Source organism: Myxocyprinus asiaticus, chromosome 26 (assembly GCF_019703515.2).
Source record: "Myxocyprinus asiaticus isolate MX2 ecotype Aquarium Trade chromosome 26, UBuf_Myxa_2, whole genome shotgun sequence".
Classification (NCBI taxonomy): domain Eukaryota; kingdom Metazoa; phylum Chordata; class Actinopteri; order Cypriniformes; family Catostomidae; genus Myxocyprinus; species Myxocyprinus asiaticus.
In genome coordinates, this window is record NC_059369.1 from 13,437,979 (window position 1) to 13,582,157 (window position 144,179).

The window sequence follows — 144,179 nt, forward strand, 5'->3', positions numbered from 1 at the left end:
CTACCCTCGCCATTTCCACACACCACGAAAAAGAGGGTGCTCCACTTGACTTCCAACCCCTTAAAATTACTTGCCTGTCAATCATGGACTGGTCATAACCCAATTTTTTATATGATTATCCCCTAAATGCATGACCGCCCCATCACCCAAAATACAGAGTCTGGGACAAAGCAAAACCTGAATGTTCAAAACGTCACACAAATACCTCTGAACCCTCAGCCAAAACTCTTGGATCTTAACACACCCACAAAAGACATGGGTAGTGTCTCCAACTTCTGACTGGCATCACCAGCAAGCCTATATAATCTAGAGGGGGTCCAATAAAATCTATGTAAAATCTTAAATTGCATAAGGCGAACCCTTGCATCTCTAGATACAGACTTGACATTTTTAAGAATCTTAGTCCACACTCCATCCTCCAATACTAAATTCAAATCTTTTTCCCATACTTTCTTGAGAGAAGTCAAGGCTCCATCCCCCAGACTCTGAATTAGTAATAAGTAATACACTGATGCTTCATGGCCTTTTCCAAAAGCAGCAATCACCTCTCCCAAAGCACCTGCCGCTTTAGGGGGGTGCGTGCCACTCCTAAAAATAGTGCAGAGTAGGTGGCAAAGCTGTAAATACTTATAAAACTGAGATCTGGGAATGCCAAAATGTTGAACCAAATTTTCAAAAGGTCTCAATACTCCACCCTCATATAGGTCACCAAGTGCATTAGCCCCCCTCACAATCCAATCTGACCAACAAAAAGGGGACCTATTAATGCATAGTTTAGGGTTCAGCCATATGCTCGAGGCTGTGTTTAAATAAATATCCGAATTAAACACTCTGGACACTTTTGTCCATATCGAGTGCAAATGCAAAATAACGGGGTGTGACTTAACCTCTCTGGTTAGTTTGATCGAAAGGCTTTGCAGTGGCGAGATAGGGGCAAGAACTTCCTTTTCAATACAAAACCAGGGAGGGGCTCTCTCAGGTGGAAGCGACCAATGAGCCAAATGTCTGAGACCGAACGCATAATAATAAAACAAAATCTTGGGTAGGCCTAGCCCACCTTTGTCAATTGGCCTATGTAACTTATTGAAATTTATCCTGGGGCACTTACATTCTAAATAAAGGACTTTGCTATACTATCAAATTGCTTGAAATAAGAGAGGGGGACATCTACAGGGAGAGACTGAAGCAGGTATTGAATTTTGGAATACAATTCATTTTAATAACATTAACCTTCCCAATCATCAATAAATGTAATGAAGCCCACTTGCCCACATCGCTTGAAAACCTTTTTATTAAAGGGTCAAAATTAACTCTAACTAAATCAGACAAATTTGCTGGGAATAAAATCCCCAAATACTTAATGCCCTGTTTGGGCCACTGGAAGGAGCCCGGCTGGAAAGCCGTTTCTGGGCAGTACGCTGTCAGCGCCAAAGCTTCGGATTTAGACCAGTTGACTTTGTATCCTGAGAACTTGGAAAAGGAATTAATAATTCTGTGGAGGCAAGGCATAGATCTTGTAGGGTCAGATACGAATAATAAAATATCATCTGCGTAAAGCAGAAGTTTATGCGCCACACCTCCCACCACCACCCCTGGAAAATCATCCTCCTTTCTTATCGCGGCTGCTAATGGTTCCAGGGCAAGACAGAACAATAATGGGGAAAGTGGGCAACCCTGTTGAGTGCCCCTATTCAGAGTAAAATAATCTGAAATTAATCCATTTGTTTGTACCGCTCCTACAGGGTGTTTATAAAGTAACTTAATCCAACCAATAAATGTACTCCCGAACCCATACATTTCCAAAATCTTAAAAAGATAATCCCATTCTACCATATCAAACGCCTTTTTGGCATCAAGTGAGATGGCAGCGACCGGAGATTGTTCATTCGCCACTGACCACATGATATTGATGAGACGCCTGATGTTATCAGAAGAGCTGCGGCCTCGAATAAAGCCCACCTGATCTATATGTATAAGAGTTGTCATAACTTTACTTAATCGGTTAGCCAAAATTTTTGACAATATTTTTACATCTAGTTGGATCAGGGAAATTGGTAACTTTTACACACACTTGGATCTTTGTCCTTTTTAAGAATCAGACTGATCCGGGCTTGTGTCATGGTTGGAGGAAGTTTTCTTTAATGATTCAGTATAAACTTCTAGCAAAAGTGGAGCCAGTTCTGAGGCATAGGATCTAAAAAATTCTGCGGCAAAACCATCTGGCCCCGGAGACTTGACAATAGGTAGGGACTTAATTACCTCGTCAAGCTCCTCCAAGGTTATCTCAGAATCAAGAGAGTTTTTTTGCTCAATTGTCAGTTTAGGGAAATCTAATGGTTCCACAAAGTTTCTAATATCTTCATCAGTAGATGAAGGCGTGGAACTATAAAGATCAAGACAGAATTCTTTAAAGGCGTTATTAATATCAGTGGCTGAGGTAAAAATTTCACTACCAGCATATTTTACTGAGGGAATAGTAGACTCTCTCTGCTTTATATATCTAGCCAAAAGCTTCCCTGCTTTGTCACCCAACTCAAAGTATGACTGTCTTGTCTTGAATGACCAAAACTCCACTTTCTGCGAAAAAATAGTATTATATCTATATTTCAGTCGCACTTTTAATATTTCCTTCCAACTCCACAAGTTCTCGTGCTTTGGATTTTTTGATGAATGAGGCATACTGTATGATCCGACCCCTAAGACCCGCCTTAAGTGCCTCCCAAGCCACGCCCACAGAGGATACTGAGGACCAGTTGGTCTCCAAATAAACATTGATTTCAGTCTTTTACATTTGTTGGAAATCAGGATTTTGCAGAAGGGATACATTAAGGCACCAACTATATGATTTCTTTTTCTCTATATGTGGCATCACCACTAAACTCACCAGGGCATGATCTGAGACTAAAATGTTTCCAACTGAGCAATCAACAACAGATGAAATGAGGGATTTGGATATAAAAAAAAAAAATCTATTCTAGAATAAATCTTATGGACTGATGAAAAAAATGTATAGTCCCTACAGGATGGGTTCAAAAGTCTCCAAATATCCGAAAGACCAAGATTTTTACACATCCTGTGAAGCGTCAGTGTTGCTCTAGGGGGCTTGCACACTTTTGCTTCACTATGATCAAGGACTGAATCCATCAAAAGATTAAAGTCTCCTCCCGATATTATATCATGAGGGGTGCCAGCGGCTTGCAACATCCCTTCAAGATCTATAAAAAAGCCCTGATCATCAGCGTTAGGTGCGTAAATATTAGCCAAAATCAGACTTTGCCCTTGAATTTCAGATAAAACAATAATTACTCTTCCTAATTTATCTTTATTCTGTTTGAGACATTTGAATTGTAAGTGTTTATTTACCAATATAATGACTCCCTTGCTCTTACTTGAGCCAGCACTAAAAAAAACATGTCCACCCCATATCTTCCCAAATTTTTCAGCTCCCTGCGGGGAAAGATGCATTTCTTGAAGAAACACTATATCATATTTCTTACGTTTAAGAAAAGAAATAACCTTCCTTCTTTTTATGGGGTGCCCCAACCCATTCACATTCCACGTGGAGAGAGATAATCCACTCATATTAACAACTGACATATTGATATAATAAAAAAAATTAATTGTGTGTGAAAAACAAAATTATACAGACCACATTCCCCATTAGTGAAACAATCAACACTCGAACATCCCCCGGAACAAAACAAACAGAAAAAAGAAAAATGTGAGCATTAACCCCGCGCATGAGAACGCCAACCCTCTAAACTCAAAGAGTCCATGAATGCCTACGAGAGCCCCCGCGTCAACTTTGCCATCGGATTGCTCAATTTTGCCTCACAAATTTGTGAGGCAAAATTACATAACAGAAAATACTTTGTGAAATAAACCCAGTCAATAGGAAGAATGAACACAAAGAATGTGTAGATTCATTCACAGAACTGTTTTAAAGGTGTGATCTTCCACAAAACAAATTCTAGCTGATATAAAACCGTTAAGATATGTTCAGTGAGCTGGCTGTTATGAGTTCAGTGGATGACATAATCATTCCAATGTCCCGTAAAAAAAAATCTCAACAAAACAAACTACAGCCAGCAGGAGGAATAAGCACAAAGAACAAACAGATTAATCCACAGCTGTTCCAAAGGAGTGTAATTCAACAGAACATGCTCCATCCGCTAGGCGGAACCAATACAAAAAGAAACAAAACCGGCATCCCGGTTCCCCGGATGGTCAAGTCAGTTCACTCGGAGGCCGCATAAACGTATATACCATGACTTACACAATCCGTCAGCTTTATAAAAGACATCCTTTGTGTGAGCATGTAGATATTTTGCGGTCATCCGTAGTGTCTATTCTCAATCTGTCCGGGAACTTCAATGCGAAAGTAATCTTTCATCAATGCAAAAGTTTCTTTAAGGAAAAGTGTTATTCACAAAACAAGCTCCAGCCGCTAGGCGGAGCCAACGCAAAAAACCCAAAATGTCGCCCAGCTTCCTCAAGAGTAAGTACAGCGAGCCAGGCCCACTCACATGAGAAACATCCAGTGGTTTACTCAGACATTGATTCTATAAAAGGTATTGCCTGATTTGGACATGTAAATACTTTGCGACCGATCTTCGTTTCTATTCTCGGTTTGGCAGGAAACATTAGAGCAAACGAGATCGTTTTCTGATGTAAGAGTTTCTTTCATTCCTTGAACCGATCGGGTTTCTCTCTTGTCGAACTCGCAAAGTCCGGGAACAAGAAAATATTATGGTTCTTCCAAGAAAGCTTCCTTTTGCTCCTCGCCTGGCTAAACAAGATCTTTATCGGATGATCTCAGAAATCTGGTCAGAATCGATCGGGGCCTTTCTCCCTCAGCAGATCTGTGAGCAGGGACTCTGTGAGCTCGCTCAATTTCCAGCTTGTGGCCTGTTATGTTGGCCAGACTCGGGAAAAACTCATCTAGGAATTTCACCATATCTCTGCCCTCCTCATGCTCAGGAATTCCAACAATTCGAACATTATTCCTGCGGCTTCTATTTTTAAGATCTTCAAGCTTTCCAAGGAGATGTTCCAAATCAACTTTGGTCGCGGGTGGATTAGCGGTTAATTCCCTCTCCGAAGATTCCAGAAAATCGATTTGTTTTTCAACATGTCACTCTTGTACCTAACTCAGAGAGTTTTATTTCCATCACCGTAATCGATCGACGTATTACAGCGAGATCCTCCAAGTCAGCAAAAATCTTCGTCAACATCACCAACATGTTGGACAACTGATGCTGGATCTCCTCTCCCGCCGCGCCATCCAAATCGAGTCCCCGGTCTGTAAGCCTGTCGGGGCTTTCATCCTGAACACGTAAATGTCTTTTAATGTCTCCAGAGCCTGAGGATTTTGACTTCTTTGCCATGTTTTGCAACAAAGGGCAAATGTGTAACTGGGTGTTTCAAATTTCACCAGATTATAACATGAGAATAATCGAAAATTCAGCAAAGTGCGCAGAGCTCGTCGCTCAAACGTCTGCTCCTTGCATGGCGTCACGTGACCCCCTGGAACAATTAATGTTGAATTTTCAATGTATGTACTTAAACAGGCTCTTGTGGGTGTGAGACATACATCCCCAGGGAAGGATGAAATTTGCTATGAAATGGTTAAATATCTTTCAGATTCCTCATTGTATTGTATTTTGGATCTTTTTAACATGATATGGGAAGAAGGGAAGCTGCCGTCCTCCTGGAAACATGGAATTATCTTACCTATTGCAAAATCTGGGAAAGATCATTCAAATCCAATGAATTACAGACCCATAGCTCTAACATCAAATCTGTGTAAAATAATGGAAAGGATGGTGATGTCACGTCTGACATATGTGCTGGAAAGTAAGGGGCTATTAAACCCATATCAGAATGGGTTTAGGAAGGGTCGCAGCACAATAGATTTGAATATATGTCATGAAAATGATATTAGAAAAGCTCAAGTGACCAAAGTAGTACTAGTGGAAGTGTTCTTTGATGTAGAGAAGGCCTACGATATGATGTGGAGGGAAGGGTTATTAATGAATCTGGATAAAATGGAATAAAAGGGAAATTATATAATTGGATTATGAGTTTCTTAATGGACAGGACAATACAAGTTAGGGTGGGAGAATTGTATTCAAAAATATATTCAGCTGATAATGGAACGCCTCAAGGAAGTGTTTCAAGTCCTATACTTTTTAATATAATGATAAGCGATGTTTTTTCCAACGTAAGACCTGAGATAGGAAGATCAATACACACGGATGATGGAGCATTATGGAAGAGAGGAAGAAATGTAAGTTATGTGTAGGGAAAAATACAGGAGGTTATAAACGAAGTAGGAAAGTGGGCAAACTGTTGGGGATTTAGATTTTCAGCCTCTAAAACACAGGTAATATGTTTTTCAAAAAAGAAAAAAAAGGCCTAAAGTTAAATTAAAAATTTACAATCTGATATTAGAGCAGGTATCAATGGTAAGATTTTTGGGAGTGTGGATGGATTCAAAATTGACATTCAGTAGTAATATTCAGAAAATAGCTGACAAATGCAAGAAGGGTATAAATATACTTAGATGTTTGGCTGGAACAGACTGGAGTGCTAGCCGACAATCACTTTGGAGAATATCCAGTGCTCTAATCAGATCTACAGTTGACTATGGTAGTTTTATATATAGCTCAGCATCATTGTCGTGGAAAAAAAAGATTGGCATAATTCAGTCACAGGCATTAAGAATATGTTGCGATACATTTAGATCACCAGTAGTATCATTACAAGTGGAAATGGGGTAATTACCATTAGAGTTTAGAAGAATGCAATTAAGAATGGTATATTGGACTTCAGTAAAAGGACATGGAAAGAATCACCTAGTAAAGAAAGTACTGGAGAAATGCTGGGAATATGAGTATTCAAATTTGGAGAGCTATGGATGGACTGCTGATAAAGAAGCACAGCGAATGGGTATAATTGATGTGGATGTTAGTCCAACAATAGCAATGCCTATTATACCACCTTGGTTATTTCCCATTCCTTTAGTCGATCTCCAGTTGAAGAACGTAATTATGGATAAACAAAGATGTATTTCGAAGCAGCTGGCAGTGATGCAATACTTTGAACAGAATACAGTCATTGTTTGCAAATATATACTGAAGGATCAAAAGATCCAGATTCTGGGTGAACAGCTTCAGTAGTGGTCATTCCCCGGTTTAAATATAAAATAAATAAAAAGGAAAACAAATAATTTATCTGTTTACACAGCAGAAATTATTGCAGTTCTTTTGGCAATTCGGTGGGTGGAGGACACTCATCCATTAAATGTGCTCTGCTCCCATTCTTTTTCTGTTTTAGTAAGTTTAATGGACGGGAAATCATCATCAAGACAAGATATATTATTAGAAATTTTACAAACATATACAGGTTACATTATCAAGGAATATAAATATGTTATGTATGGGTAACAGCTCATGAAGGGGTGGAAGGGAATGAGGAAATATATGATATAGCCAAGAAGACTTCAAAAAATTCAGAAATAGAAATAAGTATACCATTAATTCAGTTCGAAATCAAAGGGTTAATAAAAAGAGCAATAAAAGGAATGTGGCAGGAAATGTGGGATAAGGAGGGAAAAGGAAGGCACTTGTACAGAATTCAAAGGGAAATAGGTCATAAGAGATTGATTTGTGGTAATAGAATGGAGGATTCGGTTATATCATGTCTCCGAATAGGGCATACAGCACTTAATCAGTCTTTACATATCATAGGAAAACATGATACAGGCTTGTGTAGCACATGTGGACTACCAGACACAGTGGAGCATGTGTTATTACAGTGCATAGGATATAATAATGATAGGGGCATGCTCGAAAATCAAATCAAGTCATTAGGTATGAACGGATTGTCACTTCAGAATTTGCTAAGAAAGTCACCAGAAGTTTATAAGGTTTTACTAGACTATTTAAAAGCAACCAATCTAATTAAAATAATTTAGTACAGATATTTATTATTATTATTTTATTTGTTCATTTTTTCTCAACGTTGATGCTCCACACTCCATCTCAGTAGGTGGCGGAAATGCGCAATAAGTTTGTTTGCCAACCGCCACAAAACCGAAAGAAGAAGAAGAAGAAGAAGAAGAAGACTACATCCGTGGAGAAAAAGCTGGCAGGTATGTTGTTTGACTTTAACCTAGCCATGCTAAGACCAGACTTGACAGCCAAGCGACATGAAAAAATCAGGTTATTCATCTATCCAGTACCTGCACGAAGCTCGCTTCATCGTAATGTCATTGGTTATTTATTTGTTTTCTTGTTTTTGCTGGACAGGTCTGTAACAGGTCAGGTGGACATTAGTTTGAGGCTGTCCTCCCACGCAAGCGATGGACATTGGTGTGTTTTTGGGCTGCTCTCTGGGAGCTGCTCTTGGGGCGCTGCTCTTTGCAGCTAGTAAACTTGGTTTACTTTACCAGCTATTTCATAAGGTACGCAAACAATGAATTATAAAAGTAACCTTTTAGACAACACCTTTTGCAATTTGACACCATCACCTAGCACTTCACTACAATTTTTCTTAAACTTATTTGAACTGTCATGCAAGCAAAAAACTGGAAGTCCTGTCTGGCTTGTTTGGCATATTATATCCTTTAATCTGTAGGAAGATCATACTGTCAGGCTGACATGCCCCTGGTTCGGTTATTGTTTTCACACTTTTTATAATGGTTGAACTTGAGCTTAACACTACCAATGCATGCTTTTAACTCTGGTTCTCAACTGGTTTTGCTTCAGGATCCAGATTTGTATTTTATTTAGATTTTTTTGTTGTTCAAAAGTATACACAAGTCAACAAAATGCCCTGAAATCAAGTATTAACATTAATTTATTTATGTCTTTATTAATTATATTTATTAAGCCAGTTTACCTCCCAACACACATCCTTGTTCAGGGTTCCAACGTGTGTAGGACGAAATCTGCCAAATAATCAATAAACAAATCCACATATTCGTGCATAAATACATTTATAAATAATTAAATATGCGAGGATATATATAAATAATTAAATAAGTATAAGGAATAAATGCACCCATCAATGCAAAAATAACAAAACATGAAAACATGGTTGGGGAAATGCAAAAATGTAAAGTTTATTTTTAGTTCTTTATTTCTTCTATAATTTATTTCCATATGTAGTTGCGTATTTATTTTCCTTTTGTGCAGTATGCTAATAATAGGATGTCAATCAAACATCAGCTGATCAACTTTCAATTTAGCATTTCCTTTAATATTTATGCATGTTTTATATTGTATTGTTTTTGTGTTGATGGGTGCATTTATTTATTTTTTAATGTATTTAATTATTTGTATGTCTCCTCGGACATTTAATTAATTATACATGTATTTGTGCACACATGTGGATTTATTTATTTTTATTTTTTTGCAGGTTTCATCCTCCATACCCATGGTCATGGAAAACCTGGAAATATCAGATAATTATTTATTATTAGTGTTTTCTAGGCTTGGCAAAGTCTTGGAAATTAATAAAATCTTAAAAGTCGTGGAAAAATCATGGAGATTTCTAAAGTGAATATGCGTTTTTGTGGTTAGCTCTGCTCTAAAATATTTAATTAGCTAGAAATCACCCTTGTGTAGAGTTAAACTTGAAGCCATAGTGTCCAGCTCAAGTCTATTCAATTCATTTGTGGATTGATCTGAATAAAAATATTTTTTTTTTTAAACCTTTTATAGTAATCAGAAATAACTGGAAAATTTTTGGAAATTCATTGGTTTAAAAAGGATGGGAACCCTTCACATTGCAAGTGAAGTGCAACATAGTCTGGGTGTTTTAATGGTTTTTATAAGTTTCTCTTTAGTTTCCCCTGGTGTTCACCACCCTATCACAACAGATCTATGACCCTTTTTTTGGGCTGCAACGCACAAGTTGTGAACGACTATCTTAAAGGCTTTAAGTCTGCATCTCCTTTCAGAATAAGCCTCCTATGGCAATGTGCAGCTAAATTTAGATGCAATTAAGATGCAATTTTCAACATTAGCATAGTGCGTATAGTTATACCAATGTCCACCATTCTCAGACAGAGAAAAAGAGCCCTCGGCATGGAGGGGAGAGTGTGGCGGAGGTTCTGCGGGCTCATGGGGTGAAGTTTGTCTTCACATTGGTGGGAGGACACATCTCACCCATCCTGGTGGCCTGTGAGAAACTGGGAATCCGCATTGTTGACACCCGCCACGAGGCCACAGCTGTGTTTGCTGCTGATGCTGTGGCAAGACTTTCTGGTAAGATTGAATTGTAAACAGAAAACATATTTTTGTACATGGAGCATCCATGATGTCATTGATGTCAAACCTGATCCAACGTGTCTAAAGGGACCATATTTGATTCACTTTCGCTAAATGGAAAAGAGTGGCCAGGAAATTCCTCAAAAATTCATCATGTGCCTTCCACAGAAGAGATAAGTCATATGGGTTTACTTGTGGTTTTTGTAACGATGTGTATTTTAATGTAAATGGACTGGCCCCATTACAGTACTTTTCTGTAACTGTGATTTTTTCCTTTTTTTATGACATTTTTAAAATAAATTATTGACAATGGTTTTTTTGGTTGTAATCGACATTATGGTGTTAACTGAGCTTAACAAGTATTGAACCCGGGACGTTTTTATTTGTATTTAATTTTTTTACATCAGTAGCAATAGAGGAGGCTGATAATCTTCTGTTTTGCTGACCTAGGCACAGTCGGTGTGGCTGCAGTAACAGCAGGACCAGGGCTGACTAACACAGTGACTGCAGTGAAGAATGCTCAGATGGCTGAATCACCGCTGCTTCTTATTGGTGGTGCTGCCGCTACTCTCCTGCAGGTCAGGAAATGCCCCTTTTCAATTCAAATGAGTCATTTACACATGCACTTTATGTGCATGTCACCTGCAGGTTTGCTCTCTGCTCAGGTTGGCTTGCTTGAAATCCTTCATTATATTGTGCAAACACTAGATTTATGACTCAGCGAGGATTCTTACAGAACTTGGCATGAAAGTGAGGATTTGATCATAAAAATCATTTTGAAATTCCTTTATAAAACACTGATGTAATAAATGCACATGTGCTTCTTTAATTTGGTATTACTGTAAGTCCCTGTCCATATCAAACTTTTTCATTTTTCAAATGCATTGCAGTAACTTAATGATTCAAATTCAGTCAAGAATTTACCAAAAAAGATTTAGCATTAGAGGGGCATGTCCCCTCAATGTCTTTAAACAAAAGAAGTCATTTCATTTTTCATATAATATAATCCAAATTTCCAGTTGAATCTTAATTTTTCAAAAAATTCTTAGTGCTGTTGTCCCTAAAAAGAGGTTTGTCAGTAATATTTTCTCTGACTGTTTTTGCAGGGTAGAGGTGCCCTGCAGGATATTGACCAAATGTCACTCTTCAAGCCCCTCTGTAAGTTCTGTGCTTCAGTGAGGACTGTGAGAGAAATTGTTCCTACTGTAAGAAAAGCTTTGGCCATCGCACAGTCTGGCACACCAGGTAATGGTTTGCTACAGCACAGTTTAACAATATCAAAATATTTTTGTTCAAAGATTGTTCCAGAACAAAGTATCCTAAAGTGAAATGCAGTTTTTTCAGACCCAAATTTAAAAGCTCATCTTACAGTGCATTAATTGCATGATTGCATTGGTCTCATTTTACAGAATGTCTTATAAGACCCGAAAGACATCCTGGTTATGTAACATAAATACAAAAGTGATGGAGTTCTATGAAAAGTTAAAAAGTCCTAAGCCAGGGCTCAACGCTAAGGATTTTTTGTACTGGCCCGATTGGGCCAGTGCTTCAGATTTTTACTGGCCCTGCCAAAATTTTCACTGGCCCCAACACAAAAATGACAAATAGCTGTTTTTACCATCATGGCTTTAATAAATATGTCCAAAAATAAATATTTTTTACATATCTTATGTTTTTAATACAATGCCCCCCAGGGGCCTGGGTAGCTCAGCGAGTAAAGACGCCGACTACCTCACCTAGAGTCTCAAGTTCAAATCCAGGGCGTGCTGAGTGACTCCAGCCAGGTCTCCTAACCAACCAAATTGGCCAGTTGCTAGGGAGGGTAGAGTCACATGGGGTAACCTCCTTGTGGTCACTATAATGTGGTTCACTCTCGGTGGGGCGTGTGGTGAGTTGTGCGTGGATGCCGCGGAGAATAGCGTGAAGCCTCCACACGCGCTATGTCTCCGTGGTAATGCGCTCAACAAGCCACGTAATAAGATGCGCGGATTGACGGTCTCAGACGCGGAGGCAACTGAGATTCATCCTCCGCCATCCAGATTGAGGCGAGTCACTACGCCACCATGAGGACTTAGAGCGCATTGGGAATTGGGCATTCCAAATTGGGGAGAAAAGGTGAGAAAAAAATAAAAAATACAATGTCCCCCAAAATTGAATCACATTTATAATTTGCAAGATATGATTTATGCCTTATGTAATCCCATATATGCTCTTTGCAGCTATAAATGCATCATATTAACCTCAGCCATCCTGCCATTTACACATGTGCTTTTTAGCCAATGAGATGATGGGTTTTCAGTCACCCGTTTAGTCATGCTGTCATGCAACTTTTGCCCATGTGTAGTGTTTTCACAAGAAGGATCAAAGATTATTCACTGAGTTAAAAATCTGATTATCGGCTGAGAGAACAGACTTGCTACTAAATCGGTTGTGATGTGTAATATACAGTAGGTAGATATTAGGCCTAATCTGTGAATTAACAATGTGTATATAACATGAAATCAGACAACCCAAACAAGACCAACACTGACTGATATACAAAGAACAAAAACAAAAATACCTGTATGGTCCAGAAATGAGACGTGTAACAGGTGTTTTATGAGGATGATATGAAGTAGACTGTTTCAAATGTTCATCTTCACCCTGCAGCTGAACAGCTCTGATAATAATAGCCTAATAGCCATAGTGATTTTGCTTCTTTTCATATCAAACGCCATTATCATGTCGAATTAATATTTACGTTTTGAAACATTACCTAATTAAATGTATATTTACATTTTGGATATTGAGCAGCTCATGATTTCCAGACACGTGTATAACTGGGGTTTAACAAAGTTTATTACGTCTCATTCGGCGCTTCATCTTTAAAGGCGAATTAATGAAAGAAAATGTGTTTGTTTTTTTTACAGTGGGAATAAAACTGGCGCTCTGTCCTACGAGAGCACATGCATGTTAAACAGTCTACGCTGCACAGAGAGAGATGATGATGAGACATATGCACAGAGAGACATGGATTTTCAGTCCTATAGAAAGAAACTGTTGATTTCTTGTGTTCCAATGTGTGGAGAACTAATTTTCACCAACATGTAAAAGTGAAAAATGTGAGGATTTCACGCACTGTGAACATGGAATGTGTGGGGATACTTAAAATGTTGCACAAGACGTTAAATCCCGCTACGAAATTCATTAAGTGGGTTTTTTTCCCTGCTATTTTCTACACATTGGTAATAGCTGCAGCTAAGACACTTGGAAAAGAGTGAGGACAGCACTAGTAGAGTGCGTTCGGTGTCTGCCCGATCTTGTGCATGCACACGACTGTGCCTTGGCGCATCCAGTATATTATGCATTTGTGTGTCTTTGCGAGATAAATATACTCACGCTCGCTGCTCGATTAGAAGACTTTGTTCGCTCCGTGTCATTTTTGTGCTCTCTCGCTTGTTGTTTTCTTGCATTAATGTTATAAATGCAGCACTGGCCCAATCGGGCAAGTGACAGTTCCAGCAACTGGCCCGAATCTTTCTCACACTGGCCCCGGGCCATCGGGCAGTCCTTATTGTCGAGCCCTGCCTAAGCTTTCAAATAGTGCCACATATGCCTGATTTGTGGATGCGGGGACTTTTATTTTGTGATCCTAAACTTATAATACACTCCTGGCCCCACCCACAGACCCCATACCAGGTCCACAGAGTTGATGAGGTTAAAGGAATAATTCAACTGAAAATTCTCGTCGTCATTTACTCACCCTCATGATGTTCTGAACCTGTATCACTTGCTGTCTTCTATGAAACACCTCAATCACCATTCATATTCATTGCATCTTATTTCCATACAATGAAAGTGAATGGTGACTGAGGTTAACCTTCTGCTTAACATCATCTTTTGTGTTCCACGGAAGAGAGTCATACGGGTTTGGAACAACGTGAGGGTGAGTAAATGATGACAGTACTTTAATTTTGGGAGGATCTATACCTTAAATCTGTATGACGATGAATACTGTTTGTAAAAAAATAAAATAAAATAAAACATTTTATCCCCTTTTCTTCCAGTTTGAAATGCCCAATTCCCACTACTTAGTAGTTCCTCGTGGTGGCGCAGTTACCTCAATCCGGGTGGCGGAGGACAAGTCTCAGTTGCCTCCGCTTCTGAGACCATCACTTTGCGCATCTTATCACGTGGCTCGTTGTGCATGACACCGCGGAGACACAGCACGTGGAGGCTCATGCTACTCTCTGTGGTGCATGCACAACTTACCACGTGCTCCATTGAGAACAAGAACCACTAATCGCGACCACGAGGAGGTTACCTTCCCTAGCAACCGGGCCAATTTGGTTGCTTAGGAGACCTGGCTGGAATGAATACTGTTTGTTGTCATACCTTATCAGTATCAGTGCAATTATTTTTAATGCTCTGCTTACTTCACAGGCCCAGTGTTTATTGAGTTTCCCATAGACACGCTCTACCCTTACCATGTGGTGGAAAAAGAGTTTGCCCCTAAAAACACACCCAAAGGGCTGATGGGGAAAATCATTGCATGGTAAACATTTTTCCGTATTTACATACACTATTAATTTAACACTTGATCTCCTTAATAAAGGAGAAATAATCACATTTAAAGCTGCACTCAGTCATTTTTGTAGTGCTTTTTCAGTAATTTTATGTAGCAATGGCCAATATGGCAGTCATCTGAGCCTTGAAGTATTACACCTTACGAAAGCATAAGCTTTCAGTTACTGATGCCATTGTAGAAATGTGTCATTCACAGTCAGCCAAAATGTATTACAAGAGCAAAAGTGTCAGATAACGGGAATTAACAAGATAAAGTGAGTCATGTGATCTCAACATGGTGTCCTCCATGAAGGGACCCTCTCCATGTAAAATATAACAGGTTTTATTAGACCACTGGTATGACTAGAGTCTCATGCACATCATTTAAATAATATTTTACAATGGTATTATTAATATCTTAATGTGTAAAACATACACTAGCGTTGCATTCAGCTGATCACAATGTATAGTCAGAACATTAATAACGTGAAAAATTACTATTACAATTTGAAAAAAAGTTCAGAACTTTTTAAACTACTTCAAAGAGTTCTCATCAAAAAATCCTCCATGTGCAGCAATGACAGCTTTGCAGATCTTTGGCATTCTAGATGTCAGTTTGTTCAGATACTCAGGTGACATTTCACCCCACACTTCCTGTAGCACTTGCCATAGATGTGGCTGTCTTGTCGGGCACTTCTCATGCACCTTACAGTCTAGCTGATCCCACAAAAGCTCAATGGGGTTAAGATCCAAAACACTCTTTTCCAATTATCTGTTGTCCAATGTCTGTTTCTTTGCCCACTCTAACCTTTTCTTTTTGGTTTTCTGTTTCAAAAGTGGCTTTTTCTTTGCAATTCTTCCCATAAGCCCTGCACCCCTGAGTCTTCTCTTTACTGTTTTACATGAAACTGGTGTTGAGCGGGTAGAATTCAATGAAGCTGTCAGCTGAGGACATGTGAGGCGTCTATTTCTCAGACTAGACTCTGATGTACTTATCCTCTTGTTTAGTTGTACATCTGGCCTTCCACATCTCTTTCTGTCCTTGTTTGAGCCAGTTATCCTTTGTCTTTGAAGACTGTAGTGTACACCTTTGTATAAAATCTTCAGTTTTTTGGCAATTTCAGGCATTGTATAGCCTTCATTCCTCAAAACAATGATTGACTGACGAGTTTCTAGAGAAAGCTGTTTCTTTTTTTCTATTTTTGACCTAATATTGACCTTAAGACATGCCAGTCTATTGCATACTGTGGCAACTCAAAACAAACTCAAAGACAATGTTAAGCTTCATTTAACGAACCAAATAGCTTTCAGCTGTGTTTGATATAATGGCAAGTGATTTTCTAGTACCAAATTAGCAATTTAGCATGATTACTCAAGGATAAGGTGTTGGAGTGATGGCTGCTGGAAATGGGGCCTGTCTAGATTTGATCAAAATGACTTTTTTCAAATAGTGATTGTGCTGTTTTTTACATCAGTAATGTCCTGACTATACTTTGTGATCAGTTGAATGCCAGTTTGGTGAATTAAAGTACCAATTTCCTTCCGAAACAGCAAAATCTGTACATTATTCCAAACTTTTGGCCGCCAGTGTATGTAATGAGGAAACAAATAGTGAGTACACTTGTTACAACTTTCCTAAGTGTGACTTAAAATCATTTGAAATACTTTTTTTGTCATCTCACAGGTATCTTCATAATCACTTATCTAACTTGTTTGCTGGAGCTTGGGAAACCTGTGATTTGTCCCCACTTCCTGTTCACATCCCTCAGGCCACAGAGGATGAGGTGAAACTTCTCCAAAAAATTGTTATTGGCAAATTTCTGTATTGGAAAATCAGTTGATTAAAGTGGTTAATCACTATTAATCAATTTGCGGCAATTTGTGTGGATGACATTCCAAGTGAAAAATACTGTATGTGCATATCTGTATAATGACACTGGAATGAGGTAGATTTCTGCAACACTGGACTTTACGCATCTTTCTCGTGCAAAAAAACAAACAAAATCTGTATCTCGCAAAATATTTTGAAATGCAAACACAGAAATGCAAGCACGCAATTTTCAATTAAATTCTATCCAATCAGAAAACCACTTTTCCCACTCTTTATTGATGTAATCTCACATGCCGTACTCCGTTGCATGCCTTTGCATTATCATTTCATTGTTGGGGGTGGTATTTCACTTATTGAGCTTTGATGATAATTCAGTTACACCATACAAAGAGTGCCAAATGACTTTTGTTAGGTTTGATTTGAAGAATGTATCTCCTTATTTTCTAAGAAATGCGTGCTGCACTTGATATCGCATCAAATTGAAAAAAAAAAAATAAAATAAATGCATTAAAAAAACGAACAGCATTAAACATACAGTATTTCATTATTTGCATGTATCAATGTGTTCATTTTGACAGCCCTAAAACGTAAAGAAACAACTGTTCAATTATCTGATAATGATACAAGATTCATGTTCACAACTGTGTTTATTAGAAGTTCTATATTATAACAGTATAGCATGTAACAGGACAGAACATATTGGAATATTGCCCCAAATACAGAAGATTAGATAGCATCTTGACTTGAATGCCCTCTAACTGTTATACCCTTCCCAGATCCAAAGGTGTGTGGAATTGGTAAGCAGAGCTAAGAAACCTGTCATACTGTTAGGCAGTCAGGCAACCTTACCCCCAACACCTGTGGACGATATCAGGTAATTTTCAGCTTTTTGTCCTTGTCTCATTGTGTAGCAGACTCTTTAGATAGTTAATGGAGCAATTCATGGTCACCCCTTCTGAGGTTTGAACCTATGGGTTCAACATTTTAGTCACCAGTCCTGATCCCTAAATTAAACAAGTAATATTGGATTTTAACCCTGACATGAATACATGCTATACCAGTTAAAAGTTTTGCACGCCTACTCATTCTTTATTATTACTATTTTATACATTTTATAATAATCATAAAATATGATATGATGCAAATGGAACTGTGGGAACCATCTTATAACCAGCTTATATTTATACTAGGGCTGTCAATTGATTAAAATTTGTAATTGAATTAATTACATGGTATGCCAATTAATTAATCGCACTCAATGGCATATATGAATATTTGCTGAAAAAGCCCCTCAAATAACAACAATTTAATATATAGTGATTAAATATGTATAGTTATATTTTAAATAATTCTAAATTATATATATACAGTTGAAGTCAGAAGTTTACCTACACTTAGGTTGAAGTCATTAAAACAAATTTTTTTAACCACTCCACATATTTCATATTAGCAAACTATAGTTTTGGCAAGTCGTTTAGGACATCTACTTTGCGCATGACACAAGTGATTTTTCCCACAATTTTTTTACAGACAGATTGTTTTACTTTTAATTGACCATCACAATTTCAGTGGGTCAGAAGTTTACATACACTAAGTTAACTGTGCCTTTAAGCAGCTTGGAAAATTCCAGAAAATGATGTCAAGCCTTTAGGCAATTAGCCAATTAGCTTCTGATAGGCTAATTGGAGTCAATTGGAGGTGTACCTGTGGATGTATTTTAAGGCCTACCTTCAAACTCAGTGCCTCTTTGCTTGACATCATGGGAAAATCAAAAGAAATCAGCCAAGACCTCAGAAAAAAAATTGTGGACCTCCACAAGTCTGGTTCATTTTTGGGAGCAATTTCCAAATGCCTGAAGGTATGATGTTCATCTGTACAAACAATAGTACGAAAGTGTAAACACTTGGGACAACGCAGCCATTATACTGCTCAGGAAGGAGACGCATTCTGTCTCCTAGAGATGAACATAGTGTGGTGCGAAAAGTGCAAATCAGTCCCAGAACAGCAGCAAAGAACCTTGTGAAGAAAATAGATGGCATCATGAGGAAGGAAAGTTATGTGGATATATGGAAGCAAAATCTCAAGACATCAGCCAGGAAGTTGAAGCTTGGTCGCAAAAGGGTCTTCCAAATGGACAATTACCCCAAGCATACCTCCAAAGTTGTGGCAAAATGGCTTAAGGACAGTAAAGTCAAGGTATTGGAGTGGCCATTACAAAGCCCTGACCTCAACCCGACAGAACATTTGTGGACAGAACTGAAAAGGCGTGTGCGAGCAGGAAGGCCTACAAACCTGACTCAGTTACATCAGTTCTGTCTGGAGGAATGGGCCAAAATTCCAGCAACTTACTGTCAGAAACTTGTGGAAGGCTACCCAAAATATTTGACCCAAGTTAAACAAATTAAAGGCAATGCTACCAAATACTAACAAAGTGTATGTAAACTTCTGACCCATTGTGAATGTGATGAAAGAAATAAAAGCTGAAATAAATAATTCTCTCTCCTATTATTCTGACATTTCACACTCTTTTAGTGATTAACATTTTTTATTGATTCCCACAGGAGGCACGAAAAACAAAACATATATACATGGAATCAACATTTAACATTTAATCCCTCTCTGTCCCCCAGACTCTGAATTAGCAGGGAGTAATACACTGATGCCTCATGACCTTTTCCAAAAGTAGTAATCACCACTCCCAGAATATCTGCTACTTTAGGAGCGTGTATGCTACTCCCAAAAATAGTACAGAGCAGGTGGAGCAGCTGTAAATACCTACAAAACTGAGATCTGGGAATCCCAAAATGTTGAACCAAATCTTCAAAAGATCTCAACATTCCAATCTCATATACAGTTGTGCTCAAAAGTTTGCATACCCTGGCAGAAATTGTGAAATTTTGGCATTGATTTTGAAAATAAGACTGATCATGCAAAAAAACTGTCTTTTATTTAAGGATAGTGATCATATGAAACCATTTATTATCACATAGTTGTCTGGCTCCTTTTTAAATCATAATGATAACAGAAATCACCCAAATAGCCAAAGAGCACAACTGTAGGTCACCGAGGTAGTAACCCCCCGCACAATCCACTCTGACCAGCAGAAAGGGGACTTATTAATACATAATTTGGGGTTCAGCCGATGCAACATTTATATAAATGTCAGAATTAAACACTATGAACACTTATGTCCATACCGAGTGCAAATGCGAGATAACGGGGTGTGATTTAACTTCTCCGGTTACTTTGATAGAAAGGTTTTGCAATGGCGAAATAGGGGCAAGAACTTCCCGTTCAATTCAAAACCAGGGAGGGGCTCTCTCAGGTGGAAGTGACCAATGAGCCAAATGTATGACAACGAATGCATAATAATAAAACAAAAATCTTGGGTAGGCTGACATTTCCCACAAATAAAGTAGTGATCCTATCTGACCTAAGACAGGGAATGTTTTCTACCAATAAATGTCAGGAATTGTGAAAAACTGAGTTTAAATGTATTTGGCTGTATGTAACCTTCTGAATTCAACTTTATGTGTGTGTGTGTATGTATGTATGTATGTATGTGTGTGTGTGTGTGTGTGTGTGTATGTGTATATATATATATAATGTCTGTCACAGAAATGCCTTGGAATCGTTAGGTGTTCCCTGCTTCCTGGGCGGAATGTCTCGAGGCATGCTGGGAAAGAACAGTCCACTGCACATCAGACAGAACAGGAGAGATGCCTTGAAAGATGCTGACGTTGTGTTGCTGGCAGGTGGGAAATGGTGCCACCTACTGTACAGGTGGACTTATACTTTCTTGAATGCTGAGAATAAGGTCAGTAGTTCTGCTGAGTGCCTGTTCCTTTATCCCAGAAATTCTCAGAATTCTTTGTTTTGGCTGATAGGCACGGTGTGTGACTTCAGACTGAGTTATGGACGGGTGCTGAACAGACGGAGTAAAATTGTTGCAGTCAACAGAGACAAGAGTCAGCTATTGAAGAACTCAGACATGTTCTGGAAACCAACAGTGGCCATTCAGGGTGAAAAACTACATTTAATTTCCTTTTACATAATAAATAATAGTTAATGCATAATAATAGTAAATAACCGTTGTCGGGGCAGCTATTTTGATAATGTATCATAAGCTATTAACTACTCATAATGTAATTAGTTAAACTACAGTCAAAAGTAGGTAGGAACACTACTGGTTACTAGGTTAAAGCTATTTAAGGGGGCAGTATCTTTTTGAAATTATAACTATGAGATGACAATTTATTTTACAATCTGATTGATTTGACACAAAAATCTAAACAGATAAATGAACATTAAATGCAACTTATAAAACTAGAAACACTTCCTTTTAGCATTTTAACTAACTGTTTTACTTTACATAGCTACTTGTTGGAAACAGCTAGGAAAGTAGCTTGTCATTGGAAAAGCTAAACTGTTCTGAAATCATCTGAGCTGCTGTCTTGCTACTTATAAATGTAGTTACAATAGTTGTGTCCCTCCTTACAATATACAGTGGTTAGTTAATCCCTAATACTGTATATTAAAGGGGTCATGAAATGAAGAATCTAATTTTCCTTGATGTTTTAACACATAAGATGTCAATGTACTATACAAGCATACTGTAAGTTTCAGAACTCAAAAATCTTTCATTGTGATGTCACACTGTGGTAGACATTTGCATCTAACCACCTCCGCAACAACACATCAAAGCTTACTTCACCTTATCACTTCTGTAGCCCTGCCCAGTGGTGGTAAGCAGTGAGATGGCAAGAGGAGAGAGCAGGTCAGTCAAGAGCAGACAGCCAATCAGAACAGTGGGCGTTTACTGTCAAGTCTTAAAAGAGAACTAGCACCAAAACTGAGCGTTTCTTACAGAGGGTCAAAATGAGGGTGAAAAATGATCATGTTTTACAAACTTGACTGATTTTTGTGCAAAAAACTTGTATTATCACTGGACTTAATGACTACAAACCTGTTGCTCTGACATCTGTGGTCATGAAGTCATTTGAGAGACTAGTGTTAGCCCACCTGAAGGACATCACTGGACCCTTTCTGCAGTTTGCTTATTGAGCTAACAGGTCTATGGATGATGCAGTCAATATGGGACTGCATTACATACTTCAACGTCTAGACAGACCAGGGACCTATGCAAGGATCCTTTTTGTGGGCTTCAGTTCGGCTTTTAACTCCATCAACCCTGCTCTCCTATGGACTAAGTTAACTCAGCTCTCTGTTCCCACCTCTGTCTGTCAGTGGATCACCAGCTTTCTGACAGATAGGCAGCAGTTAGTAAGACAGGGGAAATTCACTTCCAGCACATGTACAATCAGCACTGGTGCCCCCCAGAGATATGTGCTCTCCCCACTACTCTTCTCCCTCTACACAAACGACTGCAATGCAAAGGACCCCTCTGTCAAGCTCCTGAAGTTTGCAGATGACACCACAGTCATCGGCCTCATCCAAGATGAGGATGTGTCTGCTTACAGAAGGGAGGTTGAACGGCTGGCTCACTGGTGCAGTCATAACAACCTGGAGCTCAACACGCTCAAAACAGTTGAGATGGTTGTGGACTTTAGGAGGAACACCCCAACATTGATCTGCTCACCATTCTAAACAGCACTGTGGCTGAAGTGGAGTCATTCAGGTTCCTGGGCACTACCATCTCACAGGACCTGAAGTGGGAGACCCACATTGACTCCATTGTGGAAAAAGGCCCAGCAGAGGTTGTACTTCCTTCGCCAGCTGAGGAAGTTCAACCTGCCACAGGCGCTGCTGATACAGTTCTACTCAGCAGTCATTGAGTCTGTCCTCTGCACTTCTATAACTGTCTGGTTTGGTTCAGCTACTAAGTCAGACATCAAATACTTCAAAGGACAGTTCGGACTGCTGAGAGGATTATTGCCGCTCCCCTACCCACCCTGCTAGAACTGTACACATCCAGAGTGATGAAAAGGGCTGATAAAATCACTCTTGACCCCATTCACCCAGCACACTTCCTTTTCGAACTGTTGCCCTCTGGCCAGTGCTACAGAGCACTGAGCACCAGAACAGTCAGGCACAGGAACAGGTTTTTCCCTCAGGCTATCTACCTCATGAACCGTTAAAACTGCCCCCAAATACTTTCCTTTTTGTCAACACAACCATGTGCAATAGCCAATCCATCCATTCTGACTATATATTTCATTTATATTTTTTAACACATCCTACCTCTTCTTCAATACATCACATCACCTGTGCATAACTGTATATCTGCATATAAAATATTCTGACAACATTATTGCTCTATTGTATATTTCTCTTTTTATTTTTTTGTTATATCTTATTTTTTACTTTTATGTCACTATATGTATATATGTTTAAATGTACACTGGTGGCCAAAAGTTTGGAATAATGTACAGATTTTGCTGTTTCGGAAGGAAATTGGTACTTTAATTCACCAAAGTGGCATTCAACTGATCACAAAGTATAGTCAGGACATTACTGTCAAAATGGCACCATCACTATTTGAAAAAAGTCATTTTGATCAAATCTAGACAGGCCCCATTTCCAGCAGCCGTCACTCCAACACCTTATCCTTGAGTAATCATGCTAAATTGCTAATTTGGTACTAGAAAATCACTTGCCATTATATCAAACACTGCTGAAAGCTATTTGGTTCGTTAAATGAAGCTTAACATTGTCTTTGTGTTTGTTTTGATTTGCCACAGTATGCAACAGACTGGCATGTCTTAAGGTCAATATTAGGTCAAAAATGGCAAAAAAGAAACAGCTTTCTCTAGAAACTTATCAGTCAATCATTGTTTTGAGGAATGAAGGCTATACAATGCTTGAAATTGCCAAAAAAATGAAGATTTCATACAAAGGTGTACACTAGTTTTCAAAGACAAAGGACAACTGGCTTTAACAAGAACAGAAAGAGATGTGGAAGGCCAGATGTACAACTAAACAAGAGGATAAGTACATCAGAGTCTCTAGTTTGAGAAATAGACTCCTCACATGTCCTCAGCTGACAGCTTCATTGAATTCTACCCGCTCAACAGCAGTTTCATGTACAACAGTAAAGAGAAGAGTCAGTGGTGCAGGCCTTATGGGAAGAATTGCAAAGAAAAAGCCACTTTTGAACAGAAAAAGAAAAAGAAAAGGTTAGAGTGGGCAAAGAAACACAGACATTGGACAACAGATAATTGGAAAAGAGTGTTATGGATCTTAACCCCATTGAGCTTTTGTGGGATCAGCTAGACTGTAAGGTGCGTGAGAAGTGCCCGACAAGACGTGCTACAGGAAGTGTGGGGTGAAATGTCATCTGAGTATCTGGACAAACTGACAGCTAGAATACCAAGGATCTGCAAAGCTGTCATTGCTGCATGTGGAGGATTTTTTTATGAGAACTCTTTGAAGTAGTTTAGTAAGTTCTGAATATTTTTTTCAAATTGTAATAGTCATTTTTCATGTTATTAATGTCCTGACTATACATTGTGATCAGTTGAATGCCACTTTGGTGAATAAAAGTACCAATTTCTTTCCATAAGAGCAAAATCTGTACATTATTCCAAACTTCTGGCCACCAGTTTATATGTTTGTATTTATATATGGTTACTTTCTGTTTGCACTAAGCTTCTGTCACCATGACAAAATCCTTGTGTAAGCATACTTGGCAATAAAGCTCATTCTGATTCTGAAGTGAACATCAAGGAATATATTAAAATAATAAAAAGGCATGTCATGACCCCTTTAACACATCCTGTTATGCGCTATGTTACAAGGCTTTCTTTCCTAATTTTTTCAGGTGACGCTGGCTCTTTCCTCCTGCGTCTCTCAAAAGCCCTAAAGGGCCACAAGTGCCCAGAGGAATGGCCTCAGAGCCTAAAGGAGGGAGATCACATTAAAGAGAAAACTAACAGGTGATCTTATCCAAGCTGTTGTGTTGTTGCTTGTTTACTTGAATGTCTCAGGAGACACCAGGTGGAATTCACTAAGAATGTTTAGTAAATTCATCACCGAATGCTTTTATTCTCCGACCTATGATTTCATCCACAGTTGATATACTTGATCTTGCTACCTGTTTATCTCAGAACGAAAGCAGATGAGAAGACAGAGAGGCATTTGAACCCTTTGAAAGTTTTGCACTGGGTGGATGAGCTGTTGGCTGAGGACAGCATCATAGTGGCAGATGGGGGGGATTTTGTTGGCAGTGCTGCATACATCATGAGGCCACGGGGCCCTCTGCGCTGGCTGGACCCAGGTTAGAGGCAGGGCCTTCACAGAAATAAAAGAATGTTATAATAATGTCTCTAAGCTACCATATTGAATGAAATCTGTGCAGCTTTCTGCTTTGTCAAGCTCTGACAAATCTACTCATAGTGCTTGTGTGTGACTTGTGGCTTGGTTTTGCACCAGGGGCTTTTGGGACTCTGGGTGTGGGAGGAGGGTTTGCACTGGGAGCAAAGCTTTGTCGACCTGACTCCGAGGTAAGATCTTAAAGTCAACATGACATCAAAATATAGGATAGTTCATTCAAAAATGAAAATTCTCTCATCATTTACTCACACTCATGATGTATATGGCTTTCTTAATTCTGCAGAACACAAATGAATATTTTTAGAATAATTTTTCAGCTCTGTAGGTCCATGCAATGCAAGTGAATAGTGTCCAGAAATTTAAAGCTCCAAAAAGCACCTTAAAGCAGCCTAAAAGAAATCCATAAGACTCCAGTGGTTAAATCCATGTCTTGAGAACCGATATGATAAGTGTTAGTGAGAAATAGATCAAAATTTAAATCCTTTTTTTCTTTCTTTCTTTTTTTTTTTTTTTTTTTTTTTTTTACTATAATGGCAAATTCACATTCTTTGTGCATATCACCACCTGCTGGTCGGGGCAGGACTTAAATATTGATCTGTTTATCACCTATCATATCACTTTAGAAATATGGATTAAACTACTGGAGTCGTATGGATTACTTTTATGCTGCCTTTATATGCTTTTTTTGGAGCTTCAAAATTTTGGCACCGATTCACTTACATTGTGAGGACCTACAGAGCTGAGATATTCTTTTAAAAATCTTAATTTGTGTTCTGCAGAAGAAAAAGTCATAAACATCTGGATGGCATCAGGGTGCGTAAATGATGAGAGATTTAAATTTTTGTGTGAACTATACCTTTTCATATGCGTTCCTGGTATTAATGTGCATGATTCATCAGAGCATATTATTGTAAAGAAAAAAGGTTGTCTTTATCTTTTATTAAAATGTAATAATGTTTTAATAATGGAATAATTTTCACAATCCAGTCAGTCCCTGATGTATAACATCAAATCCCTCCCTACTTTTTCCCCCGCATGGAATGTCCTGTTTCGCTCAAAAATGTGACATATTACGGAAATAAAATGACTTTTACCTCAATCAAATAGCATTATAGTTGATTGACTCTGTTATATGGGTATTTAATTGCTCCCTCTCTTTGACCAGTTACCCCGTGTAATATGACCATGGTAGCATTTGTCCCAGTACATTAAAGAGCTCTTTCTGTAGGGCTTGCTATGTCTTTTTAACAGGTATGGATCATTTATGGCGATGGTTCCCTAGGATACAGCGTGGCTGAATTTGATACCTTCACTCGCCACAAGGTAGAAACCACAACTTGCATAACATCCCTTCTTTTCACATGTCAGTATATGGATACATTTTATGGATTGGGGCCATATTCTTTAGAAGTAGATAGTTTACATATTAATTTAGGCTTTTAACAGCATAAAGTTCAGAATTGATTAGAATGCATTTTTTTTTTTATTGATTTTATTTTGATTTATTTTACTTCAAACACTTTTGATTAATTTAACAAATACAGTAGGCCCCTACAGTATCTATGCAAGGGTTTGGTGAAATTCGGCAAAGAGTTCAGGCAGTTCTGGCTTGCGCTGCTACACACATATATATATATATATATATATATAATTTTTATTTATTTATTTATTTATTTTAAATAGATGTGAAGATTTTATTAATTTCCATTACATTTCCAGGCCTGGAAATTCCAATGTAATTTTTTTTATTTACGAACACGTAACAGAAGAAAACAAAAAAGTACTGACAGGTTGAAGTGTTAGAAACTGGGGAAAAGTACACAAGGACAAACAAACAATACAATAATTATTATTATTTTTAAATCTAATGAATAAGATTAAATCAAACAAAAATGTAGTAACAGGTTTAAAAATGATAGTAAATATAATAACAATAGTAATATGATAATAATAATTATTATAGAGGTATAAGAAATTAAATACATATTAAATATAATATTCTGATAATATAACATATTAGTAATATTATATAATAATACAATAATAATATTATTATAATTTTATAAATAAGTAAATCAATCAATAAATAAACGGTTCATATATGATATTTAGAGGTGTCAGTTATTGTGATATGGGGGGTCCTGGCATGGGGTGGGGGGGTTATGCCACCAGCATTAGGGGGAGGTTGTTATCTACATGGGGGTATTCTGTGGGTTTATTACATAGGTGGGTAAGTGGTCTTAATAAATGGAGTCCAGCATCTATTAAAAGAGTCTATGTGATTATTTGTAGTGCTATATGTCTTTCTATTGATATGTATTCGGTTAATAGATGGCGCCACTGGGATATTAAGAGGTTAGTTCTGTCTTTCCAGTTATGGAGGATTATTCTTTTAGCGATTGTTAAGGCTACCAGTATGGGTTGTTCATATTTCAGCAGTGGTTCAACTGATGAAAGATCTCCTGGCAGACAAACAGAAGGAGAGGCTGGAATGCTGCATCCTATGGTTGTGGATAAAGTATGTGTGACGTTTGTCCAGAATATTTGAATAGGTAGGCAAAGCCAGGTGGCATGTAGATAATAATCTTTAGTGTTTGATGAGCAGTGTGTGCATGTGTTGTCTATAAGTTTCATTTTATGTAGTTTATATTGTGTAAGGTAAGCTCTGTGTAGAATTTTATATTGAATGAGTTGCAATTTGGGGTTGCGGGTCATTGAGAAGTTGTTATTGCATATGTGCATCCAGGAGTTTTTATCGATTGAGATAGATAGGTCTTTATCCCAATCTTGAAACGATTGAGGGAGGTTGTTGTCTGTTTTTAATAGATGTTTGTATATTTTTGAATTATTATTATTTTTATTTTTTATTTTATTTTTTGTGTGTGTGTGTGACTATGAGTTGAAGTTGATTGATCAGTGGAGGGGGTTGCAGAATGTTGTTTGGTAAGCTGATTTTTCCTTTTAAACAATGTTTAACTTGTGAATATTGCAAGAAGCAATTGGGATCGATGTCATATGTCTGTTTTAGTGATTCATAAGGTATGTGTGAGCCGTGATGAAATAAGTGTTGCAAATGTGCAATTCCTATTTTTTTCCATGAATTGATGCTAACGGTTTATTATTGATCTGAAAGTCCAGGTTGTGCCAAATTGGGGTGAATGTATTTAATGATATTGTGTGTCAAGTGATTTGATCGGATTTCCACCAAGCTGTCAGAGTCGTTGCTATAAATGGGTTTTTGAAACAGTTATGCTTTTTAATTGATTAAGGAACGGGAGGTCTGATATTGATAGTTCTTGGCAGTCATATTGTTCTAATATCCAGCCAGGGGTGGTGTGATTGGTGAGTCTATTGCAGCCATATAGGTTTATATTGAAGATGATTTGATTTGTGGTAGAATCTGAAATTTGGGGCGGCTAGGCCTCATGATCTTTCGATTTTTGCAGAGTGGATAATTTGATTCATGGTTTCTTATGTTTCCAGTTGAATTTTGTTGTGATGGAGTCTAAAGTGTTAAACCAATGAGCTGTAGGTTGGACCGGGGTCATGGAAAAGAGATGAAAAGTTTATTTTGGGGAGTACTGTCATTTTTATAGCTGCTATTCTTCCAGTTAGTGATATGGTTTATTATAATTAAATATTATAATCATAATTATTAGTGATATATATTTTTTTTATTGATTTTAAGTACATATTTTAAATTGTTAAAGGAATATTGTGGGTTCAATGCAAGTTAATTTCAGTCGACAGCATTTATGACAATGTTGATTACCACAAATATTCTTCAACTCGTCCCTCCTTTTCTTAAAAATAAAGCAGCAAAAATCGAGGTCACAGTGAGGCACTTGCAACGGAAGTGAATAGGGCCAATTTTTGCAAGGTTTAAAGGCAGAAATGTGGAGCTTATATTTTTATAAAGCACTTACGTTAATTTTTGTGTTAAATCTAGTTAATTATTTGAGCTGTTAAGTTGTATAAATCGCCGTTTTATGGTTGTTTTAGTGTTTACAGCGTTGTGTTGTCATGGCAACGAAGTTGTAAAATTGGACAAAATTGAACTTTAAACAGAATAGGTTAGCAAATTATTTTATCCATTGTAAGTGCATAACTGTTAATGCAGTTTTGTTTCAACAATTATTTTCTATGGAAATTGGTGCAATCAGTAGAGCTTAACAGAATTCATCCCAGAATATTCCTTTTAAAAAGACCATCATTGTGATTTATTAGTGCTGTTGTCTTGAAAGTTTATAACAACTAAATAGTAACTTATTGTTTCATGCCAGACCCCAGTGATCGCTCTGGTGGGAAATGATGCATGCTGGAGTCAGATCTCCAGAGAACAAGTGCCTATGCTCGGGAGCAATGTAGCTTGCGGTCTTGCCTTTACAGGTGAGAGCATTTAGTGTAATATTTAACTGTTGTTCACTGCATTTGTTTAGTACTGTGTCATAAGTTTACATGCATATGACAATAGATAGTAATGTTTGGAGTTTACAGTAAATCTCCTGGGTGTTTTGAGCCACAAATAATGCACAATCTGTGCTGCTCAACTAAGCCAAAATGCAGTGACTAGCCCACACTGAAACTAAGAAAAATGGCTTCAAAGATTTTTGATTGTCCAGCCAAATGTTTATTGACTCTGTTTTCTCTTAATCTGAGCATAGTTGACAGATCATAATCTAAAAGACCCAATTGCCATAACTCAATTTTGCCAACTTGTGTAGTTACTTACTGTAGTTTTGAGCAATCACAGTGGGGCATTTCATCACATGCTGATCATTTGTTTTTTATCTCTTGCTTGCAGATTATCATATTGTAGCCGATGGTTACGGGGGCAAAGGTTACCTGATTGGGCGAGAGGATGAGTCGCAGCTTGATGATATCATCAAAAAGGCCCAGAAAGAGTGCAGAGAGGGAAAGGCAACTCTGCTAAACGTTCTGATTGGGAAGACCAACTTCAGGGAGGGTTCAATCTCAGTTTAGAGAGATACACTGTGTACCATTTTGCCTAGGAACCCAAAGTATGTTATAATGCACACCCTTTACTACATTTTACAGATTTAGTTGATTTGAAATAAAATTGTAACGATGAAAGTGGGCTATTAACTTATTCCATAACTTGTGCAATCTGTGTGACTTGTACTACCATTTCAAGGTTTAAGTATGATGGGCCAGTAAAAATGTATTTATTTTTCATAGCATACATTATGAATGTATGACTTTTAATATAGTAATAATACTATTGAATATTGGTTAAATTCTTTAAAGTCTCTAAACTGTTTCATACAATTGTATACAAGTAATTACTGAATGTTTAACTTTAAAAAAAATACTAATAATCTGCAATTTGGTGAGAAAAAAAATTAATAATTTAAATGACTTGTAGATGTTGTGGCACTAATGTTTTACTATGTATTGAATCAAAGGGATCTACGTTGGTTTCTCAAGAAATGTGAATCCAAACCAAAGGAATATCCTTAAAAATATTCTCAAAATCTTTTTCCTGAGTTTTGCTGTAATATGAGACTTGGGTAAACCGTTATCAGGTTTGTGATTGATCACTCCAGCATCACACATTTCGATGTGGCTACATCATTTATCAACATTTTTATTGCAATAAAATCATGAAAAAGGACAGTTGTTCTTTTTGTAAACCTGCTTATGCCTCTTAAAAAGTCTCATTTCCTTCTTGTTCAACAAACCAGCTGGTGGCAGCAAGGGCATAGACTCCAGGGGGATGGGGGGGAGGTAACCCCCCACAATATTTATACCATGATCAGTGGAAACATATAAATGCTTCATGCTGCAAGCCTCCCATGCAAACACTTATAATAACATATGCATTAGGCATCACTCATCAGTTAGTAGTAGTAGTAAAGACTAACTGCACTAAAGTGAAATTGGAAAATTGGATGCAAATGTAGTGTGTTTCCTCCAAACCCCGTCGAATGACAATAGCATTTCTAATGGCATCACTTGTCCTTCGCACCTGCTTATGCTCATGGCATGAGTCTGCACACATATATAGTCCCACTAAATGACCGTAGTTGTCTGTTTGATCTGCATTATGTAGATTTGTTATGTGTTGATTCTGCTTATTGAAAAATAATCTAATACTTGGCCAGTCAATAAGAGAAAACACTAGAGGAAGAGACTACTGAAAAAGAGGATGCTTTCGTGTCTCTTTGTGACTATACATTTGCTTGATGCTGTATTTACTCCAGGCACATCATGACCTGTCCAAAATAGTGCATGCCCTGCCATTAACCTATTAACTGTTTTATGGAAGGCAGTATTCGAATGAGAACATTTCCTACTTTTACTGAGACGGAATTGCCATAAAAGGAGCAACTTAACTGACTAGAGCTCTTACTATGGCCATCTGCTATTGAGTTGTCTTTGCAAATATTTGTAATTATTATATTGTATTGTATTATATTATGTTATGATGATAAAGCATGAACAAACCTAAAGCCTATCAAATCTCCATGTTTAGCCAATGTATACCCAGGGTTGGGAGGGTTACTTTTGAAATGATTTCCACTACAGATTACAGATTACATGCTGTAAAATGTAATTTGTAACATATTCTGTTAGATTACTCAAGGTCAGTAACGTATTCTACATACTTTGGATTACTCCTTCAGCACTGGTAGATTTTTTCACTTGTTTTGACTATAAAAACTGCCAGTACAGTAAGACAAAATACACATGTTAAAAATACATTCTCTGAAAAACTTAAATATCTTATGCAGTGTTGTTTCTAAAACAAGATAAATCAAATTGATCTTGTTTTAAGGATTTTTAGATATTTTTACAGGAAAACAATAAAAAAATGATTATCAAGAATACAGTTTTTGCCCTAATATCAAAGGTCTTACTAGAAAAAAATTAATTAAGATCCAACGTGAATTTCCTTGATAACAAAATATGATCATGCCTGGTAACGTGCATGTAAAATGGATAGAAATAGCATTTTAGCTTAGCATAAAGCTGACAATTTACACAAGGTTTATTTCTATTTCTTCTGCTCCAAACTTACTTCAAACTTACTTCTCTGTCTGCTCGTATGAATGTAACACATCATAAGAAAGTGTTTCACCGCTGTTCAAATGCACTTTGGATCGCATCATTTATATGTATAAATGTTTTCCATCTGAAAGGACTAAATATTAAATGAAACAAATGACAATAAAATGCAAAGTAATCTCTTCAGTAATCAAAATACTTTTTGAATGTAACTGTATTCTAATTACCAATGATTTAAATTGTAACTGTAGTGGAATACAGTTACTTATATTTTGTATTTTAAATACGTAATCCAGTTACATGTATTTAGTTATTCCCCAACTCTGTGTATACCCTCCCTTCTCACTTTAACCTTTGACCTGTTAATATCAAACAGTTGGAGTTTAACTTTTATTTTGTTGATTCTATATGTTCTAGATATTTAAAATGTCAAAAATAAAGTTTAAATTATTTTCTAAAAATACAATTATTTTATATAATACCAATAGGGAAGAACATGCTTTAATATCACACAACACTTTCTGGACCCAATGTTTAATTTAGCTGGAAATTAATATGATGTTCCTGATGTTTTTTTTTGTTTGTTTTTTTTTTTCAAACAATAGGGTTGTTTCAAGATGCACAGTAGAATTATTAATAACGGCATTATTTATTTTAGATTTATAAAAGCAATAAAAAGTTTTGTCAGCTAAGTTACTAACAGAACACCCCCTTAAAAATGAGCAATGGTTTGGCCCAAAATCCTTTGACCTGCATCACATGATTAGAGGTAGACATTCTGAAAACAAACTTGTGAGTAATATGTTTTCTTCAATATTTGATCTAAAATAGCACATAGTCAGAGAGTATATTGTTATTGAAATTATTATTATTATTTTATAAAATCATGTTTACTTTTTTAGATTTTATTATAAGAAATAATCCCTTGTTGTCAACTATAATGCTGAATTTACAGGTCAATATGATGAAAATGTCAACTGTGTTATCTGTCAACTGTGTTAGTCAGTAGTGTTAGCTAGGCATGGATTATATTTTGTCATAATTTAAGACAATATGATGTCAGTATTTCTGTCAACACTTCCCATTATTTAGACATGTCAGCAGCAGAGAAACAGCGGAGATACAGGGCTCGGCGGGATGCTCATCCCTCAAGAAGGGCAGAATACTTACAAAAGCAGAGAGAGGCATGGTACAGGCTTATAAGACAAGGAAAGGTTAAACCGATCTCGGAGCTGAGTGAGAAGGAGAAACAATGCAAAAGAGATGACTGGAGAAAAGCACAACAGAGAAGAAGACAAAGACAGCGAGTGCTTGAAAACATAACTACTTCAACAGACAGCCCTGAATTTGTCCAGCCACCTGCAGAATCAAGGTAGAAAGTTAAATTTCATGTTTATGTCGTAGCCTGCATGTTAGAAGTGTTTAATCAGTGGCTTTAGACACTGCTTTTACAAAAAAATTTGCTTTGAGATGTTATAAAAATAAACAATGTTCAGATTGTCAGTAATGTGTCATCTATGTTACTCTTGTCAACTATGTGATCCTTACTGTCAGCTCTGTAACACTTGAAGTTTAAAATGTTTTGAATGACAGTAATAAATATGTATTTTTTTATTTTTTATAATATACTAATAACAATACATGTATGTTTTATTTAAGTTTAAAAAAAATTACTAAAGGATTTCATTTAGTAAAACTTTACGTACACTGAAGGAACATATTCACTGTATGAGCATATGATTTGAGCGTTTATGCATAATACTACCTATGATGCCCAATCACCGTGCAGTGGTACGGGGCGTGTGGCGTTATTTCTGGTCGCCGAGAGTTGAAAAATGTTCAACTTTGGGTGTAACGCAGCACTTTTTACCCAGCCGTCCAATCACAGTGGAGGAGGGGCGGGACAAATACCACACCGACCAATCGTCACATCCTACTTGAACAATGACTGAACAACAATGGAGAAGTTTGCTAGTCTCTGAGTATTCATGTCTGTACCAGATGATATTCCCGGACTACCACAATATTAATATGAAAAATAATGCTTCAATCTTCCCTTCATCCAGAGCAAGTACTCTTCCTTGTGCCGACATTTTTACATTCAGTACTTGTTGATAACACAAACTATCTGTGAAATTAGGTACTTGCAAAACATTACTTCCGCAGATATTCCGTATCATACCAAAGCGACAACACGCTGCGCCTCCAAAGCGCTGCCAGCTGGGCATTTTCAGAAGAGCACCTGGCATTTTCAGCTGGCAAAAAACGCTTTGGTGGACACATGGCCTAGAGATGCTCTATTTTAACTTTTGAACACACATGCCCAAACTGCTTTTTGAATGCTCAATGTCCAAATAAATTAGCTTTGAACATTTGAACACCTGTGATGCCCAAAATGCTCGATTCGAGTTTTTGAATGCTCATGACGTCTAAAGATGCTTGATATAAAAATGTTTGAATGCACCTGTTTTGCCCAAACTAGTCAATTTGATTGTTCGAATGCCTATATGATGCCTAAAGATGTTTGTTTTGAACGTTTGAACACCTGTTTTGCCCCAACTGGTCAATTTGAATGTTTGAATGGTCATATGATGCCTAAAGATGCTCAGTTTGAACATTTGAACGCACCTATGGTGCTCAAACTGGTCTATTTGAATGTTTGAATGCTGATATTACAGCTAAAGAAGCTCTATTTGAACTTTTGAACACCCAGACTGCTTGATTTTAACGTTTGAATGCTCAAACAATGTCCAAAGAAGCTCGCTTTGAACGTTTGAACACCTATGATGCCCAAACTGCTAGATTAGAATTTTCAAATGCTCATATGACGCCTAAAGATATTCGATTTGAGTGTTTGATCACACCTGTAATGCCCAAACTGGTCAATTTAATTGTTCGAATGCACATATGATGCCTAAAGATGCTCGATTTGAATGTTTGAACACACCTGTAATGCCCAAACTGCTCTATTTGAACTTTTGAACACGCATGCCCAAACTGCTTGATTTTAACATTTGAATGCTCAAACAATGTCCAAAGAAGCTCACTTTTAACGTTTGAACACCTGTGATGCCCAAACTGCTCTATTTGAATGTTGGCGTGGTCATATGACACCTAAAGCTGCTCGATTTGAATGTTTGAACGAACCTATGATGCCCAAGCTGGCCTATTTAAATGTTTGAATGCTCAAACAATGTCCAAAGATGCTCGATTTGAAAGGTTGAACACGCCTATGATGCCCAGATTGCTAAAGTTTAATGTTTGAATGCACATATGATGCTCAGACTGGTCTATTTGAATGTTTGAATGCTCAGTGTCCAAAGATGTTCGGTTTGAAGGTTTTAACACACTTATGATGCCCAAACTGCTAAATTTGAACGTTGAATACACCTACTGTATGATGCCTAAACTGGTCTGTTTGAATATTTGAATGCTTATATGATAAAGATGCTGTATTTGAACGTTTGACACCTATGCACAAACTGATCTATTCAAATGTTTGAATAACTCTCTCTCTCTCTCTCTCTCTCTCTCACACACACACACACACACACACACACACACACACACACACACACACACACACACACACACATACATATGCTGGTGCAGCTATCATTATGAGGACTCTCCATAGACATAATGATATATATACTGTACAAACTATAGATTCTATCCCCAACCCCTAAACCTAACCCTCACAAAAAACTTTCTGCATTTTTACACTTTCAAAAAAACGTTTAGTATGTTTTTTTTGTTTTTTGTTTTTTTTTAAGCGATTTTAATTTTGGAGACACTAGAAATGTCCTCAAATCACATATATAGCATAATACCCTTGTAATTACCAGTTTGTAACCTAAAAAAATTTCCTTCTAAACCACTGAACCCCCCCCCCCCCCCCCCCCCCCACACACACACACACACACACACACACACACATCCACATACACATACAGACACACATCCGCTGCTATGATGCATGGAAGCGTGTAAAGCCTCAGTCTGTGTACAGAAGGATACGCAGAGGCAAGTCTTTGGCCATGTACTACAGTAAAGACTGATCTATTTAAGGCCTTCAGTGGATTTGACTAGAAAGCCTTTATACTGGAACTGATAACTCGCACAGCAGCTGACAGACTTCAAGTTCGTACCATAAAAAAGTCGCTCTGTCCTTTTAAGAGTGTTCTTCATCGTTAGTGAATCTTTTGTTAGCCGAGTACATTTAAAACGATATTGGGATCAAACGTTCCTCCTTTTTATCAGGGTAAGTCACGTTTGAAAACTTTTACGAGGCAATATGCTTTTGTTTCAGTGTTTTCGTTTTACTTTAGTCTTGTTGCTCTTAATGTTTGTCAAGGATAAGGAAGGATCGTCTTCGTTAAAGTGCATTAAGTGTAATTTCATTAAAAAAAAAAAAAGAAAAAAAAACTTTGTAAAGATGTATTGTTGTTAGTCGTAAGTGTAGAGCTTAAACAATACATGTATAAAGACACTAGTTTAATATGGTCTTTCATGCTAAATCTGTACGTTGTGTCACATATGGAACAAAAGCAACAGGTGACTCGAGACTTTTAGCAACATTTACCTTCTGAAATAACCAAAATATTTTATATCATAGGAATTACGTTATTAGCACTCAACATGTTAGTGCAAGGATTAGCAAATATTCTGTTATTAGCTTTTAATAATTAGATTATTAAACCTGGAGAATAAAATCCTACATGTAGCTAGCCGGTTAGCTTGCTAGCTGTAAGGAGGTCTTGATTTCCTGGGCTGAGATTGTTGTTGTTGTTGTCGATTTTAATAGATTTTTCTGGGCTCTTCATGTGGGTTTGAAGCTGCCTGGGATGTGTTTGGTCTAAATGGAGAGATAAAGAACAGTAAAAGAGTAAATATTATTCCCTGTACTGTGTTGACTAACAGCTGTTAGCTTCATAAAGGAGAGAGTGAAGTGTCCACACACAACAAATATTTAGTTTCATTCAGATTATGAGCAGCATGTAAATACTCTCACACTTGAACCTTCAGGCAGGTAGGAATCAATATATTTCAATGTCAAGATGGCAAAGGACAATTCATATAATAAGGCTTTATTAACATCTAAATTAATTCAAGGTAAGATCAGTAATATGTAGGATATTTGTGTAAGACAACATGTTATTACTGTGTGAAAGTGTGGTGTATAAATTAATGTCATGTTTGACTGTATTATGTTCTTTTATGATTTGATTTCCCCTAATGGAATTTAAGTGTCTGGAACTTGCTACCCAGTGATATTAGAGAAGCATACCCTCTTATATCATATATTATTTTTATTTATTTATCTCCTTGTTTTTTAGGAGTCGAATGGCCTCTGTTGTTACAGTGAAGACAGAGAAGCGTCCTTCCCCTGATTCTGAGGATGGAGACACAGTGGCTAAGAAGGCCAGGTATGAAAACAACAGATCTTCGTGTGTCTTGCTTTGCTGCCAGCACATTCCCAGAGCGAGTTTAAGTCTTTGAGTTCAAATATTCTTCAAAGCAGTCGGCTCTCTGCTTGCTAACCAGTTCTGACAAATGCGTGATTTGTCACAGGCCAAACAGTAGCTCACGACTAGACTTCCTCATTGGTATGACCTCACCAAGAAGTTTTCTGTTCATATTCTTGGAAAAACACCTTATATCAATAAGCAACGTTACCTCAAGGAATATTCCGGGTTCAATGCAAGTTAAGCGCAACAGCATTTGTGGCATAATGTTGATTATCACAAAAAAACGTCAACTCGTCCCATTGTTTTCTTTTAAAAAAAAGGGCAAAAATCGAGGTAACAGTGAGGCACTTACAATGGAAGTGAATGGGGGCAATCAGTTTCAAAAGTATAGCCACAAGGTGTAAGCAATATGTGTGTTAACTTGAATTTAGTGTGATAAAATTACTTACTAACCTTTTTTGTGTAAAGTTAGATCAAATTTTACAACTTCATTGCCATGAAGACATAAGGCCATAAACCCTAAAACAATGTAAACAACTTAATATACAGCTTAAATAATGCATATGTTTGTTTTTGGGGTTTTTTTTACAGAAGAATTCATGTAAGTGCTTTTATAACCCCCCAAAAATTGGCCCCATTCACTTCCATCGTACGTGCCTCCCTGTAACCTTGATTTTTGCTTTTTTTTAAAGAAAAGCAGGGACGATTCAGAATGATTTTTGTGGGAATCAACTTTATGCTATAAATGCTGTTGATTGAACTTAACTTGCAGTGAACCTCTATTATTCCATTGAGCATAAACGCTAACATGAAAGACAGTAAATTTAAGCCATACAGCTCTGTTTTGCATTCACTTCCAAAGAATAGTCAACATATCCATGTTTCCTCTGACCAACAGGAAGTTGTTGCCCAGCCTGAAGACCAAGCGTGCCCCTGAGCTGGTGCTGGTGATCGGCACGGGGGTGAGCTCGGCCGTAGCTCCTCAGGTGCCCGCTTTACGCTCCTGGAAAGGTCTGATCCAAGCGCTGCTGGATGCTGCCAATGACTTTGATTTGCTTGAGGAGGAAGAGAGCCGCCGCTTCCAGAAAAGTCTGCAGGAAGACAAGAACCTGGTGCACGTCGCTCATGACCTCATCCAGAAACTTTCACCGGTAAGACCAAAATGTAATGCACATTGTAGCCCCGTTTTTCGTACCATTTCTGGAATTACATAAACATCTTTTTATATGTTGTGAAATAAAGAGCCTTTCTTAACCAAATCCACTGATCAGTTTCATTTTAGTCGTTCAGTGGGTTTGTTGAGAATGTGTCTTAGTGGTTATGTCAAGATGTTTTCTCCGTTTACACCTTCAAGCACTCAGGTTTTCAGGTTTGAAGTTTTGACTATAGGGCTGCGTGCTATGACAGGACATACAGTACATACAGATCTCTATCAGGTAACAATACAATGTGTCATTCTAGAGATTTTGCGATACTGTTTATACAGTGGTAGATATATTTGTGTGGCTATCAGTGGACAGGGCTGATTTATATAATGTACATATGATAATGATGAAGCATGAAGTAATGTGACAACATCGGGCAGGACGCATCCAAAACAAGCCAAGACGGAGAAGAACTTATTGTTAATTGGGTTGATTTGTTAGTAAGCAAGCACAAATTCACCATGTCTTTTAAAGTTTATGAGATACATCAATTTAGTTCATATCTGAATTAAATTTAGCTTTTGCTTGCATGAACATGAGGATCATTGCAACGATGCCAGGCACTGCGCAGGCCAGGGAAGAGCATGACTTCGGGTTTGTCCATCATTAGTCCGTTACTTTCATGCTGAGAGGACTCTGACCCAAAAAGGTGTTAAGTCACATGTCACCTCTGGTGTTGTTGTTGTCATTTTTTCATTCAGCGGCATGCATGCTGACCAAACAAAACATCACATGCTCAGTGATTTATCCCTGTTTTTGATGGTCAAGCCCATGTGACATTTGTATCTAGGCACAGCAGTGTCACTAGAGGATTTAGAAGGCATTAGGCCTGTAAAAGGGTGTTAGGTAATGACTTTCAGTTCCAGTTCTGGTGTTTCATTGCCTGGAATGGTCGTAGCTGTGCATTGTTGCTGAATAATCCACAGCAACAAAGCAAAGCTCCTTGAAAAACATCAGCCTGCAGTCTCTCTGGCTTTGTTCACACAGTACACACACCTGACTTGGTTTTCATATTCGATCTTTAGGACTGACTGTCCGCACTGTCACATTGCAGCTTAAGCATCAGCGTGATGCCAAGAGACTTCTACAACAACAGAGAATATCTGTCAGTGTGGAAAGAGAGGATGGAAAATTGAAAACTTTTGCTTTGCTCATGTCCGTTATAACATCTCACTTTGGTGCCGAATTCACAAGACGTATGTGAGAACATAAACAAAGAATGCATTTTATGCATTCCTTCTGATTCCTCTAAACAATTCCAGATCGTTATCGATTCCATTCATGTTTCTTTTAGTAGAAATAGAAGAAATGCAATACTTATGTTCAAAAGAGCTGGCTCATATGACACATGTCATATTTGTTCGGGAATCGTGCTCCACTGTTCACGCATGTTTTGCATTGTAGATTTAAAATAATCCACTCATTTGTATGTTTCACGCTGTAAATTTAAAAGACCTTGCTCATAAGAGTCATTTGTTTGGGAATTGGGCTCCACTGTCTTGTATGTTTTGCGCTGTAGATTCAAAAGAACCGATTCCTAAGAGTAATTCGTTTGGGAATCAGATTACACTTGTTGAGCAGTATGCTTTGTGTTGTATATTAAAAGAAACCAGTGATAAGAGTAATTTGTTTGGGAATAGGACTAAACTAGTTTTGCAGTATTTGTCGTGCTGTAATTGTAAAACACTGGTCGGACTGTATATTTTGCGCTGTAGATTCAAAAGGTCCGTCTTCTTTTGAAGCAGCTCATAAGAGTCATTAATTCAGGATATGCCAAAAAGTCTTTTTGCTGCCTGCCTGAACAAAGCCTCCGTGCATATTGTAAGTTCTGCTCTCTCTACATCCCAGTACATTGCCAAACTCCTGTCATCAACCTGAGCAGAGTTGTTTGTTATTGCCAGTTGCAATACTCTGGTGTAATATACTCTGGGTCTCAAATCTCCATAGTCCCTTCAGTGGTTTAACCTACTTGTGTGAGCAAGCATAGCAGACCCAGTGGATCACACTGACCCACTGGAGATCACTGCAAAAATTAGGCTAATCTGAACATGCCTCTTGGATTCACACCTCCTAAACAACAAGCTGTGACTAGACGTTACTTTGTGCAGCTTCACCGTTAAATATTTCTTGAGTTATATCAGATCTTAATTTGTGCCAGAACATGTTGGATTCGGATCCAGTACCTAATGTAGTGGATGCTTCATCTTGAAAAGCAATTTATGCTATGACCTGCACCTAAATATATTTCATGAAAATGTAAGTATAATGATAAAAATGTTGTCAATAACTTGTGGTTCGCCTCTTCCCAAGGAAGTGGATTCCTTCTAAACACTGGCACAGATCCGTAATCTCTGCAATCTTTATAGCCTCTCAGGATTACTAATCTCACCATAAAAGAGACCTGCAAGCTATACATAGCACTCTCTCTCTCTCTCTCTCTCTCTCTCTCTCTCTCTCTCTCTCTCTCTCTCTCTCTCTCTCTCTCTCGGCCAGCAATGAATGCAGCTCAGTGTAATAAGAAGACTCTGTTACTGACCATGGCAAGGACATTACTGTCAAAACTCTATTCCCTGCGTTCTATCCACAATCCATGACATATTTTCTGATCTCTGCAATTAATTGGTGTACATGGTGTCTAAATATTGGTGCTGGGTAAGGTGCACTATCATCACTATTACTATTGCGTGTTGGGTTTAGGCATTTCAACACATCTTTAACTGGGCAGTTCACCTAAAAATGTATATTCTGCCATAATTTAATCACCCTTATGTCGTTCCGAACCCGCATGACTTTCTACTGCAGAACACAAGGGGAGAATATTTTGATCCGTCTTTTCAATACAGTAGCAGCAGATAGTGACAATGTTCATGTGAGAACAGAGAACAGTCTGTGCTGAACAGAGAAAGTCCTGGCGTAAACACCACTGTAAACAAGCTTTTCTCACAGTGTTCATGAATGTGCAGCATCCTTTTTGAATCTTAAAGGTGAATCACTATGCACTTAATTTAGCCATTGAAATTTAGAGACGGACCGAATGCAAAAGCACAGTAATGCAACAGATTGGCATGCTCTTGATATTTAAACACTCCTGAAGTTTGCTTTTAAAAAGATCTGAATTTTCTTTCTTTTCACCTCTTGGTTTCTCTGTAGCGGACAGGAAATGTGCGCTCCACCTTTTTCAAAGACTGCCTCTACGAGGTGTTTGATGACCTGGAGTGTAAGATGGAGAATGCAGGGAAGCATCTCCTCCGTTCAGTGTTGCAGTTAATGGAGAGTGGTGCTCTGGTTCTCACCACCAACTTTGACAACCTGTTAGAGATCTATGCCGCCCACCAAGGGACCAAGTTGGAGTCTCTGGATCTCACAGATGAGAAGAAGGTATAAGCTACATTTACTATTACAGCACAAGTGTTTTTCTGCAATGAATGAATCCCAAAGTATACTTCGATTTTGTGGTGAATGCTCCGTGTCTGCGTACACAGGCGGTTGGCGTATGCGCACTACAACTGCTATAAGACACCAAACTATTTTTCTTCAGGAGTTTAGAATTTATACATTTACAAATATGTCTTTATAGTCTTCAGACTCGAGTTAAACAAATACAGGTATCTCCTGACCTCCTCACACACGTGTTCTCGACGTGCATATCTACTGTTGTTGTTTTTACATCTTCTAGCATTTTTTTTTGTGACAGGAATGGCTCAAATATGAGTATTGCCACCTTGTGGATCCACCAATTCATGCAAATAATTCCAGGCACATACGCAATCTGCGTGTTCAAAGACACGCGGCTAGAAAAATCAGGCTGTATGCATTCAGTGCTCGAGCACTCTGCTGATGACGCATCCTGAGCGTCCACATCTGACTGAAGTATACTTTAGGCTTTAGCATAAAGATCTTGACTGTGTGTTTGAGTACTTCTGATGTTTACATTTGAAAGTTTAATGTCAGAAAGAAGTGAGAGGTAACTTTTGAATTTGGTCTTTGCAGTTGGTGTAATTAATCCTCCTAAACAAGCTTACATAAATGAAGCATCAAGGAGAGAAGATTAACAATCTAAACAGTTAGGACATTTCTTTTCCAAAACAATTATATTAAATAAGGTCTTTTAGTTTAAAGAAGAATTACTTTCAAAATCATGAAAAATACATTTGTCTTCAGATTAATCTGATAATATAAAAATAATCATATAAAAACCTTATAAATCATAAATCATCTTCTAAATCGTTTTTTTGTGAAATTTACCTTTAGAAAGTTTTAGAAACGAGCTATACAAATAAGATGTAAAAAATAAGTATATTAATATTAAAAATACAAACAATATTATAAATTTAAAAAAAAAAAAAAAAAAAGAAAAAAAAAATATATATATATATATATATATATATATATATATATATATATATACGTATATATATTATTTTTAATTATACTAAATAATACATATAAATATTTTCTAAGTATTCCATTAAGTCTGTGTGTGTGTGTGTGTATATATATATATATATATATATATATATATATATATATATATATATATATATATATTAAGAGACCACTGCAAAATTATCAGTTTCTCTGGATTTACTATTTATAGGTATGTGTTTGAGTAAAATGAACATTTTTGTTTTATTCTATAAAGTACTGACAACATTTCTAGGGCTGCGCCCGACCAAAGATTTTCCTAGTCGACTAGTAGTCGTTAGTTTAAGCCATTAGTCGACTGGTCGCACGTTTATGATATTAATTTAATTACTTAATATATATATATATATATATATATATATATATATATATATATATATATATATATATATATATATATATATATTGGGGGCATCAGAAAATGGTTTGAGGGCTGAGAAAGAATGTTATAAGTAACATTGCTAACACTGTTCTACATTACAGAGAAATACTAAACCATAATAATGATGAATTGTTTTTTTTTTTTCTCTCCCAATTTGGAATGCCCAATTCCCAATGTGCTTTTAAGTCCTCGTGGTCGCGTAGTGACTCGCCTCAGTCCGGGTGGCGGAGGACGAATCCCAGTTGCCTCCGCGTCGGAGATCGTCAACCCGCGCATCTTATCTCGTGGCTTGTTGAGAGCGTTGCCATGGAGACATAGGCTTCACGCCATCCACCTCGGCAACCACGCTCAACTCACCACGCGCCCCAACGAGAACGAACCACATTATCGCGATCACGAGGAGGTTACCCCATGTGACTCTACCCTCCCTAGCAACCAGGCCAATTTGGTTGCTTAGGAGACCTGGCTGGAATCACTCAGCATGCCCTGGGATTCGAACTAGCGAACTAGTTTACTCCAGGGGTGGTAGCCAGTGTCTTTACAATAATGAGCCTTTAAAATATCAATTTTACAAACACGCACGAAGCGAGCCGCAGCGACACCGGCAAAAACGGTAATGATTCTGAATGTGTCGGAAAAACCAGCAAGGACACTGTCTGAACATTTGGTTAATTTATAGAGAGAAATGCACATTAAGGTTGTGCCGACAGACGATGATCTCGGGGATCGCCAATAGCTGATGCCTTTGACGATGTCAAGACGATATTTGGCTCGTTTTCCCATTAATGTATTAAATTATTATTATTAGGCAATTATTATTATCAAATTAATATTACAAATATTTTGCCCGTAGACACACAGACACGTGCTTGAAGAAACACTTTATTATATTATTAAGAACAGAAAAGCATCTATGCGCATGTATGTTTGTTCGGAGACGAGCAGTCTCGTGGAACACGCACATGTAAAAGGTTCTCACTCTTTCTTTGTTTCTGTCTTCCGATTTTTTTGTTTTTTTGTTGCAAGAACAGTATCATCTATGAGTGCTGCAAATGACCTCAGACATCTCAGCTCAGGAGGTGTTTTGAGTTCAGATCATTGTGACCACAACTCTGCAGCCTATACATCTGTGATCAAAACATAAAATAATACAAAAACACCTTGAACCATGATTTATATTTCAGTGATTATTATCATTTTTATAGTTATTACTTTTACATTTATAATTGTTTTTATTTCTTCATTTCTGTAAGTAATTTTCCGCCATGATGTTAAGACGGACACTTGCCTGACGGTAAATGGAAAGGTGTTTACTTATATACACTATGTGGCGAAAAGTTTGTGGACACCATATGTGCTTGATGAACATTTGATTTCAAAACCTTAGGCATCAATGTCCCCCTTTGCTGTAATAACAGCTTCCACTATTTTGGGAAGGCTTTCCACTATACTGTATGTAGTAACATGGCTGCAGGGATTTGCTATCAGTGAGGTCAGGAACTGATGTTGGTCGATGGGGCCTGACTCACATTTGCTGTTCCAGTTCACCCCAAAAGTGATCAGTGGGGTTCAGGTCTGGGCTTTGTGCAGGCTAGTCAATTTCTTCCACGCCAGACACAGTAAGTCATTTCTTTATGGACCTCACTTTGTTCACAAGGGCATTGTCATGCTGGAACAGAAAAGGGCTATCCCCAAACAGTTGCCACAAATTTGGAAGCACACAAAGCCCAAGCCATTACATAAAGAAACATTAAGATTTTTCTTTACTGGATTTAATGGAGTAACCAAATTCGTTAATTAGAAGGGGGTATAGTGTATATACCATATAGTGTATATTATTCTTTTATCACTTCATTATTTTAATTGCTTTTTCATTTCGTTTGGAGTGCAGTTTGAATTTAGAAATGTATTTGATTTAAGTTTTTCGTTTTTTAAATAAATTAATTTCATTTTCAATGCAAAATCACTGAAGCAAGAATATTCACCGATCCCTCAGCCCCTTGCCGACGTAATTGGATATTGCGATATATATATATATATATATATATATACACAGACACTCACACACAATGTATTTTCCTGGACAACTAAATACCCGACCGGTAGAGAATGCACAGATGAAGTAGGTTTTTTGTCAAAGAGATGTCGCCCTTCACAACTGTTAAACCATCTTTAAAAAAGTTGAACAACACAGATTTTAATTGCACTTAATTTTTTTCCAGTTTCATTTTAGTTTTTATTTAAAATAAATAAAATTTGCTTTATTGTGTAGGCTTAAACCTAACCCTGCTTAACGAAAATTAACCCATAGTACCACCTAGTGTCCAACCGGTGCTAATACTGGTGTTCGTCGTTTTTATGTGGAGTTTTTTTTTCCACCAACCGACCAATCAAACTTGGTAGACCAAGACTCTTCTCATGGACTAACCTTTGGTCGACTATTAGGGGGCAGCCCTAAACATTTCTTCCAAATTCCAAATAAAAATATTGTAATTTAGAGCATTTATTTGCAGAAAATAACAACTGGTAAAAAAAAGCACAAAAAAAAGCAGTGTTTTCAGACCTTGAATAATGCAAAGAAAACAAGTTCAGATTCAAATTTAAACAACACAATACTAATGTTTTAACTTAGGAAGAGTTCAGAAATCAATATTTGGTGGAATAACCCTGATTTTCAATTACAGCTTTCATGCGTCTTGGCATGCAATCTGTCAGTCTTTCACATTGCTGTTGAGTGACTTTCTGCCACTTCTGGTGCAAAAATTCAAGCAGCTTGGCTTTGTTTGATGGCTTGTGGCCATCCATCTTCCTCTTGATCACATTCCAGAGGTTTTCAATGGGATTTAGGTCTGGAGATTGGGCTGGCCATGACAGGGTCTTGATGGTGGTCCTCCATCCACACCTTGATTGACCTGACTGTGTGGCATGGAGCATTGTCCTGGTGGAAAAACCAATCTTCAGAGTTGGGGAACATTTGTCAGAGCAGAAGGGAGCAAGTTTTCTTCCAGGATATCCTTGTACATGGCTTGATTCATGCGTCCTTCACAAAGAACAATCAGCCCGATTCCAGCCTTGCTGATGCACCCCCAGATCATCACCGATCCTCCAATAAATTTCTCAGTGGGTGCGAGACACTGTGGCTTGAAGGCCTCTCCAGGTCTCCGTCTAACAATTAGATGACCAGGTGTTGGGCAAAGCTGAAAATTTTAACTCATTAGAGAAGATGACCATACTCCATTCCTCTACAGTCCAGTCCTTATGGTCTTTTGCAAACCTCAGCCTGGCTTCTCATTGATGAAGGCTTTTTCTAGCTTTTTCTAGTTTTGCACGACTTCAGCCCTGCCCCTAGGAGCCTGTTTCGAACCATCCTCACCGTGCACTTCACCCCAGCTGCTATTTGCCATTCTTTTTGTAGGTCATTTTATGTCATCCTACGGTTGTTGAGTGACATTCGAATGAGTTGCCGGTCATCCTGGTCAGTGGAGATTCGTTTTCACCCTCTGAAGGTCTGTAGTTTTGTTGTCCCCAATGTCTGCTACTTGACCTTGTTCTTGTGAACCGCTGTCTTTGAAGTTTTAAGGATGTAAGCAACCTGATGCTCACTTTATCCCTCTGCCAGTAAAGCCAGAATTGAACCCTTCTTTTCCTCAGTGAAATCTTTTCTTTTCAACTCTTTTGGCATGGTCAATAGTTATTTTTTGATTCCAATTACTTTTGAGGTACTACAAGTGCTGTTTTTGCCATCCAGCTGGTCTTATTGCAAGAGAATAGTGATGACCACAGCAGTGGTTTTTACACTTTTCCTCGTTAAATACAATTTGGTTCAGGTGATCACCTAATCTGTACCTCATTAAGTAGAATGAGGTGTGCTTGTGTTGGAATTCAACAGACACTGGAATGGAATGGCTGCCATACATGTTGAGATGCTGATTTAAGAAAGATTTGGAGTGGTCTCTTAATTTTTTCCAGAGCTGTGTGTGTGTGTGTGTGTGTGTGTGTGTGTGTGTGTGTGTGTGTGTGTGTGTGTGTGTGTGTGTGTGTGTGTGTATATATATATATATATATATATATATATATATATATATATATATATATATATATTGTATATACTGTGTATAAAATTGTGTATAAGGTAATTAAATGGAAGTTGGAAGCATCATCCAAAGGCTTTTTATTTTGAGAACTGCTCTTGGTAATACTATCATTCACATACACTATATTGCCAAAAGTATTCGCTCATCTGCCTTTAGACACATATGAACTTAAGTGACATCCCATTCTTAATCCATAGGGTTTAATATGACGTTGGCCCACCCTTTGCAGCTATAACAGCTTCAACTCTTCTGGGAAGGCTTTCCACAAGGTTTAGGAGTGTGTTTATGGGAATTTTTGACCATTCTTCCAGAAGCGCATTTGTGAGGTCAGACACTGATGTTGGACGAGAAGGCCTGGCTCGCAGTCTTCACTCTAATTCATCCCAAAGGTGCTCTATCGGGTTGAGGTCAGGACTCTGTGCAGGCCAGTCAAGTTCTTCCACACCAAACTCGCTCATCCATGTCTTTATGGACCTTGCTTTGTGCACTGGTGCGCAGTCATGTTGGAACAGGAAGGGGCCATCCCCAAACTGTTCCCACAAAGTTGGGAGCATGGAATTGTCCAAAATCTCTTGGTATGCTGAAGCATTCAGAGTTCCTTTCACTGGAACTAAGGGGCCAAGCCCAGCTCCTGAAAAACAACCCCACACCATAATCCTCCCTCCACCAAACTTCACAGTTGGCACAATGCAGTCAGACAAGTACCGTTCTCCTGGCAACCGCCAAACCCAGACTCGTCCATCAGACTGCCAGATGGAGAAGCGTGATTCGTCACTCCAGAGAATGCGTCTCCACTGCTCTAGAGTCCAGTGGCGGCGTGCTGTACACCACTGCATGCGACGCTTTGCATTGTACTTGGTGATGTATGGCTTGGATGCAGCTGCTCGGCCATGGAAACCCATTCCATGAAGCTCTCTACGCACTGTTCTTGAGCTAATCTGAAGGCCACATGAACTTTGGAGGTCTGTAGCGATTGACTCTGTGTTGGCGACCTCTGTGCACTATGCGCCTCAGCATCCGCTGACCCCTCTCTGTCATTTTACGTGGCCTACCACTTCGTGGCTGAGTTGCTGTCATTCCCAATCGCTTCCACTTTGTTATAATACCACTGACAGTTGACTGTGGAATATTTAGTAGCGAGGAAATTTCACGACTGGACTTGTTGCACAGGTGGCATCCTATCACAGTACCACGCTGGAATTCACTGAGCTCCTGAGAGCGGCCCATTCTTTCACAAATGTTTGTAGAAGCAGTCTGCATGCCTAGGTGCTTCATTTTATACACCTGTGGCCATGGAAGTGATTGGAACACCTGAATTCAATTATTTGGATGGGTGAGCGAATACTTTTGGCAATATAGTGTGTGTGTGTGTATATATATATATATATATATATATATATATATATATATATATATATATATATATATACATTTTAAGCCAAAAAGTTACCCAACACCCATATCACCCATGTGAAAAACGAACTGAATTCAATTATTTGGATGGGTGAGCGAATACTTTTGGCAATATAGTGTATGACAGGGAAGTGCAGTTATGAATGACCTTAATCGTATCTATTACCTAAATATCATATCAGATACAGTAAACCTTATGTTTAAAAGTGGCAGGTCATTGAGACCTGGAGGTGAGGTGATGTCATATAGGAATACATAAAGGGCAAGTTTATTTAGTCTCTAATTGAACTGCATTGTTTATTACAGAGAGTGGAATTCCCCTTAGAGATAAAACAGTCCCAGATAAATGACATAAAAATACCATTATGAAGAGACAATGAAGATGTGAACAAAAACACGTATTAACAGATCATCATTTGTTTATGCTTGATTGAAAAGCTACAGTGTGTTAGCCAGTATCTCTGCTTTGAAAGTTGTGAAAGTTGTGAAATGATGTTCCTCAGATGTTAGTTCAGTCAACGGGTTCATCTCTGTTTACTTTAGGCCATAAATGTTCTTTAGCACAAAGTAGTGAAAGCTTGAGCTATTAGCCATAAAACAAGGCTTATGGCACCCGGCCAAGCGTCATCTAGTGCATTAGTGCACGTAAGCTCTACTGTACCTCACCTGAAGCACAAATGACTGCATGTTCAGTTCCCTGTGTTTTTATTCATCAGGCTGTGTGTGGTTTTCCGTAGCATGGCCTTTAAGCAGGGTGTTTACGCACCTTTTCCATCAAATGCCTCTTAATTAGAACTCAGTCATTAACAGCAGCTGGACGCTCTGAGTGGGAACCAGTGTTCTTATCAACCAAAACCAAAAAAATGACATTTACGGTTAAATGAAAATAAAACGGAATTGGAAAAAAAAGAAAGAAATACAAACTGGAAACTAAGTTAAAAGATAGTTTCATGATTCAAAAATGAACTACTTTAAAATTCAGTGACCACAAAGTAATTTACACAGTATATTTTTGCACAGTTTATTATAAAATATCAAATCTTTAGATGTAGTGATAACACCAGATGGCCCTCAGAAATTTTTACAGTGTTAAATGTATTTAAATTACAGTATATGAGAGAACGCATTAACTTTGGCAGCCCTAAAATACTTAAACTACCGATAAAATAAAAACTAAATGTACTGAAAAGCTAAAACTAAACTAAAACTAGATAACAATGAAGAAACTAAACGAAAAAATAGCACACAGAGTGAAAACTAAAGAAAATGAAGCTAAATTAAAAGGACAATTTGAAAATAAGGTAGAAAAGTAGACTTTTAAGTTAAATTGATATTGAGAGCAATAATAAGTGTGGTGGGAACCAGGTTGGGAGCATTGAAGTATGAAATGCAGTCTGGTTGTGTGTAGGTTCTGGAGTGGGCTCAGGAGAAGAGAAGGTTGAGTGTACTTCATATTCACGGTGTTTACACCAACCCCAGCGGTATTGTACTGCATCCTGCCGGCTACCAGAATGTTTTGAGGAACACAGACGTCATGGTGAGTGAATGTGAATGGAATAGTTCATCCAGAATAGAAAATTCTGTCATAATTCTGTCATAATTTACTCACCCTTATGATGCTCCAAACACATATGACTTTCTACCATAAAACACAAAAGCAGATATGTAGAAGAATGTTCATGCTGCTCTCTTCCAATCAATGGAAGCATACAGTGACCAGGGCCTGTTAAATTCTTCTGAAGCCATGTGATATTTTTGTGTGTGGAAAAAGTCTGGAAAACTAAAATAATTTTTCACTGAAAAACAATTTCTTCAGCATAGCTCCTAAATCCACATCATTCTCTTATTCAAGTATGCCATGTTAAGATGTTGGGCTTGATGTCAGTGATGCTAAACAACGATTCATTGGACTGATGAGCTTTCTGAGAAGTTTTGGAAGTTATGAATGACATTTGAGAGCTACGTTACGGCAGCCTTTTTAGTGAATAACTTGCATTTCGGTATGTTCTGTTCCTGATGTTATCGTATGGCTTCAGAAGACTTGGAATATGACATAGCAGTCATTTGGAATACTTTTATGTTTTTGTTTTTGTTTTTTTTTCACAGCTTGATATTTATTTTTGTATTTATTTATTTATTTGGTCTTTGCAGAGAGAGATCCAGAAACTCTATGAAACGAAGTCATTTGTGTTTCTGGGTTGTGGGAGGACGGTGGACGACACCACCTTCCAGGCGCTGTTTCTTGAGGCGGTCAAACACAAGTCTGATCTTGAACATTTCATGCTGGTGCGTCGAGAAGACGTGGGAGAGTTCAAAAAGCTACGCGATAACATGCTGGACAAGGGCATTAAGGTCATCTCATATGGCAATGAATACGCCGACCTGCCAGAGTACTTCGAGCGGCTGGCCAATGAGATTTGCAACCGTGACACGGATCGGGACATGGTGACCAATGGCTGGGGTAAGACTTCCCCACTCACACTTTAAAGCAGGGGTACTCGATAGGCGGACTCCGGATCCGGACCGAAGGACAATTAAATCCGGACCGAGCTCTGAATCTTTGTGCTAGTTATCTGTCACCTGGCTAAATTATTGTGTAAACATACATGTATACGTGCGCAGAGCGGGAATAAATAGCGTTCAGTGCTATATATATATATATATATATATATATATATATCAACTTCAAACCATATAAACTTGAATGCTTATTGGATTCAATCATTTTCAGGTGGTATGTATTTGTGTAATGAGGGAGGGTGTTGCCAAAGTGACTAACACCTTATATCAAGGTGTGCATAATTATTAGGCAGCTTCATTATCTCAGGTAAAATGGGCCAAAAAAGAGATTTAACTGACACTGAAAAGTCAAATATTGTAAAATGCCTTTCAGACGGATGCAACACTCTTGAAATAGCTAAACTATTGAGGCGTGACCACCGGACAATCAAATGTTTTGTTGCAAATAGTCAACTGGGGTGCAAAAAACGCATGGAGAAGAAAAGGCGCAAATTAACTGCAAAAGACTTGAGAAGAATTAAACGTGAAGCTACCAGGAACCCATTATCCTCCAATGCTACCATATTCCAGAACTGCAACCTACCGGGAGTGTCCAGAAGTACAAGGTGTCAAGTGCTCAGAGACATGGCCAAGGTCAAGAAGGCTGAAACATGACCACCACTGAATATATTCACAAGTTAAAGCATCAAGATTGGGCAAACAAATGCATGAAGACAGATTTTTCAAAGGTTTTATGGACAAATGAAATGAGAGTGACTCTTGATGGACCAGATGGACGAGCCCGTGGCTGGATCACTAATGGACACAGGGCACCACTTCGAGTCAAGCGCCTGCAAGGTGGAGAGGTACTGGTATGGGCTGCTATCATTAAGGATGAGGTAGTTGGACCTTTTCGAGTTGAAGATGGACTGAAACTCAACTCTCAAACCTACTGCCAGTTTGTGGAAAATACTTTCTTCAAGCAGTGGTACAGGTAAAAGTCCTCAGCATTCAAGAAGGCCATGATCTTTATGCAGGACAGTGCTCCATCACATGCATCCAAATACTCCACTGCTTGGCTAGCCAGCAAGGGCCTCAAAGATGCCCAAATAATGACTTTGCCCCCTTCCTCACCTGATTTAAATCCTACTGAGAACTTGTGGGCCCTTCTCAAACTTGAGATTTACAGTGAGGGAAGACAATACACCTCTTTGAACAGCATTTGGGAGGCTGTTCCATAAATGGAAGTATGGGAATTATGTTGTGACTAAAAAAAATCCAAAATAAATCAAAACTGTTTTATATTTTAGCATCTTCAAAGTAGTCTAGAATTTGCAGACATGTACTCTTGACATTTTCTCAACCAGTTTCTTGAGGTATCACCCTGGGATGCTTTTTAAACAGTATTGAAGGAGTTCCCATCTATGTTGGGCACTTATTGGCTGCTTTTCTTAATTATTCGGTCCAAGTCATCAATTTCAAAAACTATTTTTTTTAATTAAATTTTAGTTTTATAATGAAATAAATTAATATGGTGGCACAATTATATTTTTGTCTACAAAACTAATTTCAAACATTTAAGCATACGCCTTCAGATCAAAAGATTTTTAAGATCATGAGAAACTTTTCAGGCAAGTGACCCCAAACTTTTGAATGGTAGTGTGTGTGTGTGTGTGTATGTGTATATATATATATAAAATGAGCATCACATCATGGCTTTTTGTCTCATTTTTTATTTTTTTTTATTCTCTTAGGATCTCCCATCTCACAGGGTGAAGACAGCCAAAATGGATTTGCGACCCAGAAAAACCTCCTGCAAGGTTAGGACAGCCTTTGTGTTTTCATGTTAAGCAGCTTGCATGCTAAAGGCATTTTGGACATTTCACTGAAGCATGACGATGCATTTTTTTCCCCCGTTTTCCTTCTTTCCCTCAGTGCATGCTTCTAGAACGATAGAAACATAAACCTGAATGCAGAAAATGGCCCTCTTGTCTTGTTTTACACTGACTACACCTTTCCACTGTACTGCGCCTGACCCCATGTGCACTTTGGCTTCTTCCCGTGATGAATTCATCCGATGCTTCCTGTTGTAACAAGGTTTTCCTCTCTCCCTGTCCAGACTACCACTCGTGACACAAGTGGCAGTCTGAGAGCTTTTCATCAGCTCCACCATACAGTTCAGTTGCCCCCCTTCGCTCTGGTCTGGTATGACTACATCTTCACATACAACATACTCAGTTCTCCTCTTAAACTGAGCACTGTTGCTTACCGTCACAAGGGAAAGGCATAAAGAAAAACATCACCAAGCAAACTGTGAACTCCAAAACATGTTTATGAAGAGTGTGTGAGGGAGCATGTTGTGGATAATTTTTTTTTATTTTGCGGTGTTAAGTGATGTGTGGACCAAGAATGATACACAGGACTGGTCTGATCTTAAAGGAATATTTCAACCAAAAAATTAAAAGTCATCATTTACTCACCCTCACGTTGTTCCCTACCTGATGTTTAGCAAAATGTTGATGCTGCTCTTCTCCATACATTAAAAGCATATATTTGACACACGCGAACCAATGATGTTTGACGTTGTTGTAAAACATGTTGTGATGTCTTTACGTGTCATATTTTAATAAATGCAAATATGTAGATTATCATTGAATAATGGTCCGTTTTCTGGAGCTTGACACTATATGCTTTCACTGTATGGAAATGAGGACTTATTTTGTGTTTCACAAAATAAAGTCATACGGGTTCGGAACAACGTAACTGAGTAAATTATGAGCACATTTTCATTTTTGACCCAACTACCCTTTAATCATGAGGTATCAAATGTGGCTTTCCAGTTGCCATGGACAAGATGGATAAAAAGGAGGGTAGTTTTTGCAATGTAGTATCGTCTCCAGTAAATGCACCTGTAATATGTGAATGGTCATTATCTGTCCTCCTAAGCAGGAAGAAATGCAATAAACATGCCTTGTCAGGGTGACTGAGATGTGAATCAAAAGTCATGTGATTTCTCAGGCTGTACTTAAAAGCATCTCGGCTTCCCTAAATCTACTTGAAATTGTCACATGACAAATGAGAATGATGATAAAATGCTGTTATTCCCCTCAAGCTGCCAATTAATAAAAGACATGTATTTCAGTACATGTTATTGCACTTTTAGAGTTATTTCCCATTCATAGACCTAGGCCATTTGTGCTAAACAAGATATGTAAACAATTGTTTATGAACTTTTTGTATTTTACTACAGTGGTCATCTTTTAGGTATTCATATGCTGTTTTAAAATAAAACGTGTTTGGTACCACATGTGCTGCTGTCATTACTATGAGGGTAAAATACACAAGTGCCCCAAAAATGTAGTCCTGTGAAAAAGTGGGGGCCTGTGTAGCTCAGCGAGTAAAGACGCTGACTACCACCCCTGGAGTCACGAGTTGGTGTGCTGAGTGACTCCAGCCAGGTCTTCTAAGCAACCAACATTGGGTTAACCTCCTCATGATCGCTATAATGTGATTCGCTCTCAGTGGGGCATGTGGTGAGTTGTGCGTGGATGAATAGCGTGGGCCTCCCCACACGCTAGGTCTCCACGGTAACGCGTTCAACAAGCCACGTGATAAGATGCGCGGGTTGACGTTCTCAGACGCGAAACTGAGATTTGTTATTCGGATTGAGGTGAGTCACTACGCCACCACGAGGACTTAGAGTGCATTCCAAATTGGGGAGAAAAGGGGAGGAAAAAAATAAAAGTCCTACGAAAAAGCATTGAATGCGTTTTTAGGAATTACAAACTGGGTTATTCCATGTCAAATCAACCAAATTTCTTAAACTTCGGTTTGAACAAAAAAAATCAAAAAATACTTTTTCTGTAGAAAGATTAACATAAATGATTTTGAAAGCCAAAAGACAGTTTTCACATTTGATTTTGGAGCAAAACTACAGGTCAGAAAAATAACCTTTTAGGTGGCAGGGTCATTATTTTATTTTTACACAAAGATTGGTAGGTTTATTAATAACAATTAGTTGACTTCAGCACCCCTTCTTGCATTACATGCCAGTGGTGTGAGTCCAAAAGCTGGAAAAGCACTTTTTTTGTGTGTGGTTTTTCCAGAGTTGGAGTACCTGTAACTGTTTAAGTAATAAAGATATCTTAGTATACTTTTAAATTTTGGATCAGAACAAACTATTCTTTTTGTATCTTCATTTTAAAGCAGGGACTAAAAATAGTTCAAGGAACGAAAATGTAAAACAAGCTAAATTTTTGGCAGAACGTAACAGAAAACGGGAACAAAGTGATTTTCAATTGTTCTGGAGTGAAAATGTTCTTTTTAAATGCTGGTAACTGGTTATAATCGGTTAATTCATTCCGATATTTTTTTCATGAAACCGAAGGTCAAAGGCATTTATCACAGTAATATTTTAAATGATACCACTTCATGTTGCCTGAAAAAAAATGAAACGTACTTTGATCCTGAAGGAAACTGTTGTGGATGTCGCATTCTGTTAAGACCTTTTTAACAACTATGTATAAATACTACAATTACATGCACGGCTATTCCAGATACAAGTAAAACATTATTAGAGGTAAAAAGGACATTTCTCAGTTGTTTCCAAGTCTTCACTGAATTACTGTTAGATTTGATGCATTAATACAGATTTGATGCTGTCGGGTTTCGACTGAGCAGCAGATCTTTAAAATTATACTTAACTGTTAATTAACTGTACGCTTATGATTTTTATGCTGATAAATCCACCACAAAGGAAAAAATGTAATTGCTTATTTTGTTGAGGCAAGTGGCTTATTTTGAGCTTGTTTTTCCAGACCAGGCCACTTGTTTCTCTTGCGAGATCTGGCAACACTGCAATTGGTATTTCACCCACCCCTTAGTGCAGAGTACTGTCAAATCAAATCAAATCCTTTTATTGTCACTCAACCATATACACAAGTGCAACAGTGGGTGAAAGTCTTGGGTGAAGTTCCAAGCAACATAGCAGTATGACAATTACAATAAATATCTGATTTACACATAACACAGTTTACACATCTGTTACACAACACAATATACAATATACACCTAATAATATACAATATACACAAAATAAGACTGTATACAATAAAAATACATACTGTTATTAAGTGAAGTATAAAATGTGAGTCCAGTCTGAGACTAATAAAGTGCGGTGCTGATATATGTATTGTGAGCAATCAAGAGTTCAAAAATCTGATTGCCTGGGGAAAGAAGCTGTCATAAAGTCGGCTGGTGCGGGTCCTGATGCTGCGATACTGCCTGCCTGATGGTAGCAGTGATAGCAGCCCATGGCTAGGGTGGCTGGAGTCTCTGATGATTCTCCGAGCTTATCTCATCCTGGTGTAGATCTCCTGGATTGAGGGAAGCTCACCTCCGATGATGTGTCTGGCTGTTCGCACCACCCTTTGCAGGGCTTTGCGGTTGAGGGTGGTGCTGTTGCCGTACCAGGCAGTGATGCAGCCAGTCAGGATGCTCTTTACAGTGCCGGTGTAGAACCATGTGAGGATGTGGTGGTTCATTCCAAACTTCCTCAGCCGTCTCAGGAAGAAGAGGCGCTGGTGAGCCTTCTTCACAACGACTTCAGTGTGGACGGACCATGTGAGTTCCTCTGTGATGTGGACACCCAGGAACTTGAAGCTGCTGACTCTCTCCACTGGTGCTCCATTGATGGTGATTGGGCTGTGTTCTCTTTCTCTTCTCCTGAAGTCCACCACAAGCTCCTTGGTCTTGCTGACATTGAGGGAGAGGTTGTGCTCCTGACACCAGTGTGTCAGAGTGTGCACCTCCTCTCTGTAGGCTGTTTCATCATTGTCAGTGATCAGACCTACCACCGTCGTGTCATCAGCAAACTTAATGATGGCATTGGAGCTATGTGTTGCCACACAGTCATGTGTGTACAAGGAATACAGTAGTGGGCTGAGAACACAGCCCTGCGGGGCTTCAGTGTTGAGGGTCAGTGATGTGGAGATGTTGCTGCCCATTCTAACCACCTGGCGTCTGCTTGACAGGAAGTCCAGGATCCAGCTGCACAGCGAGCTGTTTAAGCCCAGAGCCCGGAGTTTCTCATCTAGCTTGGAGGGCACTATGGTGTTGAATGCTGAGCTGTAGTCTACAAACAGCATTCTCACATGTGTTCCTTTTTTCCAGGTGGGAGAGAGCAGTGTGTAGTGTAGATGCAATGGCATCATCAGTGGAGCGGTTGTTGCGGTATGCAAACTGCAATGGGTCCAGTGAGGTGGGCAGCACAGAACAGATGTAATCTCTGATTAGTATCTCAAAGCATTTGCTGATGATGGGGGTCAGAGCAACAGGATGCCAGTCATTTAAGCAAGTTATTTTGAGTTGCTTTGGTACAGGCACAATGGTGGACGTTTTAAAGCATGTGTTGTTTTTTGCCCGTTTTTTAAGGCCCTGTATGGTTAAATCCCAGAGATAGGAGGCTTTTTTTTACTGATTCGGTACAAGAACTGGCTCATAAGTCATAGGAAATGCTGTTATATACTATTAGTATTAAACATGACAAGGCATTACAGGATTAAATAGCAGCTTTATTTAAGAAATATTACACATTCTCAAAGTACAACAAATCTTCTTGATGCAGCTCTCCAGTTTTGCCATTGTGCTAGCGCAAATAATATAAGATAAAATAAGACCTGATTTTGTTCTAAAATAATAGGAAGGTTGAAAAAACAAAAACAACAACTGAACAGCCACTAATGGATAAAAATGCATAACTTGCAGGGCATCATAAAGTTTGGTATACAGTAATGTTTGGCCTTTTAAAAAATCCAGACTGCCATACACGTGATGAGCTGAGAGGGGTTTATGATGTCATACAGGGGGAGGAACAAAGCAACCTGTCTGTTTGCCAAGGTGCCAATTATCACACACTGTGTAAGCGCTTTCAACAACAGTCTGATATCTAGGCAAGCAGACCTCGCCCTTCACACTTCAAGCGGCAAATCTTTTAATACCCTTCATATCCACTGACATGTAAAGCCTGAGTCAAAAAAGAAAGCAAGATATTGTGAAGTAGGAATGAGGAAAAGGCAGTGTTTATAGAGTATTGTTTTGGGAATTAAGTCTTGAGCAAAACGAAACTACAAGTGTTTCAAAGTACGACTGACATTCGGTGTGGAATATTACAGAGCCCCTGTTATGGGAGCAATGGATCATGGGACTGAGCTGAGGCACTCTGGTAGTGAATTCAGGAAAACAAGACTGTGGGTTGTAGGCCATCTTCTGAAACTTTTTACCAGCATTTATCAAATTAAAAGTAGACAAAATACATTTACAATATATTACATCTGTCGTATACCGTTTGAATCCCTTTGTTTGCTTGGATAGGGAGTAAGAGAACACTTAAAGGGATAGTTCACCCAAAAAAAAAAAAAAAAAATGTGTTATTTCCTCACCTTCATGCCATTCTAAATGGATGACTTTCTTCTGTGGAACACAAAGTTTAATGTTAAGTAGAGTGTTAGCCTCAGTCACCATTCCCTTTTATTGTAAGGGGGAAAAAAATGCAATGATAGTGAATGGTGACATAGTCTAACATTGTGCCAACTTTTGTGGTCTATGGAAGAAGAGGGTGATATGGGTTTGAACAACATGAGGGTGAGTAAATGATCACAGAATTTTCATTTTTTGATGAGCTATCCCTTTAATATGAGAGGTCATGAACTGAATTTCAGTTAAACCTGTAAAAAAAACACCAATAATTTCAACACACAGGCATGTCTGCATTGAAGTTAAGCACAGTGGGTCACAAGGTCTGATGTCTAGTTTGCAGCAAAACCATGTAAGTTGCTCAATGGCCCAGAAGCAGGTCTTTAGAAGCTCTGTTGTGTAGATCGGCGTGTGTACGGCTCAGGCCTTCATGAGCGCACTGACCACAGCCCTGGCATTGAGGCTGCGCAGATCGCTGTACGTCTGCCCTGTGCCAACAAACACAATGGGCTGACCTGTTATGTAGGTCATGGAGATGGCAGCACCAACCTAATGGGAACATAATTAAACATTTCAATGACCAGTTTTTCTTAGCCAGCCCTAAACCAGAAGAGGTGACCTTTGATTTGACCCGTTATAGTACTTCACTAAATCTCTAGAGACATTCACTCCATCGCTGTGATCCAGTTCAACTTCACAGAACATTTTAAATAATCTTTAATTTGATAAGGTTGAAATTGTTGAGCCTACAAATATATATTTTAAAAGTAAATAATAATTTTTTTAAAAAGGTGTACGTAACAAATTTTTTTGGGAGTCATACCTTGTCATCAATGGTGTCAAACTTGGTAAGAACGATGCCATCAATGAGTCTGGGCTTGTCCGTCTTGGAATGGTCAGCCAAAGCTTGATTAAATTTAACCTACAACATTGCAGAAAACACAGTTTATTACTTTGTATTAATATTATTAGAATATAATTATTAATATTAATTTAATAGTAATACTAATATTGTGTTTATCATATTTGTTGTTATAAAACTAATACTAATATTAAATGTCAATAATATATCATACAAATTTACATTAGTAGTAGTAATACTAATATTGTATTATTCTAATATACACTGGCAGCCAAAAGTTTAGAATAATGTACAGATTCTGCTCTTATGGAAAGAAATTGGTACTTTTATTCACTAAAGTGGCATTCAACTGATCACAATGTATAGTCAGGACATTAATAACATGAAAAATGACTATTACAATTTGAAAAAAATATTCAGAACTTCTTAAACTACTTCAATGAGTTCTCATAAAAAAATCCTCCACGTGCAGCAATGACAGTTTTGCAGATCCTTGACATTCTAGCTGTCAGTTTGTCCAGATACTCAGATGACATTTCACCCCACACTTCCTGTAGCACGTCTTGTCGGGCACTTCTCACGCACCTTACAGTCTAGCTGATCCCACAAAAGCTCAATGGGGTTAAGATCCATAACACTCTTTTCCAATTATCTGTTGTCCAATGTCTGTGTTTCTTTGCCCACTCTAACCTTTTCATTTTGTTTTTCTGTTTCAAAAGTGGCTTTGCAATTCTTCCCATAAGGCCTGCACCCCTGAGTCTTCTCTTTACTGTTGTACATGAAACTGGTGTTGAGCGGGTAGAATTCAATGAAGCTGTCAGCTGAGGACATGTGAGGCGTCTATTTCTCAAACTAGAGACTCTGATGTACTTATCCTCTTGTTTATTTGTACATCTGGCTTTCCACATCTCTTTCTGTCCTTGTTAGAGCCAGTTGTCCTTTGTCTTTGAAGACTGTAGTGTAATCTTCAGTTTTTTGGCAATTTCAAGCAATGTACAGCCTTCATTCCTCAAAACAATGATTGACTGACGAGTTTCTAGTGAAAGCCGTTTCTTTTTTTTTTTGCCATTTTTGACCTTAAGACATGCCAGTCTATTGCATACTGTGGCAACTCAAAACAAACACAAAGACAATGTTAAGCTTCATTTAACGAACCAAATAGCTTTCAGCAGTGTTTGATATAATGGCAAGTGATTTTTTTAGTACCAAATTAGCAATTTATCATGATTACTCAAGGATAAGGTGTTGGAGTGATGGCTGCTGGAAATGGGGCCTGTCTAGATTTGATCAAAATGACTTTTTTCAAATAGTGATGGTGCTGTTTTTTACATCAGTAATGTCCTGACTATACTTTGTGATCAGTTGAATGCCACTTTGTTGAATTAAAGTACCAATTTCCTTCCGAAACAGCAAAATCTGTAATCCAAAATCCAAACTTTTGGCCACCAGTTTAAATATATGACAAAGCCAACATTCAAAAATCCTCCAAAATCAGGGTTTTCCCAGAATCCCTCAAAAGAGACGCTTCCAGAGTAGAGAGCATCATTGATTATAATGGGTTCCATTGCTTTTGACATGGCACAATGCACCGCTCATGTCCAGTGTAGACAGGGTGTCACAGTAATGTCTGTATATCCATCAAACTTAAAACTTTTAAAACCTGGTTAAACTTTCAAACAAAACTTTGTCAAGCCAACATCAAAGATTGTCTTGACAAACTTTACCTATCTAGTTATTCAATTGTGATTTCAGGTCCAGACCACTGTTGAAACACTGTGTAGAGGGCATTGTCAGGATGGACCAGTAACAGTTGTTTGAGCTTACTGGAAAATACATTTTTAGTCGTTTGATAGCGATTGCTGAGATGGACTTCCGTTTGTACAGTATATCAGCAAACAATCAATGGAGTTAATAAACAGCTATAATTTGTAGTGTATCAATATCTCTAATAAGACACAAAAAAAAAAAAGCCTTGAGATTTCAATGCAGCCCAATGGAGGATTCGGCTTTCTAGGCAGTCAAGCATCCGCTTGAAGAAGACTCCATTCACTTTCATTGCATCTTTTTTGCTTTGCCTGGAAAGTAATTAGTGACTGAGACAGAACCTTCTGCCTGACATGTCTTTTGTATTCCACAGAAGACAGACATACAGGTCTGAAACAACACGGGGGTGAGTTAATGACAGAATTTTCAATTCTGGGTAAACTACCGGTATCCCTTTATGCAATATCATCCTTGATATAACCAGGGTTGGGGAGTAACGGAATACATGTAACAGGATTACGTATTTAAAATACAAAATATAAGTAACTGTATTCCACAACAATTACAGTTTAAATCATTGGTAGTTAGAATACAGTTACATTCAAAAAGTATTTTGATTACTGAAGAGATTACTTTGCATTTTATTGTCATTTGTTTCATTTAATATTTAGTCCTTTCAGATGGAAAACATTTATACATATAAATGATGTGATCCAAAGTGCATTTGAACAGCGGTGAAACACTTTCTTATGATGTGTTACATTCATACGAGCAGACAGAGAAGTACGTTTGAAGTAAGTTTGGAGCAGAAGAAATAGAAATAAACCTTGTGTGAATTGTCATCTTTACGCTAAGCTAAAATTCTATTTCTAGCCATTTTACATGCACGTTACCAGGCACGATCATATTTTTTTATTAAGAAAATTCACGTTGGATCATAAATTTCTTTTTTTCTAGTAAGACCTTTGATATTAGGGCAAAAACTGTATTCTTGATAATAATTTTTGTATTGTTTTCCTGTAAAAATATCTAAAAATCCTTAAAACAAGATCAATTTGATTTATCTTGTTTTAGAAACAACACTGCATAAGATATTTAGGTTTTTCAGAGAATGTATTTTTAACGTGTATTTTGTCTTACTGTACTGGCAGAGTTTTTATAGTCAAAACAAGTGAAAAAATCTACCAGTGCTGAAGAAGTAATCCAAAGTATTTAGAATACGTTACTGACCTTGAGTAATCTAACAGAATACGTTACAAATGACATTTTACAGCATGTATTCTGTAATCTGTAGTGGAATACATTTCAAAAGTAACCCTCCCAACCCTGGATACAACTGCAGTCCACACTGTGAAGCAGTGCCATCTATTGGCACATCTGGTATTACATTTGTGTTGTGTCTTGCAAAACCTACCAGCTGATCCACAGCTTCATTGCCCACGAGTGCTTCTCCCACAAACAGAACCAGATCCGGGGTATTGACTGCGATCAGCTTAGCCAGTGCAGTCATCAGAGGAGCGTTATCCTGCATACGACCAGCCGTATCTATCAACACCACGTCAAAGCCCTGGTTACGGGCTGCAGAAGTGAAGGAAAAGGGGAAGAGAGATAGAGACAGATATTTTATTCAAATGTACTTTCTGTTAAACTCTTGTGGAAACCAGGGACGGGTCATGATTGTCGACTATATGTCCAACAAGGCTATAAATTTTATAGATTTTATATCAAATATACATATATTAATTGAATGCGTTAATGCCTTAATTCTGACAGCTCTATTATATATATATATATATATATATATATATATATACACATACACGGACTGATTTGACATTTCAGTCAGCTCCGTGTGAGTTCTGAACACTGGTTGGAATAGGGCGGAATCTTTGTAATGGGTCCGGAGTCATTACACTGACCCATAAACCACTAAAAACAGTGATACCGTGTCAATCAAGTGATGGAAAAAGGAGCTCTTAACCACATTTTTTGTACAAAACAAACCCAGATGGGACCTGTGAAAAGCTGCATTCACATGACTCGCTGGAGTAAACCATCAGTGATTACCCGGTGCCGTGCTGCACTTCTGTTATACCGGACAATATGGATAAAGTATAATTACGTGCGCAGTGCTAGCGCTAAAAGCAAAACAAGACATTCTCTGCAAGCACTATTTATGTGGAGTTCAAAACGGCGCAAATCATATGAATGTGACTTCACAATAGCCAAGATTAATATTGATAATATTGTGGAGGATGAGAGTTTAACAGATTTAATGCCCATTGCAATGAATACTCAACCTGACTTTGGAAAATGTTTAATGTTCATTGAATTGTTGCAATTTTAGTGCATTTCTGTCTTTTTATTGTGGAATAATTTGTTTGGAAAATGTTAATAAAACATTATTGTCGGGGGGGGTGGGGGTGGCTGGGTAGCGAGTAAAGACGCTGATTACCAAAAGATGCTGATTTATTTCCTTCTTTTCTATGAAGGAAATAAATGCATTTTGACAGGAAAAGAAGTATATATAGTCACATTTCACCATTTTCAAAATAGACGATTAACTGCGATTAAGTACGAAAAATTATGCGATTAATCGCGATTAAATATTTTAAATCACTAATATATAAATATATATTGTGATTTCATTTAGTTTATTCCATGTTTATAAGGACTCCTTGTGGAGTATGTGATTTTAGCGTACGTGTTTGCATAAAAACTTTTTTTTTAAATAAATTTAGAATCCATTTTTGTGCAAACTTATTGATGAATTATGATTTCTACATGAAAACGTTCATCCAATGATTTAATGCACAAATACTTGCACAAGCATTGTTAGTAAATGAGACCAATATTCTGACTTTGAAGCCACTTTTTGTGTTGTCTAAATGCTTAACTTGTCTGTTGCCACATTATACCAGTATATGGTATAATGTATTTTAATTATCTGAATATTTTTTTTAAATATTATAATTATTTTAATTTAATATTCTGATTTACCTTTCTTTGGGGGCCTTTCTCTGTAAATACTGAGATGCGATTAATTTAATTAATTGGCACATCATGTAATTAATTTGAATAAAAGTTTTAATCGATTAACAGCCTTAATTTTTTGCTTTAATAAGTGTCTGTGCTTTAGCTGTTAGACAGTTTGCATAGTAAAAACCTACTGGAGAAGTTGCGTCTATAAAGCGCTACCGTTACAGCCATACACATGCAGATGGACGTCCCTGGCCATTGCGTCATATCTCACGCTGTTTTTTTTAGCGTTCCACCATAAGCATTGCATTTTAATACATCGTGTCAGGTTAAATATAGTTTAACTTTTAAGTTAGGTTTTGAATGCAAGAATGCAATTTATGTAAACTCCCTAAGCAAGGTGTCTGATTGGGGTCAGGTGCACCTGAAACCAGCCTAATTACATTCTTTAAGACAGATTAGTGGACTAATCATTTAGATAATTTACAGTATGTATGTAGTCGTCATTGTATTATGTAGTTTTGCACAACCCTTGTGGAAACCAAGTGTTTCTTAAGAATGTGATGCTTGTGGTTACCAAAAGCGATAGCTTCCATGGCGATCCCAGCAGCATCTTTGCCATAGCCCTTCTCATAGAGCTGTACAGCAGGGCATCCTCCGTGCTTCTCAGGGGGGTGCAAAGAGTTCAGACGACGCTGATGAGTCCTCAGCTGCTCCACGGCACCTGCTCGGAACGTGTCACAGGCGGCAATCAGCACCGTGAAGCCATTCTCAATCAGCCAATAAGAGATCTGTACAAAAAAAATCACAAGCAACTTTACCACTCTGATCACTATAATACAATTCACCACTTTTCCACAGACAGCACCAAATGTTCCAAGTTGAAGTAAAAGTTCAATAAAACAACTTCCTATTCCTTTAAGTTTTTAAAGAATAATGCTAGGATTACCATTGTTTTATTAGGGCCCAGTGGGGGTGGAGGTGGGCTCTGTAGCACCCCCATTTTCACATACAGTCACCAAACTTGGTACTTATATAGTTCTCATAAAGCTGAACAACTTATAGTCATTACCTCCGCCCAACAGGAAGTCGGCCATTTTGGATTTACTGAAACTTTTAAATACTCCTAGGGGATTCACGTGACTGACACCAAATTTGTGCAACATCATGCCAAGACACTGTAGATGGTAAATTGCGAACATGTTTTTGATATTTTAAACGGTGTCACCATGGCGAAGCAATAGATTTATGGAGAAAAATGGAAAACAGGAAGTGCCTTATCTTCTGTGTGCATTGTGTGATTGAGGACGTATGGCACTTTTAAAAGACTTTGAAATAGCCCTCTTGTGTTTACATGAATTGCTTCAAAATTCTATAGAATAATGTCAAGACACTGCTGATGTAAAATTGTAAAGGAATATTTGATATCTTAAATGCTGTTGCCATGGTAACGCATTGTTATTATTCCTTTCTTCCTATATTTGGGTGTTTTTGAGGCACTTGGCATGCTTAAAATGTCATGAAATTTTGCACACACATCAGAGTCATCGACCATTAGGGCTGGGAAAAAGTTGCAGGGGGTGCTCTGTAGCACCCCCTTTAAAATGGGCAAGTAAGACGGCCACTGTAGCAATGCCATTTTCACCTACAGCCACCAACATTTGTACATATATAGTTCTCATCAAGCCGGACAACTTTCATAATTATAGTTATTAGCTCTGCCCAACAGGAAGTCAGCCATTTTGGATTTCTATAATATTGCAGTCTCTGAACTTTTAAATACTCCTCCTAGGGGATTCACTGTCACCACATTTAGACAACACTATGCCAAGACATTGAAGATGCTAAATTGTGAACAGATTTTTAATGTAAAGATCAGTGTTGCCATGGCGAGGCATTAAATTAATGGCGAAAAATGGGAAACAGGAAGTGTCTCATATCTTGTGTGCAATGTTCGATTTAGATCAAAATTGGGATGTATGTTTAGTCTTGGGGCAAATCACATGAATCGTCACCACCTGGCAACAGGAAGTGTGGCTCTTACAACAGACTTTAAAATAGTCCTCTTATTTTTACCCAAATTGCTTCAAAATTTTTAGAATAATGTCAAATGCCGAATGCATGTGTCCACCTTGCATTGTTTTCCGAAAGCCACCAGGTGGAAATGGACCCATGGTGCTTGGGTCCGTTATCACTGCTTGCAGCTATATTTTAATTTCTATTTATACATTTGATCCATTCAATATGCTCAGTGAAATACTGGGCCAAGTGTTTAGCAGTTGGTTTGGCAAAGTCTTCACCTTGGCGAGGTTTGTGGACTTCCCGACACCGTTGACGCCACAGAAGGTGATGACAAAAGGTTTGTGCTGAGAACGCGCCTCCAAAACGTCCCTCAAGATGTCCACACGCCGCTTGGGCTGCAGAATCTGCACCAGAGATTCCTGCAGAGCTTGCTTCACTGTAGAGGCCACAGCTGGAGAGGACAACACAGAAATATTTACAAGAAAGAAAGGGCACAAGACAAACATGCACATGTTTGTGGGAAGGCTCTTGTTTGGACTGTCTGTTCAGCAGGTGTGTACTGTACTCACTGGTGAAAGTGCCCATGACTTTGCCTTCCAGTTTTTTAGCCACAGAGTCACAGAGCTGGGAGGCTATTTCAGCTGCTACATTCTTGGCTGAAAAACAGTATTACACCTGAAGATGAGCCCAGAGCTTTCTGTTCAAAATCTAATTTGCATCCAGTTAGAATTTAGGCTGTCACACACAGTATACTGACTAGTAAATACTAGGGCTTTCAATTTAACACATTAATGTAGTGTGATTAATGATAAAAAATAATGTGTTAAAAAAAATTTATGTAATTAATCATGCCCCTGATTCTGACGTAAATTCCGTAATAACGAATGTTCCTACTATCGAAGCAATTCAAGCTTGATATATTTGCAAATGTGACAGTAGGGGGCAGTCAGCTCCAGCTATAAAAGCAACACACCTCGTCAAACCAACGAGAGCAACAGGCAGCTACGTTAAAAACTAGTTTAAAAAAACTGTGATTTTTGGATGGTTCACACAGTGTAACAGTGTTACGCTTAAGTGTTATTAGAAGAAATGGTGATGTTACACACATGACTGTCCCAACTTTTTGGAGCGTTTTGCAATCATCTGATTTGAAACGAGTGCATATTTTAAAAAAACATTTACATTTACAAGGTAAAACATCAAATACTGTGTTGTTGTTGTGTTTTAAACATAGCACAGGGTGAATAGAATTTACAAATCACTTCTTTTTGTTTTTATTAGCATTTTAATAGAGTCGTATATGATGTAATGTATTTGAATTATAATATTTATTATTATATTTATAATCATTTAAATTATTGTGTACGAAATTCTTTATTTTTTGGGCCTCTCAGTAAATATTGATATGCGATTAATTTAATTAATTAACCGGCACATCGTGTTAGGGCTGAATGATTAATCGAAATAAAGTAGAAATAGCGGTATGACCCAGTGCAATTATCAAACCGCAAGGGCTGTGATTTAATTAAATAAATAGTGCACCAAATAATGGTGTAATGTGCAGATACAATGTGATTGTGATGTTTTTTCCTCTGTTTCACTGTTTTAGTTATTTATTTATTTAGTTTCGTTCTTTTAAAGAGGATTCAAGTGTGAATACCCTTTCTAGAACAGTATTTCTGGTCGGCAGTAGTGCATGGTCAAAACATGGCTTAATTTTTGATAAAAGCAATCACACGTTTTTTATGTTTATTAAATCGCAATATTTTTCAAAATAATAACAAATAGATTTTTTGCTTAAACCGTTCAGTCCTACATCATGTAATTAGATAAACATTTTTAATCAACTGGCAGCCCTTGTAAATACATTTTAAAAAACAAAGAAAATTTGAACAGTTCAATTCAAGTTTATTATTGTTAATGAACACAAACTAGCAGTAAACATTTTTTTAAATTATTTAAAGCTGAAGTATTTAATTCCTGCGACACTATCGCCACCAAACAGAATTGCAAGTATAAACTTTCTGAATACACCCGTCTGCCGTTGGGCAAACAAAGAGTTAGTCCCGCCCCCAACTCATGCCATTGGTTGAGTAACGTTGTTGGAGTGGGTCTAAGTGGGTCGCTCAAAACAAACTGTTATTTTCAAATGTTTTACAATGTTTACAGTTTTTGAGAAAATTAACTTATTAATGGCTTATGAATAGTTGTCTCTGCATATTAAGCTAGGATAGAAGAATGTATTTTAACACAGAAAGAGTTACATACATCGGATTTAATACATTACATTTACTTCTAAATGTAGTAGCAATGGCATTTTTAGCACATTTCACTTTCAACAAGTGCTGCAGTCTGCTGTGTTGTTGTGAATTTGACAAATACAACTTAATTTTATGGCAATATTTTGAGCATGGATAGTTTTTGATAAAGCGTCATCACAAGCACATAATATTTTGTGAATTTCGTGACTTTATTGAAACTAAAAAAACAAAACAAAAAACAATACAAACAAATTAAATTTGTAACTATTTATGCACCACTAAAACTAAACAGAAACTGAAAACAAAACACAATGAAAAAAAAAGTGTAAATATGAAAACTATTAATATAACCCTGGTTCAAATAAGGTGACATGGTGCAAAAAAAAAAAAAAGTGAGTCCAAGTGATCATACCGATGAGATGGTCCCTCATCTTGTCTAAAACTGGCTCCATGTCCTCCTGAGTCAGATTCTTAGAACCCACCAGGCCTTTCAGCATGCCAAACATTCCCCCAAACCCACCTTTTTTAGCTCTAAAGAAAACACACAATGAAAACCCACAATGTAGCATCTCCATATCCATAATTACTAGGAAACACATGTAGCAACAGCAAGTTCAGCTGATAACGTTTAGTTATTGGAGGATACAATTACACAAAGAGAAAACTGTTACCCTTTCTTGTTAGTGTTTGTCACCACAACTCTCTCCTCCTGCTCCTGCTCCTCCTCCTCCTCTTCATCTGAGGACTCATAATCAACACCTCGCAGGTCACCTTTCATTGAATCCACCTGGATCAGCTGGAGGAAAACACAAGAGGTTTTGTTACTTTACGACAACATGACCTGATAGGACCATCAGGTTATCCTTAATGTCAACTATGAAGAATATGAAGAACTTGCACAAGCTGGAAACAATCTGTTGCTTACTGGTTCAGGGGAATCCTTATCTTGGGTTTGTGCATCACTGGAGTTGTTGCCATTGGTTCCACTGTAGTCCAGAGGTCCAGTGCTCTTTCCACCCATATCCCACACACGGTTCGCCTTCCCCTTTGTCTTCTGAGGTTTAGGGGACTTACTGTGAACAACAACAATAAACATGCCAATTAAAGGGAGTGTTCACCCAAAAATTAAACTTCCGTCATCATTTACCCTCATGTCGTTTCAAACCCATTTTACTTTCTGCCTTGGAACACAGTCGGAGATATTTTGTGTTCCACTGAAAAATAAAGTCATACCGATTGGAATGACATGAGGGAGTCAAACGCTAGCCTTTCAAAATATACTTCATCTGACTGTGCGCACATACACAGGTGGTGACGAACGCACTCTATGACTGCTATGAGATACTGAATTATTTCTCTTCAGGAGTTTAGACCCACAGAGATGTCTTTAAATTCCTTCAGACTTGAGTTATACAAATGCAATGTATCTCCCGACATCCTCACATACACGCTCTTGACATGCAACATCCACTCTTGTTGTTTCCACCTTCGTCTCCTGAAGTTTAGTGGCGATTACTACTTCTAGCACTTCTTCGTGAACTCTCGTGTCACCACCTTGTGGACCCACATTCTTTTGAGGCCCCTTGAGGTGAGCTTAAATTGATTGTTCACCCAAAAATGAAAATCCTCACAACATTTACTCACCCTCATGCCATCCCAGATGTGTATGACTTTTTCATCTGCAGAACACAAATTATGATTTTTAGAAGAAAATTTCAGCTCTGTTGGTCCATACAATGCAAGTGAATGGGTACCAAAACTTTGAAGCTCCAAAAAGGCATCATAAAAATAATCCATATGACTCCTGTGTTTTAACCCATGTCTTGTGAAGTGATATGATAAGTGTGGGTGAGAAACAGATCAATATTTAAGTCTTTTTTTGCTTGAAATTCTTCTCCCTGCCCTGTATGCATGAAGAATGTGAATCATCAAAAACACAAGAAGAATGCGAAAGTGATGCGTTTCTTACCCACACCTATCATATTACTTCTGACGGTGTAGATTTAACCACTGGAGTCATATGGATTACTTTAATGCTGAATTATGTGATTTTTGGAGCTTCAAAACTCTGGCACCCATTCACTTGCATTGTATGGACCAAATCAGCTGAGACATTCTTCTAAAAATCTTAATTTGAGTTCAACAGATGAAAGAAAGTCATACACATCTGTGATGCCATGAGTAAATGATGAGAGAATTTGCATTTTTGTGTGAACTATACCTTTAACACTGTGGCTTCATCTGCAATGAAAGTTGTTTTGAGACTATTCCTAATGTCTCATACCTGGTCTTTTCCACTTTTCCTCCACCCAGCTGCTTGCTGATGAACTTGGCACGGTTCCTCTCAATAATCTCCTCTGGGGTCAGGCCCTCGTTTCCATTCTCCACTGCCTTTTTTGAGGCAGCCTGTGAGGGCACTTTAGCTTGAGCCCCTCCTGATTCAGCTGCCACAGTGGTAAGAAACAAAATCAATCAATAAATAAAGTGAATAATGACTGAGGCTGTCATTCCGCCTAAAATCTACTTTTGTGTTCCACGTAGGAAAGAAATTCATACTGGTTTGCATGGAACAACATGACAGTGAGTAAATAATCTATTCTTCGAACTATCCCTTTAATCAAATCTCCGAAAGTACCAGGAATTCTCCTTTTCTTTCTCACCTTCCTTTTTGGCATTTTTACTTTTCTTGCCTCCTTGCACCTTGCTTTTATCTCCCTCCTTTGTTTCAATCATGGACTTCACAGTTTTCTGGGACTTCTGGGACTCATTGAAAGTCCTCATAGAGACAGGGGCCTTTGTTTTGCAGCTCTCCTCCGCCTCTCTATAAAAGATGCACAAACACTTTTATTACGATGCATATAGGTCTATTTATATATTTAAAAGTAAAGTGTGTCATTTCTGCACCACTAGCATTGGCTAAATGGAATCGCAAAAATACGTTTTCCAACATGTTTCATGAAAACTCCCCCATCCTCCACTGATCAGGATGCTAAAACAAACATTGTGCTTTTACATTTTGGGGAAATCAACCTTTAAATGGCTCACAACTTATGAGGAGGCTTACCGCAGAAGTCTGTGGAAGTCGTCTCCAAACTCATAATTATGGAGGAGAAACTTCAGAGCACCTCGCTGCTCCAATTCATTCTTGTAACGATCTCTGAAGTAAAGCTGCACATCATCTATGAACTTGTCCACGTACGTCAGTGTCAGGATCTTTTGAAAACCCACCTAAAGCATCAGAACCACGCGATCAGGCATATGGGGCAGGGGTGGTACTAGGATGTGATCTCTGGGGGGAGGGGCATTTTGATCTTTAGAGTGGGCAACTGGTTGTATCTACCGCCTTGTTTGTGTTTTATTGTTGGTCTGGGGTTGGGAGTCGTCAGAAGTTCCTGGGGGGTGCAAAAAAAATCTACGAGAGCATTGCCCACCCAGCCCCCCCTTAAACCCGGCAATGATATGGGGTCTGCTTGAAATGGTTACAGCTGGTTCGTGGTTCAATGACTAAAGAATCAGAAAACACTTACCACAAACACAAGCTCAAACTCATTATCCAGCTTGTATTTAAGACTGAGGGCATTGTGGGTGAAAGAGGTATTCCCACTCCTCTCCTGCAAGTATGAAAGCAAAGAATGATTGGAAAATCTTAAATAGGTAATAACACACAAACACAGAGAAAAAAAACCTTACAATCTGAATTTGAAGGAAAGTTTAATTAGGGTTGTTGTGGTTGTTTCAAATAAAATGAAATCATCTGGACAAACTGCTCATTCAATCATTAATCTTACAGTTCATACACAATCCTTTAATTTTAAACATTGCCCACCAACATCTAGTCAGTTTACTAATTTAAACCATTACTTGTATTACACATAGATAACTGATATTGGATTATATTCTTGCCATTTAGCCAGGGGTGCACTGGCTCCCCCGGTGAGCCTGGTTTCCCCCCGAGGTTATTTTTCTCCATAAACTACCATATGAAGTTTTGTGTTCCTTGCAACAGTCGCCTTTGGCTTGCTCACTGGGGCCTAAAGACAAATAATTTTAAGGCATGACCTTCAATCGTGTTTTTCATTTAAACCGCACAATGAGGACTTTAAGACATTACAGCTTTATTTCAGTTACAGCATAAATTTCTGTAAAGCTACTTTGAAACAATGCGTGTTGTGAAAAGCGCTATAAAAATAAAATTGACTTGACTGCTCGCATAAGCCTTTTCATAGATTGTTTTACACTAACATACAGCATATATAAATTCACATGAATTTATCTTTTTACATGGTAACTGCACCTTCTCTGAAACTTAACTTTTAATTTTTTTTCTTTTAGTTGGAAGAAATAATATTTTGTGTCAGCAATAAGCTTAGAAAAATGAATTCTCTTTTAATAAAAATATTTTAGCATTATTATTATTTGTAATAACTATTATTATATAAGGCATAATTATTAAATTTAATATTATTATAATATTTATTTATTATAAATGTCTCTGCAAAGGCTGGTGCATGCACTATTTCACTATGTCTCTGCCAGTATTTATGCTGTTAGAATCAGAATGAGCTTTATTACCATGTATGCTTACACATACAAGGAATTTGTCTTGGTGACAGAAACGTCCAGTGCACAAACAACACGGCAACAAGACAGAGATAATAATAATAAATAAAAAAATTAAAAAATTAGAATACAAATAAAACGTGAATAGAAAATAAAGTATATATAGAAATACACAATAGAACAAATATATATATATATATATGTGTATGTTCTGGTGCTCAGTGCTCTGTAGCGCCGGCCAGGAGACAACAGTTGAAAAAGGTAGTGGGCAGGGTGAGTGGGGTATTATACTCGATACCACAAACATAGTTACTATAATATCCTAAACTAAAGCCATGTGTCTGCTGGCACACATGACAGGCGTTTATGCCCTAGTGTTGCTGATTTAACGGGAATAACTGTAATCCCGTGGTGTAAATCCCCAGAAGGCTGTCCACGGCCTCTTACCTGGAGGATGACTGAGCGGATGAGAGCGTTGACAGGCCCGGTGAAGGATTCAGTGACCGCGGCCCCCTGAAAACACCACAACACGATCCCCCCCTTGCTGAAGATGGCGAAGAAGTCCAGCATCTTTGCCAATCACGATTGAACCCAATACTAAGAGGAACAGAACAAACAAAGACACAAATGGTTATGAAAACCTGTGAATAAAATGAATAAGTGTTCTAAAGTTCCCATATGCTTGAGGAGAGATAATATGCGAAGTGCTGCCGTCTGTACCTGCCGTCAGAATCACCACTGAACTCTCGATCAGACACGTCAGTGGCACAATGAGGAAGTGACGCAATGTCCTGTGAAGTCCTCGCTGTGTCATGTGATCAGGAGTTGAGGTCTGCGGGAGAAATGTGGATTAAAATAGAGAATAACACTAGGATAATAGCTAATACATTTGTAATAAATAATTTATTTATTTGTAAAAAAAAATATTGTATTCATTAATGCAGGTTCTCAAAGGTGCACACAGTATTTTTTTGTTTGTTAATTTTTTCTAGGACTTGACACCTAGAGGCATGTTTGCAACATCATTCAAACACAATAGTTTTCTGTTATATGCCATTGTAGAAGTTTACTATATTATACAAGGTGGTAAATAAAGTATGATAAATTTGATAAAACCACAGTAAATTCTTATTATATTTGTATTTTTGTGTTGTTGCCGTTGTTATTGTTTTATTTGTGTGCATGTAATGGTATGAATGTTAATAGATAGTTCATTCATTTTTGTTGTATTTTTATAAGCGAAGTTTGTATCATGCAATAAATAATTGTTTATATATGAAATGGCGATGTTGTTTGTAAATTGCTTTTAATGCAACTTTAAGAACTCAGCAAGGAATCTTTTCATGAGACACTTTAAAGAAGTATTTATTATTTAAGTTAGCTTATTGACTAAGAAATAAGCAGATGTTTTACACACATAACAATAAATAAATGTAAATAGATAAATATACCACTTAGGTTAATGCCATCTCAAAAAGAAAGAAAGAAAGAAAAACTAAAAGTCTAATTCAATGATGTAATCACAATAATTATTATTTAAAAACTGCACATAAGAACAACAACAGCAACACATTCCATAACATTACATTACACAATTTGTGTAGAGAAGATGACAACAAAATAAATAAAGGAGTATTTTGTCTTCACATTTTGAATATCTTGATTCTTGTTTTTTTATAAATTCAAAGAATAAACTTTATATATATATATATATATATATATATATATATATATATATATATATATATATATATATATATATATATGTATATAAAATACATTCATTTATGTTTTTGAGTTTTTCAACCGATAAGCAAGCAAACAGTTTTCTTTTAGCCCAATTTAGCTTCTCGTTTTGTAAGATTTAAAAAAAAAATTTTTATTTATTATTTATTTTGTTTTATTTTTTTTTTGCTAGAGACCTTTAATTTGTAAAACACTTCCTTCCGCTGTATCTCTTTTCATCTCCTCTGGTTTCTGTTTTCACTCTGCTCAGTTGGCAAGATGGCGTCGGAACCGAATAAGACAGAAATTCTCACCATTTTTAAACGACTGCGCTCCATCCCTACAAACAAGGTGATATGAGATATCTTACTGAAACTGTCCTATGTTTATATTAATCATAATTTTACTATATTCAGATATATCAATATGTTTGTTCCGAGTGGGATTACGTGTCATTGTCTTTCCTTAAACCGGTGTTGATGCGGCCTGTCTGTCTCACACATAGTATCAGATTTACTACCAACATCACACCTGAAAAACAGTCCAGTACCAATCTATCAAACACTAAAATAATATATTTAAGAGATGTAAAAACTAAAATAGCTGTCTGGAAAGAAATCACTTGTGTCCACCATTAATTACACCATTAATTTGCATATGCAAATAAACCTACACTTCTGTAAGTTAAAATATGAAGAAAATATGTGTGTGTCATGTATTTAGGTAGATTGCTGGCAGCTGGTGTAAAAAAAGAACAATTATATGACTTTAAAATCATGTAATGATGAAAATAACCAGTAGATAGCTGCAGAGATCAACTAATTAATTCTTGGTTGTAACAATATGAATTTGTGTGTGTGTGTTCTGTATTGTGGCTGAATTGTTGTTAAAAAAATAATAATAATAATAAAAAATTGCTCTGTGTTATAGTCTCGCCCATTTCCTATGGTCGGTCAAATTTGTGGTCGTGGCCCAAACTCATTGAATCCATTCCAATTTTTTTGTGTGTTCAGATGGCAAATGTAGAAAAAGGAACCAAGCCTTGAGCCACTCAGATAAAGTATGCCATTTTTATTAAAGAAAAAATGACCAAACCATATCATAGTCATTGAAAGTGCTATAGGAAATATAAACATCTCTAAATTGTGATCAGCTATAAAAATAAAAAAATCATCAACTATAAATAAATTACCCTATATGTGTGCAATCTCTATAGAATGATATTTAAAAATCAGCATCTCATCAGAAGAGACTGGAAAAATCCATTGTTTATACGGTTTGGGATTTACAGAATCCTTTGTGAAATAGCTTTACACATGTTTGTATTTTTGTGTGTTTTGTTTCTAGGCCTGCTTTGACTGTGCTGCTAAGAATCCGAGTTGGGCTAGTATTTCATATGGAGTGTTTCTGTGCATTGACTGTTCTGGAATTCATCGCTCATTGGGAGTGCACTTAAGTTTTATCAGGTCTGACTGACTCGCTGCTGTTTATTACATTATGATGTTATGTGAATGTCTGTCAAGGTTTTCATTCATCCGTGGCATTGTAGAACATCAGGTTCATTTATTTACAATAGAACTTTGATGTTGTTTGAAATTTCACCCGCTCATCTGAATGGCTTCATTACTTGCGTGGTCAACAAAATAATCATTGTTTGTAATGACTTCAACAAACAGATAGTCCCACCCCAAACTCTCTTGGTTGAGCCAATGTTACTATATCAGGCTGATTGGAATGCTCAAACAAACACCACAGAGCCTTATTGTTTACACTTTTGGGGGGAATTAACCCACAAATGGTTTTCATACACTATAAATTTTTTTTTTAAATTTTTTTTTTTAGATTTACATATTTCAATATCATAAAGTTCCATCAAATTGAGTAGTCTTTTACAAAATAAAATAAAAATGTTTTAATCACTACTGTTAAATTTTAAGGAATTTTGTTATGAAATTGAAATGTGTAAACTCTTAATAGCCGAACATTTTTTGTGTATATCTCTCATCATATTCAGCTGGGATAGGCAGGAGACAGAGTATTGTAATATCATAAAAAAATGACACACTTCACCTTTAATCTCTAATATATACAGCTGAAGTCAGAAGTTTACATACACCTTAGCCAAATACATTTAAACTCAGTTTTTCACAATTCCTGACATTTAATCATAGAAAATATTCTCTGTCTTAGGTCACTTAGGATCACTACTTTATTTTAAGAGTGTGAAATGTCAGAATAATAGTAGAAAAAATGATTTATTTCAGCTTTTATTTCTTTCATCACATTCCCAATGGGTCAGAAGTTTACATACACTTTTTTACTATTTTGTAGCATTGCCATTAAATTGTGTAACTTGGGTCAAACATTTTGGGTAGCCTTCCACAAGCTTCTCACAATAAGTTGCTGGAATTTTGGCCCATTCCTCCAGACAGAACCGGTGTAAATGAGTCAGGTTTGTAGCCTCCTTGCTCGCACACGCTTTTTCAGTTCTGCCCACAAATGTTCTATCGGATTGAGGTCAGGGCTTTGTGATGGCCACTCCAATACCTTGACTTTGTTGTCCTTAAGCCATTTTGCCACAACTTTGGAGGTATGCTTGGGGTCACTGTCCATTTGGAAGACCCATTTGTGACCGAGCTTTAATTTACTGGCTGATGGCTTGAGATGTTGCTTCAATATATCCACATAATTTTCCTTCCTCATGATGCTACCCCCATGCTTCACGGTTGGGATGGTGTTCTTCGGCTTGCAAGCCTCACCCTTTTTCCTCCAAACATAATGATGGTCATTATGGCCAAACAGTTCAATTTTTGTTTCATCAGACCAAAGAACATTTCTCCAAAAAGTAAGATCTTTGTCCCCATGTGCATTTTCAAACTGTAGTCTGGCTTTTTTATGGCGGTTTTGGAGCATTGGTGGCTTCCTTGTTGAGCAGCCTTTCAGGTTTTGTCGAGATAGGACTTGTTTTACTGTGGATATAGATACTTGTTTCCTCCAGCATCTTCACAAGGTGCTTTGCTGTTGCACTTTTCGCACCAAACTATGTTCATCTCTAGGAGACAGAATGCGTCTCCTTCCTGAGCAGTATGATTGCTGCGTGGTCCCATGGTGTTTATACTTGCGTACTATTGTTTGTATAGATGAACGTGGTTCCTTCAAGTGTTTGGAAATTGCTCCCAAGGATGAACCAGACTTGTGGAGGTCCACAATTTTTTTTCTGAGGTCTTGGCTGATTTCTTTTGATTTTCTCATGATGTCAAGCAAAGAGGCACTGAGGCCTTAAAATACATCCACAGGTACACCTCCAATTCACTACACCTCCTATCAGAAGCTAATTGTCTAAAGGCTTGACAATTTTCTGGAATTTCCAAGCTGCTTAAAGGAATAGTTCACCCAAAAATGAAAATTTGCTGATAATTTACTAACCCTCAGGCCATCCAAGATGTATCTGAGTTTCTTTCTTCATCAAAACAGAATTTAAAACTTTTAGGATTTCATTTCAAGCCTCCTCCTCTAAACAATGCAAGTGAATGTCCTCCATTATTTGACGGTCCAAAATGCATATTTAGGGTGCATCAAAATAATCCACACGACTCCAGTCGACAAATAAAGGTCTTCTGAACCCAAATGATTGATTATTTTTAGAAACAAAACAATACTTATATACTTTATAACTACAAATGTTCACTTCTGTACATCTCTGTGATGTGAGCTCATGAGAGGGATGACGTAAGCTCGTTGGTAAGGTCACGCGTCATGTGGAGGAGTCAGGAAGCGCGTCATTGTATACAATTTTTTTTTATTATTATTTGGAAATGATTTTTTATTTTATATTGTTTTGAAATTGTTTTGATTTGTGAACAGCACAACTTTATCTTGTAAACAATGACACGCTTCCTGACTCCTCCACATGACGCGTGACCTTACCAACGAACTTACGTCATCCCTCTCATGAGCGCACGTCACAGAGATGTACTGAAGTGACCATTTGTAGTTAAAAAGTATGAAAGTATTGTTTTGTTTCTCAAAATAATCAATCATTTGTGTTCAAAAGAACTTTATTTGTTGACTGGAGTCGTGTGGATTATTTTGATGCACCCTAAATATGCATTTTGGACCATCAAATAATGGAGGACATTCACTTGCATTGTTTAGAGGAGGAGGCCTGAAATGAAATCCTAAAAGTCTTAAATTCTGTTTCGATGAAGAAAGAAACTCAGATATATCTTGGATGGCCTGAGGGTGAGTAAATTATCAGCAAATTTTCATTTTTGGGTGAACTATTCCTTTAAAGGCACAGTTAACTTAGTGTATGTAAACATCTGACCCACTGGAATTGTGATATAGTCAGTTAAAAGTGTAACAATCTGTCTGTAAACAATTGTTGGAAAAATTACTCACGCACAAAGTAGATGTCCTAAACAACTTGAGAAAACTATAGTTTGCTAATATGAAATCTGTGGAGTGGTTAAAAAATGTGTTTTAATGACTTCAACCTAAGTGTATGTAAACCTCTGACTTCAACTGTAATTGCTTGAATGATTTGACAATTGTCTATTAATGGTGTGTTTGTTTACAGTTATTAAATTGTCACAAAAAATAATAATCCAGCATTATTTTAATTGAAGTTTAGGGAGCCTGCGAGAGTTTCAATATTCAGTGACTTTGTTGGCAATCATTTCAGATCCACGGAGCTGGATTCTAACTGGAGCTGGTTTCAACTGAGATGTATACAGGTGGGAGGAAATGCCAATGCGGTAAGTTCTTCCTTTTTAACCTTCTCTATAACAGCACAAATTCAATTACACCATTTCTGCTTTTAAAAAATAGCCACTTGATTTGGCCACTGACATTGACTTTCTGTACAGGATGTTACACAACTCTGCTTACTCCCATGTTTGCTTTCTGTGTACAGATGGCGTTTTTCCGTCAGCATGGCTGTACCACCAATGACACCAATGCAAAGTACAACAGTCGTGCCGCTCAGATGTACAGAGAGAAGATTCGACAGCTTGCCAACGCTGCACTCTCCAAGTATGGCACTGATGTGAGTATTCAAACCACATGCTGATCAAGTATCGTCACTGCCTAGAAAGTGAACTATGCCTTGAATTTGTCAATATTTGTTTCTTTTTACAGTATTATAGTAAAATCAAGCTTATGATCTAAAGGATTTCATTTTGAATCTGTCTTTCAGTTTGATTTGAATAGGATTTTTTAAATTAGTTTAGATGTTTTTGAACTTGTTTTCCTGTGTTTAGTCATTCTATGTTATTGTTGAGTTCATAACATAAACTTACTGTATGTTATGGAATATGAAAAGTTGTTTGGTTTCAGTTTGCAGCCCTTGTTGTTTGATACTGGCTAAACTTTGAACTTGAGTCACTGAGCAAACTCCATGTTACGGCAGTGGTAATTTAGTTTTGCCTCCCCACAGTCAAAGGTTACGTAATCATACCAGACATCCAATGTGTCTGGAGTGCTGCATTTAGGACATTGATTTTGGTTTCAACATTTGATTTGAGACTTTGTGTTGTCTTTTCACTGTTCAGCTGTGGATTGACAGCTCCAGCTGTGCTCAGCCATCACCTTCCGAGAAAAAAGAGACTGACTTCTTTGATGTGCACACACAGGTATGACACAGAGTTGTGCAAGTTGACTGGAATATGCTTGTAAACACTTAAGTTTTGATATTTAAAGGGCACATATAAGGGAAGGAATATGGGTTGCCATGGTCATGGAAACCTGAAGATATCAGGAAAGTTATGAAGATAATAAAATGGTGAAAAATTTTTTTCTACCTAGAAATTGCGCTTAGTGAGTGTAGTCCCTATAAAATGATTTTTAATAATCCTATGCAGTTATTATGAATGACTGGAAAAGCTAGTTCCCACAAATGAAAATCCCTGGTCAAAAGGTTTCAGAACCCTGAAGACACAACATAAGTTGCAGATTTATAACTTAACTAATGTTGTAAGTGAACTTAAAGTGCAGAATATGGCCCCTTTAAGATTATGCTCATGCATATATGCCTGTTACATAATGTCTTTGTGTCAAGTTTGACAGTCATTGTATTGTTTTACCTGTAGTCTGCCAACAGCCGGGACATGGCATCGCCATCCCTAACCGATCAGAATGGAGCAGTAACTGTGACCCCTCAACTGGAGCAGAGAAGTCCTAAGACTTTAGAGGCTACTAGCACCCGTAAGAACACTCCCTCCTCACAACACACACACGCATTTAAACAGCCACATTGTCATTGTGTTCCACAATTGTTCAAACATATCCTTGGCTTGTCAGTAAATTTGATTTAAAATTATCTTGTCCATGTGATCCAGAGCCTGAAGAAGGTCCGAGTATTGAAGGACTGAGCACAAGTCCTAAAGCCACAATAGGTGAGTAATTGCCTGATTGTGTGTGTGCGTGCGTGCGTGCACATATGCTTTGGCAGAATGTTTATTTTGTTCAGATTATCAATCATCACAGCATCCCCATATCTGTGTTGTCCATTCACTACCCCATCCCAACTAAAATGCTCACCAAATATTTATTTTAACATAACTTTAAAACAAGTAACAATTTTTTTATGGGATCATATCACCAACAGTAAAGTAGTTGTTCACCCAAAAATGAAAATTCTCTCATCATTTACTCGCCCTCATGCCATCCCAGATATGTATGACTTTCTTCTGCAGACCACGAAGATTTTCAGAAGTATATCTCAGCTCTGTTGGTCCATTCAATGTAAGTGAATGGGTGCCAAAATTTTGAAGCTCCAAGCAGCACAAAGCCAGAATAAAAGTAATCCAGTGTTTAAATCCATGTCTTCAGAAGTGATATGATAGCTGTGGGTGGGAAACAGATCAATATTTAAGTCCTTTTTTATGATGAATTCTTCACTTTCACTCTCAGATCCACATTCGTCTTTTGTTTTCACCTACTGGGCAGGGAGGAGAATTTATAGGTAAAAAAGGATTTAAATATTGATCTGTTTCTCACCCACACCTATTAAATCACTTCTGAAGACATTGATTTAACCACTTGAATCTTGTGGATTACTTTTATCCTGCCTTTATGTGCTTTTTGGAGCTTCAAAGTTCTGTTCACCATTCACTTGCATTGTGAGGACCAACTGAGCTGAAATTTTCTTCTAAAAATAATCTTCATTTGTGTTCTGTAGAAGAATGTCATACATCTGGTATGGAATGAGGGTGAGTAAATGACAGAATTTTCATTTTTGGGTGAACTAACCCTATAATGAGTCCCATAAACAAGTCAAGCTACATGACCTGTTGGAAACCTTATTGATATTTCGACAAGTATTGCTCTAACATGTCAACCTTTTGTAGACAGCAGCAAGTAATTGCTAAGATACTTTTAACATTACATTATTTTCAATGTATAATATTTTAAGTCAATGTGAAACCCAGTTCGCAACCCAATTTACTTCTGTAAAGTGCTAAATTTCAAAATGAATTCGAGTTTAGGGGGCCTGGGTAGCTCAGCAAGTAAAGACAATGACTACCAACCGTGGAGTCACGAGTTCGAATTCAGGGTGTGCTGAGTGACTCCAGCCAGGTCTCCTAAGCAACCAAATTGGCCCGGTTGCTAGGGAGGGTAGAGTCACATGGGGTAACCTCCTCGTGGTTCGCTATCGGTGGGGCACGTGGTGAGTTGTGCGTGGATGCCGCGGAGAATAGCGGGGCCTCCACACATGCTATGTCTCCGCGGTGACACGCTCAACAAGCCACTTGATAAGATGCGGATTGTCGGTCTCAGACAAGGAGGCAACTGAGATTCATCCTCCGCCACCCGGATTGAGGCGAGTCACTACACCACCACGAGAACTTAGAGCACATTGCGAATTGGGCATTCCAAATTGGGGATAAAAGGGGAGAATTTTTTTTTTTTTTTTTTTTTGAATGAATTCATTGAGATATTCAATGACAAAATGTAGGGCAGGACTTGATTTTTATCTATAGGGAATTTATTTGAAAAGTGAGTGTTCCTTATCAGAATGAATGCTAATACAATGCAGAAATAGTTTTCCAGACATGTTTATCCAATAGCCTTTAAGTGACATCAGTGGAAAAGTCGTTTCAATGGCAGACCAAGTTATTGCATTTTGATTTAAGATAACAAATAATTTTTTTGTGATTTAGAGTAACGTGAATCATCCACAATAAGACCAGTACATGCATTAGGAAGTAAATATGGTCAATTTTGATTTCATGTTGAATATATTTTTTATAAAAATGTACAAAAAAAATTATTTAAATCCAATCTACTCTAATAGCAATCCAGTAAATCTGCCAAAGTAGTTTTCTATCATTTCCCCTCGAATTAATATTACCCCATTCAGCCGAAGAGGCCTGTGCCCTCAGTAACAGTTATGTCTGTTCTGTTAATGTAGAGGACTCAATGAGATTGGCGTCAGGAGAGACACAACCTCCTAAAGGTGATTTGAATGATTTTAAAATTGCTGGTTGCCTATTGGCTGGTGGGAAAGTAGCAGCGTAGTTCTGCGCTTGACTGACACTTGATTTGAGTGTGTGTGCTGCTTTAACCCCACCCCTTTGAAGGAAGGACGTCAACTGAGAAAGTGCCATGAACACGTCGCACGTCACCTCAGTCAGCTTCCATTGCATTCTCTAGATCTGTTAGTCTGACTTGGGAAAATTCAGACTGATACGATTTCAGTTGCTTTCATTCATTTGCATGACATTTTAAGACAAATTAATGTTTTAGTCCCACTGAAAACTGACCTTTGAAGTGTATGTAAACGTACTGATAAACACTGGTGTAATTTTGTTTTCTGTTCTCATAAAGAGCTTTTTTGGGTCATCTGACCTTTCCCCTCTGGATACAGTTTATCTCAAAATTGTCATGTACACAGTCCAGATCGATGTGTGCACTGGAATGAGATTAGAACGGCTTAAGCCTAATTTTGTCGTTTGTAAGGAAAATTGGGAAAAAACTTCAGGCTGTTTGCACTTTGTTTGTCCACTATTAATACTCCATGAATGTGCAGTTTAGAGAGATCTGGCCACTTCCTACTGTTCCAAGTATATACTTTAAAGGCTTTCATGCTCTAATCTGATTGATCGTGTGGAGGTGGAACCTCTTCCCTTCCCCCAGGCTTTGCTGGCATGATATTTCTCTGGGCGGTGTATGCCATTGCCTCCCTTGCCATGCACTAATGATCCCCATCTGGAGAAGGTTTATTCTCTAGCATAATGTGAGCTTGGAGGAGTTGCTTTCTGGTTTGCTGTTCTCTGACTAACTGCTCTACGCTGTCTGATTTCAGAAGTGAAATCCTCAATCATTGGAAAGAAGAAGCCAACCGCAGCAAAGAAAGGGGTAGGTAAAAAAAAAAATCAGTGCTCAGTCATTTCCTCTTAGGTGAATTTTGTATTCTGATTCTAAAATGTTCAGTTTTTGCCACAATGTGTCAGGCTAAGAACACTGAATAGTTGTCAGGCTCTTTACAGAAACTAGAACTGTGTGACTGCATCCAGCCTAATAAGGAATCCAGTGTAATCATTAGAACTCTGGCATTACTTGAACACATTGGGATTATTAAAACTGTGAATAATAGATAGACTAATCTCACTTATGTGTGCCAATTGAGTTCAGCAGTGACATTTTTAGCAGCCTGGGTTCCTTAAGCATTTTTCCCATTCTATTTGCTTTAAAGGCTTTTCAGAAAACCACCTAGCAACCACTCAAAATACCCACCCTAGTAACCAAAAGAAAGTGTTTTAACACAAAAACAAACTTTACATTCTTCAGCTTTAACATTCTTGGAGCTTATAGTTGCTATGTTTTAAAAGCTGTTTGTTCTAGAGCTTCCGTTTTAATGTGTTACTTTAGTGTGAATAATTATATAAAAATAATGTGTAAAAAATGAACGTAATTAATCATGCCCAGTCAGCGCACCTCAACAAACGTCATAAGCAGTGCAGCCACAGAATGAGAGCAGGTGGTCACACGCAGGATGCATTCTTGACAGCTGGATGGAGGGCAACAGAACGAAGTGATCTCTATGCCTATTTTTTTTTTTTTTCTTTTTTTTTTTACATTTCCAACTACTTTTAACTTGTTAAAGCATCCTAAAAACACTGCATTTATGCATTTATGATGCTCCAAAAGCATCCATCTGACACATATATACATTACCAGCAATTTAAAAAAATAGTGCTGATGGAATACAAGAACACAGTTGCAAAATTGTCTCATGTTCGGTGAAATAGGAGTAAAACAAACAATATGATAAATTGTTTAATTTCTATATGTAAAAATGTAGAATTAGTTTTATAACATATTGCATTGTCATTATTTTGGGGCCTTTCTCATTAAATATTTATATATGCAATTAATTATGATTAATATAATCGGCATGCCATGTACTTAATTCGATTAAAACTAATTAATTTATTGCACAATGGAGGTTTTGATTGCCATTTTTTTACTTCAGGAACCTTATTGAACTGTTAAAATTCATTCTGATGTAAATAATTAATATTTTTTGTGCTGAAACTTCAAATTCAAAACGAAAAGTGTCTTGACACATGATTATTTATTTATTTATTACCATTAGCTTGGCGCTAAAAAGGGCCTTGGAGCCCAGAAGGTGAGCGGCAAGAGCTTCAATGAGGTGGAGAAACAAGCCCAGGTGGCTGAGAAACTGAGAGAGGAACAGGTTACTGAGGCCAAGAAACATGCTGAGGAATCCATGTGAGTCTCCAGACACCATGAATCAACCACTATCTGTCTGATTAGTACTGTTGAGAAGGCTCTTCGGTGGACTGCCTTTACGTTTTAGAGGTTTTGCCCTCCTTTTGAATGATTGAATAGTCAACCAAATATTTTAGGGCAGACTTGGCTCTTCTAACAGTGCAATTAGAGCTATAGCTTCAGCAGTTTCATCTGATTGCATTCCCCCATTTCTGGCAGAGTGGCCTCGATGCGACTGGCCTACAAAGAGCTGGAGATTGACAGGAAGATGGAGGAGAAGAAACTGCAGAACATGGCGGGGAAGAAGGAACAGGCGGAGAGGCTGGGCATGGGATTCGGCAGCAGGAGGTGAAGATACAGTGCCAGCCTTGATTAAACCACTGTCATAATTACATCACTCCTTTCAAGCATGATATCACTATCACAGCAAATTAATAACCCAAACACCATGACCCAGAGTAATGGTTGGTGTAGGAAGACTGTGTTTCTGTTTGTTGGCAAAATGTTTCCTTGGAATTATAAAGTTCAGGCTTATGTGACCTGACATTGTCCTTTTTAATTTCCTTGAATTTCCACAGTGCCGTGTCTCACTCTGTAATGGCTGAGATGCAGGTGATCGAGCAGGAGACTCCAGTGGGAGTCAAATCCTCCTCTCGATCTAAGATGGACATGTTTGATGAGCCTGGATTTGCCTCTGGACCACCAAAGTATGTTTGTGTTGGACAGTGTATTTGGCAGCTTGTATATAAGTAAACTGCAGTCTGCAGGGTCAGCTATTTTTTTGGTAATTAGAGGTGTTCACTTAGAAAGGTACGTCTTTTTTTTTTTTTTTTTTTTTGGGGGGGGGGGGGTTCCCATTTTTCTCCCAATTTGGAATGCCCAATTCCCAGTGCGCTCTAAGTCCTCGTGGTCGCATAGTGATTCGCTTCAGTCCGGGTGGCGGAGGACGAATCCCAGTTGCCTCCGCGTCTGAGACAGTCAACCCGCTCATCTTATGTGGCTTGTTGAGCGCGTTGCCACGGAGACATAGCGTGTGTGGAGGCTTCACGCCATCCACCGCGGCAACCACGCTCAATTCACCATGCGCCCCACCGAGAACAAACCACATTATAGCGACCACGAGGAGGTTACCCCATGTGACTCTACCCTCCTTAGCAACCGGGCCAATTTTGGTTGCTTACGAGACCTGGCTGGAGTCACTCAGCACGCCCTGGGATTTGAACTAGCGAGCTAGCGAACTCCAGGGGTGGTAGCCAGCGTATTTTACCACTGAGCTACCCAGGCCGAGAAAGGTACGTCTTTAAAGGGATAGTTCATCCAAAAATGAAAATCCTTTCATTTACTCTACCTCATGCCATCCCAGATGTGTTTGACTTTCTTTCTTCAGCAGAACACAAACAAAGATTTTTAGAAGAATATTTCAGCACTGTAGGTCCATACAATGCAAGTGAATGGTGAGCAGACTTTTGTAGCTTCAAAAATCACAAAGGCAGCATAAAAGTAATCCATAAGACTTTGTTGGTTTAATCCATATGTTCAGAAGGGATATAATAGGTGTTACCCTAAATCTCCGATTTCTCTTTTCCATCTGAAAGTCACGTTGTGCCTGTTTAGTTATTACTTTCAGATGGAAAAGTGAAAGTTAAAGTGAATATTTATAGTAAAAAATGACTTGAGTATTGTTCTATTTCTCACCCACAACCATTATATCTCTTCTGAAGATATGGATTTAAACACTGGATGATTTTTGGAGTTTTAAAAGTCTGGTCACCATTCACTTGCATTGTGAGGACCTACAGAGCCGAGACATTCTTCTAAAAATCTTAATTTGTGTTCTGCAGAATAAAGTCATGCACATCTGGGATGGCATGAGGGTAAATGAGAGAATTTTCATTTTTTGGTGAACAATCCCTTTAACTATTGCTAACACTTGAATATGTGCATAAACAATTTGTATCTTTCTTTGTCATTTCAGATACAAGGACAACCCTTTCACATCAGGCGACAGTTTTGGGTCACGGTGGGACAATGATGGAGCATCATCTTTCTCCTCCTGGGCTCTGGAGAAGGAGGATCCTAAAGAGAGCGAGGTCACCATCTCGAGTATCCAGCCAATCGGAGAAAGGTTTGGCATTCTCTTTTTCTGAATGCAGAATCTTGAATATTCTTAGTCTTTCTTGAAGTTGTCAGTGATTTTGATGTGTTTTATGACTGACTGACTGAGTTGTCAATGATTACACCTCTTAGGTTGCCCAGCCGACGGAAACCTGATATGTCTGTGCCAGTCACGGAGTCTAGCGAAGCGCGACAGAAGTTTGCCAATGCTAAAGCGATCTCATCGGACATGTTCTTCGGCCGTGAGAGCAACCCAGAGGTACTACAGTGAGCCCACTTTATATAGCCTTCATTACAACCGCAGATATTAGCTCTGTTACAAAAGCTAGTGAGCTGCCCACCAGGGCACCATTTTTAGGCATTGATTTGAAGCCAGGCAGTTATTCTTCGTGGTTAAGGAACTCCAAGAACGCAATACAATGAGATCAGTGAAAATCTTCATGCAAGATATGTAAGAGAGGCTCAGAGTGGAAGGAAAATTTAATATGACAACATATGATTATCTTATGATTTGTATGTTATATGAACAAATAAGTTTTTGACTACTAACGATTGTACTAATTAGAATTTTGAGCTGTTAGCTTAGCAACATGTTAACATCAGATTAGTTGAATCAGACAAAGACCACCAGTCTTGCAATTTGTGTGGCGTGATTCACAGCAGTCACTTGTGAGTTCTGTTTTAGATTGGATTCTGCCTATGAAGACAGTAGGCAACGAGTCCGCGCTCTAGGTTTTGGAATGGATCTAGAGAGAGATCTGTGCCACTGGCATTAGTTTTTGGCAAACTGGACACACATGGTGAAACTTGGCTGTTTGTTAGTCCTCAGTCCTCTCTGAGATGGTTATTTCTCTCCTTCCAGTATGAAGCAAAGACTCGTCTAGAGGGAATGTCTGGCAGTACCTCCATCAGCTCTGCTGACCTGTTTGGTGATGGCAGTGACCGTTCCTCAGGTAAACGTGCCGTTTTCTTTAATGAAACTGTTTACTTAATGATATACTTTTACAGTGAGATTCAAAAGTCTAAACCCACAAGTGGAAGTGCTTTTGCACTTATTTAATAATTTTTTTTTTGTTGATATTTTTAGCTTAGCAATTGTGGTGAGAAGTAGAGTTCAGAGTTTCTTAGTATTCGGTATGCCCCCCTTTGCTTTAAAGGAACAGTTGACCCATAAAATTAAAATTGTCAGTATTTACTAACCCTCATGTCATTCCAAATCCATTTGACTTCTGTGGAACCCAATAAGTCTTCATGCGGTTTATTCTGCTTAATATAAGTGTATAGTGACTCTGGTCTTTCAAGCTAATAAGGACAAAAGTCAAGATAAACACCATATAACCACAGTAAAAATTGTCATTATGACTATGTTCCAAGTTTTCTGAAGCTATACAAATATTTTCTGTGATCTGAATGTAATTTAAGTTGTTAAATCATTCATAAAGCAGTTAAATCAAATAATGGGCTACGTCAATAGCATCAAACGTCATTGGTTCTCATAACGTCTCGTGCTCAAATATGCGAAATGATGTCATGATGTTTGGCACGATGAGAACCAATGAGGTTTAATGTTATCGACATAGCTGCTATATTTGATTTAAGCACTTTATTAATTATTTGACTTAAATTTTGTTTGGTTCATCACACAGTGATCATATTGCTTCAGAAAACTTGGAATGTAGTGCACAAGTCCTATTGACTACTTTTATTGTGGTTAAAGGGATAGTTCACCAAAAAATGAAAATTCTCTCAACATTTACTCACCCTCATGCCATCCCAGATGTGTATGACTTTCTTTCTTCTGCAGAACATGAAGATTTTTAGAAGCTCTGTAGATCCTCACAATACAAGTGAATGGTGACAAAACTTTGAAGCTCCAAAAGCAGCATAAACGTGATCCATAAGACTCCAGTGGTTTAATCCATGTCTTCAGAAGTGATATGATAGGTGTGGGTGAGAAACAGATACAAATTTAAATCCTTTTTTACTATAAATATCCACTTTCACTTCCAGATTCTTCTTTTGTTTTTGCCAATTCGCATTCTTTGTGCATATCGCCACCTACTGGGCAGGTAGGAGAATTGAATAAAAAAGGACTTAAATACAGATCTGTTTCTCACCCACACCTATTATATCACTTCTGAAGATATGGATTTAACTACTGGAGTCATATGGATTAATTTTATGCTGTGCTTTTTGGAGCTTCAAAGTTTTTGTCACCATTCATTTGTATTGTATTGCTCTACAGAGCTGAGAAATTCTTCTAAAAATCTTTGTGTACAGCAGAAAAAAGAAAGTCATACACATCTGTGATGGCATGAGGATAAGTAGATGATGAGAGAATTTTAATTTTTGAGAGAACTATCCCTTTAAATGGTGCAAAATAAATATATATATATATATATATATATATATATATATATATAAATTTGTTTTTTTTGTTTGTTTTTTTTTTTAATAAACTTGACAGACCGCAGTCACTATTATATTATGGCAAATAAGCCCTGTGAAGACAATTGTACTTTTTTGTGAGTTCCACAGAATAAAGTCTTTTTGGAGTCTTTGGAGTGAGAAGGATGACTAAATAAAAAAAAAATTTACATTTTTTTTTTTTTTTTTTTTAAATTGGACTGAACTATTCCTTTTCATTAGAATGTTCTAAAGAACATCTTTTGTACTTTGTACAAAAGGTTGGATTTTCTTGCATCCATTAAAGGAATTAACATGATTAAAGAAAGAGTGCAGAATCTTTCATTTGTCTTCATTTTTGCATCATAGTTTTTGTTTCAAAATTAAAATCATTTTAATTCCAGGTCTTATTGGACATAAAATTTGATTTGTTAAAAGGTTTCAGACAATTGGGCTCCACTTTAAATGACAGGAATAAACTTTCACTCTGACACTCTTCTGTGCGTTATGCTCACGTTGTCTCTGTAGGCTCATCAGGATTCGACAGTGTGCTTCCCTCTGGTCCAGACATTGCCCAGTTCAAGCAAGGTGTGAAGACTGTTGCAGGGAAGATGGCAGTGCTGGCTAATGGTGTTATGAACACCATTCAGGTGAATGCACCAATCTTCTTTATATTAAAATCCGACAAAAAAATTCCACCGTCTCAGACTTTGAAATGAGCTTTTCCAATTTAACACTTGCATTGATGTGCCTCCATGTCAGCTATATTAACTCTGATCATCCATTTCAGGATCGCTATGGATCTTACTAACAGGACTGCTTTAGGCTGACATGGAAGTCTCATCGTACAGGACACACATCACTGCTGAATGGATTGGTCTGTCTGTCTTAAATGAATACACGAATCAGAGACAGAGAGACAAAGACCTGGGAGATCCCAATCACCCCCGAGACCACTGTAGACACTCTTGCTGACAGTATTTTATTTACTTTTGGAAGACTCTCGTTTTATTTTCAGATAACAGAAGCACTGGGAACGAGTGTAAAGTTTGTTTTCAGAATCATAGCGCTTTCTGTTTTAAATAACAGTCCTGTTTTCAATGCCATGTGCTGGTCTCTGATTTCACATAGTGATGGATTTGAAAAGTATTCTCTCCAGACTTAAATGTATAACTAAACTTACAGCGCTAATATGTTCTCTTTCTTTTTGTATTTGAATGACATCATACTAAGACCACAGATCATTCATTAAATGAGGAAAGAGAACCATATTATGAAATATATAGGCCTATTTATAAAATTTGAACCCATTTCTTAAATTCAATCATTCACATTGTGATGCATTACCAAGACAAAGTTTTGAATGACTGGTAAAGTGTGTTGCCTTTTGCTTGGTGACTTGATGTACATCCTAAAGTTTAGGTTTACTTAAGCGATTTTTAAAAATAAAGGTAAAATTGTGCAATATGACCTCTTATGTCAGGGGTCAAGGTTTTAAGGTTGTTTTGTGGATGCAACAGCGTGAGTGACACCTGGGAGTTCTTTGCTAAATCAAGACTTCAGGACCTAACTGTTTGTTGTGCATTTACATTTTTGAGTCAAATTCCCAGCATTTACTAACTTTCAAATTTACAGATAAATTTGATTAAAACTTTTTTTTTCTAAGAATCCATACTGAGGTTTTTAGTTATGAGATTTCATAAGACTACCAAAAATGAAAGGTGAAGTGTGCAGTTTGAGCACCACCGTGTGGCACTGAGTGTAATTGCAATCTGTTTGCACTACCCCGACTGGGTGGGACTTAACATCGGCTCAACCAATGATGTGATATTTGGGCGGACCAAACAGAATGAGAATGTCAAATTTCTTTCTTTTGCAATTCTGTTGTGTGCCCCTAGTTTAACTTGACACACTCAGTATAGTTTGCATTTACATGTTTTATTTAACAAAATGACAACTGACTAAAAATGAAAAGCATTTTTATTGAAATTAACCTATTTTAGTGATGTCCATTTTCTGGCAATGTGCATGTGCAAAACTGTTTCCTAGTACATGCATCAAATAATGCCTGTTTTCTTTTTCTTTATTCGGGGTTTTGACCAGACTGGAAACTGGGAAATTATTTGTTTTTGAGCTCTTTACATATTGTCTGCCTGTACGTTTGTAGCCCGATGCTCAATTTTAAAATAAAGAACAACAACCCTCTGGAATAAAAACTATTTATTGTTGCCTGTTGAGCGAAATCTGTTGAGATTTGTGTGAATAAAGATTGAAATCCCCCACAAAAGCTGTTTAAGACTGATTCAATAAACACAAAGTCTTGAATAATCATCGTTTGACATAAGGCTTATAAAGTGCAAAACAAACAAACAAAAGTGGTCATTGAATTGCAATTCATACAGAGTAGAACGTGGTGTAGACGTTGACCCTTTAACCCTAATAAAATGAAATCAGAGGAGGCCTAGCCTGTTAAACCTCAGAAAAGAGTCTGTTTACGGGTCAGGGCTTTCATGTGCTCCAATTCAACAGACATCTTTCATCCTGTTGCACAGGAGCCAGGCGACCTCTGACCTCTCCATTCAGCCATGCAACTGAAGAATCGAGCCTGATATTCAAGGTTGCTGCGGATATAAAAACAATTGGCTTGATAGTCATAATGTATCACAAGCCCTTTTGATGTTTAATCAAGTGCAGGATATGAATAACAGATATCTGTAATTCAATTTTCACTAGTTAAAGGGATAGTTCACACAGAAATGAAAATTCTCTCATCATTTACTCACCCTCATGCCATCCCAGATGTGACTTTTTTTTCTTCTTCTGAATACAAAGATTTTTAGAAGAATATCTCAGCTCTATATGTCCCAAATGCAAGTGAATGATGATCAGAAATTTGTTGCTCCAAAAATCACATAAAGGAAACATAGAATTAATCCATAAGACGCCAGTGGTTAAATCTTCAGAAGCGATGTAATAGGTGAGGCTGAGAAACAGAACAATATTGAAAATCTGCTGAAGAAAGAAAGTCATACATATCTGGGATGGCATGCATGAGGATGAGTAAATGATGAGATCATTTTCATTTTTTGGTGAACTATCCCTTTAAAATGGTAATTCTTGAGAGTTTGGCATAAAGAGTGACTCAGGTGGACTGTGGAAACAGGCTCCCCTTCCTCTATCTGCTCCAAACACAAACCGTTGCCACAGACTTGCACTACTAAAACTTTAATTCTTCATATCAAAAGTTACATCAGTACTCACAGGAATACCCATTTTTGATATCAAACATGGAATTTCAACTAATAAAAGCCTTGAATAATTACTAGGATAATTACACAATGATCTTTTATTCACTCCTGCTCAAAATGCAATTACAGGTGTCAATAATTAATTGATTTGTTGTTGAAATTTGAAATACACATATTAGCTATGTTCTTCTTACTAGTGAAAAAAATAAAATAATTATTGATATACAAAATGACAGATTCTGTTACTAGTGCAAATGCCCTTCTTGTCCATAACAACTGTACTGAAACTAGTAAAACTGCAAAAAAATGTATATCTGGAATTTGTTTTTCACTGATGGCAATGTTAATTTCAGATATCTGTAATGCTGTAATGAGTAAGAAAGCCTTTTAATATATCTTTAATTACTCTTCAATTTATTAATATCTGAAACCATTTCCATATTTCTGAAATACTAAATCTAACATGTTCAAATTAATTTACAGATATCTAAAATGAGCATTTGTACCAGTTGTATTTCCATTGTTGATATCAAGAATGGATATTTGTACTGGTAACAATGCAATTATTTATATATCAATCAGCTCAATCAGCACTTAATTAGGAACACCTGTTCACCTACTTATTCATGCAATTTTCTAATCAGCCAATCGTGTGGCAGCAGTGCAATGCATAACATCACGCAGATACGGGTCAGGAGCTTTAGTTAATATTCACATCAACCATCAGAATGGGGAAAAATGTGATCTCCTCGATTTTGATGTTTATGAGAGAGGTCAATGGAGAATAGCCAGACTGGTTCGAGCTGACAAAAAGGCTACGGTAACTCAGATAACCACTCTGTACAATTGTGGTTAGTAGAATAGCATCTCAGAATGCACAACACGTCGAACCTTGAGGTGAATGGGCTAAAACAGCAGAAAACCACGTCAGGCACTTTATTAGGACCATAGTGTTCCTAATAAAGTGCTTAGCGAGTGTAATGTTTTACTAGTAAGAAGAACATAGCTGATGTTTGTGTTTAGAATTTCAGCTAGTAAGAAATGACTTAAAGAGATCTATAATTGTGTTTTGAATAGGAGTGAAAGACAGATCAGTGTGAAATTCTACTAGTGAAAATGCAGTTGCAGATATCAATTAAAATGACGTTTTTACAAGCTGAAATTCCATTTTTTTATATAGAGAATTACATTTTTTACTAGCGCAAATGTAATTACTAATATCAAAAATTAACATTTTAACCACTAATTAAATTCCTGATATCAAGAACTAGTACTAATTCTAGTAAACATTTAATTATAGATATCCATTATTTATATCCTACTCTTGATTAAATGTCCAAAAGGCTTGCGATCCATTATGTGTTAAAGGTATAGTTCACCCATAAATGAAAATTCTGTCAACATTTACTTGCCCCCATTTTGTTACTCGTTTGACTTTTCATTCCTGCTTGGAACACAAAGGGAGATTTGAGGCAGAATGTTTGGGACTGACACCCTATTTACAAACTCTATTACTTTGTATGGAAAGTGCATTGAAAGTGAATGGCGACTGAGACTGATTCTACATAACATCTCCGTTTGTGTTCCAAAGAAGAATGAAAGTCATACAGGTTCTGAAAAACATGAGGGTGGGTGAGTATGCCTACATGACAGCAAAAATGTTTATTTTTGGGTGAACTATCCCTTTAAAGCAAGGAAAGCGGCGTGTGATAATTCCTGATTTCTAAGTCTTCGGTTTAGCAATGGTACCAGACACTGATCGCAGATACAAAAACACATGAAAGCAAATCACCTTCTGATATTACATCAATGGTGAAGATCTACATTCAAACAAAAGATCAATTTAACTGCAAGTCCTCCAGTGTTATTTACATAGCAGTTAAATTGAAAAGGGGTGATGAGAGAGCCGCATTATCCCTTTGTGGGCCCTGACTGCGTCCCTGAGTTCTCATCCATGTCAAAGCTTTGGATTTATTTAGTCACACAATACAAGAATAACAGATTTGGATACAGAGTATATTCTGCAAATAATGAAGCCGATTGGTGCAACAAACAGCAAGGAATGACCTGAATAATAGGGATTTATGGATCTTAATAATAATATTAATTAAAAACTTAGGATTAACTGATTCAAATGCACATTCAAACTGACTCAATTAATTAAATTCCCTTTCTAAGCTTGAAGCTAAATTAAACCCAGAAGAAAGTTGTTGATGCTCAGTGGTTGCTCGTTCATACCTCGGGAAACTGAAAATTAATTCTCAGTTACTGTATCTTTCATTTAAGTTAACTTTGTCTCAGATGTTTCTCCTTAAATGCCTTAGCAGAAATAAAACTGGACACAAATGAGACAATTGTTGACAGAGTGAGTACAGAGCTATAAACCTACAGTAATGAGGATAGCATTGCTAAGATAATTTGATCTTGCAAGAATTTGATGAGAAATCATATGAGTTTGGTATCTTGGCAAATTTGAGCACAGTTTGAGCACATTGTTGAGATCACTCTAGAGGAAACACATGACATTACTGGAGTTCTGATATGTGAGAAGCAGAAGCCTTAAGCACACGTCACATTGTGCTCTTCATTTACTGTAATCTCTTTGCTGTGTAGGAGAACATTTAAATATTAAAAAGATTTCAATTATGATTTTCCTATGGGAACGTACATATTTTTCTCCAGGTGCAAACATCCAGCAAACTCTTATAAATGTATCAATACTGTAACATAATTACTCGATTTCACACAGTCAGATAAAACTGTAGTGGATGGATGAATGATGTGGCTCAATTGATCCCGGCATATGAATAAAAGCCATTCTCCTCCCACAGGTTACACCTATGGCCAGAGTAGCTTGATAAGGCTTATGTTCCCCTGGGCATATCTCATTGACATATTAGTGTAACGGAACCATAAAATAAATTAAATATTAGAACTGCAACTAACGATTATTTTGATAATCAACTAAACAAACTATTATTAGATACTATTATTAGACTGGAGTCACGAGTTCGAATCCAGGGTCTCCTAAGCAACCAAATTGGCCCGGCTGCTAAGGTGGGTAGAGTCTGATGGGGTAACCTCCTCGTGGTCGCTATAATGTGGTTCTCGCTCTTGGTGGGGCGCGTGGTGAGTTGTGCGTGGATGCCTCGGATAATAGCGTGAAGCCTCCACACACGCTATGTCTCTGCGGTAACGCTCAGCAAGCCATGTGAAAAGATGTGCGGATTGACGGTCTCAGACACGGAGGCAACTGAGATTCGTCCTCCGCCACCCGGATTGAGGTGAGTCACTACGCCACCACGAGGACTTAGAGTACATTAGGAATTGGGCATACCAAATTGGGGAGAAAAGGGGAGAAAAAATAAATAAATAAAGAAAATGCCACTGAATGACCACTAAATTACAGGGAAAAAAAATACTTGATACTTTCTATGAAGAATACTTTCTATTAAGTTTAATTTAGTAAAGAATTAGCCTACTATTGTTATTTGAGTGTTTTTGTCTTGTTTTCCATGTTAAAATATCTTAAAACAAGATACATTTACCCAAGAACATATTAAATATTTAGACTTGCTTTCAGAGAATATATCTTGAATGTAAGTCTACTTTGTATATAAGTGTATTTTTTTCACTTGTTTATAATTATGTCAGTGCAGTAAAGACAAAAAATGCACTTATGTTCAAGATTATGATTAATATTCTCTGAAAACAAATTTTAATGTTTTCAGCAGTACAGCTCCTCAAGTAAATTTACCTTGTTTTAAAGGAGTTTTAGATATTTACTCTATATTGGAAAACAAGCCAAATTAGACAAATTAAAAACTGATTTTGTTGCAGTGTTAATGGGCTAAGACTACTCTCTCTCTCTCTCACGTTTGTGTACACTTGATTTTGATCCATATTTTACAAAAAACAAACTCGCTGTTCTTAACAGAGTTGCCTATCACCGATTTCTTCACGTTAAGATACACACACTGTGACAGATATAGTGCTTTTTGATTCAATACGTTGTAAGTCATCACATTACCATCTGAAGCAGCAGCCAGGGATGAGTGTGCGAGGGATGTGTCTCCGCGTGAGAGAGCGCGTCACGCGGGATCAGTTTCAAACTATCTCGGGCTGTTTTTCACGCGAATCATAGAAGCAGCCCTGATCACACAGAGAAATACCAGTTTCGGAGTTTGTGCTTATTTACATGACCTGCTTCCTTATTATTTTCCTTTTCCTAAATTCCCTTTTCAGATGTTCTGACATGCATGTTTTGCAGAACACCAGCTCCGCTTTCATGATGACACTGCTTCTGTATTTACTTATTTTGTATTTTTGTATAATTCCCTCATACTTTGCGATCAACATCACCTCAAGCTGTTTGGAAAGTCTGGAGAGCGTCTGGACTGTGAGTTGTGTTTTCTTCCTCTCCTCTATCATGCACTCGAACTAAAGTGCTCCTCTCGTATGTCATCATTAGAGCTTCATATGATCTCATGTTGCATTAAATGACTATTTGACAACGCAAAATTGTTGAATAATCATTTTAGCCTTATTAAATATATATACAAAATATGTACAAAAAGCTGTCCCCATACTATAAGGATGCACATACACAGACTTAAAAATAATAGCAAAAAATTGTTTTAAAAACTATTTAAAATTTAAGGCTATTTAGAATACACTTTTTACATGCAGCCTGACACCATTAAGCAGATTTAATTTCCAAAAACCAGGTAAAGAACTACACTACCCACAATCCTGAAGTGGGATCCAATCAGAGAAGTTGCTGTGATGAAAACAAAGCTCACCAGTGAACTCCCACTACCATAAATCATCATTATTGACGGACCCCTCCTGCCGATGTCATGTTCAGATTTAAGTCTGTCCTAAAAATAATGATCTTTAATGACCATCTTAAAGAGGCGTGTATTCCCCCCACCCAACCCAACCAACCCACCCACCATTAAGAAAATCAAGAAAATCATGGGTTTTGGCTGTGATGAAAGCCTGTGGGCTGTTTTTAAAAAACAGGACAAATCCTTTGATATGTCCCACCCAACCTTTCAGTAGGAAGTCCGTCAGGAACAACAGAAAATTGCAATTGCAAAGCTATTTCATGGGGTCTTTATAATAATCACAGTATAATAATAAACAATATTTCTTTCAATTAATGTAGGCCTAGTTCATTAGCCTAACTGTTGGCCTAGCAATGTAGCAACTTAACGTATTAATATAGAAGTCAATTTTGGAGATTTTAGAGTCTGAAATATGCATTTTATAATATAGATTTTAAGTCGTTAAGTTGTGTTGTGCGTGTAAGTCCCCCAGTAACCTTACCCTCTTTGGCAAAATGAAGAAAATACTTGGTGAGCACTTCCTGGAAGTTCACATCAGCTGGTAGCATGGTCCCCAGCACCATTTCAAGACCCCCGAAGAAGGCCAGGCTGTCCAGAGGACGGAAGGCAAAGCGACTGGGAAATGGAAGCCAGTTGGATGCGTTTGCTTTTCTCGACGGAGAGTAAGTCACCAGGTAACGGTACACTGGGCTCTTTAAAGCTCCTGGAATACATTTTAACACAATTGAAAATATTTATATTAAAATGACTGACTATGGAACAAATATGTTGGAGATATTGTACAGCCAGCCGTCATGAAGTCGAAGGGTCTTGAATCACCCTGAAGGGGTTCATTTTGTTATAATAATAATAATACATGTCAAACATGTTTGCATTGTAACTATACAAGCACATTAGACCACAAAATACAGCACCAATAAGAATGTATTCCAGAGAGCCATGTAATAAAAAAACGTAATGCATGCATGTACAGTACCTGACTATGAAAATGTAACTAATAATAAATCAAGCTTCCCATATGATTTAAAAAATAATTTTACAATGTAACCAAAATGGCACGAACAGGCTATTAATAGTTCATAAATTGTTAAACACTGAAATGTATAATGAAATAAAAATACAGAGGGTCCTGATAAGACTTAAGAAAAAAAAATAAAATAACCTGCAGCTCTTTTAGTCAGGTCATTATTGGGGCAGGTGACCCTCATGTCAGAGGTCATGGTGGTGTAGAGTCTCTTTGGACATTGATCAGAGGTCGGGCATGGTGCAGAGCTGTTGTAGAGCCTCAGGGCCTGATTGGTCAGAGCCTCTCCAAAAGGGATCAGTTTCTGTTTGTGAAGGTTGACCAAAAAGTAGTTGAGAAAAAAACACATATTCAGTTATATACATTTATTCTTAATGTTCTAATTTTCAAATATTTCTTAGGAATGGCTTACTTGTCACAAACCACTGATAGTCCCACCAAGTCCATGTTGAGATGTTCTCATATGGAGGACTAGAGTTCAAGGAAAATGACGTCACATTCACAAGTACCACACATATTCACAACATCTGAATAATTACCAGGGTTGGTCAAAATGCAGAATGTAAGAATTGGTGCACTTTCAGTTAATGAGTTGGAGTTTGAATTGAACTGGCCACACACAGGAAGTTGAATTGGAATGACAGGAAGAGAGAAGAAATTCAACAGGTCAAATTCAAAAGTCAACAGGTATTGTCATTAGTTCAATACAAATTTTGTAGCAAAGCATATATAATTAACATAATTAATTTAGAATTTTTTTGCCTATTTATTCCCTGATATTCCAGTACTGTCAATACAATTAACCAAGTCCTTAAAAAAGATTTGAATTTCTTTTCAATTGTTTCATATAAAAGTAAATTAGTGACATATAGCAAAGTTAGTATTCTCACCGCCATCAAATTCAGGAATTGGGTCTTAAAGGGATAGTTCGCCCAAAAATGAAAGTTCTCTCATCATTTACTCACCCTCATGCCATCCCAGATGTGTATGACTTTCTTTCTTCCGCAGAACACAGACAAAGATTTTTAAAGAATATCTCAACTCTGTAGGTCCATAAAATGAAAGTCAACAGGGTCCAAAACTTTGAAGCTCAAAAAAGCACATAAAGGCAACATAAAAGTAATCCATATGACTCCAGTGGTTAAAAACAGCGAGAAACAGATCAATATTTAAGTCATTTTTTTACTATAAATCACTTCACTTTCACATTCTTCTACTTTTGTTTTAGGTGATTTGCATTCTTCATGCATATTGCCACTTACTGGGCAGGGAGGAGAATTTATCGTAAAAAAGGACTAAAATATTGATCTGTTTCTCACCCACACTTATCATATTGCTTCTGAAAATATGGATTTAACCACTGGAGTCATATGGATTACTTTTATGCTGCCTTTTTGTCCTTTTTGGTGCCTCAAATTTCTGGCCACCATTCACTTGCTATTCTTCTATATTCTTCTAAAAACCTTTGTTTGTGTTCAGCAGAAGAAAGTAATACACATCTGAGATGGCATGATGGTGAGTAAATAAGATCCCTTACATTCTCAATTCTGAATGATGCACAACCCTGACAATTTCATTTTCAAAACTAAAAAGTGGACAAAGAAGTAAACCTCAAGTCAGTTTCCTGTTCTGTTGTTCCAGTCACAAAAGGAACATCATTGTAGGTTTCTTCCTTCTCCCAGGCCTCAAATGGAGGGTCAAGGAGAACATGACCATCAACTTCTGCAACAGCGCCAACAAAACTACCTTTAACTGGAAAGATCAGTTAGACCATCGGCTGCCCAAGATGGATACGGCTGCCATGGAATTGCCTGAGCAAGACACAAAATGACCATTCAGAGAAAATAACCCTAGAACACATCTTCGAATCCTGAATGAAATTTAAGACCAATCACTAAAAGTCAAACAGCTTCACACACCACACAGTAATCAGTTAAACTCTATGAATGGAGAACAAAAACTCTTGAGTAATGCGAAAAATTAATTGCTGAACCGTTGCTTTAAACCGATTCATTCCAATGAACAGTATAAAAGGACTTAAGCAAACAAAAATTACAATTTAAAAAAAATATTTTTACCATATTTACTCTATGTAAGATAATTAAGACTTTTACTATCTTACATTTTGAAAAGTGAAATTAGGACATTTAAAAGAACCTGCAGACACCCCGTTTCATTGATAATTCATTGAGCGTGCTGTGAGATCTGGAGCTGGTTGAGGTTTCATGATTTATTAAACTGAGTTTACGGATGAGGGGGCCAACAGGTTGAGGCTGTTGTTAGTCAGCCATGACTCCACCGCTGCCTTGCTGTGAAAGGTTACGAGCTTGGCCATAAATTTCTCACCTGAAGGATTTGATTGATGTTTAGTCCTTTCTGGCAGATGGCATCATTGCAGCCAGTTCCCCTCAGGAATTCTAAGTTATCGTCTACTGCTGACTTCAGGGAGGCATTATACACGTATGAGCGCAATGAAACAGACCCTTAGCCAGCGGAGACATCATCATGGTCCAAACCGATGTACCATCTTATGAACACACAGAAAGACAGCGAAGATATACAGTGGGTTATGTACTGCTAGATATGCAGCTAATAAATGGTATTTAGATTTGTATAATACACAGTAAAGTTCTTGGACACTTAAACCACACTTAAAATGTCTGAATGTCAATGTAATGTAATGACATTCAGACATTTTTAAGCATGACTTAAGTGTCCCAGTATGTGTGGCTACCGTGTGTTTTACCTGAGCTTTGACCAAATATAGTAACCCATCCTGCATCACCACCAAAGTTGTTGATATTTCACTGGACCCACTGAAGTGCTTGGATCTGGTCCATGAATCCATAATTCCCTTTGACAGAAAACAGAAAGGCACCAGTAAATTAACAACTGTTGGGAATCTCCATGCCTGTAAAATTACTGCAGTCTAGATGGGCTTACTTGATGAATTTCAATATGCTATATGTGTCATACTTGATGGAACATCTTATAAGTGCATTTGACAAGCAGAGAGTTAATGCATGAGTAGAGTGCTATGCTTTGAGAAAGACAGCAGTCCTGAGTAAGCTTGACAGGTACGGACCTAACAAGACAAACACTCTCGGGGGACTAGTCTCAGCTTTTGATGGCACGGCAACAGTCAGTTTACAAACCGTCTGATGCATATTGAACACAAAACTGAAAAACAGTTTCACAGTCTAGTAAGCGCCAATCTGATTGGCTGGTTTGACGGAGCTTCCGAGAGTAAAAGCACATTGGAATTTTTATCAGTTCGCCTGGAAAAAGAGTTGTGTTTAGAAGGTTCTGGGTTGATAATTAACTGGATTTAACGTGTTAATTAAGTACAAATAATTATATACAAATGTAACGCATTAAAAGAATTGAGCCAATTAATCATGCCCCTGGAGCATAATAAGAAATGTTCTTATCATCGGAGCAATTAAAGCTTGCAGTACCACCTTCATGTTTTCAGCAGGGGGCAGTAAGCGCAACTGTAGCTGTACAGGCAACAAACCACAGTTACTGACAGCAAACAGCACAAGATGAGAACGTGTTCTCGCGTTGGAGCACAACTACGAATGCAGGGGTCTCGAGTTGTTTCAAACTATGTTTAAATTGACACAGCATCCTAAAAACACTGTTTATGATGTGACACAACCAACGTGAGATGCTCCAAAAGCATCCGTCTGATGCAAGTGTACAGTGCATTGATGCATCACTAGAAAAGCCCTTATAATAAGTCTACCTTGGACAGATTGACGCATTCAATTGCAAAATGGATTACTGTGGACTGTAGGCCAATAACAGCCTTATGTTCAATAATATGAATATAAACAATATATTCCCATCTAAAGTCACCTTTTGTATTGTCTAATTACTGCTTTACTCATCTGCCACAATAATGTAATTTATTTCAATTATCTGAATTAATATTTATATTATATTAATAAATATTTAAATATAATTATTTAACCAATATACATCGAACATATGGGAGAGCCGATGAGGAACATACACCTGCGGGACACCACCAGGAATGGACTGACATAGTGGCGTCTGGATCTCTTCCTCCCCTTCGTCCTGCACTAGATGGCGATACTCCATCCCCACAGGGACCTCAAACACATCCTCACTCATTTTCTCTCTTCTGTGTGTGTTTGAGAGAGAGAGAGCATACAAGGACAGTCATCCCTGTTTATCCAGAAAGACAATACTGTCTGAAACACTACCAGGTTGTGTAATCAAATGTCATTTCTGCGGTTTTTTTTTTTTGTTGTTTTTTTTTCCACAACTGCCTCCCACAGTACTGGGATCAACTTTTTCAAAATGTCATAATAATCACCCTTTTGTCATTTATGCATCATTTTATTCTACGTATTGCTTTAAATGTATTTCTATTTATAATGCATTATAAAGGTATCCATAATTAACATACAAATAATAATCTATAATATTTTTATAAGGCCTGTAATGCCAGTAGTTTAGATTTTTGCAAACACTACCATAATATAAAATATATTAAAATAATAATAATAATAATAATAAATAAATAACATATTTTATTAGTAGTTCAGAACTGTTCTCTCAGGACAAGCGTATATTTATAAAGTCAGCTGAGAGCTGAGAGCTGAATTTTAGATTTTTTTTTTTATTATAATATTTGTTAGCTTAAACAGTGGTTTGATATTTTTGTGTTACCTTTCAGATGTTAGCTGTTTCTGGAACTGTTTTGTTGCATTCTTTTTTTAATGTTTAAATTTAGCTGGAAAGTCTATAAAAGGCAGTCATCCCCCATGTCATACCAGATGTGTATGACTTCCTTTCTTCTGCAGAACACAAACTAAGATTTTAGAAAAATATTTTGGCTCTGTAGGTCCATAAAATGTGGAAATAACAGGTTCGAAAAAAAAAAAAGAAAAGTTGTTAAACAAGTAGATAAGTAAAAAGTACATTTGTACATTTGATTGTGGGAGATAGCGACACACTAGCCTCGACGAACTCATTTTAGCATAGCAAGTATCTTATTGCTCTGAACAGAAAAAAATAAATAAAATAAAATAAAGCAATCTGATGGAAATTATGTTTCCCTCCCAGATAACGTCAACACAAAGTTACAGGCTATTCAAAACGGTGCAAACGCCCCATGAGCTAAAAAGTGACACTTTCTAATGTAATATACTTACCATGTCAGTAACGTTAATGCATGCATGTATTGTCTCCGACAAAACATGTTTGTAATCTCTCTCCGCCCATGAGTTGAGGTTTGGTTGAGTAAAAGGTGTCTGCTGAAGTGCTGGAGCAAATCTTCGGTTGCCTTTCAGGATCTCTAATGAAATATGCACCCTCACCAACACCAGCATTAATAAATAAATAAATAATAAAATAACAATATAATAAAAAATATAAGCATAACTAAACCAAGATTAATATACCTATTTCTTTTATACATGCCTATATAATACGTATATGCCTATTAATGTAAGCCTATTCCTCTACATACCAATGCTTGACCGACTGCAATAGAATGGTGTTTTTGCTTTAGGCATGATAATAGTTTGAAAAATTAAAAGCCAAATAACATATTTAAAAAAAAAAAAAAAAGAAAAAAAATCCAAAAGTTTTAGATAAATAAACATATTATAAATTCATAAATAATAAAACAAACAATAACAACAACATTACAATATAAATAAAACAATATAAGCATAAATTAACCTAGATTAATATATGCCCATTTCTATTATATATACCTGTAATATATGCCTAAACCATTAATTTTTTTCCACATTTTATGTTGCAACCTTTTGCTAAAATGCTTTAAATAATTTTTTTCTCACATCAGTCTACACTCCATACCCCATAATAACAAAGCAAAAACCAGATTTTTAATAACTTTGCAAATTTATTAAAAAGAAAAACTGAAATATCACACTGACACAGGTATTCAGACACTTGAAATTTAGCTCAGGTGCCTCCCATTTCTCTGGATCATCTTTGAGATGTTTCTACACTTTGACTGGAGTCCACATGTGGCAAATTCAGTTGATTAGACATGATTTGGAAATGCACACACCTATCTATATAAGGTCTCACAGCTGAAAATGCATATCAGAGCAAAAACCAAGCCATGAGGTCAAAGGAATTGCCTGCAGAGCTCAGAGACAGGATTGTGTCGTGGCACAGATCTGGGGAAGGCTAAAAAATTTTTTTGGGCTGTACTGAAGGTTCCCAAAAGCACAGTGGCCTCCATCAGTCTTAAATGGAAGAAGTTTGGAACAACCAGGACTTTTCCTAGAGCTGGCCACCTGGGCAAACTGGACAATCGGGGGAGAAGGGCATTGGTAAGAGAGGTGACCAAGAACCCGACAGTCACTCTGGTTGAGCTCCAGAGATCATGTGTGGAGATGGGAGAAACTTGCAGAAGGACAACCTTCACTGTAACACTCCACTGATCTGTGCTTTATGGCAGAGTGGACAGACAAAAGACACTCCTCAGTGCAAGACACATGCAAGCCCACTTGGAATTTGCAAAAGAGCACCTAAAGGACTCTCAGACTGTGAGAAATAAGATTGTCTGGTCTGATGAAATGAAAATTGAATTGTTTGGCCTCAATTCCAAGCGTCGTGTCTGTAGGAAACCAGGCACCACTCATCACCTGCACAATACCATCCCAACGGTGAAGCATGGTGGTGGCAGCATCATGCTGTGGGGGTGTTTTTAAGCGGCAGGGACTGGGAAACTGGTCAGGGTTGAAGGAAAGCTGAACACAGCAAAATACAGATATATCATTAATGAAAACCTGGTCCAGAGCGCTCTGGACCTCAGACTGGGCCGAAGGTTCACCTTCCAACAGGACAATGTCCCAAGCACACAATCAAGACAATGCAAGAGTGGCTTAGGGACATCTCTGTGAATGTCCTTGAGTGGCCCAGCCAGAGCCGAACATTTCTGGAGAGACCTGAAAATGTCTGTCCACTGATGGTCCCCGTCCAACCTGACAGGTCTTGAGAGGATCTGCAGAGAAGAATTGCAGAAAATCCCCAAATCCAGATGTGCAAAGCATGTCGCATCATACCCAAAAAGACTTGAGGCTGTAATTGCTGCCAAAGATGCTTCAACTAAGTACTGAGTTGAGGGCCTGAAAACTATATTTCAGTTTTTTCTTTTTAATTTGCAAAGGTATGAAAAATCTGGTTTTTGCTTTGATATTATGGGGTATGGAGTGCAGATTGATTACAATTGTAATACTTTAGATTAAAAATAATTTGAAGTATTAACCTTTTTTTTCTAATTTTTTTTTTTTTTTTTTTAAGGCTGCAATATAACAAAATGTGAAAAAATGAAGGGGTCTGAATACTTTCTGAATGCACTGAATACCAGCGCTTGCCAGACAGCAGTGTTATAGTTTTAGGCATGATAAAGCTTGAAAAATTCAAAGTCAAATTAGCTAATTGTAAAAATTTCAAATGTTTTAGATGAACAAAATATATTAAATTAATACAACAACAGGAACAACAACATCCTGCTAAGTTTGGTGTCTCCAAGACACTTTTAGGGCAGAAAAAAAGAATAAGAAAAAGAAGAAAATCTGAACAAATACAAAAGGGTTCCAGCACCTTTGGTGCTTGGCCCCCTAATAAATAATAATAATAATATAGATGAACGTTATTATGTTATCATAAATAAATAAACAGTACAAAAATGAATAATTTGTTTTGGTCCATTCAGCATGTGTTACTCTACATATATTCATTTGTGTCAGCAAAATAATTTATAAGGAACACTGCAAGAGCAAATACATTTGATCAGGAAATCAATTCTAGCCATGATTAACGAACTATATAAAGGTTTAATTGGGTTTAAATTGATTTAGATATTGATCCCTTCCCAACAAGAAAGGTAATTTGTTGGTGGTGAAAAGGCTTTAGAATTTAATATACTAATTGACGTATACTCCAGCTATACAGATTGCATGCACATGCAATCTAATAAAATCACTGGTAAATGAAGTAAATCACACTATATAAGCCTATATTCACACAGAATAAAGTGAAAGATATATATTGTACAAGGGAGAGCTTGTGAATATCCAGGGGCACAATTCAAGAGAGATATCTTATTTTCAACCCCACATGGATGTATAATGGATAGCTTGGCTATTCCTAACTCTGACTACCATGAGAATTATTTGTCTTCCTTCAACAAGCAGTTTGTCATCTTCAGCATTGCTGATTCTTCAGTCTAGAGTGTTTCTTCATGAGTGTACACAAGAGCACAGTGAGGGTGAGTCCATGAAACAAGAGAGTACAAACACTTATGTTTAATTCACGAATTGATTTGAAAAGCTGACTTTGAGTTATAGACCATGGCACCATGCATGCATGAGTAGCTCATTCTCATTCCGCATTCTCTTATTTAAAGATTTATTAAATACATATGGTATATACAAAATTAATTAACCATTTCATGCTTTCAGCGTTTTAAAACAGTGATGCTTTTTTGTTGCTTAAGTCTCTCAATCAAAATAAGGATGGGTTTTCAAACAGAAACTTCAATGAGTGTTTCACACAGTGAAAAAACATCTCATTATTAAACGGTAGTTCATCCAAAATGGAAAATTCTGTCACTATTTATAACTAGTCCTCACAACTAGTGCTAGATTTTATGGTGATTTCCTCCTTGTGGAGTTTGACAACCCCTGGTCATTATGAACTGTCATTTTATGGCAAGAACTGCATAATTACTGTTAAAAAAGTATAGGTCTCTGCAAAACAAAAATGGTCATTTTGACCAAACCAGATGGGCATTTTTTAACCATCCAATGAAAGTATGGAATCTCTATGTAGTAGGCAAATTGAGTAAAGCGATTGGAAAAAGCCTATCCCACTGATTGGGAAATGCCCATTTTTGTTCTGCAGAGAATTATACTTTCGTGTTCTACTGAAAAAATAAATAAAAGCATACATGTTTGGAATGAGTGAGTAAATAATGAGATTTTCATTTTTGGTTGAACAACTCCTTTAATGCTCTTCTTATTTACTCACCCTCATGATATCCCAGGTGTGTATGACTTTCTTTCTTCACCAGAACACATTTGAAGAAAAATATCTTAGCTCAGTAGGTCCTTAAAATTCAGATGGATGGTGATCAGACAGTAACAGACAGTCAGCATAAACGTCATCGATACGACTCCAGCAGTTAAATTAATGTCTTATAAAGCGACAAGCTCATTTTTGGTGGGAAAAAGATCAATATTTAAGTATTTTTTAACCATAAATCATTGCTTCTGGTAAGCAGCAGTATGTGCGTTCACAAGAACGCTGAGCTCACGTGGTCTCTCATGTGACGTATTCGCATTGGCATGTTATGGACGTAATCTCGCATTCTCCACTCAGTTGAGACATCCAGAATTAGCACACAAATGCACCATTGTGAGTAAACAAACAGATACAAATACAGATCTAAACCAAAACCAACAAAGCTACTGTACAGCATTCCTCCTACTCACTTGTAAACAGCGCTCCTCTTCCAGCTGTGACGCATGTGCTTCAGTTCTTGTGTGTCTCACATGCCAATGCGATTATGTCACACGTGCATAATGCTGCTGACCGGAAACTATACTTTATAGTTAAAACGTACTTAAATATTTATCTTTTTCACACCAAAAGCGATCGTGTCACTTTAGAAGACATTAATTTAACCGCTGGAGTCGTATTGATGACATTAACGCTGACTGTCTGTGATTTTTGGAGCTTCAAATGTCTGATCACCATCCACTTGCATTTTAAGGACCTACTAAGCTGAGATATTTTTCTTCAAATGTGTTCTGGTGAAGAAAGAAAGTCATATACACCTGGGATATCAAGAGGATGAGTAAATAATGAGAGAATTTTCAGTTTTGGGTGAACTAACCCTTTAATGCTGGTTTAGATAGAAGTCTCATAAGTCCTGTAAAACATGGGGGAACATTTTTACTTGGTGGATAATAAAGTTTTAATTAGAATAGCATCTATATTTAAAAGATTAATTTTCCCAACTGTGGCAGAAACTCTGTAGACAAACTGAAGGAAAACAAAAATAAAACGAAGAAACAGCTGTCTAACTAACTTCATCTCAGCCAGTCAATTATTCTGTACATTAAAACCATTCCCTGGATATCATCATCTTGATGAGAAGGAAGGCATTCATGTTGACTGAGGCATATATGATTGGGTTTTCAGTGTGGCTTATAAGTCATTTGACATGTGTCTGAAAAAGTCTCAATGCATAAAACGACGCCAGCACCGTGTCTCTTCCTTATTAACCATAAAACTCCTTGATTATGGTTGTAATGTTCTGGCACATGTGTGATTTTAGTCCTTGTGTAGTTGAGGCATCCAGCAAGTTGTTGCAAACAGTCTAGATGTGTTGACCTGTGAACGTTTCACTTTGACGTCAACCCCAGTTATAAAAATAGATCTTCTGCCAAATGGGCAAATAGTCCATCAGTGGACCTGAGAGGAGAGGAAAATAAATGCAGTCAACATATATAGAGGTTTTTTTCAAAGCTTTTAGTGTGACAGCATTGAACATCCGTTGGGTGAGATGGATACGCCACTTACGTGCGATCAAACCGACTCCAGGAACATAATCTGCCAAGAAGCGCAGAAGGAAGAGGATCTTTGTCCTGTGGGTGTACATGAGACATTAGACCATGGCATAAAAAGCTTCATAATGCATTGTGAAATCTGGATAGATCACAAAAAAAAAAAAAAAAAAAAAGATTTTTACATTTTCTGAAGAAAATGTGAGTAATACTTTTGCAATGCAGAACCTGCCAGGGCATTCCTATGCGGTTGCTAGTGTTTTTTTTTTTTTAGCATGATGCTATGCGGTTGCTATGGTAATCTTGGTGGTTAATCACTGGTCTGCTATGTATATAGGTCCCTCCTTCAATATAAGTCTGACCACTTAGAAAATAGCACACCTCTTCTCAATGGTTCACACAATTTGAAGTGTCATTCCTGTATGTTACACAAACAGTGCAGGACGAGTAAAATTGCAAAGTTTAACACGTGTTATAAACAGTGTTATAACATCACATTCGAACACTGCATTAATGCAATGGGCAGACACATGGACATTACTGATAAACATGGAATTAAAGACATAAACAGGTGACACTGACTCAGAGTATCGGTCATAAAAGGGTGAGCGGAGCAGGTAGTAGAGGAGAAGGAAGGCACGTCTCCTCATCTCAGCACGCTCTCTGCGGTTCAATGTCTTCATGTCGCTCAACAAACTGAAACTGGACAGAAACATATAATCAGTTTGAACTTAAATATTCACAGAGAGACTAAGAAAGATAGCAACAGAGAGAGAGAGATATGAAGATGCTTTCAGTACCTGGTTATTTCTAAGAGGCCAGAGATGATCCAAGGTTTCCAGGAAAGTTTTACACAAATCCCAAGACTGGCCACTTAGTTATGTTAAGATGGATGCAACATTTAAACAATTTCATCAACATCAGCAAGGTGAGTCTCTAACCGATACTATGAAAGCTTAACTAGCGATGCTCCGATCGATCGGCTACCAATCGGTATTGGCCGATATTCACATCCTATGACTCAATCTGTGATCGTAATTTGGCCGATCGCAGAAACCGATCGCTCATGTCGCAAAAGACACGTGGCTCCTTTAAGACTTGAGCAGCACTGTTATGGCATCCCATAGTGTGGGGAATACTGGTATAGTGTTGTAAGACAACAAACTTGATTCAGCAGTTAGGAACCATGCAGTAGGAGAGGTATGGCGAATATGAAAATGTTGTGTATAGTGCTGTTAATGTGGCGTTTCACACACAACAAGGCAAAGGGAAAACAGAGCAAGCTGTGAAACGGTCCTTATTATCATTGAAGGCGGCAGCTTCTCAGTCTCTGCTGAGCATAAGCATCTTAGTAATAACTTGAGTTACAAGATGTGGTGTTATTCAAACATCTTTATTAAATCTCTCCCGATTAAACGGCATTAACAAAAGTAGCACCTGTAGAGTCCAGAAACGTGCTCTTTCTCCATTTTCTTTTCATCTCTTGCCCTCATGAGAGAGCGCATGTACCCCTCATTATTATTCAAGCAGCAACAAGTGAAGTTAACTATTTCTACAATCATCCAACTAAATGAAAAGGCAGGGAAGGAATTTATAAATATAATAATTATTTATACAATATTAAAAGACTATAATATAATGTATGAAATATAATGCAAAAATAAAATAAGGAATAATAATAATATGAAAATATGAAATAATGAAAATGAATAAACCAAAAATGTCACATTAAGTTTAATTGCACCTATGGGTTATGAGTTTCTCTTTAGTTTGACACTAAGCTTAATTTTTTTTTATAGGGCTATTTATCTTAATATAGAGAATATTTTGTTAGCCTATACTTGTTTTATAAGCCTTTTAAACTTTTTTTTCAGCAAAAACTAGACAAAGTGATAATACTGGGAAGAGGAAAATTTGATTAATATTGACAGTGTGCAGAAAGCTTACATATAGCCAGTTATGACAGAGATCTTGATAAAAGGTGAAATGATCAGGATCGGTATTGGCCAATCAGATGACAAGAAGATCGGTGATCCGTATCAACTGTAAAAATCCTGATCGGAGCATCCCTAAAGTTTACCAATAAAATTTTTATATTTTCGGGGAAAAAGAGATGTTTGTCCATGCAAAAGTCGCCACAACGATGCTAGTGCATTCTGGGTGGTTGCCACAGTGTTGCTATGCATTTTCTACAGAACGCAACCGTTCCTGCCCTCTTTTTCCGGAAGTATTTTTCCCATTCATTTCTTCAATAGGGATTTCATCAAGTACTTCATTAAAGAGCTGTAAGCCATTAAACCAAACCAACCAGCTATGAGGTGAATCAAAACATTACAAGTTCTGATTTGAAGCAAGACAGAAAGACAAAGGTACAACCAAAGTCTTTCTAGCAAGTCAGTCCACTGTCGGCCATCTTTGGAACGCTCTTGGGAGGCTATTTCCAGTCATGCCAGTGCAGCTCCTATCTACTTGAATGGGGGAACACCGAAATCTTAAATACAGTTGGTCAAGATTACGATCAAAGAGTATCTTTCAAATCAGCAATAAAATCGGACAACGCTAGTATCATAAATTGTGATTCTTTACCTCATATTACGCTAAAACACTAAATTTTTCCAGCTTGTATAGCTAATGCGTATGCACATTAGCGAGTTGATTGACAGGCGATGTCTGTATCTAAAAGGTGACTGGCTCTTTTAACTGTAAGGCGGGACTTCCTTTCTACCTCCGTTGACCGTTGGGTGCTAGCTCCTTGGTTGAGCGTTCCAATTTCTCCCATTAATTTGAATAGAAGTGGCCTGTCTCTGCTAAATAATTTCCAGTACAACATTGTGTACTTAACGCCTTTAATGAGGAAATAAACTACAATCCTATGAAGCTCTGTGAATTACTTAATCTAACTGAAAACGATGGAAAAATATAAAACTACTGATTTTGAGTAGATGATTGTTAGAATAGAAACAATATAAAGTATATTGCAAAATATTTAAATACAGTATATACTAATGTATTCATATTTTGAGAGTGTAGGGAAAGCGCCTCTGATCAGTAATTTTCCCCCCAAGGATCATGGGAAGTGTAGTTCTTCACCATAATACACTAAACATGATTTAATTATTTTTTTAGAAAAAGTAGAAAAATGCATCCTAATGGCTTCAGCAAGTGTATACCATTAACAAACAACCTCAGAGCTGACAGAGCTTTAAAGGTTTATAAGTAGGGCTGTGAATAATTAATCACACAGTTTTCTGTGATTAATCCTGATACATTAAAACACACATTAAAATATAATCATCAATATAATTACTTTCTACTTTGTCTCAAAGAACTTGCATGAAATTGGTTAGTCAACGTTTATTTCAATATGCACATTAAAGGTGGACTCACTTATTTTTTGAAGTATGTCGAAGTTACTTACATTGGCTTACAGTGACACCTAGTGGTGTGGATGCTGCATCATTCAAACACAGTAGTTTTCAGTAACAGATGTCATTGTAGAAATTCACTATGCACAGTGAACCAGGATTAATTTAATCCATGAGTGAAAGTGTCCAATAACAGGGTGATTTGTGCCCCTGCCCCATGTAGAATAAAAGAGCTTTTATAAGGTTACTGATATGACTGAAATCTTCATCTCACATGAGTGGACATCATTTCATACAAATGTTTCAATATTACTATTCATTTCTTTAGAAGTAAACTTTTTAAATGAAGAAAAAATTACTGAGTGCACCTTTAAAATTGTCAGTTGTTTTGTAGATGAGTTAATTAGACACGTTTTTACAGATATACTGTAAAATATCTGATACAAGTGTTTGTTTACATGCTATAAAATCAGTGGACATGCTGCAATTAAAAGCTGGGCAAAATCTTTATATATGTCAATTTTAGCCGCATAAAATGAAAAAAAGAAAATAAATGACACTGAATTGATTGCGTTAATTAATTATTATTATTTTTTTCACATTAAACGGTAAACTATTAATCACATAAATGAACGCATTAAATTTCCCAGCCCTATTTATAAGTTACCATTAATAATAAATTTCCCTATGGAAAAAATTAATGGGACTTTTACTTCTGGAACCTGCTCTGTAGAGTTCCGGGTAATTTAAAGCATGTTGCTATGTGGTTGCTAAGAAACTGTTATAGTGGTCTGGGTGGTTGCTTACAAGTCTAAACAGCCCACCCCCAAGTCTCTATGATATTCTGATCCCTAAATATATCTTGGGTCTCTTTTTCAGTTTAAGTCTATGGGATTTTTTTTTCGCCCATTTTTTCATCTGCCAGACGTGAGTCTGATCGCCCTGATTGTCCATAGCACAATCAGTGCAGGACGAGTTGTGTGCAGAAGCTTAATACCTTTTTTAAATACCTAATCCTAAGTATGACCAACAGTAATAGCTATGTTTACCTTATCAAACACTACTATTATTCAGTTTTTGATCACAACATTAATGTCAAAGTGCCAAAAATGTCTCTGCAGCTCAACTGGTGGAGCATGGCGCTAACAATGCCAAGGCCATGGGTTCGATTCTCAGGGAACACATGATAAACTGATGACAAACTGATAAATATGTATACACTGAATGCACAGTAAGACGCTTTGGATAAAAGCGTCTGCCAAATGCATAAATGTAAATGAAGAACTTTAGATCTCCTCTGCTGATATTGGACTACACTGACAGTTGTGAGAATGATCACAAGCATAAAATAACAGGAAGGATACAATGAACGAGAGGCCGTGCAATGTACAGGGACTCTGCAATTGTTTCCTGCAGACCCAGAGGGGTGGGGCTTGAGTGGAGCTCCTCTTCCCAGTTCCTGCTTATTTTATTTTTACGAGGGAGACCCCAAAGACGAGACTGTAATGATGGTGCTGATGAAAAGAAAAAAAAAAATCTTTTTTTAATTTATTTTTTTTATGATACAGCACTCATTCATAAATTGTGTTACAGGATGACAGACATTGCCAGGTCTTACCGTTTCCAAGTGGTCGTACCACTCTCCCTGAACGCTGCCCTACAAAAGTTGTGTCCTCCTCCTCTTCTGTGTTCTTCTCTGTGGAGGGAGATCAGTGTATGAGCAATACATCCATCCATCCATCAAACCTCAAGAAAGGCCGGGCTTTGTCAAGTCAACATTCAAAGTTCGACAAACGTTCATATTCCAGTTCTTTTTGCAATTCCGTTTGCTGCCACTAGAGGCACAGAAATCACAGACTTCACTTTTAATTATTATGCTTCTACTAAACGATACATCACATGCAGGGAGAATAACAAAAAGTGCAAGTCAACACGCTTGTAGTTCTTTTGAGGTCAACCATACATGACCTCTCACCTCCATTACAGAGCTGTGAATCCCTTTCCAGAGGAATTATAGGCGGTGATGTCTGAATGCCTGATTTGTACCAGAAAAGCAGGAGACAGCGCAGGATCGCTCTGAAAACACAGGAGAGATTGGAGAAATTTAGCTCAAAAGGGAAGGCAAAGACAGAACGAGGACACAGAAATGAAGACAGTTATAATGATCGCATTATGACATCAAAGCAAACTATAGGGGGCTCGAGACAAAAATGACACAGTAACCGACATAAATGCATCTGAAATTCAAAATATAGGGGGGAAAAAAGCCCCATAATGAATTCCCCTATTTAGGCACATATATTGTATAAGTATGAGTTGACATTGATTGAATTTTATGGGTAAGAGGTAATAAAGTCTCAATCTAGTTATTCAAATTAAGAATTTATTTTAATTGATTACATTAAAGTATTTGACATGTAAGAATGACACCTTACATTTTTCATTTGGTATTAGAAATGCCATAAAAGCAGCACAAAACGCTCCTGAAAATCAAACCCTGGGGGCAAACATTAATCCTTTAAAGAAAAGTTAATTTCTGTCCCTGCATCAAAGGGAAAGTTCACCCTTATGTTGTTGTTTCCCTCCAATGTAGCGGTCAAATCTCATCTGCACTCTTGAACATGGACCTGGCACCAGGTTTGATGTTAATAGTGATTGGTCACAAGGCACGTGACAGCCAAAGATGTTTTATGTCATTAATGCTAGATAATGAAATAGGAAATTTAGGCTTTTGACAATTTTCACAACAGTCAGTGTAGTCAAATATCAGCTGAGAATATCTAGAATTTATTTATACTTCATTTGTACCACTTTGCTATCAATGTTGTGATCTAAAGCAGGGTTTTTCCACAAGGGGGTGCTATGGGGTCTACAAATAAAGTGTAAAAATGTTTACATTATTTGACGTAATTCTAAAATCATTCGATTAATTATGATTATTTTATTGTACTGACAGCCGTAATACAAAATAAAAACAGAAATAAAAATAAATCAGCATTTAATTTAATATATTTTGAATTAAAAAAAAAACTTATTTGTAAGAAATAAGGGTTGCAATTCACTATTCTCAGTAAAACTACTTTGAAACAATATTTATTTATTTATTTTTTTTTTTATACTTTTACAAATTTGTGTGTATAGCGCTTGTCACAATACATTCAATTTTAAAAATAAAATATTTTTATAATATTTTTTTCAATTGGATTTAAAATGTTTCTCATCAGGTTTATACATCCAGCATTCCTCCAGCATAACAAAAAGATACACTGTCAAGTAAATATTTTCCAAATAATTTTTTTAATAATCTCTTTTGGCTTTAGTACAATGACAATATAAATGTCAATTATTTAATTTAGCAAAAACTAAGTCCTTCTAAAATAATCTACTTTTCTCACACAAGGGGTTCCTTGCAAGGAGATCATCAAATTTGGGGGTCCTTAGTATCAAAAAGTTTGAAAACCCCTGATCTAAAGCAGATTAACAAAGACCCTTTATGGGTCTTATCCCATTTAAAGGAATATTCTGGGTTCAGATAGTTGACTTACAATGGAAGTGAACGTAAACCAATTTTTAGAGGGTTTAAAAGGCAGAAATGTGAAGCTTATATAATTTTATAAAATCAGTTACATTAACTCTTCTGTTAAAACTCATGTATTATTTGAGCTGTAAAGTTTTGCACACCGGTCTATTATTGTAGTAACATGATGCAAGTAACAACAAAACGAACTGTGACTGGTCGTTTCCATGTCTCAGTCGCTTGACATGCAAGCAGGTAATTTTCAGCACCCTCAAGAAAAAAAATCGGGCGATACGATAATTACAAAAATCTGAATATTGGCTGATTTATCGGCATCTGTGATATATCGGTCGACCACTAAGCTATGCTTTTGAAACAGTGAGTATTTTTGCGTTTACTAACTGGCCCGCATTCACTTCCATTGTAAGTGCCTCACTGTAACCCCGATTTCGAAATAAATTTTTGTGGCAAACAATATTATTCCACAAATGCTGTCGATTGAACTTAACTTGTATTGAACCTGGAATATTCCTTTAAGCATACTGTCCCTGCCTGTGCAACAGGCTGCTTACTTGGCAATCTGAATAAGGACAATGATGAGCCAGCGTCCAGCCTCACCCCACAGCTTGTTGGCCCCCATCTCTGTAAAAACCTCCACATACTCCAGAACTGACAACCAGGTTAACAGCCTCAGCTTAGAGAGAGACTAAACACACATGAGAATATAAAAATCAGAACAAAGCAAAGAAATGCTCAGTATTTTGCCAATTGCTTGTTCCAAAGGGTAAGGGGTTAGCTGGACTATCACAAACTCAATATAAACTCAAGCGGCCTATGAGGAGATCTATTAGAGTCATGGTTCGTGTGCCCAGGGCTGTAAACGCAAACTCATTCCTCCTGTCCCAGTGGCTGAGAGCTGACGTTTATAGCCGCTTTGAAAGTGCCTCGGTCTTTAAATGTGTTTATTTCAGTGCACAGTCAATGGAAACGGCAGAGATAAATATGTCTCTCAAGTACAAATATAAAAAAAAAAAAAGAAAAAAAAAGAAAATGGAGTTCCGTGGCCTGTGCTTTCTCATAATAATAAGTGTGTGTGTCTAAAGGGGTCAGACGAATTTCACACACTGACATTTTCAAAGCTGTTTTGAGCGGTACAGGGCTGTCATCAGCAGGGCTAGAGGTGGATAACTACAAGTCTATTGCAGAGAAGCCTGAAACAGGGTTAGGGCAAAAGACTTGGGAAATAAACTCCCTGACATTGTGCAGTCAAAGGAAAGTGGTGGGCTGTGACACCTAACCCACAAAGCTTGCATCAGCTTTGACACTCTCTTTTATTCTCCACTGTCGTCTTCTCTTTAAGCAGAGACAGACTGTGCTTTTAGAAAGTTTCACAATAGAAAACTCTCATTCCTAGAAAACTTTATGATGGTTGCCATGCCAACTGCACATGCTGTCTATTGGTGCCTTATGCAAGAGGGCTGCAAATGATAAGAGAGGAAGATAGAGAGATACACAGGCTTTGTTTACAGCTGGTATTACCATCAGATCAGATCCGATCAGAAGTGGTCAGCCGAGACAGGTCACTACTGTTAACACCTGTTATTTACATGCATACAGAATTAAATGAGTCTCCTGTGACCACCTTTTTTTTTTCTCTCTCTCTTTTTTCTAATTATACATTAAATGAGTATTAAAAAGTTTACATACCCTTGAATGTTTGGCCTTGTTACAGACACACAAGGTGACACACACAGGTTTAAATGGTAATTAAAGGTTAATTTCCCACACCTGTGGCTTTTAAAATTTCAATTAGTGTCTGTGTATAAATAGTCAATGAGTTTGTTAGCTTTCATGTGGATGCACTGAGCAGGCTAGATACTGAGCCATGGGGAGCAGAAAAGAACTGTCAAAAGACCTGCCTAACAAGGTAATGGAACTTTATAAAGATGGAAAAGGATATAAAAAGATATCCAAAGCCTTGAAAATGCCAGTCAGTACTGTTCAATCACTTATTAAGAAGTGGAAAATTTGGGGATCTCTTGATACCAAGCCAAGGTCAGGTAGACCAAGAAAGATTTCAGCCATACCTGCCAGAAGAATTGTTCGGGATACAAAGAAAAACCCACAGGTAACCTCAGGAGAAATACAGGCTGCTCTGGAAAAAGACGGTGTGGTTGTTTCAAGGAGCACAATACTTGTTGACCCCTCTCCAAACATAGCACTTATGGTTGTGACCTTAAAGCTCTATTTTGGTCTCGTCAATGCAAATTACAGTGTGCCAGAAGCTGTGAGGCATGTCAAGGTGTTGTCGGGCATATTGTAACCATGCTTTTTTGTGGCATTGGCTTCTTTCTGGCAACTCGACCATGCAGCTCATTTTTGTTCAAGTATCTTCGTTTTGTGCTCCTTGCAAGGTCTACCTGACTGTGGCTTGGTATCAAGAGATCCCTGAATTTTGCACTTCTTATTAAGTGATTGAACAGTACTGACTAGCATTTTCAAGGCTTTGGATATATTTTTATATCTTTTTCCATCTTTATAAAGTTCCATTACCTTGTTACGCAGGTCTTTTGACAGTTCTTTTCTGCCCCCATGGCTCAGTATCTAGCCTGCTCAGTGCATCCACGTGAGAGCTAACAAACTCACTGACTATTTATACACAGACACTAATTGCAATTTAAAAAGCCACAGGTGTGGGAAATTAACCTTTAATTGCCATTGAAACCTGTGTGTGTCACCTTGTGTGTCTGTAACAAGGCCAAACATTCAAGGGGATGTAAACTTTTGATCAGGGCCATTTGGATGATTTCTGTTATCATTATGATTTAAAAAGGAGCCAAACAACTATGTGATAATAAATGGCTTCATATGATCACTATCCTTAAATAAAAGACAGTTTTTTTTGCATGATCAGTCCTATTTTCAAAATCAATGCCAAAATTTCACAATTTCTGCCAGGGTATGCAAACTTTTGAGCACAACTGTATAAATGAAATACACTTTATTGTCCTGAAAGGGAAATCTCAACTTAAGGCACATACACATACACAAAGCCTTGTTGTTCCACTTTAAATCATTATATAAATTATAACAATAAACAGTACTGCAATAATATTACCTAAACCATCTCACATTCAAAAGCATAAAAAATATAACTTCAAAAAAATGAATCATGAGATACTGTAGAACAATAATATATAAAATAAATAATAAACATGATAAAATATTATTCACACCCATCATGTATCTAGGCACCCTTAAAGGAATATTCTGGGTTCAATCCAAGTTAAGCTCAATTGACAGCATTTGTGGAATAATATTGTTTACCATTCATTTTGACTCATCCCTCCTTTTCTTTAAAAAAAAACAAAAAGTATAGTCAGTGTGGCATTTACAATGGAAGCCAATGGCGCCAATCTGCAAATGTTAAAATACTCACTTTTTCAAAAGTATAGTCACGAGACGTAATCGATATGTGCGTAAACATGATTTTAGTGTGATAAAATCGTTTACTAACCTTTTCTGTGTAAAGTTTTATCCAATTTTACTACTATGTTGCCATGGCGATATAACGCCATAAACCCTAAAATCCTAGTACAACCCTAAAACGATGATTTAAACAACTTAACAGCTCAAACAATACACAAGTTTTAACACAAAAATTTATGTAAGTGCTTTTATAAAATTATAAGCTTCAAATTTCTGCCTTTAATCGCGCCAAAAATTGGCCCCATTCACTTCCATTGTAAGTGCCTCACTGTAACTGTATTTTTAAAGAAAAGGAGGGACGAGTTGAAATTCATTTTTGCGGTAATCAACTTTATGCTACGAATGCTGTCGATTAAGCTTAACTAGTATTGAACCCGGAATATACCTTTAACACAATTTTTTCGATTGGACGGCTTTTTCTTTTAAAACTGTACCTAAACCCTTGTTCAATAGGATTGGTAGGTGGTCCTTCACTGCTTTCCAAGACACATCAGGATACTAGCATTTACACTACCTTTTACAATGTGGTTTTGGACACTGACGACACCCATACTTAGTGCTGTTCACTTCTGATCAGATCATCCAAAACTGATGTTAATACAGGGCCAGAGAGAGACTACACAGAAATTAGTGTTAAGGAACTGAATTAACATGTAGAGACACAGCGAGTCGAGTATATGTGGTAAAGTTGACTGTCTGGGACATGCATTACCACAGGCAACGTCCGAGAGAAATTTTTCCGTAAGATGCCATCATTCAGAAGCACAAGCAGGTTGGATGCTGAATACACTGCAAATGAAAGAGAGAGAAACACAAAGGTCAAACAGAATTACAGCATGAGCTTACAGTATTTTTGCAGTATATCATGTACTCCATGTTCCCAGGCCAGCATGTCTTTTAACCAATCACAGCCCTAACCCTAAAATCAGAGGTCAGTGATTGGTTGATAGGAATGTTGACCCAGGAACATGTACTGTTTTTGTACTATATCACATTAAGCATCGACCACACCTGCTTAAAAAGTTGATTTACGACATAAAGCATCAACATAGTAAAGAATCCTACCCAACTCTGAGAGTTCATGAGAGTCTGAGAAGCGACCTGTAAAGGGAAAGTCATAAAAACTAATTACAAAATTAGTGGACCAAGTGACTTATTACAGTTTTGTGCAATTTGCTTTTAGTGTAAGTGAAAAGAGTAAAAAATAACGCAATTTACACTGTTTACTTTTCAACTTTATTTTCCTTTATTTAAAATAATAATAATAATACTTTAATTGCAAAATTGGTGGCGGGGCATTCCAGTTGCCCAGCACGATCATGCACATTCTAACCTAAAACCCTGATGTTGAATATAAATTAATTACAGAAAACAATACAAAACAGCAAACGGCACACTATAACACAGTACCAGAGTAAATACATATATTGATGTGACCTATGCAGATAGTGAGTAATTGCAATGCTTTTTATGAAGTGTCAGAGTTTGTTTACTTTCACTTTGACAGTCTCTCACCTGCGATCAAGTAACTCAGCGTACGCACTGTGCTCTCGAGATGAGCCGTGGCCGCGGGATTCTTCCTCACATACTCCTGATAGCGCTCATACAGTCGCTTCAGTTTATCCATATAAAGCAACGACATCACAGCACAAACAATTCAACCTCGATCACAGAAAACCCATTGTAGAAACACACGGTGCAGGGAAACTGAAACTTCCGCAAATGCTCTTCCTGTGATGACACTTCCGGCATGGCGAGATCTCCATGTAAAGACGCAGTGACCTGTTTAAAAGCCACTTGAGCTTAGATTGTTGTCCTAAAACCAGAACCACGGGTTACCTCGGGAATTTCCAATAGTATATATATATATATATATATATATATATATATATATATATATATATATATATATACTTTTTAATCTTCTAACAACTTTACACTTAAAAGTTTGTAGGATTTTTCCCTTTCATTAACAAAATCTCTTAATCAGAAAATGTTAAATCGGCTATGTTAAAAATGTTTAACATCATACATTTACACATGCGTATAAACACATATGCGACACTAGTCAATATGTTTTATTATAATACACCATCATCAGCTAAAACATTAAAACCACCTGCCTAATATTGTGTAGATCCCCCTCGTGCCGCCAAAAAAGCCCCAACCCGCATCTCAGAATATCATACTGAGATACTGTTCCTCTCACCACAATTGTACAGAGCGGTTATCTGAGTTACTGTAGACTTAGTTTGAACCAGTCTGGCCATTCTCTGTTGACCTCTCACATCAACAAGGTGTTTCCATCCACAGAACTGCCGCTCACTGGATTTTTTTTGTTTTTGGCACCATTCTGATTAAATTCTAGAGACTGTTTTGTGTGAAAATCCCAGAAGATCAGCAGTTACACAATTACTCAAACCGGCACATCTGGCACCAACAATCATCCATGCGGTTATCTAATCAGCCAATTGTGTGACAACAGTGCAGTGCATAAAATCGTGCAGATAAGGGTCAGGAGCTTCAGTTAATGTTCACATCAACCATCAGAATGGGGAAAAAATGTGATCTCAGTGATTTGGACCGTGGTGCATCCGCATCTGTAACTGTTGTCACCTTGTACTTTTTGCTGGCAGCAATTTTTCTCAGTGTGCGCTTGTCTTTCAAGAGTTTATCGTAAAATGCAGAACAGTCCAGTCCAAAATTAAGATGTACAAAAAGCATTGCCTTCATGACTGTCACACTGAGTCGAGATTTATCCGGTGTCTATGCTGCGTTCATTTTTTCTGATTAACATTTTGTATTGATTCATACAATTAACAAAGAAAAGCACAACATATATTCACAGAATCAACATTTAACCCCCACTATTTCCCTCCCCCTCCCAATCCCCAACCCCACCCTGACCCTCAACAAACACCCCTGTGGTCACACATGAGCATACACACAGAAAGGCTTTGCAATGGCTAAATAGGGGCAAGAACTTCCTGTTCAAAACAAAACCAGGGAGGGGCTCTCTCAGGTGGAAGCGACCAATGATCCAAATGTCTGAGACCGAATATAATAATAAAACAAAATCTTGGGTAGGCCTAGCCCACCTTTGTCAATCAGCCTATGCAACTTACTGAAATGTATCTGGGACGTTTACCATTCCAAATGAAGGACTTCACTATGCTATCAAATTTCTTGAAATAAGAGAGGGGGGACATCTATAGGGAGAGACTGTAGCTGGTAGATGAATTTTGGAATACAATTAATTTTAATAACATTAACCTTCCCAATCATAGATAAATGTAATGAAGCCCACCTGCCCAAATCGCTTGAAAACCTCTTTATTAAAAGGTCAAAATTAACTCTAACTAAATCACACAAATTTGCTGGGAATAAAATACCCAAACACTTAATACCCTGTTTGGGCCACTAGAAGGCGCCCAGCTGGAAAGCCGTTACCGGGCAGTATGCTGTCAGATCCAAAGCTTCGGATTTAGACCAATTAACTTTGTATCCCGAGAATTTAGAAAAGGAATTAATAATTCTGTGGAGGCAAGGCAAAGATCTAGTAGGGTCGGAGATGAATAATAAAATATCATCTGCGTAAAGCAAAAGCTTATGCGCTACACCTCCCGCCACGACCCCTGGAAAATCCTCCTCCTTTCTTATTGCGGCTGCTAATGGTTCCAGGGCAAGGCAGAACAATAATGGGGAAAGAGGGCAACCCTGTCGGATGCCCCTATCCAGAGTAAAATAATCTGAAATTAATCCATTAGTTTGTACCGCCACTACCAAGTAACTTAATCCAACCAATAAAAATGTTCCCGAACCCGTACATTTCCAAAATCTTAAAAAGATAATCCCATTCTACCATATCAAACCCCTTTTCGACATCAAGTGAGATGGCCGCGACCTGATCTATATGTATAAGAGATATCATAACTTTACTTAATCGGTTAGCCAACATTTTTGACAATATTTTAACGTCTAGCTGGATCAGGGAAATTGGACAGTAACTCTTCCACTCGCATGTATCGTTGTCCTTTTTAAGAATCAAACTGATCCGGGCTTGCATCATGGTTGGCAGAAGCTTTCCATTCTTTAATGATTCCATATAAACTTCTAGCAAAAGTGGAGCAAATTCTGTAGCATAAGATCTAAAAAACTCCATCTGGCCCCGGAGCCTTGCCTGTAGGCAAGGCCTTAAGTACCTCGTCAATCTCCTCCAAGGTTATCTCAGAATCCAGAGAATTTTTTTGCTCAGCAGTCAGTTTAGGAAGTTGTAATGGTTCCACAAAGTTTCTAATATCCTCATCAGTAGATGAAGATGTGGAGCTATAGAGATCAAGATAGAATTCTTTAAAAGCATTATTAATGTCAATGGCTGAGGTAAATATTTCACCACCAGCAGATTTCACTGAGGCAATGGTAGAGAAAGACTCTCTCTGTTTTATATATCTAGCCAGAAGCTTCCCTGCCTTGTCCCCCAACTCAAAGTATGACTGTCTTGCCCTGAATAGCCAAAACTCCACCTTCCACAACAAAATAGTATTAGAATTGTATTTCAATCGGGTCAGTTCTCTGAGGCCATCAGAATACATTCAACACTTCAGGTCTTCCTCTGCACTTTTAATATTCCCTTCCAACTCCACGAGTTCTCGTGCTTTGGATTTTTTGGCGAATGAGGCATACTGTATGATCCAGCCCCTAAGAACCACCCTTCGTAAGTGCCTCCCAAGCCATGCCTACAGAGGATACTGAAGACCAGATGGTCTCCATATAAACATTGATTTCAGCCTTTAACATTGGTTGGAATTCAGGATTTTGCAAAAGTGATACATTAATGCACCAACTATATGATTTTCTTTTCTCCATATGTGGCAACACCTCTAAACACACCAGGGCGTGATCAGAGACTAAAATGTTTCTGTAAAAGATGAGGCGAGGAGCAGTTTTTCCTTCTTAAGGTGAGGCTTTATTTTCCCCTCTTGGCGACACCACTTTACAGTTTACCTTCACACACTAAACTGACACTAACACACACTGCTTTCATAAATAAACTTTCACTACTAGAAAAATCCTTGCTCTGGCTCGGCTCTGTCGTATCCAGTCTCTCTCTCGACTGAGTGTTGTGTCGCTCTATTTATGCCGCTCTCCCCGTGCTCACTGAAATTAGAGACAGGTGTTAGACATAATTTAGCTCAGGTGTAAGCACCCTTACCGCTTTCTCCGGAGAGATGCTTGACCACGCCCCCGCTGCCACAGTTTCCAATTGAGCAATCAACAACAGATGAAATGAGGGACTTAGATATAAAAAAAAAAAATCTATTCTAGAATAAATCTTATGGACTGATGAAAAAAATGTATAGTCCCTACCAGATGGGTTCAATAATCTCTAAATATCTGTAAGACCAAGATTTTACACATCCTGTAAAGCATCAATGTTGCTCTAGGGGGCTTGCACACTTTTGCTTCACTATGATCAAGGACTGAGTCCATCAAAAAAAAGTCTCCTCCCAATATTCTATCATAAGGGGTGCCAGCGGCTTGCAACATCCCTTCAAGATCTATAAAAAAGCCCTGATCATCAGCGTTAGGTGTGTAAAAATTAGCCAAAATCAACATTTGCCCCTGAAATTTTTGCTAAAACAATAATGACTCTTCCTAATTAATCTTTAGTCTGTTTGAGACATTTGAATTGTAGATGTTTACTTATCGATGTAATGACTCCCCTGCTTACTTGAGCCAGCACTAAAGAAAACATGTCCACCCCATATCTTCCCAAATTTTTCAGCTTCTTGTGGGGAAAGATGCATTTCTTGAAGAAACACTATATCATATTTTTTACGTTTAAGAAAAGAAATAACCTTCCTTCTTTTGATGGAGTGCCCCAGCCCATTCACATTCCATGTGGAGAGAGACAATCCACTCATATTAACAACTGACATTTTGACATATGAGAAAAAATAGACTGTGTTTCAAAGATAAAAATATAAAGACCACATTCCAACATTAGTGCAACAGTCAAACCCCGAACTTCCCCCAGAACCAAACAAACAGAAAAAAGAAAAACCTGTGCATGGCAGCGCCAACTGGCATCCATCCCTCTAAACTCAAACAGCCCATGTATGCCTACGAGAGCCCCCGCGACAACTTTGCCATCGGATTGCTCAAGTCCGGTGTTTCTGTACAAATTTTGTGAGACAGAATTACATAACAGAAGAAAATCCATAATACAAACTCCAGCCAACAGGCAGAACAAACACAACGAATGTGTAGATTCCTTCGCATAACTGCCCCAAAGGTGCAGTCCTTCACAAAACAAACTCCAGCCTGTAGCGGAAGCAGCAAAAAAAAAAAAAAAAAAAAGCTGTTCAGTTTCCTCGGACAGTCAAACGAATGTTCAGTGAGCCGGCTGTTCATGAGTGCAGTAGATGACCTAATCCTTCCAATGTCCTGCAAAGAATACTCCACAAAACAAACTCCAGCCAATAGGAGGCATAAACACAAAGAATGTGCAGATTCACCCGCACACTTTTCCGAAGGAGTGTTATTCCACAAAACAAACTCCAGTCACTAGGCAGAACCAGCACAAAAAAAAACAAAAAGGGGCCCAGTTTCCTCAGACAGTCAAGTGTATGTTCAGTGAGTCAGGTCCACTCGGCAGCAACATGAAAATTATCAAATAGCTTACTCACCCCATTGTCTCTATGAAGGACAATGCTTGCTGTGGGCATGTAAATATTTTGCGGCCATCCTTAGCATCTATTCTCAATTTGGCCGGAAACAATAGTGCAAAAGCGATTTTCCGTTGATGTAAAAGTTTCTTGCATTCCTTGAATCGATCAAGTTTCTCTCTTGTCGAATTCGTAAAGTCTGGGAACAAGAAAATGTTGTGGTTCTTCCAAGAAAGCCTTCCTTTACTCCTTGCCTTGCGTAACACGAGATCTTTATCGGATGATCTCAGAAATTTGGCCAGAATTGATCAGGGCCTGTCTCCCTCCACGAATCTCCAAACCGGGACCCTGTAAGCTCGCTCGATTTCCATCTAAGAGCTCATCTAGGAATTTTACCATATCTTGGCCTTCCCCATGCTCAGGAATTCCAACAATTCGGACATTGTTTCGCCGATTACGATTATCAAGGTCTTCCATCTCTTCCCAAACGCGTTCCAAATATACTTTGGTTGCTAGCGGATTAGCAGCTAATTCCCTCTCCGATGACTCCAGATAATCTATTCCTTTCTCGACGTCCCTGATTCTTGTAACCAACTCTCCATCGCAGTGATCGATCAATGTATTACAGCAAGATCCTCCAAGTCCGTCACAACCTTCGCCAGCATTACAGACATGCTTGACATTTGACACTGAATTTCTCTCGCCGCACCGTCCAAACTGAGTCCCTGGTCTGCGGCCCTGTCTGGGGTATCAGCTTGAGCATGTAAGCGTCTTTTAATGTCTCCAGAGCCCAAGGATCTTGAATTCTTTGACATGTTGACTTCATAGAACTGTTATGGAACAGGGTGTATCAAATCTCACAGGTTAAGACACAAAAAAATTCAAAACTAGTAAAGTGCGAAGAGCTCTCCGTTCACACGTCCAATCCTCGCATGGCGTGACGTGACCTCAAAACTGTTCTTATGTGTTGCGAAAACACTACAATAACGGTGAAGATGCAGCATCACACAAGAGCAAAAGATACCAATGTCATTGTAGAAATGCGCTTTTCGCAGTTATGAATAATGAAGAAATTCTAACTTGGTATAGCATAAAACAAACCCACTTGTTTCTTCAGTCATTCTCTCTGTGTCTGTTACGGGAGTGGGCATGTAATCTGAAATGGCCTCTTGATCACATAGAGTATTATTATAGACATTATAATTGGTTTTTAAATTCCATAATCATTGTGATGAATTTTCTTCACATGGATGCATGCCCCCCCCCCCTCCCACCTCACCTTATTTCATTTGGGTGTGCAAGCTGATGTTTTGGGTGGCATTTGCACACCTTGGCACATCCGTGGCTATGCCACTGCTAGATATCAATAGATTTATTATGGTTTATCTTTAATAAGTCATATAGTTCATGTAAAAGTCATGCATGTTTATTCACTAATGCTTATTCACCAGTACAACAGAAAAAAAGAGCTTTTACCATGTTTTTGTGTTTGTGTTGGATTGGTTTCTTCCGTATTTTGTTTCCGACTGGAATGCTTGACATGCCGAAATGGCGAATGCCCAACTCAGATGTAGAAGCTTTTAACAGGGCATTCTTGAAATTAACTACCTGGCCTGTGTCCTGACTAGTGAACCAGGGAGCTGATTGAGATGCACCTAAAGTATAATGGAAGATAGCAAGACTGCTAAAATCGCTTATAGCAGCTTTGAATTAAACTCATTTTTAGAAACAATTTTTCTCTTTGCACCAGTAATCTATTAAAACCTTTTATACAGGTCAACAGCAGAGACAGGGATTAGAAAACCCCTAGATACCTGACCTAAAATTGAATATAGCCCATAACATCAGCAGCACTTTCACATGCACTGGAATAAATTAAGCATAGTGTATGCATTTACAGCAGCAATCCACTTTCATTTCTTTAAAAGACTAATGATGCATTTCTAACTTTATGTAAAATAAATGAACACTAGAGGCTGCAAAAACTCACAAGTGAGTAAGTGTATCGGCACCAGAGTGTGGCCTGTCTGTACTTGCTTAGCATTAGAAAGCAGACACAGCTGGCATTGGTGGGCATCTAGAGATGGGCAGATCAGGTAGGCATGATGATTAGCAGATCGGGGGGGCAACACGAACTGGTTAAGCCGTTGTGCACTGTCTCCAGGATGCGAGCAGGGTCTGAGTTGGGGTGGCAAAGTTATTTTTAGGGTGCCACCCTTCTGGCACGCCCCTGTCTGGCCCCCTTAGGTTCACACCTTTACAGACACAGATACAACTCTAACAATATAGACTAGAGATAATTAAAATACACTTAATCCTTCAATCCCCCCTCTGATAATTTTTGATCACATAAAATAAAAATAAAAATCAACATTTCACTAATCATGTACACAGCATGCTTAATGCAGGCATCTTTGCTTAAAGGTGCTGTAAGCGATTTTAGTGTTCTGAAGCTTTCACGTGACTGAGCCGTTGAATTAGCCACGCCCCCTCATTCCAAAACCCAGACCTCCAAAGATAATTTTGAGACCAAAACCGAGCAAAAGAGCAGCACTGTTTGTTCCTGTGGCTGTCAAATTCAACAGTGGCACAATATCACCCTCAATGGACAAACATTATGAATCATAGCCTCAATGATCCGCTTCAAATGAGAACGAGCAAAATGATTGACAAGTGAAAAGCGTCAATGTCCGCAGACACATTTTTGTTTGCTGTTTACAAAGTCTACAGCTGTCACGGAGACCGATGAGATATCTCAGGACACTTATTTCATTAATATCTTTAAGGGAGTAGGAATTTAGATTTAAACAAAATATCACTATTTGCCCTCAAAACTGTTCCTAATTTTGGCAGGGCACTACAGTGATTAAGAATGGTGGTATGTTTGTCCTTAGGTGACAAGCTAGAGCCTAAAAACTCTAGTCTCACCATTTCTGGATAAACACTACTGTCATCCATCCCTCATCCAGAACCCTTCTAATAGGGGAGCCTACAACATTAGCCTAAAATAGCATAACATGGCGCTCCATAGACACTATATTGGCGGTACACTGACGAGGAGACAAGATGCCGTTCTTTTTGAATGAATGTCTATGGAGGAGATGCCTCAGTGTTCTGAATATACTGCTTTTGTGAAGAAACATGTTCAACATGTTTTACACTAAACAGTCCTTTTGGAATGATCTGAGTGTAGAGTTTTATGATAAATTGCTGCTTTATAAGAGAAGTCATGGAAGATTTTGCGACAGGTAGGTGTCACTTTACGGCTCTCCCCATTCATTTATATGGTGTCCAAAAATGGTGACTTACTGTCATAACATGCTAATTGACTGTTACACTCTCTCCTATTGCTGAGCTGCAGAGGATTTAATCTCCTATATAAAAGAATCTCTGCCTCATCTCTAGGCAGATTAGTTAACTAACATTGGCTCACGTCATTTAAGTCTTGTTCCTTAGGCCTCTGTGAATCAAAATAGCTTGAATTTATATTTACAAAAGGACACGATCCTTGGTCCTTAACAGAGTCTTGAACTGACTGTCTCTGAATCTCGTGACTAATTATGGGTGTTGACTCTAGTGGAAAAACCAGCTTAAGCTGGTAGCTGTGTTTTGGAAGATGGTAGCTGGTCGACCAGCTCATGACCAGCTTGGGCCAGCTAAGCTGTTTTTTTTTTCACTAGGGAAGGAATATGTAGGGAAGGACAGTATGTTAAGGCATTTGGTGAGATAATGTGATGTGGCAGGACACAGTTAGCGGGGGTTGATACACTTTGCACATGTACATTGATTGAAAATTATTCATCTCTGAATTCATTTTTATTCTGCCTCTGAATTTGACTGGCATATGGTTCCCCACTATCCAATGATTCATTCGGTCTTAATCAAAGCTACAGATTTAATTTAGTATTTGAGCCCTCTATTATAACACCCATTGTCCGAATGACTACTGAGAGGAAGAAGATGCCATTCTAACTGCTTGAGCAGTTCTTCTAATGACATTTTGCAATGTCATTGTTAAAATCTAACCTGAACTATAATATTTTTACTAGGACAGTTGATTTAACTCATGAATTTAGTCTGATTAATTATATAAAAAAGGAGTTAAAAATTAAAGCAATTAATCATGCCCCCTGACCCGTAGGTAAATTCCATAATAAAAGTAGGCCTACATATTTTCCAACCATCGACGTAATTCAAGCTTGAAGTACATGTAACTTTGTGTTTTCATGAGCCGCATCAGCAGGGGGCAGTCAGCGAGCCTCAACAAACCTCACAAGCAGCGCAGTCACAGACAAAGAGCCGGTCATGTCTCGAAACGCTATTTTTCAAGTTTCAACTACTTTTTTAACTTGACACAGTGTCCTAAAAACTGCGGTTTATGATGCTGGCAACCAGTGTGATGCACCAAAAGCATCCGTTTGATGCACATGTACATAGGTCAGCAGTTAAAAATAGCACAGATAAAACACATTAACGCGTCCAGTGAGAATCGACAAACTCAACTGCAAAATTATTTGCTGTCGATTATAGACTTGTTCGATGATATTAGAATAAAACAAACAATACATTGACTTCTAAATCCACTTTTTTAAAATGGTATAATCAATGCTTTACATATCCGCCACAATAATGCAATATATTTAAAAAGTATTTGAATTATCATATTTATTAAAGGCCCATAGATATTATATTTAGCATTGTCTGAATTGTGCATTATTTATAGTAAATGATCTTTATTTGGGGGCCTTTCTCAGCAAATATTGATTTATCAGAATAATTGCGATTAATTAATCGGCATGTCATTTAATTATTATGACAACCCTACTTTTTACATCTTTCAACTTACATGCTCCACTTGATGTTGCTCTTGATGTTTCCTTTTTAAACAAATACAATATAGCATTTTTGTTTTTACTTTTAGCACAATATTAGTGTCTGGAAGTCAACATAAAACTGCATTTGCAATCTCAACCCATTTTACTTCCATAACATGACATATTAGAGTGAAACAGGATATTCCACAAGAAAAAATGTCAGACAGGACTTGATTTTATCTATTGGGAATGGACTGGATCATGAGTGTCATGACTTACGCACTAGAATGGACCCAGGTGATTGGTGGGGAAAGAATTGAAAAATGAGAGTGCTTGGTGAGGTCAGCTGAAAATGGAAATTGTTTCAGTGGTGGATAAAGTTATTACATTTTGATGACTATGAAGAGAATAACACCAGGAATATGTATTAAAATGTAAATAGGATCACATTTGCTTTGATGTTGAATTTAAATGTAACTCAATACATTGTACCTTGATGTACTGTAGTTAGAGTAGAATGTTACAGACAGGATTCAATTCTAAAAACTGGCTCTTTCTCAACTGAAATAAATGACTATATCTTTAGATCATGTAAGAGGGACAGCTTCATATGGCATCATTAACTCTAAAAGGGAAAGGATATACTTTAATGGACACTTCCTGGGAAGATTAGAGGGGTCAAAAATCGAATGTTTCTTTTCTAAAATAGTGAGTGCTGTGAAGCCAAGGCTTTCCCCCTAGAGCATCCTTTAGCCTGTGGTCTGCAGATTGAAAGGTGAACGATGGTGTTTGTGATTTAGCACAGCAGTTTGATGACATCTTTGTTCCACTAGAGCTCTGTTGAGGGTCATTCGTCAGACATGAGTGATGCTTATGAAGGGGATGAGTGTGGATTCGGCATCCCTCTCTCCACTGTTTCCCTGTCTCATCTCTTCTCTTCTCTTCACTTCTCTCCTCTCCTCTCCTCTCCTCTCCTCTTCTCTTCTCTTCTCTTCTCTTCTCTTCTCTTCTCTTCTCTTCTCGGGAAGTGATTGGATATGTGGTTTTTACCTAGTAGTTGATAAAACAGGTGACTTTTTTTATATAGACTTACATTGACAGAAAGTCCTGAGCCGTACCTAGGGACTAGAATATCATATATGGTGTTTTTCTTGTGTGCTTCAATGGAAGCAAGATATCTGACCTTTTGTGCAAAGAAGTTAATAATTTCATTATTTCAAATTGGCTTACATCTGATTAGTGGCCTAGAAATAGTGCAGAATCCTGAATACATCTTCTTCATTGTGTGTGTTTTTTTAAAAAAAAATTTTATTTTATAATCTGTTTCTGTTTGTTTCCGGGTTTAAACCAAGATTTTTGTTTTTTTCTCCAGATTTTCAATGTGATCTCAGACTTTTGTACCCCACTGTAACAATGCCTAGAAACCATGCAGAACTCCCTAGCAACCGCATAGTAATACGCTATCAACCACTCAGAACACCTTTGAAACCGCACATCAATGCAATGGAAACCACCCAGAACACCCTAGCATCATGTCGGTAAGTTTTGCATGCGCAAGCACCACAAATTATGTTCTTTACTGTATTCTCAGCCTTCCTTGCCATCTTCACTCATGGTCTTGTATTGATCTTCGGGAACTGTCAACTGATGAGTTCAAAGGAGAAAATAAAGAAATTAAATAAAGAAGAAAAAAAAACATTATTCTTTCTGGCAGGTTTTTACATTATTCTGTAGTTTTCACTTATTCAGATTCATTGTTGGAGCCCAAAGCTGTGTTCTAATAATTGCCATACCCCCCGATGCTGGATCCATACCACTAGGTGTCAGTATGAGTCCATGAAAACTGCATAACGGACAGTGCAACATATGTCACATCCCTATTGTTTGTTTTGACTTTTATGTTGAAATCCTGGTTTAGTTCCCTGTTCCTGTTTCCTGTTAGTTTTGTAGTCCCTTTGCAGTTTCTTTTCATGAATGGTTTTCCCCTGATTGTTTCCCCAGGTGTTCCTCGTTCCGTTGTTTTCCCTTGTATATTTAAGCCCTTGTTTTCCCCTGTTTTTTGTTTTTTTTGTCAGTTTTCATCTTTATTATGCTGTGCTTTGTTCCCTGTGTTTTGTTTCATTATGTTCTGAGTTACTTGGTTTACTTTTGTTTTATTAAAAGGCTGCATTTAGATCCTCATTCCTCTCCTGTCTCATCACAGAAAGACTGACAGAGAAATGGATCTAGGGGCCGTCAGGATTCTACTCCTTCAGCAAGGGGACCGTCCAGTTGAGGATCACGCCAGTGAGTTTTTAGTGCACTATCCAGACCGCTCTCTGGTGGTTTTCTTCCGGGCCGGTCTGAATAGGGCACTGAGGGAACTCATGCCTCCGTCTGATCCTCACTGGATGCTCGGTGATTGTATGGAGAAGGTTCTGGAACTTAGCGGTTCCCTTTCTACAGTGGATTATGGTGGGAACCCCGGGCCAAAACCTGCGTCCACGGCCCCTGTCTCGAAGCCTTCCACGGCCCCTGTCTCCAAGTTGTATGATCTGCCACTGCTGTCGGTGCGTAGGTCCATGAAGACCCTACTTCAAAAATTGTCTGTGCCCATGCCTGCCACGGTCAACGAGCCAGCGCCCACGCCTGCCACGGTCAACGAGCCAGCGCCCACGCCTGCCACGGTCAACGAGCCAGCGCCCTCACCTGCCACAGCCAACGAGTTGCCAGCCTCGTCCGTCCCAGAGCCAACGAGTTGCCAGCCTCGTCCGTCCCAGAGCCAACGAGTTGCCAGCCTCGTCCGTCCCAGAGCCAGCGTTGCCAGCCTCGTCTGTCCCAGAGCCAGCATTGCCAACTTCAGCCATCCAGAGGAGGAGGAAGAGAAGAAAAGTTTCTGTTCCCAAGTCTCTTCCCATGCCCACGACCACGGAGGTCGTTTCTGAGTCTCCGCCCATGCCCACAACCACAGAGGTCGTTTCCGAGTCTCCGCCCATGCCCACGACCACAGAGGTCGTTTCCGAGTCTCCGCCCATGCCCACGACCACAGAGGTCGTTTCCGAGTCTCCGCCCATGCCCACGACCACGGAGGTCGTTCCCGTGTCTCCGCCCATGCCCACGACCACGGAGGTCATTCCCGAGTCTCATCCCATGCCCACGACCACGGAGGTCGTTCCCGAGTCTCCACCCATGCCCACGACCACGGAGGTCGTTCCCGAGTCTCCGCCCATGCCCACGACCACGGAGGTCATTCCCGAGTCTTTGCCCATGCCCACGACCACGGAGGTCATTCCCGAGTCTCCAACCATGCCCACGACTATGGAGGTTGTTCCCAAGTCTCTTCCCATGTTTGCAACCATGGAGGCCATTTCCCATTCATCCAGGACTGTTTGTCTCGAGCCTCCCACGGCTCCGCCTTCCACGGCTTGGCCCCTCGAGCCTCCCACGGCTCCGTCTTCCACGGCTCCGCCCCCAGAATCTTCTTCCCCAGCGGCTCCGCCCCCAGAGTCTTCTTCCCCAGCGGCTCCGCCTGCTCCCCCAGAGACTATTCCTCCTGCGGCTCCTCCCACTCCCCCAGAGATCCTCCTACAGCGGCTCCGCTGCCTGACCCTGTCCCTGCCCTGCGGCCGCCTCCCAGGCCTCCTGACGCTGTCTCAGTCCTGCGGCCGCCTCCCAGGACTCCTGACCCAGTCCCCACCTTGAGGTCTTCTCCTTGGACTCCTGGCTTTCCGCCTGTTCTGCTCTGGTCTTCCTGGTTGGCTGGCCATCCGCCTGTTCTGCTCTGGTCTCCTTGGTATCCTGGCCGTCCGCCTGATCTGCTCTGGTCTCCCTGGTCTCCTGGCCATCCACCAGTTCTGCTCTGGTCTCCCTGGTCTCCTGGCCATCCGCCTGATCTGCTCTGGTCTCCTTGGTCTCCTGGCCGTCCGCCTGATCTGCTCTGGTCTCCCTGGTCTCCTGGCCATCCGCCTGATCTGCTCTGGTCTCCCTGGTCTCCTGGCTGTCCACCTGATCTGCTCTGGTCTACTTGGTCCTACGAGCCTGCAGTGTCACCCTGACTCTTCATCCCTCCGGCTCCTCCTTGGTTTCAAGCCTCCCCTTGCCCCTTGTGCCCCCCCAGAACTACCTGTTTCCCCCCCCCCCACACCCCATGGACAATTTGTTTTTGTTTTGTTTTTTGGAGCGTCTGGAATCCGCTCCTTAAAAGGGGGGCTCTGTCACATATTCCCTGTTGTTCGTTTTGGCTTATGTTGAAATTCTGGTTTAGTTCCCTGTTCCTGTTTCCTGTTAGTTTTGTAATCCTTTATAGTTTCTTTTCATGATTGGTTTTCCCCTGATTGTTTCCCTAGGTGTTCCTTGTTCCCTTGTTTTCCCCTGGTTTTTTGTCAGTCTTCATCTGAATTATGCTGTGCTTTGTTCCCTGTGTTTTGTTCATTATGTTCTGAGTTACCTGGTTTACTTTTTTTTTTATTAAAAAAAGGCTGCATTTAGATCCTCATTCCTCTCCTGTCTCGTCACAACATAAACAAAAATTAGTGAGTGCACATTTAAGGAGATTTCATCATTAATACACACACATTATTTACTTAAAGAGCCCATATTATGCTAATTTACAGGTTCATGATTTTATTTTGGGGGTCTACTAGAATAGATTTACATTCTTTAATGTTCAAAAAACACATTCATTTTCTCATACTGTACATTTCTGCTAAACCTGTTTTCATCCTCTGGCTCAAATGCTCTGATTTACCTCCTGTCTCTTTAAAGCCCCTTTTCCAAAAAGCCCAGTCTGCTCTGATTGTTCGGCTGGCCTAGTCTGTTGTGATTGGTCAACAGCGTAGAGCGTGTCGGAAATTTTACGCCCCTTATCATAACTGAGTTTCAGGCTTCCTTAACAGCTGTAAACACTATTGTAACTATATTAACAGTGGTGTCGGTTTTAGCTGTACCAGTTTGAGTCCGATAATGAAAGTTTGGAAGAACAAACTGATCAGCCTGAACCACCTTTGCAAGCACGACTTGAGCAGGACGTTTCACAGTAATACGTTTTATTTTGGTAGCTTTCTTACAAGTACACTGTTGATTATTGGGAACCTAACAAAGCTTCAAGTAAAAGACAGGTTAGCAGAGGCATACAGCTGTGCACTGGGTATACACCGTAGATACAACACAAAAATCCGCATTTGAACTCTCGGTAGCAGATAAATCCACAAATAATCAAGCATACTTACAGGTTGTGATCCTGAAGCACCAGATTGTCCCAACAAAGTGGGAAATGCACCATCTTTCAGGAGTAACTGTCTTGAAAATCAGGCATTGGTTGTGGTTATACTGCTAAATAATTAAAATAAATTTGAACCACTGATTCTTCAATTCGTCTGCCTTTGGAAGTCCATACAAAGAGGTTTTGCTTTTGCAGTGAAGAAAACACCGTCTTCTTGACATGGCGACAACAAAAAACATTTTGGATTTAAAATTATATATCTAGTAGATTATAAAAGGTTGAATTAAAACATCACTCGCAGAGGAGTCTATTGTACAGCTCAAATAAAACGTGGCTAAACTTCCAGAGGCTTCCTTTAGGACAGCCCTGGGGTCCTGACAGCCAAACTGTTTACATATGATGTACAACTGCCTGCCGAAGGCACAGATTTCCTCAAGCATCACTTCAGAGAGGAACTTTCCATATGATCCTGCACAAACCTGCGAGGGAGGCCACTGATTGGCAGGAGACTAAATTTGTATACTTCACTCTTGTGAATAATTTATCACTGTCTAAGTAAGTGGAGTAATTAAATATTAACCACAACGGCACACCATTTTAGTCTGTTTTAACATATATCTAGGCAGGAGGGTCCGTGTTTAGAGACCAAAGAGAATGTACATGTTCAATATAAGACAGTGTACTGCCTCTGTGTCTCTTTCTGTAATAGGGCCATTCTCAGGCAACAGTGCTTCCTAATCAGTTATCTGGTTTCAGAACAGTTTGAAAAGCACCTTATTTTCATCCTACCTCCAAATACAGCCTCCTAAGGCAGAATTTTCTAGCATTCGGACATAGCCATTGATTCCCCATGGTGATCACACCCACTGGGTCTTGAATTTTTTTTATGAATAAAGTCCCAGGGTCCTCATACAAGGACAACATGATTAACATTGTGCTCTCTAGTGGTAAATAAATGCATTTTTCAAATTGGCACATCAGATGAAACTACAGATGTTTCTCTCTTGACAAACAGATTTCAATGTAAAAATTAAATTAGGTTTCAAGCCATATGCACTTTTGTATGGTCTGCTCAAATAGAAGCATTTCACTGAAGCTTTCACCATCTTGTTTTTTCATGTGAGTCCAGGCTTGGATAATTTAACCCTTAAATCAACCCGTTCTCACTCCTGAGGCATCAAATACTGCTGCTTGTGCAAGAGCCAGGCGCGTCAACATGTGTACACCAAAGGCACCTTCTAGTGTCAGTTTCCAATGCATCCTGCAAGCACAATGCTTTCAACAAGAAAACCTTGGCATCAATAGACTGATGTAAAGAGCATCGGAATTTTATCATCATGAAATTATACTGTATGTCGGCGTAAAATTTTAGCATCGTGACATGATATGTTGGGGTATGATTTTCATTTAGTTTGAACTGAGCAACATTTATTCACAAAGGTAATGTTTAATTAGCAGTATTTATTAGTTTGCAGTGGTTAATGTTTAATCTATGTACACATTCTGCTCTGCTAAAGTGACCTGTTTCCTTCTGGGTGTATTCCATGTCTTCTGATCGCTTTGTGTGAAGAACGAACCCAAATTTCAGTTTTTATTGACCAATCACGGTCCTCTTACATCTGCCGTAACACATCCCGCACTTGACTCATTCTAACACATTAAAAAATTGCTGCCTTGAAAAGCGTACCACACAGTCTTGACGTCAGTGATGTCAAACGCTATTGGCTCATGCGTGTCTCATGACCGATTGTGACAAGCTCAAGTTTGGATGTATCTTTTGAATGAGATGTGACTGGTAGAGCTCATGGCATTCACGGAGGGGAAAGATTTTCAGCGATTAAATTCTTCAGTTTTACTCTGTTCCTTACACTATCATATGGTTTGGAATACTATTAAAGTGCTTTTGTATAATTTTAACTGTACTTTTATCTGCTTGTTGCGTCTTATATATTATTGAGAACAATGGGTTTGGGTTTAGGCATAGAGTTTGGGTTGGGTGCTCATAAATGTCTTTATAATAGTGTAATGTAAATCAAATTATTGTTGTGACTAAATTTACCTGTCTGTTACATGTTTTATATTGTTGATAATTGGTTAGGTTTAGGGTTGGGTTAAGGGATCTAAAATATCTGTCTGATTGCATATGGAACTACACTAATATATTTATAAGTATAATAAAACATATTCCTGTTAAACACGCGATAGTATACAAAAACAGACATTGACGCCTCCCTGGGCTTACTTGCCACTTATGTCGGAAACTGATGCTAGAGGCTGCTCTCCGAGTACATAGACTGACACGCTGGGCTCTTGCACAAGCGGTAGTATTTAACGCCTCAGGAGTGAGAATGGGTGGCTTAAATGAAAGGACAGTCGGTTTAAATGAATTGAAATTATGTATAGGGTACAGGGAAGCCAAAATTCAGTATCCTCCTATGAGGACGCTGGGTCACACATGGTTAAAGGGGGAAATGTCACAGCATATCAGGGTTTAACGGAAAGTGAGAGACAAGAACAAAAGCATTAAAAATCATAGACAATGAAAGCATGATATTTTAATTTTAATAAAAGCTCAATTTATGTAGAATTGTAACCCTTTAAAATGAAATGGTAATGTAGTGTAATAATGAATTTGGACATGGAAAATTGCTGAAATTCTGATGAAAACAAACATTTAAAAAAGTAATATATAATGTTAATATATTTTTTTTGTAAACTTTTTTTTTGATAAAGTGCAATATCCTTTTAATTATAGCAGTAGTAATTCTTGGGAACACAAATGGACCAGGCCAGTGGTGCCAATGCAGCAGAATCTTTGTCTGCCAAGCACCTTTAAATTCTTCTCAATGAGAATTCACTGTTCTGACCAAACTACTGGCTCGTTTCTTTAAAGACTTGTGCCTGGGTCCTGCATTCCTGCAGAATGACCCAATAATATATCAGTACAGCCCACCTAAGACAGAGAGAAGGTAAAATACCCTTTCCTGCATTTGAGTAATGAAAAGCATCTCTGCTCAGGTTAGATCTGCACTGGTTTGCTGACTTAAAATCCAAAGGTCTTTCTTAGTCTTTTCTTGTGCTCTCTGTTTCCACTGACTTATTTATCATGCAGATAGCTGTTTGTATCTATTTCGCAATGGAAATAGAGATGGAAAAGCACATCGGATCCTGGGGACAACCACAGCTGTGCACTCCTCTCCTTATCCCTTTTCCTGCTGTCTGTGTGTATGTGTGGGTCTCAGAAAGCAGTCTCACGGTAATGAAATCACCCGTGCGCACATCCACCTGGCCAGTCTTGGTGTAATGAAAGCCTGTACGCACACACACCTAGGCCAAGGAGGAGCGAGATGGGCCTGGACACCTCAGTGTTGGCAACACAAAGTCCATCTCCACGCAGGTGTCTGTTTAATTCAAACCAAGACAGAGACGCCTCATCTTTCCAATTAGCTGATTGGCCAACAGGAAGGATTGTATCAGACTGCAGAGACAATTTTAATAGCTCAAACTTTAGTACAAGTACAATTGAAAAATTGGTCCAAAGCCTAAATACTGTTATTGTGCACATCCATCCATCCATCCATCCATCACGTTTAGATCTTAAATTATTATTATTATTATTATTATTATTATTATTATTATTTTTGCTATTAACACTTTTTATTGATTCTTATATAGAAAAAACAGAATAAACAAAATATACACTGGCGGCCAAAAGTTTGGAATAATGTACAGATTTTGCTTTTATGGAAAGAAATTGGTACTTTTATTCACCAAAGTGGCATTCAACTGATCACAATGTATAGTCAGGACATTAATAACGTGAAAAATTACTATTTCAATTTGAAAAAAAATTTCAGAACTTCTTAAACTACTTCAAAGAGTTCTCATAAAACAATCATCCACGTGCAGCAATGACATTTTTGCAGATCCTTGACATTCTAGCAGTCAGTTTGTCCAGATACTCAGGTGACATTTCCCCCTACGCTTCCTGTAGCACTTGCCATAGATGTGGCTGTCTTGTCGGGCACTTCTCACGCACCTTACAGTCTAGCTGATCCTGCAAAAGCTCAATGGGGTTAAAATCCATAACACTCTTTTCCAAATATCTGTTGTCCAATATCTTTGCCCAATCTAACCTTTTCTTTTTGGTTTTCTGTTTCAAAAGTGGCTTTTTCTTTGCAATTCTTCCCATAAGGCCTGCACCACTGACTCTTCTCTTTACTGTTGTACATGAAACTGCTGTTGAGTGGGTAGAATTCAATGAAGCTGTCAGCTGAGGACATGTGAGGTGTTTATTTCTCAAACTAGAGACTCTGATGTACTTATCCTCTTGTTTAGTTGTACATCTGGCCTTCCACATCTCTTTCTGTCCTTGTTAGAGCCAGTTGTCCTTTGTCTTTGAAGACTTTAGTGTACACCTTTGTATGAAATCTTCAGTTTTTTTGGCAATTTCAAGCATTGTATAGCCTTCATTCCTCAAAACAATGATTGACTGACTAGTTTCTAGAGAAAGCTGTTTCTTTTTTTGCCATTTTTGACCTTAAGACATGCCAGTCTGTTGCATACTGTGGCAAATCAAAAACAAATACAAAGACAATGTTAAGCTTCATTTAACGAACCAAATAGCTTTCAGCAGTGTTTGATATAATGGCAAGTGATTTTCTAGTACCAAATTAGCAATTTAGCATGATTACTCAAGGATAAGGTGTTGGAGTGATGGCTGCTGGAAATGGGGCCTGTCTAGATTTGATCAAAAATGACTTTTTTCAAATAGTGATGGTGCTGTTTTTTACATCAGTAATGTCCTGACTATACTTTGTGATCAGTTGAATGCCACTTTGGTGAATTAAAGTACCAATTTCCTTCCAAAACAGCAAAATCTGTACATTATTCCAAACTTTTGGCTGCCAGTGTATATGTACAGAATCAACTTTAACCCCCATTATTTCCCCCTCCCCAACCCCACCCTGTCCATCAACAAACACCCCTGTGGTCATAGCCTAAATTACACAATGCACACATATAAACAAACAAACAAACAAACAAAACAAAATTTTTTTTTGTTGAGAAAATAAAAATAGAAAAAACAACCAACAAGAGAAAAGAAAGAATTCCACAAAGAACAGAATCCACAATTACTACCACAATTTTATCTCTCGCCACATGGTTATCACTGAGAGCCTTCCAGAAGGGACAAATACTTGTCCCATTTCTTAGCATAGGCATCTAATCTGCCAAGCTATTTATATGAAATCTTTTCAAATGCCCCCACTCTGCCCAATTCAGTGAACCATTCTTGAAATGAGGGAGCACCAATTGACTTCCATCCTCTAATAATTATATGTCTGCCAATCATTACACTAGTTTGGATCCAGATTTTTGTATATTTGTCACCTAGTTTAATAACCGCCCCATCACCCAGTATACATAGTCTGGGGCAGAATGAAATTTTAGTATCTACAGCCTCACAGATAAAATTCTGGACTCTTACCCAGAATTATTTAATCAAGCGCAGAACCACAGAGCATGGGCTATGTCTCCATCCTCCAACTGACATCGGCAGCAGGCAGGTGTGTCTTTTAAACCAAGCCTAAACAATCTAGAAGGAGTCCAGTAGAAATTATGCAAAATCTTAAACTAAATAAGGCATACCAACCCGATCTCATGAAAAGTCGTACATAATTTACAGGTTGGCTTTTTCGTATGGTCTCGCATGATATTGTTTGCATAAACTCGTACGACTTCATCACTTGCAAATTCCCAGCTGTCTAATGCGGAAGTAAGTGCGAGTTCCATGCACGAGGCGTTAAGAACACATTAATATTATACCCAAACCCAAACCCCTTATCTAAACGTAACCAATCAGTAGAGTGTGTAAGCATGATAGGAAGCTGTTGTGTGTGACAAAAGCAAGTAATTGTCACGTATTAGATGGAAACAATGTACAGCGACGTCATTGGCTTTAGTGAAAGTCGTAGGAATTCAAACGATTGCAGTCGCACAATATCATACGAATTAGCCAAATTTAGAAAAATCATACGAATCCTGACGATTTCACCATGAGAGTGTGTTGGGCATACCCTTACATCCCTAGACATAGTTTTAAAATGTTTAAAAATTATTTTCCACTCCCCATCCTCCAATACCAAGTTCAAATCACCTTCCCATAATTTCTTAAGAGCTGTTAAGGCCCCGTCACAAAGACTCTGAATCAAGGAAGAATATTAGGGGCTTCATGCCCCTTTCCAAAAGCTGTAAGCACCATACAGAGGGTGTCTGCAGCATTAGGGGGCTGTGTACTACCACCAAAAATAGTACAAAGTAGATGGCACAACTGTAAATACCTGAAAAATTGAAACATAGAAATCCCAAATTGCTGTTTTATTTTCAAATGATCTCAAAGCTCCTTCTTCATAAAGGTCACCAGGTGTAGCAACACCATTCTCCATCCATTCTTTTCAGAAAAAGGGGGACTTGTTAATTCACAGTTTGGGGTTCAGCCATATGCTTGAGGAAACATTTCGATAAATATAAAAATTTAACATTCGTTAAACCTTTGTCCATACTGAATGTAAAAGTGAAATAATGGGATGCATTTTTACTTCTCTAGGCAATTTGATAGAAAGACTTTGCAATGGTGAGATTGGGGCAAGGTACCAAAGAGACCAATGGGCCAAGTGTCTGAGACTAAAAGCATAGTAATAAAACAAAATTTTGGGGAGGCCTAAATCTCCTTTGTCAATTGAACATATTGAAATGCAACCGAGGTCATTTACCATTCCAAATAAAAGACTTAGATATTCTATCAAATTGTTTAAAATAAGAAACTTCTAGAGGGAGAGACTGTAGTAGATAATTGAATCTGGGGATACAATTCATTTTTATAACATTGACCTTCCCTGCCATAGACAAATGTAGTGAAGCCCACCTATCCACATCACATCAGAACCTTTTCATTAATGGGTAAAAATTAACTCTAAATCTCCCAAATTTGCTGGAAATAAAATGCCTAAATACCTAATGCCTTGCTTAGGCCATTGAAAGGTGC

General features: G+C 37.9%; 5 protein-coding genes and 1 pseudogene across 16 annotated transcripts; 3 read left to right on the forward strand and 3 right to left on the reverse strand.

Annotated features, from left to right (window-relative positions):
• The first annotated feature begins 8,103 nt into the window (after positions 1–8,103).
• On the forward strand, positions 8,104–30,603 carry LOC127416954 (2-hydroxyacyl-CoA lyase 2). Of its 8 annotated transcripts, none has more exons than XR_007893206.1 (16): positions 8,104–8,155; positions 8,313–8,467; positions 10,073–10,274; positions 10,728–10,855; positions 11,384–11,522; positions 14,700–14,811; positions 16,507–16,606; positions 17,430–17,527; positions 20,272–20,408; positions 20,541–20,675; positions 24,434–24,548; positions 24,720–24,889; positions 25,045–25,115; positions 26,197–26,268; positions 27,382–27,497; positions 29,229–29,334. XR_007893206.1 is itself a non-coding variant. In XM_051656584.1 (16 exons), exons 2-16 carry the CDS (start codon positions 8,366–8,368, stop codon positions 29,926–29,928), a joined length of 1,866 nt encoding a protein of 621 aa, XP_051512544.1. In that variant the 5' UTR covers positions 8,104–8,155; positions 8,313–8,365; the 3' UTR covers positions 29,929–30,603. The 8 variants fall into 8 exon arrangements, 4 of the variants coding, with proteins under 4 accessions (XP_051512544.1, XP_051512547.1, XP_051512545.1 ...); XR_007893208.1 differs by lacking the exon at positions 29,229–29,334 and adding an exon at positions 28,429–29,222 and having other exon boundaries at positions 26,174–26,268; XR_007893205.1 differs by lacking the exon at positions 29,229–29,334 and adding an exon at positions 28,429–29,222.
• A 2,142-nt stretch (positions 30,604–32,745) lies between these two features.
• Positions 32,746–54,770, forward strand: LOC127416958 (protein FAM118B-like). 4 transcript variants are annotated; one of them, XM_051656594.1, is made up of 9 exons: positions 32,746–32,766; positions 33,067–33,346; positions 37,314–37,403; positions 38,344–38,596; positions 41,801–42,028; positions 50,373–50,501; positions 51,116–51,425; positions 53,218–53,283; positions 53,399–54,770. In XM_051656594.1, exons 2-9 carry the CDS (start codon positions 33,069–33,071, stop codon positions 53,425–53,427), a joined length of 1,383 nt encoding a protein of 460 aa, XP_051512554.1. In that variant the 5' UTR covers positions 32,746–32,766; positions 33,067–33,068; the 3' UTR covers positions 53,428–54,770. The 4 variants fall into 4 exon arrangements, with proteins under 4 accessions (XP_051512554.1, XP_051512555.1, XP_051512556.1 ...); XM_051656595.1 differs by having other exon boundaries at positions 53,583–54,770; XM_051656596.1 differs by lacking the exons at positions 32,746–32,766; positions 33,067–33,346 and adding an exon at positions 33,632–34,041.
• Positions 54,771–58,014: 3,244 nt separating this feature from the next.
• Positions 58,015–74,201, reverse strand: LOC127416952 (signal recognition particle receptor subunit alpha-like). Its single transcript, XM_051656581.1, has 15 exons — positions 74,105–74,201; positions 73,832–73,981; positions 72,352–72,435; positions 71,889–72,052; positions 71,485–71,645; positions 71,109–71,268; positions 69,750–69,897; positions 69,496–69,620; positions 69,237–69,355; positions 67,133–67,219; positions 66,842–67,014; positions 65,119–65,332; positions 62,977–63,140; positions 59,760–59,858; positions 58,015–59,485 (listed from the first exon to the last, which is right to left on the reverse strand). The coding sequence occupies exons 2-15, from the start codon at positions 73,952–73,954 to the stop codon at positions 59,357–59,359; spliced, it is 1,950 nt and encodes a 649-aa protein (XP_051512541.1). The 5' UTR covers positions 73,955–73,981; positions 74,105–74,201; the 3' UTR covers positions 58,015–59,356.
• Positions 74,110–103,629, reverse strand: LOC127416711 (liver carboxylesterase 1-like; annotated as a pseudogene).
• Positions 75,367–92,654, forward strand: LOC127416956 (ADP-ribosylation factor GTPase-activating protein 2-like). 2 transcript variants are annotated; one of them, XM_051656589.1, is made up of 17 exons: positions 75,382–75,460; positions 76,123–76,169; positions 76,457–76,575; positions 79,794–79,866; positions 80,025–80,156; positions 80,662–80,742; positions 81,199–81,313; positions 81,448–81,504; positions 84,417–84,469; positions 85,710–85,846; positions 86,066–86,194; positions 86,425–86,553; positions 87,822–87,971; positions 88,094–88,220; positions 88,824–88,914; positions 90,896–91,017; positions 91,158–92,654. In XM_051656589.1, exons 5-17 carry the CDS (start codon positions 80,025–80,027, stop codon positions 91,176–91,178), a joined length of 1,344 nt encoding a protein of 447 aa, XP_051512549.1. In that variant the 5' UTR covers positions 75,382–75,460; positions 76,123–76,169; positions 76,457–76,575; positions 79,794–79,866; the 3' UTR covers positions 91,179–92,654. The 2 variants fall into 2 exon arrangements, with proteins under 2 accessions (XP_051512548.1, XP_051512549.1); XM_051656588.1 differs by lacking the exon at positions 76,123–76,169 and having other exon boundaries at positions 75,367–75,460.
• A 5,682-nt stretch (positions 103,630–109,311) lies between the features above and the next one.
• LOC127416964 (peroxisomal membrane protein PEX16-like) lies at positions 109,312–122,167 on the reverse strand. Its single transcript, XM_051656620.1, has 11 exons — positions 121,965–122,167; positions 121,515–121,550; positions 121,162–121,238; positions 117,533–117,666; positions 115,419–115,519; positions 115,062–115,139; positions 114,808–114,957; positions 110,879–110,951; positions 110,661–110,780; positions 110,095–110,159; positions 109,312–109,986 (listed from the first exon to the last, which is right to left on the reverse strand). Exons 1-11 carry the CDS (start codon positions 122,089–122,091, stop codon positions 109,928–109,930), a joined length of 1,020 nt encoding a protein of 339 aa, XP_051512580.1. The 5' UTR covers positions 122,092–122,167; the 3' UTR covers positions 109,312–109,927.
• Positions 122,168–144,179: the final 22,012 nt, after the last annotated feature.

Excerpts from the sequence above, each read along its gene's own strand:
- LOC127416954 (XM_051656584.1), top strand. The coding sequence starts at position 8,366 with ATGGACATTGGTGTGTTTTTGGGCTGCTCTCTGGGAGCTGCTCTTGGG. Across the intron at positions 8,468-10,072 it reads TTTACCAGCTATTTCATAAG|ACAGAGAAAAAGAGCCCTCG; the intron begins GTACGCAAACAA and ends CACCATTCTCAG. Across the intron at positions 20,409-20,540 it reads TGACGTTGTGTTGCTGGCAG|GCACGGTGTGTGACTTCAGA; the intron begins GTGGGAAATGGT and ends TTTGGCTGATAG.
- LOC127416958 (XM_051656594.1), top strand. The coding sequence starts at position 33,069 with ATGTCAGCAGCAGAGAAACAGCGGAGATACAGGGCTCGGCGGGATGCT. Across the intron at positions 50,502-51,115 it reads TGAGGAACACAGACGTCATG|AGAGAGATCCAGAAACTCTA; the intron begins GTGAGTGAATGT and ends TGGTCTTTGCAG. Across the intron at positions 51,426-53,217 it reads CATGGTGACCAATGGCTGGG|GATCTCCCATCTCACAGGGT; the intron begins GTAAGACTTCCC and ends TTATTCTCTTAG.
- LOC127416952 (XM_051656581.1), bottom strand. The coding sequence starts at position 73,954 with ATGCTGGACTTCTTCGCCATCTTCAGCAAGGGGGGGATCGTGTTGTGG. Across the intron at positions 69,898-71,108 it reads GGAAAAGTGGAAAAGACCAG|TAAGTCCCCTAAACCTCAGA; the intron begins GTATGAGACATT and ends TGTTGTTCACAG. Across the intron at positions 69,356-69,495 it reads ACAAACACTAACAAGAAAGG|AGCTAAAAAAGGTGGGTTTG; the intron begins GTAACAGTTTTC and ends TGTTTTCTTTAG.
- LOC127416956 (XM_051656588.1), top strand. The coding sequence starts at position 75,389 with ATGGCGTCGGAACCGAATAAGACAGAAATTCTCACCATTTTTAAACGA. Across the intron at positions 81,314-81,447 it reads TTTAGAGGCTACTAGCACCC|AGCCTGAAGAAGGTCCGAGT; the intron begins GTAAGAACACTC and ends CATGTGATCCAG. Across the intron at positions 86,195-86,424 it reads ATGGGATTCGGCAGCAGGAG|TGCCGTGTCTCACTCTGTAA; the intron begins GTGAAGATACAG and ends GAATTTCCACAG.
- LOC127416964 (XM_051656620.1), bottom strand. The coding sequence starts at position 122,091 with ATGTCGTTGCTTTATATGGATAAACTGAAGCGACTGTATGAGCGCTAT. Across the intron at positions 121,551-121,964 it reads GCTGAGTTACTTGATCGCAG|GTCGCTTCTCAGACTCTCAT; the intron begins GTGAGAGACTGT and ends TTCCCTTTACAG. Across the intron at positions 121,239-121,514 it reads TCATGAACTCTCAGAGTTGG|TGTATTCAGCATCCAACCTG; the intron begins GTAGGATTCTTT and ends TTTCATTTGCAG.